The sequence below is a fragment of the Genypterus blacodes genome, unplaced genomic scaffold (genome assembly GCF_046128005.1).
Source record: "Genypterus blacodes isolate CSIRO-AG114 ecotype Tasmania unplaced genomic scaffold, CSIRO-AGI_Gbla_v1 ptg000154l_1, whole genome shotgun sequence".
Classification (NCBI taxonomy): Eukaryota; Metazoa; Chordata; class Actinopteri; order Ophidiiformes; family Ophidiidae; genus Genypterus; species Genypterus blacodes.
In genome coordinates this window covers 1,272,088-1,387,158 of record NW_027466956.1, presented here as the reverse complement: position 1 = coordinate 1,387,158, position 115,071 = coordinate 1,272,088, and the positions used below count along the sequence as shown (strand labels likewise).

The following is a 115,071-nucleotide window of genomic DNA, read 5'->3' as shown; positions in this document are numbered from 1 at the left end:
TTGATTACAGAAATTGACAGTCAGGTGAAACTAGAACTTGACTAACGAAGAAGGAGTTTCACACATCTCAGATGACCAATCAAACAGTATGTTTAGTTACCTGACAGGTGCTGTCCATGATTTAGAATGCTGCCAAACATGTATATATAGAGCTTGACCTTGACCAGTAGAATTTCTGAACATGGAGGCACCTGACCAGGAAAATGAACAAGGGCAACTGCCTGCTCGAGGAAGAGGAAGAAGAAGAAGAAGAAGAGGAGGAGGAGTAGTAAGGGTGGTGGAATAGGGGGAAGAGGCCGAGGAGCAAGAAGACACCATGCTGTCCCAGATGAAATTCGGGCCACAATTGTCGACCGCGTTATTAACCTTAATCACCTCACAATGGCGGAGGCAGGTCGCCGAGTGCAGCCTAATGTGCCGCGCTCTACAGTCTTCTCCATCATCCAAACCTTGTGCAGGGAAAACAGGTATGTACTCAGTCAATGATAGAATTATATGTTGTATAGGACAGGACACTGTGCATAAAGCAAGAAATGTATGTATTTACTCATTTACCTATTCATTTAGTCTGTGTGTGTGTGTGTGTGTGTGTGTGTGTGTGTGTGTGTGTGTGTGTGTGTGTGTGTGTGTGTGTGTGTTTGTGTTATAGGCCTACAGTAATATCTTACCTCAATATGATGTCACAGTATGATACTAAAAATTACAAAAAAAATATTGGAAAGAATAAACTATGGAATTATTGATGATACAGTTTACAGTAGTATTCCAATCACTGTGCAATGATGCATTAGAATTGTGGTAAAGTTAATGTAAGAAAAACAACAATACAATTACATTAGTAACTCATTCTGTAAGAAATACATAAGGCATACATTACGAATGGTAATACAGTGTTCTCCTTTGAATTCTATGTCTAGGATTGGATGACTACCTCACACGGGTGGCAGAGGAAGACTTTATTTACAGCACTGTAGGCTACATATCATTTTCCTTGTTTTTTGTTTATGTGTTTATATTGCAGTATATTATGCTGGTATTTTTATTTTTTTTCTCATTTGTCTAGGTACCTAACTTATTGCACTCTTACTCTAGCACTAGTTATGCTCTTAGCTGTCTGTTTTGGAAGGAAATTCACTTACGATTTCTTGTGACCTGAAGTTCTTTTGCCTACCTATGTTGAAAACACTTATTGGAAGTCACTTTGGATAAAAGCGTCTGCTAAATGACTGTAGTGTAATGTAAATGTATACATTTTCTTTTTACTCTGATTTATGGAAGTTACTTTATGTGTGTGAATAAAACTGGTTACATTTTCCTTGGCAGTATGAGTGCAATGTGTGATGTCAAACCTTGGAGGCTACTCTTACCGTAAAATCCTTTTTCAGCCCTTTCAGTTTTATACACTATTGCATTCTGTTAGCTAGACAAAAAAACTAGTACAGTAACCATTATCAATGAAGGACTGGGCTAAGTGACAAAGCATCTAAACATTTTGACTTGCAGTGCTTACACAATGCCAAAGGGACGATGCATTTTGGGGGCACTGACTATTTATATGAGAAAGGAATTAGTTTTGACACATGAGTGAACTGTTTTGGGAGAGATATGAGCTTTTGCAGGTGAACCATGGTGTTGTGCTGAACCATCCAGGTTATTTTGGCAAAAGCACCAAGAGTGTTGAGAACATCCGCTCTGCTTCAAAAAATGAGCCAAAGCAATTGAGAAGGATCTTTGCATTTTGGTGGCACTGACTATTTAGATGGGGAATGGACTTAGTTTTGAAGCATGAGTGAACAGTTTTGGGAGAGATATGAGTTTTTGCAAGTGAGCTATGGTGTTGTGCTGAACTGTAAGACTGTTTTGCCAAATGGAGTTTCGAGAATGTAATTTCTGTTTCCAGAAATGAGCCAAACCAATGGAGAAAAACTGTGAGTCAGAATCACTGCTGGATTTTTACTCCTCTCTCAAGGAGGATAACTTTCCAAACATGAGATGAGACATGAGACATGCTAAGAAGATGTTGGTTCTCTTTGGGTCTACCTACATACTGTATGTGAACAAACATTCTCAGTGATGAAGTTCAACAAATCCAGGTATAGATCCACTCTCACTGATAATCATCCGGCAGCTGTGCTTTGCATAACCATAACTTCGATACACTTGTTAAAGCCCAACAGAGACTAGATTTCCCTTGAAAAAAAGAACAGAAAAACAGCAAATGAGATGGTTGGACTGCTTAATATTTGGAGTACAAAGACAATATTGATGTCTGTAGGAGCCTAATGGATCTTTTGGTTCAAATTTCAGTTTGAGTTTATGTACAGCCATGAGATATATTTCCTTCGTTGTGATGGAAGGGTGGAACATTTTGATGTCTTTTTGAGTGTTTACGCCCTCTATAGGTCATGGGGGCATGAGCATAAAGGTGTGCCAAGCCGGGACCAGATGGAAGGGTTCCGGTGATGCGCACACTATCATGGACGTATCTGTACATGGCAGGACGCTGAACGAGACAATAGGAACTGGAACAGTGCTAACTGTATAAACAAACCGTTTTGGTCATTTGGGCCTTTTCATTTGTGACAATAAATATCATCAACTTTACTGCAGCACACTGGAACTCCCAAAAGTGGTTAGAACTATCAAAGTTGTGTCAAAAGGACACAGCAAAACAACAAGGTTTTGCCACTACAATGTCTTTAGAAAGCTAAGGATCTCCTCTTTTCAATGGCACTGTATATGAAACGAAAATGTGTTTTCGGGTCAATGTGACTGAGTGGAGAAATCAAGTCACAAAAGGTAAAAACATTCTTATTTTGTGTACCATTGTTTTTGAAAATGGGATTGCATTTGATAAAATTTACCCTTACCAGTCACAGCTTGTCAAAACAATGCAATTTACAAAGAAATATTTGTTATGCAGAATTGAGTTCAGGCTATTAGCCCGGCCCTCAAAAATATTTCTCATGTGGCCCCCTGGGAAAAATAATTGCCCACCCCTGTCCTTGATCTAAGTGCAACCTTCGACACTGTGGATCATAAAAATGTTCTCAAACGCCTTGAGATCCACGTCGGCATTCGTGGTCTCGCACTTTCTTGATTCAGATCCTACCTAACGGATAGAGCTCATGTTATTATTTGCGTTTTCAAATCCTGCTTGAAAACGCGCACCTCTTTTCTGTAAACTTTGATATCTGCTAAATGGGCAGGAGGCACAGACTTTGTGCACTCTGGTTAGTGATAGTGTCAGTATAGTAAGAGGATGGGGCACATTAAAAGATTTTTCTCTCTCCATCCTTCTCTAACCTTCTCACCTTACTTCCTATGTCTCCTAATGTCTACTGATCACTTCTCGGGCCCTGGGCCCCACACCCTTGAGTGTGGGATCCAGGGGTCAGCTGTTTTTCAGCTCCATAGCTGTTTCAGGGACAGACGGCCGCCTCCCCAGAGGGATGTAGGGGTGCTCCACCATCTTCCTTGAGAGCTTTGGGCTGGGTCGGGAATTTTCCTGATTAGGGTCTGTAAAGCCCTTTGAGATACTGTATGTGATATTGGGCTATACAAATAAACTTGACATGACTTGTGAATATTGCAATGTATCCAACGATTTTTCCTTATATTGTTTGGAACACAATTCTATGTCTGTATTATTTACATTACATTACATTACGATCATTTGGCAGACGCTTTTATCCAAAGCGACTACCACCCTTCGCAGAGGGGGGAGCAATTGAGGGTGCTGATATAATTTTTTTCTATATTAATGAAGATAGGCCTAGACACTTGTAAAATAACCCTTAAATGTAGTTGTCCTTATCACAGAAATGAATAAAATGCTGAGACATGCATTTAAAAAAAATATATATTTATAAAAATTCTTATACGCTTAAAATCGAGAGGGCTTTGCGACTACCTGTGGAGCCTTAGCGACCTAGTGAGGGTCGGGACCCCCAGGTTGGAATCACTGCTCTAGAAAGAAACAAGCAATGACTAAACTCTCTTTAAGCACTCTTTCAACACTCTAGAGTTTGATAGAAGAAACACTGTTCAATGGTCCTGCATTTGCATATGGTACTTTCCACTTCATCTTACAACGATAACTGGAGTGTGGTGTGTGTGTTTTCATGGGATAGTCGGCGATAAAATGGGGGCTTTTAAGGTGTGGGACAAGAAGGGCAGGAGGAGGAGGAAGAAACATTTCTCCGAGTCTTTAGGCAAAATGATCAGCGTCTTTATTTGGGCTGCAAAACCTCCAAGGATCCACAAAACACTGCTACAAAGATGCACTTCCTCTTCTGTAGCTGCCTTATGATACTACTCTCTCCCAACCAAGATCTCAAAATTCACCAAAAACCCTGTTGTCAGTTTAGGAAACACTGAGTCGTCCACAACAACCACCTGTTCCCTCCCTCATGTCTGGACTCTTCCTTCTCAGTATGGCATCACAAAGGCATACAATGTTTCCGTGATGTGTATTCGGGTGGTAGTTTAAAAAGCTTTTCTATCTAGGCTGTCAACACAACACAGACTGCTTGCAAACCACATACAGTGTGAGTGAGAGCGAGAGAAAGAAATAGAATGTAGTGCATTAAAATGAAGTTTTTGCAGTTGTGCTCTTTTACAGAACCATTTCTGCACTGCTAAATTGAAAGTACGCGGTGGTAGTGTGTGTAAACCACTGCCTGCTTCTACCTCTCCACAATTCTGATTGGCTTCAGTGGCAACTGTTGTATCTCCTTTTGTATCACCATCACAACATTGTTATTTGTGTCCAGGTTCAGAATTGTGTTTCTTGGAACAGAGGCTCTATCATACTAATGACTAAAATGCACTAAACAAACACTGCATTTCTGCTGTGCACACAGGCATACTGGTAGATAGGTGAAGCAGTTTTATGGACACATTAAGTAGGTTAAACATCTTTAACAAATAAAATTAAATAACATTTTGAGATCAAAATCTGGAGCAACCAACAAGTACATTAAAAACTCTGTTCATTTTAAATGGCTGTGTGTGTGTGTGTGCACTGTTCATTTGACATTTAATCTTAAAATGTTAATCAAGCATCAGAATCTAAATCAATGTTAAGATTGTTAAGTACACTGAAGTTAGATGTCAAAATGCTCCATTCAGGAAACTGAGCGAGCACAGTGGGTTCTACTGAGATCTCATCTGTACCATACTGCAGTCTGGCCTCCTGACCCCAGAGCTAACACCGTCTGCTCCAAACCAGGCCAAAGTCCGGAACTAGCAAGAGTGCAGACCAGTCCAAGCTACATTGATGAGGAGAGAGTCATCCATTCTGTTTTGGTTTGGTCTGGTCCTGTCTGGATCCGTCAGCGCTGGCTGGTGTACGCTCTGAACCAGGAAGTAACGGAGGCGGCAGCAGAGGAGATCATCCCTCCTGTGTTTGCCGATGGCTGGGACACTTGCAATGCACTCTGGGATAGATCCATGGTCTAAATGAGGTGTGTGAGAGAGAATATGACATTAGTGACATGTTATTGAGTTGAGATGTTCTTGTAGTTTTATAGAATTCAGACCTTTATGGTGAGTGTGAACATGCAATTGCTCAGCTTAACGACTCACGACATTCTGAGTAATAACTGTCTAATACACATCGGAGACAGAGGAAGACATTGTGCCACAAAACATCAAACAAAGACATAGCACGGTGAGTCCACATGGTAAAGTTGTAGTTTGATGATCTCACTGTGTCCTGCTTACAAAACTGGTTAGTTACTCATGAGAGCTAAATCAACATGTTCTTACATCCTGAGTGTGACGTTAGTTCAGTTTGCACTCCCAATAATGTAACACCTTTAATACACACTACTCACAATAGTTTTCATGCAGCAACAATGCCACTGTTGCTTACACCCACTTTGAAGTTTAAATGAACACGGTTCAATTTCGTTCTTTGGCTTTAGTAATCTGAGCATGCTGTGTTTTCTCTGAGCCTTAATCCCAAATTTGTTCAATATACGTTTGTACCAACAAATACTAGAAAATGTCACTGTTGCATCACAGCAGATAGACAGAGGTATGCTGTAACCTTCATCAGACCTAAACAATTACCATTAACATCACACGGTACATCAATGTTTTATTTTTATTCGAATAAAAGAAACGGACATTGGAGGTTGACATTGGACACGTACATTGAAACAACCAATGTTATTATATAAAGAACAGAGATCCAAACAGAAATTTAAAAAAAACAATACCTGCACTTATGAGATTGGACCTGAATGAATGAGGGACATCGGTCAAGTGCATGCCAGAGGTCATTTTGTCACAGAGAGGTGGGGGCTTGGGCTTCTCCTTGTTTTCTAATCACATTTAAGATCATTTTTGTTATTATTTATATCTCGATGCGTTACTGACACGCGTATCCACGGATACAGAGTTAACACAGCTGCTGCTATTTTAAAGCGCATAATAGATGTGACATCTTTGGATATGGTTTATAATACTAGAGGCCCCTGTTGGTCACGACCTGGAATAGCTTATCAACAAGTCACTTCATAACATTAAAGACCTATAGTAAGACGCAGAACGTTTCATTAACATAACATTTACTCTGTGGCACTGATTGAAGCACAGGATGCACTTTTTGTCTTTGCCAGTTTTCTGTAGGCTAGTGTCCCTGTCTCCAGTTTGTGATTAAAATAAGTATAACTTCATTTGAGGATCATGCTACCAGATCCAGCCTTTGAATTAAATGCAGAAATCTCATTGGTGTGTGTGTGTATGATATAACAAAGGTATACCAGAGGATCAATGCAAACAGCAGCTATCATCTGGCCTATTTTTCAGGCGAGCCACGAGCAAATTTGTCATGCCAGGCAGGAAGTCAGACACAGGAACAGCACAGCTTCAGACTGACACTTCTTCTCTATCCTGGGTATTCATTCAGTGTTTACACAGAAATACTCACTAATGTAGTCTCCCCAGAAGTAGACATACATGTACAGTTGTCAGGAACACATCACATTATAAATCTACGAGTCCGTTGTGTCCTCGCCTCTTCCACGACATTAAGTATGACAAAAAGTATGACAGCGATACCTGTGCGCTTTTACTCGTGTGTCTTTTCAAAGACTGAAACTGCTTTGTCACCATGCAGAGAGTGAGCTAAAGGAGCAGCTGCCACCCCAGCAGCCTGATGAGACTCAGGGCATGCATGAATACAAACTGCAGTGGAATGTTGAACAGTTTTTCCCTGTGAAATTTCATGGTGACATTTTTAAAAAGCAATGATGATGCTGTCCCATATCCCACACACCACATAATCGGAAATAGGCACACAAGTTAGCAACTGGCTAACATAACCTTTTTGGAATTTCAGGAAACATACATGAGCACAACGTGGCGTGGGAACAGAGCCGTCTCTGACAATCAACCTCCACACAAATCCAAATTATACTGTCGGATGTTTACAAAACAGAGGGGATGAGAACATGTAGCTCGGCAGGAGAGATGTTTACACCCAGCCTGTACTCTGCACAGTGAAGCCAAGCTGTCATTTGTTCAGTGTGTGTACCATTACCAGCAGTGGCAGTGCTGCTTCCAATTTAAAGTGATGTTTTCTCAAATCAACCAGTGTTTTTTCAGACCGCTTTCATTAAAGAAAGCCTCTGAACAAACCAGGCAGTGATCATGTCTCACTTTCCTGTGTTGTGTGTGAAGTCCATCATTCTACATGGCTTTAAATTCCTTCATGCTGCAGTTTTGATCAATAAAAGGGGAATTGAGCAGCACACATAAAAACTGATCAGGTGCATTCAAAGACTTTAGTTCTTTCAGCTGTTGTACCTGTGATGGGATGTCACAGAATCGTGGGCTGGGCACCGTCTCCCAGTCCGTCCCCAGATCCGTCTCCTCGTCTGTCACGGCCTCGTCTCCGCTCTCCTCAGCTGGCCCCGCTGCCTCTGGCTCCACAAACTCCATCGACTCCTCCAGGTCAGCACTCACCTCAAACGGACCCGTCCTGGAACAGACAAGGGTGGAATGCAGAGGGAAAATGGTCAAAACTCAAAGCAGAGGTCAAAGGTCAAACACTTAACCAAGAAACAAGTTCAGCCCAAGAGTGTGTCGAAAATACAGTTGTAGCTCCTTACCTGCCCAGGTTTTCATTTTCAGACGAAACAAGGAACATGATGTTCCTGAGAGTGTGATGAGGATGGAGGTTCTCACTGTCAACCAGCTGGACACACACCAACACAAATCCATGCACATAGTTAAAGGACACAGAGTATTTTCAAAACTTCTCTGCCGTCAGTCAGTGCTTTAATTATTCAATGAGTGGATAGGAAAATTAAACAAACAATGACATTTGGTGGCCTTCACACATTCTATTGCCAGACAGAGAGTTGGCTTCCAAATGAACCTAACCCTATAAAGACATTTAATAGTCATGTGTGACCCTGTAAGATACAAACTGATTGGCTGCTGCAGAGGAAGAGTTTGGGGCCTTCATGTTACCTGAGAGAAGCACAAGTGAAGGATGTTGGTGTTGAGTTTGCTCAGAGCTCTGGTGAAGCGATACCGGCTCAGGTTCTCCCCGCAGAACTCGCTGAGGAACAAAAGAAAAGTTAGCCTTTCAGAATCCAACACACCCTGATACAGATGGGAAATATAGTGGATGTGGTGCCTGTGCGTGTGTGTCCTACCTGTTGCATAGCTTCTTGGGCAGGTTGACATCCAGAATGTGAGACAGGATGCTGACGAGCTGCGTGGCGTAGCATAGCGCTGCACTGATGGTGTGGGCTGGATTGATGTAGTCCAACACTGGAGGGAGAGAGCACATATACCATAGTTAGTTACACGCAAACAGCTGAAATACAGCGCCTCCATATTGACTTAGGGCAGCATTGGTATCAGGAGGGAGCATGACATCACAGCTCTTGCAATTTGTCTGAACTTCAAAGTGAGAAAACCACCGGCTAAACAGCAATGGGTGGGCAACCTCTGGCTCGCGGGCCATATACGGCCTGTGAGACCAGGTCAGAGTCATTGAACACAACAGAGCGTAACTGTCATCGCATGTCGTACCTGCCATCAGTGATTGACAGGTAGCAGAACATGGCGACGAACAAATGAAAAGTGAATGCGTAATGTTGTTCTCTCCAAGACAAATGGATGAATGACTACTTTTGTGGAAGTGAAAGGCCTGTGTGCCTGGTTTGTGGGGATGTGCTGGCTGTTATGAAAGAAAGTGAACCTTGAGCGTCATAACAGCTTGAAACATGTTAAACTGGAGGAGCTGAAAGGACGAGCACGCTTGGATAAAGTTGCCGCTCTGCTCCGGAGTTTGCGTGACCAACAAGCGGGTTTTCCAAACTGAGCTGACTGGGACAACCCAATGCATGCCAGCTTCATGGGGAGTGAGCTAAAGGTTCATACCTTCATGGAGATGGAGGGGAAACCGGTCGTGGAACTCAGTGACAGCAAGTGGTTTGATTTGGCTTTCATGGTGGACATTACCAAGTACCTCTCAGAGCTGAAGATCAAGCTCCAACGTCCTACCCAGCTTCTCAGCTCTCTTTTCTCAAAATGTGAAATCATTTGAAGCTAAGCTAAAGCTGTGGCAAGTGCAACTGGAAATGGGAATCACTTTCCTACTCTGCAAGAACAAAAGCCAGCTGTGCAAAACGCCTCCAAGCCTTTTGGAGAGAGGTTCCAGGACTTGAAAATGAAGTGAACGTATTTGCAACACCTTTCAACGTGGAACCAGCTGATGTACAAACTCCATCTACATGTGGAGGATTTTCCTTTCTGAGGAGACATGCACTGAAGTTAGCATCACTGTTTTGGACAACATTCAGTTCTTTTCAAAACTGACTCTTGCAAAGACTCAGCTCTGCTCAAGACTGACTGAGCCAAACCTGGACAACCACACGTGAGTAGCATCTTCATCACTGCCACCTGAGATCAGACGCCTCACCAAGGAGAAAGGGTCAAAGCCATCGCATTAGGCCAGTCTGATAGAATAATGGTGAAGAGTCATTACAATAATAATAAGTTAAGATTTTTCTTATACATCACCTTCCACAATATAAAATGCTGCTAAAACAACTTATCAGCAACTTAACATCAGCAAACATCATCAAAATGGCTCTCAATAGGAAAAGGGTTCCCCAGCCCAGCTTTAGAGTCAAAGGTGAGTCTGCAGAGAGCAACATCACAGCATCTGTTACTCTGATGTAACATGGATAACAGGGCTAACAAAGGGACATACAGTATGGAATGGACACCTGGCTCGTGTGCATTATGCAGGGAAACTGTGCCTTGGAAGGACAAAAGCTTCTTGACTTAAGATTAAAAATCACTTAAGTAAAGATAAGAGACTTCCTCTTATAGTTCTGCATCACAAAGACAACAGCCATGTTTGAAACACAATCAGCTGCGACTCATCCTTCCATTACACAGTCCACATGACACATTTACATTACATACATACATACATACATACATACATACATACTCACACTCACTGTGCTCAGTTCATTTGGCAAATTAAAAGATATTGGTATCAACAATAGTGGCCCTGCATTTACTTGGTATCAGATCGATACCAAAGTCTGGAGTATCACACACCATATATTACGAGCAGACGCTTTTATCCAAAGCTCCCCCCATTACAGAGGGGGGAGCAGTTGGGGGTTCGGTGCTCAGAGGCACCTCGGCAGGGACTCGAACCGGCGACCCTCCAGCGACCCAAGCAGAAGCCCTACCGACTGAGCTACTGCCTCCCCACTACTTCATAGAATATTATAAAATGGTGTCCTGTCTTCTGGACTGTTTTGAGTTTAGTGACAGACGCACTTCAGGGGGGGGAGAGAGAGAGACAGAGAGTTCAGCAGTGAGAGGGAAAGTCAGTGAGTCTCTTGTTGTTGCGTTGGGTGCGCTCCCAACCCGGGAAAGGGAATAAACTTGCCTTTCTGTTGACATTTACAATGTCTCGGTATTCCTCTCTAATAGAAACAGCGTGTTGATCACGTTTGCATGTTGGGAATACAGAAATTAAATTTAAAAAATGGAAGAAAGGGCAAGAAGTGCAAGAAGTGAGCATTTTGGGAATGTATGCAAATGCTTTTACAGGTAATTAATGTAAGTTCACACTGGGCCGTATGTTTAGCATACCGACTACTGCATATTATGATGCATACGAGTTATCATGTTAACAAACAGCATGTGACAACAATAGCAATGGAACGCTTGTGAGCATATAAGCATGACGCCGTCTGTTCTCTCTTGTGAACACGCCCTGCAACTTTACCTGGACCCTGATTGGTGCTTTTCTCCTCCACCCAGCTGTAGTAGGGAGAGCAGTCTCCATTGCTGGGCAGCGTGACTGCCGGCCCTGTGATGCTGATGCTCGTCTCTCCGTTCTGATCGTCCCATATCCAGCGTCCTGAGAGGTAGGTGGTGCGGCGTGCTTCAGCTAGCTCGCTGACTGTGCTGGAGGTCAACGCCGGGTCGCACTCCACCACCACATCTGCAGGGTCTCTGACAAACAAACACAAGGGGAGCAGAGAGGTTAGTTTCCTGTTTCATTGTACTGTTGAACTATTATCAGCACAAAACTTTCATTGGGTGTGTTGAGGTTCCATTTTTCAAGCCTTTTGTGATGAAGTTGCAGCCGTGGACCTTTAAACCAAGGCTCACTGTTTAACAAAGACCTAACAATGGAGACTATGTTGAGATGAAGCCAGAAAAGTGGAATACATTCTTTAAAAATCGAATTATATAATAATAATAATATATAAATCAGTCAAAAAGCTATTAGAAGTGTGTGGTGTGTGTGATGCTAGTGTACCGACCTGCTGCCCTGTTTCTCCTCCTGCGTTGGGAAGATGAAGGTGGTGAGCTCCAGGATGTGCTCTCTGCGCAGCGCCCCCAGCTGACCCAGCCTCACATGCAGCTCCTTGCTGCGCCGGTCCAGCAGTTCCCCTAGGCGACGGTTATGCCGCTTGATTTTATCTCGCTTCTCCTGGTGCCGTCCAGCCCGTCGCTGCAGCCGCTGGCTCTCTTCCTGGGAGTGCAGGAGGAGATCTTTATCTGGTGGAGGAGGGGGAAAATAAAAGATCAGTCCCTCCAGCTCTCACCAACGCATGGTTTTGATCAAATTCGACAACACAATTTTCCATGATGCCGCTTGAATTCCCAGTTTACAGCGTATTAACTGCAAAGATGATCTAAATCATTTCAGGTTAAAATGGAAGTGACGTGGAAAGTAATGATGTGTAGCCACTGTTGACTGACATCAGGATGTTAAGTTTCCACTTCCTTTAAAAGTTGGTAACAGAAATATTTATACAATTCATTTGAAACATGTTAAAGGCAAAGGAGCGAAAAATACCAGACATTAACTATTAAACGTTGAACAATTTCCCAGTTTGGGATCAATAGTAAATCTATCGATCTGTTCCTTTTCTTTATTTTCATATTACATACTGGGAGAGTGAAGTCCAGAGCAGCGGCATCATTACTGCAGCTGGGTGTAAAGGGTGTGTGTTCACCTCTGGAAGCCTTCTTAAAGCAACAGGAGTGCTATTTAAACTTTGTGAATCTCAATAAAATGTGGAAAAGTTGGGATTTATGAAGGACAAAACCCTGCAAAATTTGACACAGAATTCTGGAAATGTACCGCAAAAAACAATGATTTCAATTGTAAAAACCACAAAACAAAATCATGTGGGCCTGAAAGATGATGAAGAAGAGGAAACACATGAATGTTTATCTTCTCTTAGATTAACTGTGACCGTATCCTGCTTTATTCTGAAAGGGAAATTCCTCCCTTTCCCTCCTGCAGATCAGCTCACCGCTCTTCACCTCCTCATTGCCCCAAGTGATCGCCTCCTTCAGCTGCTTGATCTTCATTTTACATGACATCATCTTCCATTGCTGGAACAAACAACATAATTAAACATTGTCCTGCATCCACAGAGCAGCTTTACTGAGAGACACACACACTAAATAGACTTATTTAAAGGAACATGTTTTAAATTTATAAATATCGACACTTCATCCCAGATAATATGTTGTTTGTTAACTGATCTGTTGTTTTCCACACACACACACACACACACACACACACACACACACACACACACACACACACACACACACACACACACACACACACACACACACACACACACACACACACACACACACACACACACACACACACACACACACACACAGAAATACTTAAGGTGTATCACTTACTTACACTATAATTGAACCAAAAATGTATTTTAATCAAGTCGATTACCTACTCAGCAAAAGACATTAATGGTGTGGACTCATTCCCTGGGGTGAAACAGATAATAAACTGAACACAAACTGAATATAAATACACCTCTACATAACTCGGCTCCATTTAGGATGCAGCGGCAGTCTAAGCCTGGAACAGCAAGCCTCAGAATATACATTTATAAAAATGATATACTGCCGTCACACTCAGAATTGAGTTCCTGCCGTCAGTTTTAGTTTTTGCCCTACTAGATCATCTCATCAGTTGTGTATGTGTGCTCTCAGATAGCACTTGATCCCAGTGTGTGTGTGCAGGTGAATTCAGAGAGCCGTCTCTGTCACAGCTCGCTTTGTGTTGCCGTTTCGTTCCATTTTGGTTTTGGTGCCAAGGAAAAATGCACCTTTAAAAATGAAGTAATTGAAATGAGTTTATTTTAGGTCAAAACATTTTGGCCACTTAAAAACAAGCATCAGGCTGTATGTTGGCTTCATGTTGCAAACTTACTTTAGTTCTCTCTAGCTCCATGTGTGTTCATTTTATGTGCAGTTGAAGGTGTCTACACAAACCTTTGTGCTGACAAACGGGTCACGTGATTTTTTTTCCAAAAGATATTGGTGGAGTGCAGCGACTGCCTCATCCATTACTGTTGTGCTTTTGATGAAAAAGGAGGCAGCCTGGGCTAAAATTTGATGTACTTTTTATTTACATAAGTGCTCCTAAATACATTTTAGTTTGCACGCATTTACTTTGGGTCGCAAATGTGAGCAAAGCACTGGCATTGTTGAGCCCTGCATACAGAATTATCTTCTTCTTCTTCTTCTTCCAGCTGATAAGGCAGAAAGAACTATCACAGCTGTACTTGTACAATGGTAAAAGAATCTTATCTACTCTGTAACATAAACGCTATCACCTGCTTCACAGTAACTGAACCAAAGACTTCATATTGGAACATTTCAGGTCAACTCACCATTTGATCAGCCTGCAACTTCTTGGCCATGGCCTGAATCACTCTGCAGACAGACAAGAGGGTAGAACGTCAACCACTGGAGTTAATTATGGAGATGTTTCTTGATGTTCATAGTCATGTCTGACCAGTCGTGCTTAATGTTTACCCCTGTTGAAGCTGCTCCTTTTCTTCTCTCAACCTTTTCAGTCGCTCCAACTTTTCAATGTATCTACAAACACAACACACACAGAGTGATGAAGCATCAGAGTCACCTTGTTTACATGAGCAATATTCCGTGTTACTGCACAGCACACATTTTCCTTTCTCAGGAAGAGAGGTGACAACTTGGGTCATTAAGCTGTATTAAATAAATTACAATCATTTTACAGTAAAGTGTGGCCACACTGTAGTAATCCTGTCTGGCCCAGCGTGGAAACTGGATACTGGCTCAGCTGCTTCTGATACACATTTCAGATTCTCTTGCTGTCTACTACAGCAATACAAACAAGGGGTTCCTAAAATGCTTAAGTCACAACATTGCTTTGATGAACAGACAAGATGGTGGTGTGTGTATATCACGAGGCTCAGCGTCTGACTACATAGTTTTCTCCTGTGTGTTTCTGTGTTGTTGTGGATCAAACCCACAACAAGGACCGTCAAGATCTGGTCCGAGGGTGCTGATTCCATTCTCCAGCAGCAATTCCAACAAACAGATTGGAATGTGTTCTCCGCTCAGGCCACCACAGACTCCCTGATTAACATTGACATTCTCACAAACTGTCCTGGATCATATCAACAGGTGTGTGGACAGAGTGACATCACTTAAAACAATGAAAACTTTCCCCAACCAGAAGCCCTGGATGAACAGAGAGGTTGACCTTCTGCTCAAAGCCAGAGATGAAGCCTTCAGGTCTGGAGACCGGGAGGCCTACAGCCCAGCTAGGGCCAACCTGAGACGGGGAATCTCACAGGCCAAACATGGCTTCAAACTGAAGGATGAAGAGCATTTCAACTCCTCTGCCCCCGGGCGTATGTGGCAAGGCATACAGACACTCACCAGCTACAAACCACCCAACACTGTGCCCCCTACCAGCTCCACCTCCCTCCCTGACGAGCTCAACCACTTCTACGCTCGCTTTGACCGGGTAAACAGGGAGGTATCGCCAAGGCAGATCTACCTCTCAACGATCTGCCTCTCACACTCTCCACCTACGAGGTCTGTTCCATCCTGAGCAAGGTGAACGCCCGGAAGACAGCTAGCCCCGATGGAATACCTGGGACTATGTATTTAGTCAAATGACACTGTTTCAATCTTGTGAATAAGAAACATAACCAAACAATCACTGCATTATTTATCGGATATTAAAAGCTTTCCTTAATTCCCATAGTTTTTTGACAAGGTACATTTTATTACTCATGACTCTATTCCTGTATAGTAATATACACTACACTACATTACACTACGATCATTTGGCAGACGCTTTTATCCAAAGCGACTTACATTACATTACCACCCTTCGCAGAGGGGGGAGCAATTGAGGGTTCGGTGCCTTGCTCAGGGGCACCTCGGCAGGGGCTCGAACCGGCAACCCTCCAGTTCCCAAGCGGAAGCTCTACCCACCGAGCCACTGCCTTCCTAATATCCATAACTTCAAACACAACAGAACCACTTTCCCCGGTGACAAAATTATTATCATGTGTGGTACAAGTAATTAGTTTGTGGGGCAAAATCTTTGTAAGAAATCTATTGTAAAGTATACTGCTGCTCAGAGAAGGAGATTCCCCTGTTCCCCTGTAATGACCTACACAATAATTTAGTTTTAGAACAAGACATTAACTTGTGTGAACAAGATCAATACGATAAAGTCACTAGCTTAGCTTGATTAGTGTACATCCATCCTTTCGCTATACCTTCCTAGCCTATTAAGGGTCATGGGGTGTTGGAGCCTACGCCAGTGGTCATGGGGCAAGAAGCAGGGGACACACAGTCTTTAAGTAGATAGCTATACAAACCTATTTACACTTATGGGCAGTTAACAGTTTCCAATTTACCTTGAGAGGTCTGGAGTACTTGCAAATTTTACAGCAAAGGGCCTAAGTTGGTATTTGGTCCAGTTTGATCCAGGACCTTCTTACTGTGAGGCAATAGATATGCAATTAAAAATAGCCTTTAGGGCAGGGGTGGGGAACCTTTTTCCTATCGCAGGCCATTTTGATGTTGCCATTAGCCGGCAGGGGCCATACTAAATTATTGGACAAAACTTTTGTTGACAACACAAACTTTTTCTTTAGCGCCCCCCCTTACCATATAGATCAGAAGTTTTTCTGGGGGGGGGGGGGGGAAAACAATACGAGGCTGATCGGTCTGATGGGGAGGGGCGCTCATTCTCCTGCAGTGAGACAGGTTCCACTGGAACCACTGCTTTAGGGGGTTTGAGGTCAGGTGAGGGTTTTTTTAAGGGTTGTTGTGTATCTGTTTCTGAGCTGCTGAAAAATAACTTTGAAAAACAGAATTAAGAAATGGCTAACATTATCTCTGACTTTGAAACAAAAACAAAAAAAACGTATTCATCCAATTTCACAACTGAAATGCATTTGGCGAAATGTGATATCAAAAACAAGAGCATTAATCCTCTGTGTGTCGTACTGTGTCAGACAGTTTGGGCAGCTACAGTTTATGCATTGTATGTCAGGTTTGATTTGAGAAGACACTATTATAGGTTTCACTCTCTGTCACCAAGCGTACCTTTCGGTGTTTCTTCCATCGAAGTACACGAAGTCTCCGGCCTGGACGCAACGGGCACAGATGAGCCTACGGCGGGCGGTGTTGCACAGGGGGCACCGCTCCACTGCAACATATAGACCCTCTGCATCGTCCACTGACTCCACCATAACACAGCCCGGGAAGGGGAGCGCTGTGTGGTGATAATGGGAGCGGAGCGGCGGCTTTCCCACGATTTGAGTGCCGTAGGAGTAAACAGCTTGGTTCGAGCTTAGCAGGGGCGATCCTGCTGGGGACGTCATGGAGCAAACAGCTAAGCTAACGCAAGCGCTGACCACGTAATTTGATGTAACCAGCTAGTATAGACTAGCGAATAACGGTACCTTCTTTGTTGTCGAGGCTTTGAGTTTGTTTTCCGCCTTTGACAAACAGCTAAGAGCTGAAGTGTTTTGTTGTGCGGACGATGAGTTCGCTACTTCCGGTTTCATACGTAGTAGCTTACGTAGTTTATGTATCATGGACTAGTGCACGTTCCCTTACGGATACGATTGGTCAGTTGGTGTCACATGACACAGGAACCTCCCAATTCAGGCGACATAATTAGACTTAGACTTCTTAGACGAACTTTATTGTCGTTGAAGCTATACACATAGTGCAAATGCGAACGAAATGAAGTTGCAATTGGCTCAAAGGATAGTTATTTACTGCAGAATAATGTAGATGCAAATACAAATACTGATAAAAAAAATACATGTAAAAAAACAATGAATAAGAAGAACTATATTGGGGCAAATCACTTGCGAATACGTCAATCTGAAATTTGTCTTGCGTGCATTACAGAGGGGTCAGCTCAGGGCAGCCATGATACGTTTTTGTTTTGGGGGTTTGGTGCCTTGCTCAAGGGCACCTCGGCAGTGCCCTGGAGGCAAGCTGGCAACTCTCCAGCTGCCAGTCCAGTTTCTTGGTCCATACAGGACCCGAACCGGCAACTAGCTCAGTCCCTATGAACTGAGCTACTGCCACCCCATAGTGTAGATATAAATATATACTGTACTAAAATGCATTTAAAATAAACAATGAATAATGCAGATATACAGTATATACCTTACTAAAATATATATACTGTACACGTTTCTGTACAACAGGATGTTAAGAGTAGGGGAATGCTATGCTTCTTCAGTGTTGCACTTCACCACACCAAAAACCCCAGATGACCTACGTGGCGTATCTGGGGTCTTTGGTTAGCGCTTGTGGTGATGTGGAGCTGGATGTATGCAGACACAGCCATAGCATACTCCTCCACATTAGTGTGATGGTTGTCCGTTTCAGCCTCCTTAAACATGTCCTATGTCAATGCATTCGAAGCAGTCCTGAAGCGCTGACATTGCTCCTTTAGGCCACGCTCTTACCTGCTTTACAGTGGGTTTGTCTCTGGTGAGCAGGGGCCTGTATGCAGGGATTAGCATAACAGAGAGGTGGCCTAAGGAGCTAAATTGGGGGCAAGGATCAGCTTTGAATGCTTTCTAGATGTTAGTGTATAAGATAAGATAATATAAATAATATATATTATATATAATATAAAAGTAAAGAGCCTTACAGTAGTACAGCATACATCTAAGTACAAAAGAATTGCAAATTCGATGCGTGAATGAATGAATGAATACTTTAGACTGTGAATGAATGAATGAATACGCTACATATTGCACATCGGGGATATTGCACAGTGTGACCATTACAAACTCCTTACAAACTCCTGTAAGGGATGGGACAAGTTGTCCAACAAAGATGACAGCTTGGCCATCATTCTCCTGTCCCCCACCACCTCCATAGGGTCCAGAGGGCAGCCCAGAACAGCGCTGGCCTTCTTCACCAGCTTGTTCAGTCTCTTCCGGTCAGTGGCTGAGATGCCACTGCTCCTGCAGACTGTTCCATACAAGATGGCTGATGCCACCACAGAGTCAAGGAAGGACTTAAGGAGAGTCCCCCCCACTCCAAAAGACCGGAGTCTCCTGAGCAGAAAGAGTCTGCACTGTCCTTTCTTATAGAGAGCAGTGCAATTGCCGCCAGTTTGAAAGCATAAAGCATAGAAAGCATACTTTTTATTGATCTCCAGAGAGGAAATTATTTTCCTCACTCAGTTGTTTTTTATATGTACACAGACAAGAAACACAGTCTGTATACAGCAATGGTGGACAGATGCTGAGTGGGGGGCGCCCGGGAGCAATTTAGGGGTTAGGCGCCTTGCCCAAGGGCACCTCGGCAGTCTGTAATGCAGCCAGTGAGGCTGTCAATGTCCTCTCTATGAGACTACCTGAGCTCTTTCCCGACAGTTGTGTCGAAACAGTGCTTCAGTGCCTCTTCAGCCTCTGTAGACCATTTCTTCACCATGTGTGTAACCACAGGTTGCCTCCGTATGAGAGGTGTGAACACAGGCGGGAGATGAACCAGGTTGTGGTCATATCTTCACAGGCCACCTCAGCGTTAGAAGAGGGGGGAACATACGCAGCTATATTTCCCCCAACATCATGCTGTTCTCGGTGAACAGCATGATGTTACTCTGTCGGTATTCCCTCTGGTGCCGGGTCAGCGCTGCTAGCTCGTCCATGTTGTTGGAAAGAGATCTTACATTCCCCATAATGATGGACAGGAGGACAGGTATGTAGAGTCTCCTCTTTCGCTTGCACCGCAGCCCCAGCACGGCGTCCCGGTCTCCTTTTCCCATTTCAAGCACATGGGGAACATGGGGTCCACCGTTGTTTAGCATCGACATGCTACGGAATGCTAACAGCTGATCCCTGGTGTAAACAATGTGTCATGGTTACGCACAGGATCTCCGGACACGATAGTCAGCAGAAGTAGAAAAATCGCCAGTGCGAACGTCAGTGTTAAGGTGTGCATTGTTGCAATTACTAATTTAAGGAAAGTTCAATGAGTTTGAATAAGTTTGATAAGAAACAGCTCAGACGTGAGCAGGAGCTGCCGCAACAGGCTGCCACTCACGCAATGCTGTCTTGGAATGGCTGTGTAGTCTGCCAGGTCACTGATGTTGTGGTAGAGAACACTCAGGGCCTACCTAGTATTCACCCTGGGTGGCATGTACACTGCCGCGATGGTGACAGTAATGGAGAGTAAAAAACTAAATTACATATCAAACATATCTGGAGAGCAATGACTTGCGACCACCAGTACATTATTACACCAGAATATGTGTAACGGGTTAATGAGTTAAGTTAATAAATAGTTAAGTTATATAGATAATATACATTGCTAAATCCTGCAGAAATGGGTCAGGACTTTTATTGCGTAAATTAGGGTACGTCCGTTGCATTGTGGGTAGCCTGCGGCAGAAACAATGTCTCCTGTTGCAGGTGAGTGGGGCAGAAATACGGCCCGCAATAAATGTCATTCGTTGTATTGCATGTGTTATATGTATCATATTGTTAGATATCATAGATAACCTCCCTTATGGATCGTATTTGTGTGACGTTTGCCCTTGAAGCACATTTTCATTGTAGTAATGTACATTTTAATTTGATATTTATTCTGTTTAGGCGGACTGAATTTAGTTGTTCTCTGACAATTATTTTCCGACCCACACAAGTGCTTATTTGTCATGTAATGTGGTGTTCTGAAGTTCATGTGGATTGTGTGTTTTATTGTTAACTGAAAGTGAGTTGTCTGGTTTGTTTCATACAGAAGTGATTTGATATACCTAAGATAAAAATGGGGAAAACTGGTAGGTAGATAGATATAATTTCGTTTAATACTTATTATGGAGTGAATTTTGATGCGTTTAATCGGCATCACCAATGTCTCCTGTTGCAGAAACAATGTCTCCTGTTGCAGTTGCAGAACAATAAAGGCATCTTCATCCCAGATGCAAGCTCATCCTTAACCAAAAAACACTTCTGATCCATAAAAGGGGGGCGCCACTGATTAAACGCATTAAAAATAGTCGCTATTATTCCATCGAACTGGAACAATTTACTTGTTTATGTCAGATACGAGCATGGAGGTGCAGCTTAGGGGGTCTTTCTGTTCTGTCAGGCCTATAAGAGTTATAAATAGTTGCCAAAATGCTGTGTGTTTGAAGTACAGTTGGTTGTGTTTTTGATTTATGGTCTCACATGCTGTGTGTGTGTGTGTGTGTGTGTGTGTGTGTTTGTATGTATGCGTGTTTGTGAATGAAACGCAGTTGTTATTAATGTTCTAACATGCTGTGTGTGTGTGTGTGAGTGTGTGAGTGTGTATGTGTGTGTGAGTGTGTGTGTGTGTGTGTGTGTGTGTGTGTGTGTACAATGTGGCTGTGACTGACAAAGGTCAAATTAAATAATATTCTTATGAGGAATAAATTTGCTTCCTGTGTGTACTTTGCATAGCAGCTGAAGGGATAGGCCTATACGCTACTGTATTTTAACATACCCTTTTTTTCCCTTTCAGGCTAGACCTCTGGGCTCCTACTGCTTTGTTTTGTGTTGTTTGCAATAAAGATATCCTCATTTCAGCTGCTCAGGTAAGGCGTCCTGTCATGTTGCTGGACATATGGTAAGCCAAAATTGCTGCGTGTGGCCGTTACAATAAGGATTGAAGTGTTTATGTTGTTCCCTTAAAAGAAGAACACTCCGAAGTTTGTGGTGATTTAACTGTTTTAAATTGTTGAATAAATTGTTAAATTGTTTATAGAATCCATCTTTTTATTAACAAACAAACCAAATACCAAAAGAAAGTATTTAGTTTGTTTCTACACAGAGACTTGGCTTGCTCAACATCATTGTTTCAGTAAAGCAATTGGTGACTGACTGAGTTATAGCTTTCTACCGGATTTCGATAATGGACAGCCATCTCCTTGCCATCAAAAAAACCATCAACTCCTCTCTTACTTTTAACCTCCATCTTGCCAAGAGACCTGGATACACCTTTGCAAACATTTTGAATAATAATTTCCCTTTTTGGAAAGAGACTATGATATGGGACATAGTGATGTCATCAAATTATTTCAATAATACCAAGAACACTCATGTAATCACATTCTCTGAATGGCTTGTCGTTGCCTCTTATCTCTCTCTCATAAATCTAAATTATATCAGGGGTGGCAAGCTTGTGAACCCCATGTGGCTCTTTGCCAGCTGTTCATGATGGAGGTCAGCATAACTAACATCCTTCTCTCACCCAACCCCTCAATGGAGTCCGGGGAGCCACCCAGGACAGAGCTTGCCTGTTTAGCCTCTTTCTGTCCCTCTCTGTACCTGCACAGCCCCAGCAGACCATAGAATATGGATTATGGTTTTGTGCTGTTATGCAATTGTCAAGTCAAGGCAGTTTTATTTGTATAGCCCAATATCACATACAATGTGAGGGCTTTACAGACCCACAACATCCGCCGAAAGCTCTCTTCCGAGAGGGAGCATATAGATTGAAAATAGTGCCAAATACAGAACCCTGTGGAGCACCAAATTTTCATGGTAGCGAAGCGAATTGGTATAATTTAATGAAACGAAATGAAACAGATAGATGATAGATCGATCCCAAACTGGGAAATTGTCCTGTCACAGCAGCATTACAGTAAAACACACTAGAATAAGTGAAAACACAACACACAGTAATAGTAAATAAATAAAAACAGTCATAATAAATAGAATAAAGTAGTAAAAATGCAAAATATTGATTAAAGGACAGAAAGAGTAGATGTGACCCAAACAAAGACTATGGTGCAAAGTGTTCTCTTTTCCTATCAGACAGTGTTGAGGAGTTGTAAAGGGACATAGCAGCGGGTAGGAATGATCTCCTCTATCGGTCCTTGTGACGGCAAAGCTGGATCAGTCTCTTAGAGAAGGAGCTCTGCTGTCTGTCCAGAAGGTGATGGAGAGGGTGATCGGGGTTATCTATGATGGATACCAGTTTGTTAAGTGACCTCTTCTCCATCACAGTCCTAAAAGTATCTACAAAGTAGTTTGCTGCCCATTACAGAGCCAGCCTTCTTAATACGTTTATCAAGTCTGCTGGTGTCCCTGGCTCCGATGCTGCTGCCCCAGCATACAATAGCGTAATAAAGTGCAGTGGCTACAACAGACTGATAGAAAATTTCCAACATCTTGCTGTACACATTGAAAGATCTAAGCTTCCTCAGGAAAAAGAGTTTGCTCATCCCCTTCCTGTATACAGCCTCAGTATTGGTCTTCCAGTCCAGCATGTTGTCGATGTGGACTCCGAGGTAGTAATAATCCTCCACAACATGAAGATCCTCACCCAGAATACACAGGAGCCGTAAAACCGTCCTCTTCCTTCTGAAATCGATGACCATCTCCCTGGTGTTGGCCACATTCTGAAAACGATGATTCCTTTCAGACCACTCATTCATCACCCAGTTTTCTGTACTCCTCCTGCTGTCCATCCCTAATACACCCAACCACTGCAGAGTCGTCAGAAAACTTCTGCAAGTGGCAAGACTGAAAGTCGGTGGTGTACAAGGTGAAGAGGAAGGGAGACAGCACAGTCCCCTGTTGAGCTCCAGTTTAACTAACCACCATTTCGGACAGAACATTACTCAGTTGGACAAACTGTGGTCTGTCAGTCAGATAGTCAGTAATCCTGGAGATGGTGGATGTGTCTACCTTCATGTAATGTTGAAACATTTCATGTCAGTGGGGCTCTTCGAAATGGTGTTGGGTTTTGTTGTGGCTCTTTGAGCTGGACTGGTTAGCCACCCCTGATCTATATTATTATTCAGGAAATCATGCAGATAAAATTAATTTTCTGACAAAAATTGTCCAAATTATGATTTTAAAAAATGTATGTGAAAACTACCAAATCTTAATACTGACCCCTTTTTGGAGACGTGTCATGTCATACCTTGTGTTTAGGGATATGTGTATGTTTTTCAATGCATGATTGCAAGGAATTTGTTTTGCCTTATTAGCATTTTACACTCTTTTGGGATGTGAGGTTTGAGTTAAGAATTAGGTGATTTGTCATAACCCACTCTGTGGACACAGCTAATAAAACACCTATCACACATACAAGTATGATCTGGGAAGAATTCAAATAGATTTTAGTGCATAGGGGAAAATAGAAAAAAGTAAGGTAAAGGCAAGGTAGCAATATCCACTAATTCTACTAATAGTACCTCAGTGACGTGGGTTGAAGCAGGGTCACATCAACTAAAACATATTTTCCACATTAAAACCATACATTTCAATAACGTCCATATCAATAACCTTATTGTGCTGAGCTAAAGCAAAAATAGGGCTGCTAAGACCACATTTTGGGACCTCTTCTTCAATAGAGGTATGTCAGAGGTTATAATTCTCTCATATTCTGGACTTCATCATTAATGATGCATTATTAATATATGGAAGCTACAGCTGCAGTATTATTTTAATACCAAATTAAGTGACTATCTCGTTAGTTTGAACAACAAGATCATGTTTATTCCGTTTGAGAGATTCCTCTCAAAATAGATGACAATCTTACTACAACATCGAAGCATTTCTATGGATCCACAATCCATAGAAATGCTTCGATGTTGTAGTAAGAGTTACATCTCAATTAATCAGCATTTAAATCTAAGTTAACAATTGTCCAGTATGCAAGTCTAATTTTATGAATATTCAAATTTATGTATCACTATCAGTGTAAAGATATAGTTGCTCGTTTTCATGTCAAGAAAGGACAAATGGAGTAGAGGTTATTACAGTTTTGCAGAACGGCCATATAGAATACATATTTATTAAGGATGATGTGACATTCAACAAACTCAAACTAAATGAGGATTAATTTACCAAACCAAATATCTGCAATATAAATTAAACACTTTTACATAACTTCATAAATGGACAGGTGAGATGGGTGTCGTCTTCACTGCTTCCTGAAGCCCCTCAGGATGGGATAGATGTTTTCGAATGCTTCATAGATCTCACTTCGTTCTTTAGCTCCTAAATTTCAACATCTACATTGTAATAACTGTAGTTCTATATAATTAAATTTATTGGAAATGAATATTGGTTTTGATTACTTCAGTTCACCATGGGAGTGAGAAAACACATACATTTTAGTCGTAGTAATACATAAGTAGTGGAGTTAATTGATAAGTAGTGATTCTATCACAGACAAATGGATCCATATTATTTTCTAAGTACTTTTTGTATTTGTTAAAAGTGTTTTGAGTTAAAAGTCTTGAAATTGTTCAGTTTGCTGCAACTGTCTAAAGCAGGAAACTCATGTAAAATTGGTCCTGGTTAAATAGGGTTTTTATCGTATTGTATTTTAACCACACTAGTGGAGAGGCCATCAATAACAGTGTTGAATGATGGACAGCGGGGGTTGTCCTATAGAGGTTCATAGGGTCGTTGAGAACACCATTAGGCTGCTTTATCGCTAGGCATAACAGTGGGTAACCTGCTACGATGACCCTATCGTAATTTAGTGAATAAGTTTTAATTTAGTATAACCCTATCGAGAGACTGCTGACATCTGGAAAAGGCCAGAGTCTGGGTGAGGAGGCCTGGCAGGCCAAAGTACATCCAACATGAGGAGGAACCATTGACCTATAGGACAGACCAACTGAGTGATTTATCACAGGTCTGCAGGTGTAGGAAGATATGCAAAAACTATAGGGTCTGAAGATACACTGGGCAAAGATAAAGTGCTTGCAATTCACCAATAACGTGCAATGCACAGGGAAACCTGGTATAACAGAGGTAAGGCCAGGGCTGTAGTCAAACCACAGTCCCCAGAATCTTCAGGCACATGGCGAAGAGGGGAGCAGTAGCAGCATCGCTGAAGTATTGGAGGAGACAAGGCACCAGAGGGAGAGGTGTGACACTCAGTACATAAGACACCTGTACAGAGGTTGCCCAGAAAGAGCAAGTGAATTGGCCTGCCGCAGCAGCAACGAAGGTATGGGTGACGTTTGATCGCACGTAGACCAGGTGCCGGGGACACCAATCACAGGAGATGTGGGGAAAGAAGCTCAGGGCTCTGTCTTCAATCATCTGGAGCATAGGGGTTGAGTGCTTTGGAAAGAAAGACAAAAGCCAGACCAATCTGCAATCTGCAGAGGCTTAAGATGACTTTGAGAAGATTATGAACCAGCACTCGCCAAGATCTGAAACAACCTGAGGGAGCACACCTTGTCCTGCAGGGAGACAATCAGGGGATCAGGAGAATTGAAAGCAACAAAGGAGGTGGAGGAAAACCAGAAGAAAAACAGCCCCAGGGCCAAATGGTATTACAAACAAGGTGTACATTTGGGGGGGATCAACATGTCAAGTCTGTAACAAGCAGGGCAGCTGGACATGATGGGGGGGAATAAGAGAGAGGGCAATGAGCTGGCAGGACATCTGGAGCATCGAAGGACACCAGATTAAGTTTCTGCTCTGTTCTGTGTATGAGGTCCTGCTTCATCAAACCTCCACACATGGAGGTTGACAGAGAGCCCCAATTGCACGCTCTGTGGTAGGCCAGCCAACCTTGAGGATGTCCTCCCTATGACACAGCAATTGCGGTGATGACACAAACATTAAGTCAGAGTTGGCTGCTGGTGTGGAGCAGGCAAGAAAAAAGGTGAAGCAACTCTCTAATGGCTCTTGTTTCATCCACTCTCTCAGGTCAGGGGAAAGTGCAGCAACAGAGAGGAGGAGCAAAGGGGTCCTAGCCACTGCAAGCAACTGGGAATGGCTGGCATGAGGAGGCTCGTGAATGCACGCTCAAGATACATCAGGCCCTCATCTTCGAGAGCCAACAGAATGGATCGAAGGCCTGAAACCTGCCAGTTGAACTCGGCTGCAAGGCCTTTGGTCACTCTGGAGAGCTCTGGGACTGCTTGGGATTGAAGGCCCAACTAGGAAGTGGCTGGTAGCCAACATCACCAAGCAGGCATAGGCGGCATCCGAGTGTTGAAGGGCAAACATCCTCACAGTATTGAGGTGGACTGCAGGATAGTCTCATGAAAAGGTTCTACGTTCATACGGTTGTGGAGAACTCCAATATATCACTTTATCTCTTGGCATAACAGTGACACATTCTAGTGACACATGGGAGAGTTAAAGGTATATGTGTATTTAGCAGTGGCGGGCCGTCAGGGCCAGCAAGGCCTTCTCTGCTGGCCTAAACATCATGAGAATATAAATTTAATTTTCGTATATTTTTTCCACAAATATGTATTAAATTATTCCCCATAGTCTATTCTCTTCATTTCATAGCTTCCGTCTTAGTTGCGCTGCTTCCAGCCTCAGAACAAGAGTTGGAGGGGGCTGGGCTTTATGTTAGCGCTTTTATCCAATCATATTTCCGCCTTAATGGGTTGCCAGGGTCCATGAAGTCTGCCCTTAGGTCTTCAGAATCAACTTTGCGGGGGCCTGTAACTTAAAGTGAACGCAAACAAAACTATGGCGTTAACCAATCAGATTTCAAGTTGGCTGCTACGGGCCAGCTAGAAAGCGTACAATAATGTCAGCACATGCACGTCTTTTGATTGGATACGCACTATTGAGAGGCAGAGCTATGCAGAGCTAGCAAACTGAACTTGAACAAACTAATTTGTGTAGATTTCTACAGGGACAAGCTGTTTCTTTTCAACCCACAATGGCTGAAGGAGGAGAAGAGTTCGATTTGGTCGCAGATATAATTACAATTATCAATTATATATTAAAACTGGACAACACTGAAGGCCTAGGTGTGAAATGCATGGCCCGCCTCTTGTATTTAGATACTGAAAGACCCTGTTTCTGTCACGGTGGGATAATAAGGCAGAAGTGGCACCCCAGTGGAGCTAGATAAAGCAGGAAGAATGGCAGCAGAGCCATCCTGGTGAGTGGGGGTAGGGCAGGATGCTCGTGCTGCCGTCAAACCCCTCTGATATGTCATAGGCTTAAATCGTCAAAACATCTCAGAGGGGGGTGCCCATTTGAAAACCTGCAGAAGCCACTCAACTCAATCTCAGTTTGGAGGGAGGTGCCTTGAAGGAGGGAAAGAAGGAGATATCGATGCCACTGGCTCACAGATGGCATCACTGGTGTAAAGGTGGGCTGGTTGCAATGACCAACAACTAAACCAACAGCACATTATTTGTGTTTTATATTCTGAGGAGTAATGAACATTGCAACCTATGCAAGACATAAAGAGAACTTGAGTCAATCAGCCTGGTTTGGTAGTTTTCAGGTTATGTCATACATTGGTTAATTGAGTAAATAAGTAATGAACCTATTGTAGAAAGCTCTAACTCAGAGGTGTTTCAGTTCTTTATTTGTCAACATAACCATCTTCTAATGCAACACACCATATTTGGGAAGATGTGTAAGTCTGAGGGGCCAAATCAGTGCTTGGTGGTTGCTGAAGTAATCAAAAGCCACAATCAAGGATAGGAGCCAGCAAGCACATAATCACTGCACGTTAGCCTAATTTTCACATGTTGTGTAACTCTCTAACTCACCTTGGGTACCGCTAGATCACTGGAGTCAGAAATGAACGTCTCAGTGATTTTATTACCTATGTAAAATATCAAACCATCTCTCACTTCATGAAGACTCACTGACGATAATAATTACGGATAATTTCATGAGCTCATAACATATCCATCAAGACATGAACAGCCAGAGGTATTTCACAATCCATTCTACTGGTAATTGTATTATAATGTGACCGTGTGGTGACATTTGGATACAAACAGGTGATTTACCCGTCAGAACCACTTTCCCTGATACAAAGATGAGCAGGACGATACGAGGCTTCACCATACGGTAGATCAGACCTGGAAACAACTCGGGTTCATAACTAGTACGTACACACACACACACACACACACACACACACACACACACACACACACACACACACACACACACACACACACACACACACACACACACACACACACACACACACACACACACACACACACACACACACACACACACACACACACACACACACACACACACACACACACACACACACACACTAAATTAAAACATAAATACTAATACAAAAAAAAAAAAGTGATCTATTCATTATGATGTGGTTTATCAATGTTAATCTATACCTGCTGAATTGTTGGTGGGTCAGTACAAGTCCCTCCAATCTGATTGGAAAGCAGACATCGCAGCTGGCGACCATGTTTTGGATCTTGAAGTCCAGGAAACGAGCGGGAAAGCCAAGCTTCTGCACCACACGAGCGTACTTCCTGGCTGCCAGCCGTGACTGCTCCTCACTGGACATGTTCACACAGATGCGGATAGGATTAAATTGTTGAGAGAAATTGAAAAACAAGATGTTGCAAATAAGAACAGGCAGGCAGACCTCTTGGCTCCAGTACAGACCATCTTCCCTGAGCTGAAGATCAGCGCTGTGGTTCGAGGCTCACGGATCCTCATGATGACCGCTGCAAAACGCTAAAAAGGGACGAAACTGATTGTCTTGATTGTAACTTTATATTGTAACTCTTCCATTTAATTTGTTTCCATACCAACCATGGAAAACATAAGGCTTGACTGATAAGTTGTGAGCCTCACGCAAGGAATATGAAATAGAGGTTCTTCAGACAACCCGCTGATCTAGAGCGCAACCCTGAAATCACTGTCAAGCGCAATGCCGGTGTGCCGCGAGATCAGCAGGTGGGCCGTGGGATATTATCCAACTTCACTTATTTAGTCAGCGAGCCGATCCGGGCCGGGCGGGCCAGACCGGCAGATCGAGCAAGACAATCGAAGCGCCCTGGGTTATGCTGCTATAGGCAAGACTGCTGAGGGACTTCTCATGAGGCACTGAGCTCCTCTCTCCTCTTCCCCTCAATCTGTGCATATTCATGTATCATTAATGCATTTCATTAACTTGACTTCTTCCCTGGGGAGTTCTATGCTCTCTCCTCTCACTAGTTCTTGTGGAAGCCTGTCCTGCAGAGACTAAGACCCTGTCCTGCTTGAAACGCATGCATTCTGCTCTTATTAATATCATTAGTCATACTTCTATTACTATTATCATTGTTGTTGCTGGGCCTCTGTGGGTCTTCCTCTCTCGTCTCCCTCTTTATTTCTCTATCCATCTCTCTCCTCTTTCAAAACAACTGGTCAAAGCAGATGGTTGCCCACCCCAAGCCCGGTCCTGCTTCAGGTTTCTTCTCGATAAAGGGGAGTTTTCTGTTCCGCTGCCGTCAAGTGCTTGCTCGTGAGAGAATGTTGGGTCTTTGCTCTATGTGAAAAATGCCTTGGGATAACCTTTGTTGTGATTTGGCATTACATAAATAAAAATAGCTCAGCAACCACCTGCCTGGCCTGATTTGGCCACTCAGACTTTCACCTCTTCCAAAACATGAAAAAGGCTAAAGCTGGAAGCTTTAGCCTTTTGTTCTCAGATGATGATGTGATACCAGAATAGGCGGCAGAATGCTAAGTGGTCTTAGCATATGCTGTCAAGTTCATTACACCGCACAATATAAAAACAAACATACCCTGCTGTTGGTTTTGAGAGCCTAACACTACTGAGACAAAAATATGAATATAATCAGAAACTTAAATAAAACATATAATCTGAACCAGATTTTGTCCCGACAGCAACAGCGCACATGCATTTTAAGACTTTTATACATGCGTATGGATAATAACGGATATGGATATCCGATATGGATTCATAACACAAATTACACCAGCTTTATGTTATCTTATATATCTTCTGGGTGACATTGCTTTTTAAAGGCATATGTTTGAGACAATGTGTTACTTTGGTTTGTGTACCTTTGGGTTGTACTCTGCATTCCGAGCTTGGAGAGCTATGAACTTCAGGTCCAGAGGACAACCAAGGTTCACTGTGGAAACAATATTCCTGCACACAAACAAAAATGCCACCTTAGCACTTCTGATTTTGGAAGCAGTTCCGTTCAGTATCTTTGGAACCAATCTATCTTGGCTTGGAAATGCGCGGAACAGTTCAAAATTAGGTTCATGAGCTAGAATGGAACCAGTTATACACTGGTGAAAATGTGTCAACAAGAGTGCCAGAATGAATGATGGTTTGTCTGTCTTCCAGGTTTATGATAATATGTAATACTAATCAGCAAAAATGTACTGTATGAATGTACTGTAACATTACTAACTAAAACTTAGCTCAAAATATGATATGAAGCCGGGGGAAGTCATCCTCTAGTCTAGATACTACAGAAAAAATGTGTAAAAACATGCAACTTACTGTAACTGCGGGATGATCCCTGAACGTTCGGTCACAGGGGTCATAGGGGTCATAGGGGTCATGGGGGTCATGGGACAGAATGGAGCACCACTCATCCCCAGCCCATGCATGGATGACTCCCTGACCTGCTCACCGAGTGCTGAGGAATCCTGGGAGCTGAGGTCTGGATAGAAGCCGCTATCCTGTGACACATCAAGGGTGCAGTTCTCGTCTTTTGCCGATTGGCTGGTTTGAGCTGAAAAATGAACTCCATAAGCACTACTCAATCAAGGACCTCTTTGAAGCCCAAATTATGATTTCTGTTGCAACAACTGACTGAATAGGTGAGAAAAGCTCCAACCTTTACAGTTCACAAAAAACTTCTAGACCCAATTCTATCAATGGCAGTGTTTTATACACAGATAAAGGCATGGTCAAATTTGTAGATAGAAGAATCATACATTGTTTAGACTATGAATATTGCACTGTTGAGATATTTGTGATCATTCCTGAGGTCAGGTCACAGTTACAAACTCATTTGACATACTTCAAGATTGTATAAAAAAGATCATGACTGGTCAGTATAACATGGTGAATGAGATACAGCTCTCAGATGGTCACATCACTGTCAGTAGAAGAAAATTATTTTTTCCATTACAATAACCTTGAGTGTTTTTGTTGTACCTAGGTGGTCCTGGTTTGGCCCGTCTTGTGTTGCGACTTCATCGGGCAGGAAGCTGAGGTCCAGCTCATCACCTAGCTCTCCGCTAGTGGTGGGGCCCTGGAGTGAATGGGCTGAACTCTGGTGACCGAGCCCCTCCCCTGTTGTGAAACAGTAGTCCTGCAGAAAGGCAGAACATGAGGTTATCATCTTAAGCAAAAATTTACAAATTAATTCCTATTTATTTTGTATTGTATATTTATTAATACCACTACTGCTGAAAAGAAAGTCAAAGGCATGTATTTGAAATTCAAACATTTCACATGGCAATTGCAAATCTGAGAATATCAGCCTTTTGAGCCTCTCAACAAACATATAGCAAATATGGTCCATAATTGCTTTCCTGACTCCAAATTGATTGATTGATCCTTTTATCTTGATCCTAATCAAATACCCCTGCACATCATTTTACAGCATGTCAACGCATCCATCCATTCATCCATGCATGCACCCATGTTGCAAGGATTTATACACAATTTTGTTTAGCTGAAAATGTCCCAGTTCTTCCATGGTCTGCATACTCACCAGACATGTCATCCTCTGAGCATGTTTGCGATGCTCTGGACCAGCGCATACAACAGCGTGTTTCAGTTCTCCCCAATATCCAACAACTTCATACAGCTATTGAAGAGGAGTGTGTAATGGAAAAATCCTCCCCCCTTTTATAGACTCTGCCCCTCGCCTGGGTCGTAGTGCTATACAACCTATTACCTTCTCTTCCACAAAAAGGATGTAGGAAACACACCTGCTGCAACTAAAACGACAACAGTGTAATTTATTACATATATTCAATTTTATTTTATTAAATTTTATTTTATTTATATAGCGCCAAATCACAACAAAGGGCACTCGAGCATCAGAATCATACTGAATGAGTAGCCAGTTATTCAGGATGTACTTCCATAGACCTCCCATGGAAGAACTGGGACATTTTCAGTTTGAAGGAAGTGTACAGATCCATGCAACATGGGACATTGTTGTGACATAGGACAAAACCCAGTCATCTTTTCTCCATTGCCGTCCAATTGCAAAAGCTCTATCACAGAGAAGCCATGTAAGTGATTTTCATGTATGTCCCCGTTACGGTCCGACTGATCAAAGTTGAACCAGTCTGACAGTGTATAGCTGAGCTTAATATGCAAGCTGAAATGCCACTAAAATGGACAGAGACAATCAAATGTGACCCATGAGTAATCTGTGTGTTTTCTCTGGCTGTTGTGCTTTGATCTTTTTCTAGATCCTGACTATCAAGCCTCTTGAAAATAATTGATTGTATTGAAACCATTTGAAATCTGACACTGCACTGGCTAATGTTTTCATCAATAATTTCATCAACAATATATAATCAAACAAAAAGTTTGGAAATTTGTGTTTGGTAGATTATTTCTCTGTTTTAACTATGCTTCTTGGCAATACATTTTATACCGTTGGAAAGCCTGTTTAGTCCTCTTTTAAATGGTGAGCAGCACAGCCGAGTATGTGGGTTGTGCTCATGAAAAATTTGCCAAATCTTCTCTGCCAATGCCAAACAGCTTATTCTGCTGTTGCTATTGACTCTTGTTTGGTGGATTGGATGATACAAGGAATGGATACAAGAAAGAAACGAGACATGTTGGCAATTTTACAATTTATTCATTTAACAAACAGTCAGGAGCCTCAGTACCGTGTGGAAGAACCATACAAAGCCGCAACAGCCTGGCACCTCCTCCTCATGCTGGTCACCAGCCTGGTCACACACTGCTGTGGGATGGCATTCCACTCCTCAACCAGTCTCTGATAAACCCTGCTCTGTGGGGGTGAGCATTGTCATCTTGGAGGATGGATTTCGGTCCCAGACTGTGGAGATATGGGATTGCAACTGGTTGCAGAATCTCATCTCGATATCAGCAGTGTGTGACCAGGCTGGTGACCAGCATGAGGAGGAGGTGCCAGGCTGTTGTGGCTGTGTATGGTTCTTCCACACGCTACTGAGGCTCCTGACTGTTTGTTAAATGAATAAATTGTAAAATTGCCAATATGTCTTGTTTCTTTCTTGTTACTGATAGACTTCAATCATCCAATCCACCAAACAACACCAAACAAGAGTCAATAGCAACAGCAGAATAAACTGTTTTGCATCGGCAGAGAAGATTTGGCAAATTTTTCATGAGCGCATATATAAAAATCGATCAAGTCTACCTAGAATTTTCCTCAAAATTCTGATCCAAGTTTCAAATTAGCAGAAAACAACCTCCCAGGAACATTCCAGCTAGACACTTTCCACCTTTGGTCCTCAGAGTGTTGATTAATTACAGTAAATTTCCACACTAAAATCTGAGCTGAAAGGGAAAGCTGATGAGACCACCACCAGGTAAACATTAAAACCAGAAATCCACATAGAGGAGAAGCTGGCAGCCTGTACTTACATTTGCTATGGAATTATCAAAGTAACGCTCCAGTGCCGACTCATCCATGACTGATGAACCATGGGACAAGAGCCAGTACTTTCCAACAGCTCTGCTGGAGTGGAAGTGAATCCAGGCAATGAGTGTAGTATCAGATCAGAGTAGATTGGATTCAGCTGTGCATCTCTGCCCTCACACAGAACCACAGCTTCACTGATTATTGTGAGTATGAATCCAACAATTTGCAAATACTCCTTTATAAATTAAACTTGCATTTTATATTCTGGTTAAGTCACTGATTATTTAAAAGAGTAACCACAGTAAATGCAACATGTAACATCTTGTTAAATGTTTTGGTACTTTAAGTGAGGAAAATTTCTGAGTTACTTTGGTTAGTAGATACCACGGGTTTCAAAAATTTACATTAAATATCTGATTTGTGACACAAATTTAACACTGCTGACTTGTGGCTTCACTTGGACCCTTTTGACTGAGAAACACTTGATTTCTATGTGCACATTAATGGACTATCACAGCCTTTCATTTGTCATATCATAAATATTTTCACACAATCAGCTAACCGAAAAAATTATGTGTAGCTTAATCGTTAAAAAAATAATCGTTGGGTGCAGCCCTGCTCTTAGTGTTGCAGTTATTTATGTTTTCTTTGGCCTGTATCATAAATCATATTTGGCTTTGTCAAGAAGAGTTGCAACACCAGCTTAATACTTGTGATGACAGAATCAACAGATGAGATGTAGTGGGTTTCAATAGCAGATCACAAATGACAAACGAGTGATGGTGAACAATGGTAAAGGGAGCATATTTATATTTTCTACTAATTCAAAGCTAAATAACACCAACTGTCTACTGTCTGTAGATGATCAGCAAGAAGGACCTCTAAACCTGTATTGCTGGAGTGATGTCTCCAGAGGATAGTGGTCTTCTCACGGCTTGACCAGCAATGACATTCTCTCTTGAGAGCGTTGAGGGAGAAGCTGGATGCATGGGTTAAGTCAGTGGTTTTTCCCAGCTGATTTGGCATCCCTACAGAGTGATTTTGACAGAGTATATGTGTAAAGACAGTTTCTGGAAGTAGCAAGTCAGGTGAGGTCAGCTCTGAAACTTTGCCGGCCAAAATAAACTTCAAAGTTAATAAGTATGAAATAATTTCAAAATAAAGTTCACTGTTGCCTGACTTGGAAATACTGTGTGTAGCTTGGCAAAAGAATAATAAATAGATCTTGGTTCGCAAAGCTTAATCACAAGCATGGGGACAAGAGTTTAAGTTTCAAAAAGTGTAAAGTGTAGTGTGTGAAAAGAAGTGTGGAAGTAAAGACCTGAGGTGAAAATTAAAGTGTGTAGTATGCCCTGACATACATGCCCCTGGCTTAGAGGAATACTATAACTCCATGATGAAATTAAACTGCCGAGTTTGTTTTTGTAAAAAGTGAGCAGACAAATTTTGTATAACACTGAAATGTATCAGTTGGTCAATGGTTATTAAACAATGAAGTCAAATTAAGTTATGCAATATCGGAGCTACAAATTTAATGTGCTCTGTGAAGAGATGGGCATGTCCAACTCTTGTTTCACATGGAAAGGCGCTTTCGAGGCTTTTCGAGCTGAACAGAGAGGTCCAAATGTTCTTACAGGAGACACACTTCCCTTTGTTAGATGTTTTTGAAGATAGTGTGTGACTCAGTCAACTGGCATACGTGTCCGACATTTTCTCTCGTTTAAACGAACTGAATTTGGGGCTACAGGGACTCTCCATCAATTTCTTTGATGTGCAGGACAAAATTAACGCACTGCTTAAAAAGATGGAGTTGTCTGGGCAGGTGATGTTTCAGCTTTCCCTGCTTTGGAGAGCTTTTTGTCTGACAATGACCTAACCCTTGAAGATGGAGTCAGGGACAACATTGTTGCACATCTTGTCTCACTCAGCCATCAGTTCCGGGAATATTTCCAAGTGATGGCGGAAGGGAACAACTGGATGAGAAATCCGTTCAACATCGAAACCTCTGAAATAACAAAGGACTTCACTGTTGGTGAGCAGGAAAGTTTAATAGACTTGTCTTGATGAAACATTGAAGACTGCTTTCAGGAAGCAGCCACTGTTGGACTTTTGGACCAAGCAACACAGTGAGTACCCTGCACTTTCAGACAAGGCCATTCGCTTTCTGCTTCCTTTTGTGACCACATATCTGTGCGAGAAAGGCTTCTCTTTACTTGCCGTCATAAAAACAAAATACAGAGCACAACCTCAGACTGAAACTTACCTCAATTGACCCAGACATCAAAGGACTGTGTGAACAGAGGCAGGCACACCCTTCTCATAAGGCCTATAAGAGTTAGAAATTGGTGCCAAAAGGCTGTGTGTGTTTGAAGTACAGTTGTTTGTGTTTTTGAGTGAAAGGCACTTTTTATTAATGTTCTTCTGTTTGTATTTTTGAGTGAAATTCACTTTTTATTAATGTTCTGCTGTTTGTGTTTTTTTGAGAGTTCTAGTACCAAGGGTCAAAATAAATAATATCCTAATGAGGAATAAATGTGCTTCCTGTGTGCATTTTGTATAGCGGCTGAATAGGGCAGGCCTACGCTACTGTATTTTAACATCGGCCATAGTGGTGGTACTTGAGAGCCAAATATTTTCAGAGGTGGTACCCGATGTAAAAAGTTTGACTGTACCAGTGGGTCGCTGGAGCCAATCCCAGTCAACGGGGAAGGACGGGGTACATCTTTCTCTGATTTAATTTTAATATTCAGTGGTTGACAGTTCTGGATGGCTTGGGACCCCATGATTGAAATTCATGTAATAAAGATACACAACATAAATGCATACACAAAATAACCTGATAACGCTATCTTGTAGGTCTCTTCTGTTGTAGAAAAACATTTACTCTTAAAACTGTTTGATCTTCACTTTATCTTTTTGGTGTTACTTTTGCAATATGTTGATTGTCAAGGTCAGGTCCTCCAGCCAGAGTCTCACACCGTATTCCTGGATTTTGGCTTTATTTGGGAAATTTCCAGTCACACATCTGTTGTCAATTAACTTCCAGAGACAAAAGAAGGGTAGACCTGCATAAGTTTACATGTTTACAGACCAACAGGCACCTCAAGAAGACCCCTAGAAAGACAGATATTTCCAGAAGAGAAAGGGAAACTAACCCCCATCACTCACTCACCATGGACCTTCAAGAAAATACCCTTCTCAGTTCCTTCCACATGTATCAACATTCACAGGCTTTCCACCTTACATTCCAATTCCTTTCTATCAAGAATGGAATAGAGAAGATATTGTCTGCTAATTATGAAGGAGTTTCTGTTATTCAGAATTTACCTGTTATTGTGAACTTAGGGACCTTGGGGTCTAAGTCTTCCTCTGAGTATAAGCATTGGGTAATATAATTTATAGTGAAGCATAATACAATGAGGTCAGCGTTATCGGTGGAGTATTGATATTCCACAGCTGGGGCTCATGGTGTTGGTCATGGGTTTGAGGCATGCTGACGGTCTTGGCATCAGGGTGCTGACGGAGCAGAATCTGCAACTGTTGGTTTTCATGGATCAGCAGCTCCTTCTGTTTCCTCAGAGCTTTTCGCTGCAGAACGGATGTGTTGTAACACTGCCATATTTTCTCCACTTCTGGATACATCAATGCTACAACCTACAGACACACACATAAACATAAAAACAGGTTTTTATGAGGTTCTGTCCTTTTTTCCTTGTACGTTAAGGTTTTCTTGTGAGTTTCTCCACATTTTCCTTGAGAGCTTTGGGCGGCGGCGGGAATTTTCTTGATGTTATGGGCCTATAAAGCCCTTGGACACATTGTATGTGATATTGGGCTGTACAAATAAAATTGACTTGACTTGACCTGACAATTAAGAAAAACAGTCATGCCAAACTTGTATCTGTGATTGATATGAGTTGGTCCGAAGGCAGTATGTCAACTTCTCAGAAATGCTCATGAATGGTCCTGAACCTTAACTTAACATTAAAAAAAAGCGGACATCTTTGCATTGGTTAATATCCTACACCTCTACAAGGTGAGTGTCTAGAAATCTGGACTATAACAAAAGAAACATGCCATTACCATGCCTTTGATTTTGGCTGATTGAGGTCATTGAGGGCAGGGACTTTGGGTCAGTGTCATTGCTGTCCGAACACTTGAGCAATCTCAGTGAGCATTAAAAAAACAATGCTTATTTAAATAAAACGCATATATTACTCCTTACTTAATGTCTGGCTCTTAAGTCAAAGGTTAGGATACTTGGTACATTTCTGAAAGGATTTGTACATACCAGCCGTGAGCGAAGAGGACTCACTCAGAGCTGAATTGTGATGATGATTGTAATATATACTGTATATATATATGTACCATTGTCCGTTCCTCTGCGACTCCATCATGGCTTTGATGCTCTGTGGTTAGAGAAGAAATACATGGATGGACTTTCTCCAGCTCACTCTCCCGCTTGCTGCACATTTTGGCAAGACGTAAAATCCTCCTTCCCTGGATTGTACAAACAGTGAAAAGTCTACTGTCACAAGTCAAAGCAAATGTTGAGATGTTCGATGTTGTGTCTGTGGTATGACAGAAGGATGCTGTACCTCAGCGTTGTCTCCTTGCAGTTTCTTGATGGCATCGCTGCTGTGGATGGTGAGCTCAGTGAGCTGCTTCCTCGCCACCTTGTGAGATTGAGTCATTTCTGCCTGAAGCTTGCGAGTCTTTTGAGCCACTTCATCTTTAGCAGCTCTCAGATCTGCTCCTGCCATCTCGCTTCCCCTGTCGCCGCAGTTCAGCGTCTGCTTCAGCTGAGAAATGGCATCCTGAGGAAACAGGGGAAAAACCAGAAAGATCATTTTAGGTGGAAAAAGGATGAAGCAATCTGCATCTTCTGCTGGAGCAGCGGAGAACCTTCATTGCATGACTTTATTCATTCTTTCTACTAGGTCTATGATGAATGTCGCTGTTGTGTTGTATTGAAACCTCATATTTGCAATGCTTTGGATAAAAGCGAGTCAATGTAATGTAATTTTAACCTGCAGCTTGTTCACATCTGAGTCCTTCACCTCGCTGACATTCTGGAAGGGGTTTGGTTTCTTTGGTTGCTCCAAGGAAGTCCACTCACGGTTTTGGACCTCAGTTAACCCCAGGTTGTGCTCATGCTGGTCCTGAATTTCTAAAATCTGCCCAGAGGAAGATAATCACTTCAACCCCCATTGGGAAAATGTGTTTTGTATTGTGATGACAATGGATTGAATTGACCTGAACTAAATTGAAATGAAGTGAATTGAGAGTTGAGAAACTTCTAGCAAAGTTTCCTTTGCTAGAACACTAGAAAGGAAACATAGTACCCGTTCCTGATGAGCGCACTGATAGGCTGCTCTGATGTCATCATACGTATGCTGCAAATTAGCTTCCACCTCGTGTTGCTGACGCTGCAGTTCAAAAGTAACGTCTTCCAAACTGGCACACTGCTGTTCAGACACTGCTGAGATCTGCTGCCTGAGAGACAGACAAAAAGCGGGAGAGGTGGTCGTTGTGTCAGTCTGTCAGTTAATTATTATTATTATTTTTCTCATGGGAGAGACAGGGGGTAGGAAGGCAAGGGGCAGGGGGAAGAAGCAGGGTCAAAGGTAAGCGCTGAAAAGGTTTTCATTTAAGGTCAGGAAGGTTAGGGTTAGGGGAAGTGTCCAAGGGCAAGAATCATTTGAATTGTAAAAAAAAGCCACTTACTTTTTTATTTTGAAAACAAAGCAAACATGATATCTATATCATATGGATATTGAGCAGATATTGAAATATCAATATATTGATATTATACATTTGTAGCTCTACTGGCTCTCAGGCATGCACAGGCATACATACCTCTCTTTGGCCAGTGTGAAGTCCACGTCTCTCAGTCCTCTCTCCCACTGTTGCAGAAGGATTCTCAGTCTTTTCTCCTGCAGGCTCTGCAGACAGTCCACATGGTGTAGGTGAGAGTCCTGCGCCTGCACCTCCCAAAGCTCTGCCTCCTCCAGGTCATGCACCAAACACTGTAACAAACAAGAATGAGGAAAGGCTTCACCAAATCAATTCAAATGGATGTACATACGTGTGAACATATATTTAATAGGTGTGTGTTTACCTTTATCAAACTGTCCATAGATTTGAGACTCATTTCAAAGGTCTCACTGAACACTGTGATGTCATCGTGGAGGTCTGCATGAAGTGTCTGCCTAAGAATTGTTCGCCAGGCTTCTTTTAACTTCAGCAGGTTGATGGTGGTGTTTTGTTTTTCCCTTTGCAGCTTCTCCTGTGTTTACAGAAAGAAAAATGGAAGTTAAGGAAGATGACAAAAATGTGTGTGTGTGTGTGTGTGTGTGTGTGCGCGCGCACAGTGAAAATGTGTGTGTATGTATTTTCACCTTTGCAAAAAGTGTGAGCACTTCTTCCTTCTTTTTGTTGAGCTCCTCCTCAGCCTCAGCTTTCTGCTGCGCAAGGAGGAGTTTATCCTCATTGTTAACAGCCCCTTTCGTGGCTTTCTTAGGCATAATCTTCCGGTGACCTCTGAACTTCACAACAAAGAGCACAGTATCTAAAGAACATAAAATAACATGAAATCTTGTCATTGCTTTACTATGAGCTTTTGATCAAACTATGTGAATGTTGCAGAAATGTTCACATTCTGTATACTATAAGATATAGTATTACTCTTTACTCTTGTTGTTCTCCCTGGACTAGCTATTTGCTTGTGTTGTATTGAAAGCTCATATTTTTATTATTATTATTTATAAATAATGTGTAAATAAACCTTGTTTGGTTATGTTAAGATTAAAAACACATTTCAGTGACAGGAATTTATCAGAACCCACCATCTAGTCAGCTAATAATGTTGCAGAAAATTTGAGTGGATTACATTTGTCTGTTAAAACATGTTCATGAAATATGGACACAGAACACTCTCTGGAATCTAACATGAAAAATAAATCTGTTGGACTTCATCTTCAATTTGTAGAGCAAAGTGTGTCCTACCCAGTACCAGTATGGTGTTCCTTATAAAGTGACAAGTGTGTGTGTGTGTGTGTGTGTGTGTGTGTGTGTGTGTGTGTGTGTGTGTGTGCGTGTGCGCCATGCAACCCAGCCAGATTGGTTAAAGCCCGACTTGCATCCCAGCATCATTCACCCACAGACCTTATCTCTCAATCCAAAGCCACTTGATAGCTCCCTCTTCTTCTACATCAGCTCCTGTTGATATATGTTCAAGATCCCATGATGATGTCATTCCCCGCGCTCCAGGAACTTGCATAGAACCATGAGGTCATCCACCTCCTTACAATATCATTTTAGCACAAAGGCTTTATCTCAATGTGCTGACTTGGACTCAGAGAAATGTGGACATTTGGGCGGTGTGGACAGATTACATTCAAATGAGACCCACAAGGTGGTGAAGTAGGCGTGTCTTGGATCTGAAGTTTGTTGTCAAACAAGCTGTCAAAAACAGTAAACAAAGGCCAAGTGCTTTGAAATACATGTGCGTTTTAAGCCTGCAAGCAATAGGCCTGCCGTTGAGTCTCTCTGTGTATGAAATGTGCTATATACATAAATTTGCCTTGCCCTGATATATGTGTGTCATGCACAATAAATTACATTTGTTGGTGGTTTACTGACTGATGATAGCTGATGGCCGGCAGAGACCTTTTTTCTATTATTGTTTATTGACGTAATAAATCTATATTTTGCAGCCAATACTGTAAAAAAAAAAGTTATTATTGATTGATTTTACTTACTACCGACATGTTATGAACAGGAAACACAATCAGAAACACAATCAGAAACACAATCAGAAACACAATCAGAAACTTGAAACGAGATTTCAACTGAATGGTAAGATCCGGAGATGTCGTTCTTTGTTCTTCGTCCAGGAAAAAAGAGTTGAAATCTCGTTGCACACAGAGACTGATTTGAAAGTTCGGGATCGGAAGAGGAGGCGATACTTTTTGGTCTCGCTGCAGGAGAATGAGTGTCCAGAGCGTGCAAGAACAAATGATTGAGCAACTCGAGTCTACACAGAAAACAGGCAAAGAAAAAGTTGTTGAACTCTACGCCAAATCCTCACATGAAACATAAAAACTGATGTCAAGAAAATCACCTTTTTGGTAGACTCAGTTACTTCAGAGGAAATAGGAATGCAATAGGAACTTCCAGTGGTATTATACAAAGGTACAAAACAGTAAACACAGTCATAAACCCAAGATGGCGCCACGAATGGCTGCCTCGGTGGGTTGGTGCCCTCAGTTTTTTGTTGTTTTTGTTATTTTTATGTCAAATTCTGCTCTCAGGGCCTCTCCGAGCAGAGAGGAGCTCCTAAACATCAGGGGAACTACTCCATTGATTTTGTTTCCCACTTTTCTTGTCACATCTGTGGAATTACTGGACGTTCTGGTCAAGGGTTCACTAGCCGTTGTCCACGCAGTGAAACGGCGAAGGAGAGGTAAGCGAGCCGGCACGCTTGTTCGTCTCTAACGGCGCTTCAGGGGATCTCTCTCTCCAATGTGCAATAAACTTGATGAACTCCACTGATGGGGAGAAACAGAGACTTCTCTGCATCTTCAGTTTTGTGCTTCACGGAGACCTGGCTCGGTGGATTAACGCCGGACTCTGCGCTGATGAGTTGATGATGAATGATGGTCCACTTCTACTCTGCCATCATTGAGTCCATCCTCACCTCCATCACCATCTGGTTCGCTGCAGCCACTGCCAAGTGGCGTATCATCCGCTGCGCAGAGGTGATGGGCTGCAACCTGCCGTCCCTCCTGGATCCCGAGGCGGGAAGGCAAGATTGCAGCCGACCCCTCCCACCTCAGACACAAACTGTTTGAAACCATCACCTTTGGCAGAAGGCTGAGGTCCATTAGTAGCAAAACCTCGCGCCACACAAACAGCTTCTTCCCCTGTGCATTGGGACTCATTAACAAGGCCCGGGTTTTCCACTGACCAAACAATCAGAACTATCTGTATCCTGCACATTTTGTACTTTGTAACTTGCACACTTAGTATCTTGCACAGTTTGCATCTTGCACATTTTGGTTTACTCTACTTATCTTTGCACTCTGACCCATTCAGTTACATTTTTGTAAAGTACAGTAAAGTATATTCTTATTTTAGATTTACTCTGTTTTTTGCGCTCTTATTATGTTGATTGCACCATTCTCCTGCAGCGAGACGAAGAAGTATCGCCTCATTCATTGCACCATTCTCCTGCAGCAGGACAAAGAAGTATCACCTCATTCATTTACCTGAGGCGGTACTTATTCATATCGCTCCTCTTTCGATCCCGTGCCGCGCCCCCCCCCCCAAACATCATATTGTTTGGAACTGATCTCAAATAATGCTGAAACCGAGGTACCATTAGCAGCAACGGCTCATGGAAAAGGCCTCACTTTAAGAGATAAGGTCAATTGTACATCTGAAGCAGAAAAAGCATTGTTGATTGGAAACTAGCACTGCAATCTTCTCCTACCCTGGACTTCTTAGACTGTAGCAGGCCATTCACAGACTATTGACTTCAGTTTTGATGCAAGAACATGGGGACAACAGAGACCGGTTGCCTATTTTTCTTCAAGACTTGACTCAGTGCTATCTCAGCGCTGTAGCAGCTACTGAGAAAGCCATGATGGCACCAAGGTACGTTGTTTGTTATGATTTGACTGTATGCAGTGCTAATAATTTTGCTTTGCCAAAATCCCCACATTTCTCAACAGCTAGATGGCTGAGATACAACACTATTCTGCAATTGAGGTTCAAATGAAATTAGTTGAATTTGAAATTGAAATTGAAAGATTTTATTCTTTCTACTTAACGTCAATGCAGGTAATTTTTCAGTCTGTCTTATCTCTTAAATCATGGGTTGGATTTTGGTCTAACGCAATGTTAGACGGGTTCATAGTTGCATCATACTCATCCGATTCATGTCTTTTGGCTTCATTCCGGGTGGATCGGTGTCTGAATGACACCTTTCAGGTCCTTTGTCCTCAACTCAGACCTCTCTGACACTTGTTCCTCCAGGGTTGGTTTTCCTTTCACTATCCACAATAGTGGATGTGGAAGGTTCCTGGAGGAGGATCCCCGTCACTATCCCCAAGTCATTATTTTCAGCAAGTTGATCAGATCACATTGTTCTTTGCATTCCTGATTTACTGCAATCTGTTGCTGCTGGTCAGGCCTTGGTGCAGTGGTTCAGATGGGACCATGTAGCACTTCCTTCCACCTGGACGGTAGTTGCCGTTGCCCAGACCACTGTGTGCAGCCCCTCTCATATTGGCTTGTTCCACTTTCTCTGGAAGACCTTTATGTAGACCTGGTCCACTGGCACCACTGGGCTCTCTGCTACTAAACTATAATCAGGAACCCCTTTTTCCTGTAAATATATGACTTTATGTATGGCAGTTAATTGCGTCATATATTCCTTCAACTCCATTTGCAACTGCTCAAGCGGAGGTCCCTTAAAGCAGGGGTCTCCAACCTTTTTTCTTCTGAGCAATAATTTGACCAAATAAAAGTGTCCGAGAGCTACTCGTGTTTTACATAATTGGTAACATTTATTCACATGGCTGATTCTCCACCCAAACCAGCTGAATGAGCGTCTTTAGTGTGAACATTTACAAAATGTTGATTGATATCTAACACTCAACACTTACATTTTGTATAAAAAGCACTTCAATTCAGCAACATGAGTTTTTTTCTGTATACATTTTCAGTGTCAAGCTCACACTAATAAATTCACAGCATATTAATCTCATAGAAAACAAAGCAATGTTTTGACTTATTTTACTATATAACTAAAACAATACCTTTCATATCTTACATTTGTCTGTCCACATATCACTCACAATTTCCCTTCACATTCCAAGGTACTTTGTTTGTTATGCTGATGAGACTTTATTAGTCCCGTATGCAGTGCTAATAATTTTGCTAATAATTCCCACCTGTCTGGTGTCTGCTGGACTGAATCCTCTTAAAGTTCACTCTTATGGCGTTCCTATACCTTCTCTGTTCGTAACCTGTCGGAAAGTCCAGGGAAAAGTGGCCATGTGCAAGACAGACGCACTCGCACCGCAAATGAGAAACCCACACACACTTCCTCATGAAAGTAGTATATGTAGCCCTATGGGAATTTGGTGTATTTTTCCATGTGTATTTGTAATTTTATTCAGTTTTTTTATATTTTGAAAAGGGGTAACGTAAGAAAGTGCAGGAAAGGAGGGGAGAGGAGGTCAGAGGTAGAAGAAGGAGGTGCGGGAAGAGAGAGGAGAGATGTGTTTGCGGTTTAGGGGATGAGAAGTCTGAATGGAGGGAGAGGGACGACGGGTGAGTCCATAGTGGACAGATGTATTGGTGGTTCACCACTACCGGCTTAACTGTGGAAACTCGGCTAGGGTTTGCATGAGCCGGAGGACACAACAACGGCTAGCTCAGCCCGAGCTATATTTTCGTGTTATGGAGAAGACTTTGGACTCCGAGGGAAAAAAAAAATACCGGACTTTTGAAACATATGCATGATAAAGTGACCGAAATCGACACAGATCAGAAATTTGTATTTTTCCATTGTATTATACACCAACATGTGTTGTGCAAGTCAGTGCTAAAAATTAAGCATGTTATTGATGTCGTTACTAAAATAGTAAACTTCATCAGGGCACGGGCATTAAATCACAGACAGTTTGTTGCACTTTTGGAGGAGCATGACACTGAGCATAGTGACATCGGCTACCACACAGCTGTCAGATGGCTCAGCCTGGGCAAAGTGCTAAAAAGAGTTTGGGACCTGAAAGCAGAGATTCGAGAGTTTTGTGAGAAGAAAGGCAAAGACATCCCAGAGCTCTCAGATGAGGACTGGATGGCAGATTTTGCATTTGCTGTTGATGTGACTGCACTGATGAATGAACTTAACACCAAACTGCAAGGCAAGGGCCTTTTTGATCATGAAATGCACAGCCTGGTGAAGGCTTTCATGAGAAAGATGCAGTTTATTTTAAGCCAACTGGAGAGGAACACTCTCACATGCAAACCCTGAAAGAAGTCACACCATCAGCCAATCACCTCCGCAGATACTCATCCATGTTAGGAGCATTGCATGGTGAGTTTTCAAGGCGATTTGAAGATCTCAGAACAATCGAGGATGAAATGCACATGATTTCCTCTCCCTTTACCTGCAGTGTGGATAATGCACCCAGTGATGTTCAGCTGGAACTCATTGACCTGCAGTCCTATATAGAGCTCTACCTACAACAAACATTTTCATTGATGAAGTTTACGAAATCCCAGTATAGATCCTCTCTCACTGATGATCATCTGTCAGCTGTGCTGCGCATCTCCACCTCAGACATTCAACCTGACTTCGATGCACTTGTGAAAGCCCAGCAGAGACTAGATTTCTCTCACTGAACAAGAAAGAAGAACTTAAAAACACTAAATGAGGTGGTTAGACTACAAATGTAGGCATGTAAGGGCACCAGCTCGGTAACTCGTGAGCGACGTGTTGGAGACCACTGCCTTAAAAGGTCCTCTCAAATGCGGTGCTGGTATGGGTCGACCTGTTAGCATCTCATGCAGGGTTAAATACGTGCTTCTCTCAGTTTGCATGCGATAACTCATTAGTGCAAGCTGTAAAGCATCTACCCAATTCAGCTTCGTGCTCACAGATTTTATTGAGTTTGGCTCTAAGACTACTGTTCACTCTTTCCACAATACCTTGATATTGCACATCCCAACCTTTGTTTGATTCTTAACTGTTGTAAGATTCCTCTCCCTATGTTTTGCACAAATGGTGATCCATTATCTGAACTGATTTCTGAGGGTATTCCAAAACGTGGAATCACTTCTCTCATTAAGAATTTGAGATTAAGATTAAATTAAAGATTGAATTAAAAGATTGAACCAAGTGGATTAAAAGGTTCAATCAAATGGGTAAAACTCACAAATTAAGAGGTTTAGACGGATGGCAGACATGTATATAAAAATGACCAAGAACCAACACAATATCTCAATTTAGCATGAGCTGTGAGAGGAAGTCCGCAAATTGAGAAGTTAATATGGGACTTAGGCAGGCGATAAATTACTGATTAAAAGATCAACCATTGCCCCTTAATTACCTGCACTTCAAAGGTGGAGTCCAAGGTTAAACGATAACAGTTGTTATTCAAAAACAACTGCTAGACCCTCGCTGTGCCCTGAGGGTCTAGGCGAGTTGTCAGTCATTATTCTACAAAAGGACCAATTTCAATGACGTGCAGCCAGGTTTTGGGCATCAATAAAAAGTCTACTCTGCGGGAGGTGAGAAAGCCATTGAGAATGAATGTCTTTCTAAAAAGCGATCACAAGTTAATCAGCACCAGCTTGGCAGGGGCAGCATATCAAATTGACGCTATTGACGACGACTGCGCCCATGACAGAGAGAGGAGGTTTTGGTAGTCTACACACCACCGTGTTAAATAAAGAGCCTTAGGGGCTCACAGGAGAGCATATCTGTTGTTCAGCTAGTTAATTGTTCATACTTGCATGTTGCAAATGCTTCAAGTGAGAAACCTATATATAGTATGGGCTAAATGCAGAAGGCCTTATACTTGCTTGTGTGTCATGCACAATAAGATACAGCTGTTTGCTGATGGATATAGCTGATCAATTCATTACCCCATTATGTCAATAAAGAATAGAAAAAGTCTCTCTTGGCCATCAGCTATCATCAATCAGCAAATCAACAGCTGTATCTCATTGTGGTATTATTATTTGCTGGTTTAAAACATCCATTGGACAGCACATGGCCTTTGTTCACCATTTTTGACAGCTCCTTGTCATGTGCCAAAAAATGTTGGTCAAATGTTTCTCAAATACTTCACTGCATCTCATTTGGATGAAAACTGTCCATATTCTGCACTTGTGTCATAAAGTCCAATCTTCCTTGAGTCTGCCTCATGCCTCAGCTCACAGAAGTGTGGAGTCAGTATCCAACTGAAATGTTCTGCAATATGACATCACTTCCTGGGTTGTCACTCTGACTCTGTGGCCCCAGACAGCGCCTCCAGCAGCTGGAAGTAGTTGTACTTGATGTCGTACTCCATGTCATACCAGAAATTCACTATAGCAGAAATGCAAAACATATATCATTGTAATTATATACAGTATATAATATTCAATGGATGTGGGATGTCTAGCCTACAAGCCATAAACATCCTGGGAGACCATTTGACGGCAATTTGTGAATGCAATTTGATAAATATAAATATCACAAATGTTCCAAACACAGTGTTTTCATTTACCAGAGATACAAAAAGCACAAACTCCCTCTGCCTCCCTAGTGTCATTTATTCCAGGCAGCTTGGCCGTTGACAGATTCCCTACTTCTCACCTAAATTATAATTACTTTTACCAATGAAGTTGTGTTTTTGTTGGTTGGTCTGTTTTCACTAGGATTACTCAAAGTTATTATAACCAGTGATGAAACTTGGTGGTCACTTTAAGTATGATCCATGGAAGAACCCATTAAATATTATGGGTGATCCAGGAATTTCTTTGCCAGATTAATGGGAGATTTGTCTTAATGGTGGCCTTTTTTTTTTTTTTATCTAAACCTGATGTACAAGGAACTCAGCACGAGCAACAGTTCAGGACAACCTGTACATTGTCCCACTAGCAAAGTCACTACGATAGACTAAAATAACTACAGAATGTTTTCTTTTCTCTCCGTCATGTACCTGCAATGCAGCCGTGTGACTGCCGAACGTGGTGGAACCACAGTGACGGTAGGTACAGCATCTCTCCTGCCTTTACAGTGCAGTGCAAAGGTTGTGCTTGCCGGTACGATGGGTAACGTTCCAGATCCGGATCCAGAGGGTCCAGAGGGATCCACGGGACCTATTGGATCCACAGTAATCGTCAGTGTTTTAAAACATAAATGAATGAGCTGAAATTGCTATACACCTGAACGCACCTTTTCAGTGTCACTCTGATCAATGACTTCAAAATCCCCACCATCGCTCTGAGTGTAAACGGCTGATTGATACAGACCTGAAAGAGAAAGGGACACATATCTGACCTTTTGCAGCATACAGTTACATTTTTTTTAGCTTTCGATCAGCTATAAAGTGTTACCATGGTAGTAATTTTGGTCCTGGAGAACCACAGCTCTGTATATGTCCAATCTCTCGTTGCTCAACACACACCTGAGCCAAATCTTGTGCATTTAGTGAACCACAATCTGGGAGGTTCACTACATGTGTGTAGAGCAGAGAGAGGCGGGAAATATGCATTGTTGCGATACTGGATGACCACTCGATGACCACAGTGGAAAGGTATGGTATGGTAACTGTAAAAGGAGAGTGTTTGCCAGGGGCTACAATATGATTTCTATCTATAAGGGGATTGCTGTTGCTGCCATGAGAAATGGAGGACAACTGCTAGGGCCATTGAAGAAGATAGGTGGTTTATGTGGTCACTATAGGGAATGCACGGTGGCTGTTAAGATAGCTGTAAGAAATAGGGAGAGGTTGCTATGGTTACCGTCATTGGAAAAACCCCATGTTTCTACTGGAAGAAGGCATCTGACTTGGTTGTGACTGTTTTGTGACCATTTGATAGCTGTATCTAGTATATCATGAAATACTGACTGGTCACCAGGTTAACCAGGTCAATCTTTAAGCGTTTGTGTCACTCTAACCAGATTGAATATTCATCATATCTATCTCAGCACTAAGTGATTTGTCTGTCTTGAGCAGATACAGCCTTGTCTGCCTTGTCTTGTCTTATCTATGTAGTGTATAAAACTACTGGGCAACTTCTTGCTCGCTGCTCAGTCTGGGAAAAGCCCTAAGAGAATCTTCGAGACACAGAGTGTGCTTCTTGATGCGCTGAATTTAGTAACAGACTGCCACTACATTACCGTAGGGGATGAAGGGTCGATCTGTGGGTGGCAGCAGGATGAAGTGTTTCTCTCCAGAAATCACACAATACAAATTTTCATAGTGGTCCTTATGCACTGAAACAGAAATACACGATACACATAAACACAGTAAATAGAGAGTAAAATTAACCAAACAGCACTTAAAGATGGTGTGATGAAGAGGTTACATACACGAAGTGATGGCATTCGCCTCTCCCAACCAGAAGTTAACTGCATCCGGTAACTTCCCTGAAAAAAGGAAAGAATCATGGCTTTGTAAGACAGCTTTAATTTTGTTTGGGGCAACACCATGATTATATTTGATGGCTGGTAATCAAGGTAAAAAAGTACAGTTATCATGCACCACCAGTGTGTGTCTAGGAATATCCATTAATACCCATTAATATCCATTAATCCAATTAATCTTAAATTCATATTCATAGATAGATACATATATATACATATATACATACATATATACAGAAGTATATATAAGTGTTCGGTGAGTGTGTTGCTGAAGGTGCTTCTGTATGAGGCACCTTCAGCAACACACTCATTCCTCCCGGGTGTACCACTGAACACCACAGGAAATCCTTTCTTCCTGTGGCCATCGACTAACAAGTCTACCTCGGGTCGAGGGATGGACAGTGGAGACATGGGATCTAAGGTCTATGCCCCCATCTGTGACACCCCACCGCTAACATTTATCGCTTTACAGCATATCGCACAACACATCGCTGTATATCATATATATCACATGTGTATGCTGTACAAGTTGTATGAATTGTAAATACATCTCACTTCCCCAGCCAGATGCACTTTCTACCCTTTGTACTCCTTATGTACTGTGTACCCCTATTGTATGTGCTTTGTACCCCTTGTTGTGTGTACTTGTATTATTTTGCATGCATTCTTGCATGTTTTTTGCACAGAAGTGATTCTTTCATTTCATTCTCTACTGTATTGTAAGTGTTACACAGTCATTTCCCTTGGGCTAATTAAGTTTTATCTTAAATTGTTATCAATACACACATTTTTCAAGAAGAACACCAAAATCTGTTCAATTCAACAGCAAAATAATAAAATATCGAAATAAGATCAATTCAATCAGCACACATATTGGACATGACAAAAATATAATTGCTACACTGAACTATCTATTGAAAATTGCGTACCAAATGTATGAATATCTGATAACTGAAATGGATTAAGGAGGCTCTTATCTACTGATTCCAAGTGGTTGCGGATATAAGCATGCCTCTCTGGTTCAAAAATATGTTTGTAAAAAAAACAAGATGGGTCCTGGAACATGAATTCACACACAGGTGGAACACAAATTGCTTGCAGCAGCAGCTTGATCAGGTTGTTGATGCCATAATTCAGTTGTTCCAAGTTTTTGGAAAGTGATGGGAGCTGCCAGAGGCTTAGTGTTAGACGAGGCAAGGCAAGCATTTGGATGAGGCCCAAAACAGGAGATAATTACAAAACTGTTCAAACCACCTTAGACCTATGATCTGCTATGTGAAGTGTCCAAAAGCCCCCAGGGGGCCCCACATCCAGTCTGCTGCCACTGACAGCAAGTGTGTCTGTGTGTGTGCAGCAAAAGAACATGGCATGCAGCCTCGCACTACTGTGTGTTCCAGCAGTATGAAAAGTAGTTTCAAAGACTAACTTGTCAGCTCATAATTGTTTGCAAGCTACCATCATTCATTTGATAAAGTGATGGCTTTCTGTCATTCAAACATACCTCACATGTGGCAAACGCAATGGTTTAATTCATGAGTCGGGGATGTTCCTGTGATGTTTGACTGGGTACCACAGGACTGAACTGTTGATTCTAACTGTACCAGAAATTCCAGTTCCAGTCAGTATATTGTTTTAGCTCCAGGAAGTAACCTAGCAGCAGGTAAACGCTCATTCTCCTGCTACGATACGAATAAGTTGTCAATAACAATAATCAGTTAAATCCCTCACAACTGGGCTTGTAATGCTAAACTAACAAACTGTGAAACAGCGCAGATAAAAAACAACTAGGCCCAAGAGTCCCGAAATACCTCTAGAACCACTGGGTTAGGGTGTCATCCTAAACAACACAGCCTTTGGAAGCCTTCAACGACATTGTTAACCGGTCCACATATTTAAAAAAAATGCTATAATAATTGTCTTCATCCATCACTTACACCTTTCAGCAATGCCATTCTCGTTCACACTCTGGTCACATGCCACATCGACTTCTGTATTGCTAGCCTACTGTAATGCTTTCCTATTTGTTTTGTTTTTGTGATTTTTGACACTTGTCAAGAAAACCTTGATGTGCAAAGTTACTGTCAACATTGTCAAGTGTGGACACTCCCCATCCCAAAACATAAAGTTCAAAGTTCTATAAATATCGGGTGAAACAGAAGATGTTACGTAGCCTTTTTAGACACCAAGTGACTTAATAAGAGTCTGTGTGTCTGACAATATATGTACCTATATGCAGGTCTCCTCTCCTCTTTGTCTCTGGAAGTTAAGTGATACCATATGTTAGACTCTAGAAGTGTATAAGATGCCACCATTCTATGTGTTGTTTTTCACTTTTGCTCTGCATGTGGTGCAGGGGTCAGGAACCTTTTCAACTGGAAGCCAAATATTTCTAAATGTATTTCCTTGTGAGCCATATATATGATTAAATTGGTGCGCTTCACAGTTTGCGCTGGGATCAGCCGGTCTGACGGGGGGATTCAAATCACAGTATATTTATTTATTACTTGTTGATCGTGTTAAACGATGTCAGCTCAGAACTGTCTGCGAGCCATATGCCTTCATCGAAAGAGCCATAGGTTCCCGACCCCTGATGTAGTGTTAAGACTGACCGAGGCCTATATTAAACTTGATAACCATAATAGCTGTGACTCTTGTGTGCTGATTACGCTCTCACGTAAAATCATGATGGGATAATTAGTTGATATGAGGTGGCAGGCCAAGGCTAGACGGTCTCCTGGGGCAGGCATTTAGAAGGAACCACAAACATCCAAAAAAGGTTTGTGAATCCTGCTAATTTTTTGTTGCTATTTTTGGCAATAAATTCTTATACTTTGTACGTCGATTCTGCTAATGAAGCATTTTTCTGGCTCCTTTAGGTTTTAAACTTTGAGTTTTTAACTGTGTCGAGAAGAATACCTGACATTGTCCTGGCCCAGTTGGGATTCTTTCTTCTTTACTGCACATACTGTAAAATCATACTGTATATACTGTAAAATCATTCATGTAAGCCTTCTTTGCACTACTGTATAAACCCTCTGCTGTAAATACCCCTCTGTATCATATATTTAATCAATGTAACACAGTATTTAATTATCTCTTGTGCACTTGTGGTTAGAGGCCATCTGCATTTCGTTGCTTGTACCTGTAACATGCAATGACAATAAAGTTGAATCTAATCTAATCTAGTTTTTCCTCTGACACAATTATTCCTAATCAGGGTCATTGATACTCCTGATTAGTCCTCCTGGTTGTTCGTGACAATCTTCATTAAATAAGCTGTGGCCAGGTGTGGACGATGACAGCAGTTGGGGTTTTCTTTTCTGCTATAAAAGCTGTTTGTTGGAGGCTGAGTCTCAGTTGAGCTTCCTTCATAGTACAGACGCCTAAACTTGAACAACAAGGGACCGTCCTTCAAGTCCATCCAGCAGTTGGGAAGGGTAGGGAAGACAGATGGTTTAAAAGAGTAAAAAAGGTACTCTCCTTCTACAGTTACCATACCATACCTTTCCACTGTGGTCATCGAGGTATCTTTGCAAAGATATAGGACACCACTTATCACTACAATGCTGTTCTTTCATCCCTCCCCAGGAGACTAAATAACCGTTCAGCCTCTAATGAACATCCTTACGGTTCGACAATAAGTTATTGGTGGAACTCACTCATCATTTTTGAATATTGATGAGTGATTTAAAATGACCAATAAGAATAATAGCAACATTGTTGCTCCGCCCTCACTTCCATCAAGCTTACATCACAATCAGTGAACTCAGAGATGCTAAGAGCATTTCTCAGGCTGGACTCACCAAGCGCCGTGCTCATCCAGGAGACATGTGGCTCAACATCTGCTGTCAGCTCAGGCAGCTCGTCCAACAAGTTGGAGCACTGCTTCTGAATGTAAAACACTCCTTGCTTCTCCACCTGAAAAACACACACAAAGTGAATTGTTTACAATTCTGAAAAATGCAAAAAGAAGAACAGACGTTTGTAAACAGAGCTGAAAGCCAAGTGACCAAGCCAAGACAGGCAAGTCTCAAGGCTTACTAAAGCATGGAAATAAGATTAAATTGTTGCCACTATTTACTTTGTAGTCATGGAACTGCGGTCATGGAAAAGTAATGTAATAGGGGAATAGCATGGACACAGGATGCTGGCTGCAACTGATCCTGGCTGAAACTGATCCTGGTGTAGATTTTCAGATCCTTTTCCAAGATGCCTATTAATCTTTAGAGTCTGACAGACTGGGGAAAGGACAATGACAAACGGGGACTCTTCCCTTAAATAAAACTCATAACCCATACTCCACAGAGAGGCCGTGCAGCACTGGGCAACTGGAAGCAATAGGGAGGGAGAATAAAACATGTTCTTAGCCAGAAAGAACTCACAAGGGAGGCAGAGAGAAAGTTAGACAGACGGATGGAAGAAGAGAGATGATGATGAAATAGCATGATACGTTCATTACTTATTGATCAACACTGGTAAAAGTGGTGGTACTGTCCCCTACAAACAGATGTTCTCACATGTCTGTGTGTCATTTGTCGTCATCCTTTCTTTTTGTTTCATTTGTTTACCTTCCCCTCGATCACATCTAGCACAGAGGAAAAACTCATTTGACGTTCCTCCGGCATCACAAAGCGGTCCCTGTGCACAGCATCCGCATAGCCATTGGGGGTCACTGCCACACTGATGACCTTTGACCCCACCTTCTCCCTAGAGGGAAGAAATCAGGAACCATAAACACAACATAAATACAGTAATGATGATGATAAAACCATTAGATAACAAACACAACAATAGAAACATTTACAAAATTGTTCCCGACCTCAGGTACGCCGGTGTCCACCTGGACAGAGCAGGCCAGTGATTGAAGGCATTGTGGATAATGCAGGGCTTATTTGAACCAATCCAGTCACGGTAGAACTGCAGCGGGTCAGGCGGCCCCTCCAGGTGAGGCACTGATTGGTTCAGGTACAAGTCTGAAAACAAAAAAATGGAACTCAAAACAACCTTAACACTAGCCAGACATTCCGGATGAAATCCCTGTGCATTTTCCCATTTCTAGCCTCAACAAAACGCCCAGAAATGTACGCAGGGATGGGAGCAATTGTGTTGGCACAACCATTAAAACTTATCTTACAAAGTGAAGAGCAGGTACTGAAGTCTCTAACTGGATGTTAGTCAGGAGGGTCGCAAAATGGGCAGGAGAGCAATCAGCTACAGCACCATCAGGATGTAAGATTTGGGTCATTTTATTTGAACACATAGTCGTTTCTGCTCAAAATTGCTTTCATTACTTGTTAAGTATTTGGCTGTTAGCTCTCCAAAGAAACGTTTCCATCTTGCGGTTCTGGGTTTCCCATTTACTGATTACCAAAAATCCTATTTGATCAAAACTTAATTGTGGCAATAATGTTGTTAATTATGCAATTAGCTGCATCATGCCAGCTTGGAATACTGAGCAAACCAAGAAGACACAGAAAATGTGGGTCACAGTTCTCATTGGTGAAAATGACTTTGATCACTGTCAAACTCGCCAGAGTTGTGCGAATTTGTTCCACATGGTTACTACCATGACTAATGGTACCAAGAAGGGCTGAGGCGCAGCTGCTTGTGTTTCAAACATGACTGCAATCAAACTTTTTTGGAGGGCTTTGTTATGCAGAGCGATAAGGGTTTTCCTTTCTATGGTAGGACTTAACGTTTTTTAACGTTCATCAAGTTTAACGACCAGAAATACTTCTATCTCTATTCTATATAAGTGTTGACGCTTAGAAAAAGGATTGGTTACAGGGCAACATCCTAGAATTCCTTTTAATAACAAAGTCAAATTGCTTCGCTGTAAGCCTAGTTTTACCAATGAGGCTTGAAGAACTGTGACTGTGAAAAAGTACAACGCGTTCAGTGGGTTTAATCAAAGTCTTCTTATTTCACTGGGTAATGCTGGTGGTGCAAAATTATTTTCAAGTGAAAAGTATTCAGTAAAATATCTAATAACAAATTGTGTTAGGATTGAATTGGTATTCCAAAAAAAATCCCCTCCAACAGTATCTCTGTTTGGGTCACTTCCAAACCCTAGTGAGCATCTACTTGGTCTGCATTTGAAGTCAGAAGCTGCGACCCTGACACAAAGTCTGTCCAGTGTCTTTACTTCTTAGATGCTGTCTACTATGATACCTTAGTTTGATCAAAGAGTAAAGTAGCGGAGCGCCTGTTGAAACGATCCAGAATGGTGGACACAGGCCAGAGGGGAGTGAATGGCAAAGTCATTTTGAAATGCAAGTTGGTGTGGAGTTTTTGAATTTGGTTTGTCATAATAGTTGTTGTGTTGTGTTGCCTCAGGCCATCTTCTCAAATGGGCAGTGCTAGCAATCTATCTAAGGAAATAAAAAATAATAAATATAATAAAATAATTTCATTAAAATTAGCACAGTTATAAAAACCAATCTACCACTGATATGACTTATCTGTCAGTAAGTGGATGGTAAGGAAGGAAGTTTCCCCGGTGATCGCACACAGCGTGCAGCTGTACTGATGCAAAGACTTTCCAGTTGCAATAGCGCCGAACACCTGGCTCACCTGGAGCTTTAATGCCTACATGGCAGCCATCAATAACCCCAACAACACACTGGAAAGCTCTGTGTGCTCTTATTTGTTTTGATCTATATTTACAATACTTCAATGTTTTATACTATGAATTGCCACGTTCGTGTTTGGCTTGTCAATCAAAGCACTTGGCAAATTATTGTTTTTACAGTGCTATACAAAAAACGTTCTTATAATTACAGTATTTATTGAGTTCCTACGTAAACATCGATGGTTCCTTCTTCATAAAGATTTTAGATCATAATGAAACGCCCAGTGTTTCCAAAGATACCAAACATAGGATGATACATTCTGGGGAACTGTTTCTATACCAAGATACATCAAACAAACTGACTTTTAACGGAAATTGAGAATAGCTTAAAAAAGTTATTGTAATGGATGTTGATGTTTTATAACTTCAAGATTATTAAACGCATAGTTTTTATATGCGTATTCTCTGTTATACGGGGTGGGTGGGGGAGAGAGAGAGAGAGAGAGACGTGTTTAGCTGTGTAGCTGTGCTGACTGCTTTGGCAGCTGATTGTGATTTTAAAGTATTTTTCAGCTATTCTCACCGTGAGCCTCCAGAGAAAACTCGGTCAAACATCTCCTCACTGGCTCCATCTTGTCCTTCCGTCACCACAAGCGATCTACAGCAGCAAGCTCGTGTGTCAACGTAAACACAGCATCCTGTCAAATTGATATAAACACTGTGTTCACGTCGCCATGCTGCTTTATTTACGTGCACGGCGCACGCCCCGCACAGAACTCTGTTCCCGGGAGCGTTTAAATTTAAGAAGACTGCCCCTGCAGACCGGAGGATGAATTGCATCTGTTCGGTAGTTACGTTATTGTGGAACACGAACTGTGGCAAACCCAAATTAGAGACTTTACAGTGGGACCACAAATAATACCAGTGGTCAAATGAATCGTAATGACCTATGCTCTGTGTTATTTCCTGCATCAAGGAGTTTATATATTCGCCAGTGTTGGTTTGTGTGTTTGCCAGGATAATTAAAACGGTCCATGATCTATGGAAACCCACATTCAATATAAATGCTGATCCAGATCCAAGACCTCTTTTAAAAGATGTTCTTCATCATACCAAGTTAAGTGTTTTTCAACATTTTGGCAAATTTCGGACAAACCAATAAACTAGTCTGGATCCCAAAAAAACAGCCATTTGTTACTGAATATGATCTTCCAAAAGGTGTGATCTTGTGTATATCTGGATCAGGGTCTGGTGGGCTGAAGTATGTTGTCAAATAGAGCCATTGCGAGGGACCAACTAGGGAAGGACATCAGCACATTGGTATACAGCCATGGTGAAGAAGGGGATTTTCTCTGCAATTCCACTCAATCCACAATCTTACAGACTGCCTCTCTAAATGTTAAAAATCAAACATTAGTATTCTCTCAAAGTTTATTTACCACCAAACACAAAAACCAGATCAATATGATGAACCTGAGTTGAGTCAGGATTGTTTTCCACGTGTTTTCACTCTTCTTTATCGATAACATTTTTGTTTTTACCTTCTTACCTTTTAATTTTACATAAATTCTTCACAAAGTAACTGTCGTGTCCATGCCAATAGGCAGCATGCATTAAGAGTGTTCAAACAAATGTCACATGTAGTAACATAATAATAATAATAATAATAATAATAATAATAATAATAATAATAATGATGATGATGATAATAATAATAATAATAATAATAATAATAATGATAATCATAATGATAATAATAATAATAATGATAATAATAATAATAATAATAATAAAAATTATAATGATAATAATAATAATAATAATAATGATAATAATAATGATAATGATAATGATAATGATAATAATAATGATGATAATAATAATAATAATAATAATAATAATAATGATAATAATAATAATAATAATAATAATAATAATAATAATAATAATAATAATAATAATGATAATAATGATAATAATAATAATAATAATAGAACACAAAAATGCAGTGTGCACAATAATTTTAACACATTTACATAAACTGCTCAGGACTAAAAAAAAAAAACACAGCGCAAACTATAACCACCTTTTTTTGGTTTTCCATGCAATGCAAACATTTCTTCTCATCAAAATAGCTTTTTCCAACCTTGTGGGGGAAAACGTGTCCAAGAGACATTAAAAGTCGTAGTCTTAAAACTACATTTAGCAACTTTGTCTTCAGAGTTGATAACATGTGTATCAATTATCAACTCTACCATGAATATTGCCAAAGCCACCAGAAAGCAACTAGACACTACATGCAGGTGTGCAGACAACATAATGGCATCTGCTGGCATTATTGCATTCAGGGAGCTGGAGCCAGTAGTTTCCAGGGCCAAACCTGATTACAGTTTTTCTACATTGGTTTGGTTCATTTCTTGAAACAGAAATTACATTCTCGAAACTTTAAGACCATTTGGCAAAACAGTCTTACAGTTCAGCACAACACCATAGCTCACTTAAAAAAGCTCATATCTCTCCCAAAACTGTTCACTCATGCTTCAAAACTAAATTAATTTCCCATCTAAATAGTCAGTGCCACCAAAATGCAAAGATCCTTCTCAATTGCTTTGGCTCATTTCTTGAAACAGAGCGGATGTTCTCAACACTCTTGGTGCTTTTGCCAAAATAACCTGGATGGTTCAGCACAACACCATGGTTCACCTGCAAAAGCTCATATCTCTCCCAAAACAGTTCACTCATGTGTCAAAACTAAATTCCTTTCTCATATAAATAGTCAGTGCCCCCAAAATGCATCGTCCCTTTGGCATTGTGTAAGCACTGCAAGTCAAAATGTTTGTCCATGTTGTTTTGATAATGTAATTTCTGTTTCAAGAAATGAGCCAAACCAATGAAGAAAAACTGTAAGCAGGCTGCCTTAGACACTGCTTTGTGCTTCAAAGCAGTTGGTATCAGACTGGGTTTTCCTTTTTCATTTGCCTGGATGGAACCTGCATTTATTGGTGCACAAGCTACAGATGCCTTGAAATACAGAAGGTCCTTCTTTTCCAACCCTGACATTCAAAAAAGGAGCCAGAAAGTGGGAGACTGTTTGTTTTTGCCTCTATGAGGATACATTACCAAGAGATTTTGACTCGACTTGACTCCTCCGCTACCCTAGGCCTCTCTATCTCAAGCTGCTCTCAAACTCTACAAAAGATGTGGATCAAGATATTAACTAGTCACACAACAGATCTAATATATATCATTTATGTTTAAATGACAGAAGAGCTCATTTGGAGAAAAACTTACAATAAAAGACAGACAGACAGACAGACAGACAGACAGACAGACAGACAGACAGACAGAAAGACGGAGAGAGAGGGGGATGGATGGATGGATGGATCGACAGACAGACAGTCGGACAGACAGACAGACAGACAGACAGACAGACAGACAGACAGACAGACAGACAGACGGAGATAGATAGATAGATAGATAGATAGATAGATAGATAGATAGATAGATAGATAGATAGATAGATAGATAGATAGATAGATAGATAGATAGATAGATAGATAGATAGATAGATAGATAGATAGATAGATAGATAGTGACCACTATACATGAAAGATTAACAAAACTGATGTTAACCTCACAGCAAAGTTGAGGTCAACCTGAGGAGGGCAACAACACAGCACAACAGAGAAATGCCAAAACTACCAAAAGAAGAAGACAGACTATTCATTCTCATTGGAGAAGTGTCAATTATTTTCATGTTGGTGTGGATGAAAATGAACATTTTTCTGTTCAAACAGAAAGTAGATTGTCAGTCTCTCTGAATTAAGTATGTAGACTTAAGTCTCACAAGCAAAGGTGGAGTTAAGACATTCATTCAGTCAGTGTGGCTGGGGTAAACTGGAAGACATCGATATGAAATACAAATGATGGTGCTTTAAACCAAGTGAAGAAAATATCTCTTGTCTGAGAGTAGGTCATACAGGTCTTAACTATACAATTTATAAAATAGGCAAGCACCCAACCACAAAAAGCATAGCCAACCAGAAACAGTCCAAGGTGTACTACTTCACTGCAGAGAATACCATATTATGATAAATCACCTTCTTCAATCACTAAGAAAGACAACACACCATGACCTCTCATTGTCAGTCGCTTGGGGTAAACAGCAGGCATACATGCTTTTATATTATTAAACTGGTTCAAGTAAAAGTGTAGGAGTTTTGGTTTGCTTTTCGTTATTTCCTTCATTTTGCAGAATGTCCCGTTCCACACTCGTCCACTAAGCGGCGGCAGTGCGCCACTAAGCTGGTTTGCCAAACAACAAAAAGTCTTCAGAAGAAGAAATAGAAAAAATAGAAGAAGAAGAAGAAGTAGAAGGAATAGAAGTAGAAGGAATAGAAGAAGAAAATCAACAACAACTTTCTGTCGTGGTTTATTGTTAATTGCATTGGCTGATCTGTAGTCATTTGGCCATTTTGGTTCCGCGTTTGGACAGTAAGTGTAAACGTTCCTTGAATTTGTTGTGCGCTACTTAGGCAGTGGCTAACATTGGCATGCTAACGGAATCTGAACTCACTCCTACATACATGAGTACGTATTGTGTGTGCATATACTCACTAAATATTCAAAATGATAAGCAATGCGGAAACTGCCAGTGTGGTGCTGATTGACACTGACGTTCGATTCGGGTTGGACAGTTAGAAGTGTGTCTAATTAAAAGTCACACTGCAGACATATGGAGAGCATAAATATACGACCGATGTGTTTACGCTTAATGGGCTGAACCGTGTTGATGAAGTGATGTCAAAGAATGAAAAATAAAAGACGAAAATCGACAGCGTGCGCCCATAAAAGAGGGCGTTTCAGTAAACACGAGCCTAGAGGGACAAGATGAAGCTCATACGTAATTCAAGTAAGAGGAGCTTGTGTGTGTATATATATGTTATATATATATATAGTGTACTTTAAGTGTTAGTGTCAAATGCACTTTAAATAATGCATTTGCATTAATATCATCATTATTGTTTTAGTTGCTATGCCAACAGCATGAAACGGCTTAACAAGTAAGAAGCAAACATAAATGAGAACCAGAACCACTATCTTAATTTCCTTGCTTGGTGTAATACGACTCCAAAACCAAACTTAAAGGATTCCTGTTTGTTGTTGTTGTTGATCTGACTGTGGCCTGGCCTGCAGGGATTTCCTGGCTCACACCCTCTCATCCCATTACAGCAGGCTTATAGAGGTGGAGAAGTGCACTGTTAAAGCCACTGAATATGAATGCTGCCCTCATTTTCCCACCGGGTTTCCCATTAGTTATTGCTCATTGATCCTCAGGTGGGGTTAGACCAGACCGACAGGTTGCATCTCCAGATGGGGAACAGTGCTTTAAAATCTCACCTGGAAACGTCCCAGAAAACTGGAGTGTTCCAGCTGACAGGAAAAGGCCTGCAGGAGGTAAGATACACAAACACACTATACACGTGTCACCCCGCTCATCTAAATCGAGACATTGAATCGCATTTGATGTTTATCTGCTGGTGCAAATGAATTTTTTGGTTTGTTTTTCCCTTTTTTGCAAAGTAACATTGCAATAATTATTATAGCTTTGTTCTTCTGTGTTGACATTTTTCTGTGGTGGTTTGACTAAAACTTCATTGGAAATGCTAATGGACAAAACTCTTCACACACACCTGTAGTGTGAGCACCGGTATTGTGGCTTGTCAATTTGACTGCACAGTGTGAGAATAGAAATTGGAAGTCCCAATGTGACCTGTCGTCTTCTCAGTTGTGGTCACTCTTTTCCCTCACAAACACAAAGATGACGCTGTGTTTCTTCCATACAGTTTCCAGAGGAGCTGCAGAGGCTGACTGCTAACCTGCGAATGGTAGATCTGTCCTCTAACAAGATTGAAGTGCTTCCTGCCACAATGGGAAACTTCCTCCAGCTGAAAAGCCTGACGCTCAACTGCAACAGACTCGGTAGGTGGATCAGTAGCAAGAGAAGCAGAAGTTGTCTAGGTGTTCAGATGCATTTGAATAATGTCTAGAGCAAAACTATAGCGTGTGAAACTCTATGAAAGAGGAAAGAGTAGGGAAACTAAAAAAAGCTTTCATCAGAATGTCAGAAAAGTATATAAACCATGTTTTTTGCCATGTATACAAAACAGCAGAGGCAATATGAACACAGCTATAGAAAATCCTCAAAGTGGCACCCGGATCAACCTCCTTTACCCTAGGTCAGTGTTTTTCAACTGGAGGCACACCCCAAAAATTCGTTGTGTTCAATCGTGTCCCAAAAACAGTGATTTTCAACCACTGTGCCGTGGCACACTAGTGTGCCGTGAGAGACCGCCAGGTGTGCCATGGGAAATTGTCCAACTTCACTTAATTAGTCCCAAAAATGTGTCTGCATGCCGGTCTTTTCCGGCTGTCCAATTTGAATATTAATTCATATATATTTTGTCATCATGCGATCTTGAGAGATGTCTTAAAGCAGGGGTGTCAAACTTGTTTTGAGTTCGAGGCCAGATTCAGCCCAATTTAAACTCAAGTGGGCCTGATTATTAAAATCATAGCCTAATAATCTATAAGTGGACAACTCCATGTTTTTTTAGTACAAAGAGATACAAACAGGCAGCATTTACTGAAAAGTACCAAGCTGGAAATGAACGTTAAAGAGCGAGTTGGATACTGCTGTAGAAAGCTGGGGAGAGCAAATCGAACAAAAAAGATGGATTTGAGAATATCGTAAGGCACGGAAAGCTGTTCACAGACAGAGATTACATGAAACAATGATTTTCTAACCTTTCACCTTCGTGAATCCCTGATCTGACGCTGATGTGGAAATGCTGCATTTTAATGAAGGATGCCGTCACTTTGCGGGCCAAAGAATCGACATGCGTTGTGGGAAATGTAGTTTATTGACAATGTATGCTTTAAAGCGTTTATTTTGCTCTCGCAGGCCACATAAAATGACTTGGCAGGGCGGATTCGGCCCGCGGGCCTCGAGTTTGACACCTGGGTCTTAAAGTAATATTAGAGCGTTATAAGAGCACAGCTTTCGAATCAATCCTCACGCTCTTAAACCTCACCTCGTGTGTTTTCTCTCCTCAGCGAGCCTTCCCACTGATATGGAAAAGCTGAAGAAATTAGAGACTCTCAGTCTGAATGGAAACAGAATCCAGCAGCTGCCCCAAGTTCTGTGCAAGCTCAAAGCACTCCGGTCCCTCAGCCTGGCCGGCAACCAGCTCACAGTGTTCCCCTCTGGTCTGGGAACCCTGAGGCACCTAGATCTGCTAGACCTGTCCAGAAACCAGATCCACAGTGTCCCAGCTGAGGTGTCAGAGCTGCAGGCTATTGAGATCAACCTGAACCAGAACCAGGTACAGCACAATCCGATTACAGAGTTTGAACTTGAACATGCTAAGCCAGTCGTTCCCAAACCTAAATCAGTCGCTTGCCTCTTATCTTCTTTAGATCTCAATTTTATCAGCGGAAGTGTCCCTGTGTCCTCGACTGAAGGTTCTCCGTCTGGAGGAGAACTGTCTGGAGCTGTCCTCCATACCTTTGTCTGTCCTGACAAACTCCCAGGTGTCCCTGCTGTCTGTGGAGGGAAACCTTTTTGAAGTGAAGAATATGAGGGACCTGGATGGATACGACAAGGTTAGTGCGTCTTTCTGTCTTGATACTTTCAGTTTCTGTCGGGGAAACAGTCGGTCACAACATTTTGGTACTGCACTGTTACACCATTACCTTAGCTCATATATCCATTCTCTCGTATCCGATCATGCCAGGCTTCATGAAGTGTCACAGTGTAACAGACGGCATATCGGCTATGTGTGACACAAAGCCCATATTGGGATCGGATCTGCCAATCCACTTGAGGAGGTGGTCACATGGTGATGGGATCTCTTTGTAGTGTAACATGTCCAAACGCTTTCACCGGACACATCATAAAAACACGCCTTTTCTACTACCTTCCATAGGAGCAAAAGCAATATTTATAAGTACGGTGAGCATTTCTGAGAAAGGCCAAAACAGAAGTTGTATGCTAGATGCTTTTACCCATCACCGGGGATTTCCTGTCCTACCTCTCACTTTTGGCCTTTATGTTCTGCTTGTGAATCTCTACCCAAGACGATAGCAGCTATATAGACTAAATGGTCAGATATCTTAATTGTATTTCCTTGGGCCGAGCCTGGCTGCCCCGACTAGCTTGTATAGCAGATCAATGAAAGCCAGAAGGCTGCTGTGCAACCATATTCATAGTAGCCCTATGATTTAAACCTTACTTTATCTTGCTACACCTATCTTACATTGTTATATTCTCAATAGCTAGAGTCTCCCCTGTTTGTGCCTATCATGCCACCAGGAGCAACATTTACATGCACACACAGTAATAGGACTTGGAATGTTCGGGAATAATGTGATTCAATTACATCTGATTCCGAATCCATTCTAAATTAAATTCAGAGATTTCTGGACACTTCCTTTATTACAGTGGTAAGACACAATTTAATTTCAAACGCATACGCTACAGAAAATGTAGCAACACTGAACCAGCAAAACGTATTTTGATTCCATAATCTCAAAATACTGCCTCTTTTTATACAATTTTACATAAAGTAATAGATTAACACATGCATGAAGAACTTGTACTTTTAATTGCTTTTTGTAAACTTATCGAACCGATTTCTGCAACATTTTGTTTCAAAGATGCTGCTAATAGTGTAGTATTGTACTGTAGTGTACTGCCAAGAATGGATCTGATTTGTTTAATTACTCAATAAAAAGGCATTTAACGCATTTAAAAGAGATAAACCTCTGATAGACTGGGATTGACGTGTGTGTGTGTGTGTGTGTGTGTGTGTGTGTGTGTGTGTGTGTGTGTGTGTGTGTGTCTCTCTCTCTCTCTGTGTCTCTCTCTCTAGTATATGGAGCGTTTCACTGCCACCAAGAAAAAATGTGCTTGAAGATGAAGGAGGCGAAGTCTGAGGCTCTGCATGGCCCCCAGACAGACCAGCACCTAAACATACCACAGCTTCTTCTCCAGCTCCAGTGGCTTCTCCCAGCACTCCTGCCTGCTGGAGCACAGACTGCTGCTGCGGAAGAATGAGAACCATCAGTAATACTTGGAGATGATGTATTCATTTTAGAGACTCTGAGCTTCACATGGGAAGCAATTAAATACAAAATCAGAGAGAAGGAGAAAGAGAAACATTCCAGATAAATGATCTGCTGTAATGGTCAGCTCTGCTTTTCTTTGCAACCCTTACATACCTCCTTACATTTACCCTAAAGTGGCCACATACATCCTTTTAAAAGTTTTTCCTCAAAAATGTCAGTGTGACAGATATGGAATCTTGCATGATGCAAACTGATCTGCATAACAATATAACTAAGAGTTTGCATTAATGATTTACATTTGAGTTTAAATGTCTAAACATGTCTAAAATGGTATTAATAAAGAGGTGATTTGACATGATTCTGTGTGGTGACAGAATTGTAAATAATCCAAATGGATGAGAGGCACTGTTTAAACAGAGGTTGAAACTGCAGAATTAATAGCGAGGTCAATTTTCCTTTCTGTGATAATGGAGGAAACGTGGAAATATTTCATGCATGGTATAAATATAGAGAACATGGAGGATATTCAGGGTGAAAGCACAGTCACGCCATACTGTATCACATGTATATAATGGCTTTATTTATCATGTTTGTTCTTAAGTGTACAGCTCAATATTCTTCTTTTTAAAACGCCAAATGACACATTATTACTATCTGTGTGTGTTTTAAATTGGAGTTTGGATGTGATTGCACTCACTGAAGTTGAAATGTTTACTGTATGGAATGGTGAACTTCAAAAGGAATGTTTTCTCTGTATGTCGCTTAATAAATCACTACAATCAATGGAGTTACTGGATCCCCTTATCATCCCAGTGTCCAGCTGGACATTTCAGCCTTTCAACTGCATGGGAAGACTTCATTGGAAAAGCTGGATTCAATTTTACAAAATGATTGTGCAGTCCGGTGTTCATTGAGAAGGATATTCAGAATACCATTATCATTACTGTAAGTGTCTGATTGCCGACTGGAAATTGCATACAAGGGCACAGTTCTTCACCCCAACAGAGGAACATCCTCATGGAGACTGAATAATTTAAAAGCATTATATGCACTATAGGTAATACCGTAAAAGCAGCAACGATGAGGAAAGACAGCTGACAAAAAGTGCAATGCAATTGCCTATGACTATTTCTGTATTTTTATCGTATCTAAATGATGGTCTTGTTAAAGGTAAATACAAAATTTTCTACAAAACCGTATATGTGTTACTTCCCCTACAATTAATATCAATATTAGTAATAAGCTTAACAGCAATTAGTTAACCTTTAATTTCTCTTCTTTATTTTTGTGATGCAATTACGAAGAGAAATGAGGATCTTAGGTAATTGCGCAATAACCTCAGAAGTGACCTTATTATTGCAACCAGTGATGGTTGAAGTTATACAGAGTATAAGGAAGTGTATGTTTCAAGCTGTGCTCTAATCCTTTTTACATGGAACAGACCTGCTCCTGAGCAGAGGGGTCTTTGCTACCAAGCATGATTATTAAAGTGCATTCAACATAAATGTCTCAGGACATATTACAAAGGTTAATAGGACAATGGGACAATACAACACACAAACACACACTGGTCAAGTGATATACCGCCAGAAGGCAGTCAAGCGCACTGAATCCACTGGTCCACCCCCTCTTGCACACAAACATTCCACAGAGAGGGATTCCAACGCAGTCAAGCTAGAAGGATTTAACAACTTCCAGTTACAGATGATATTAGAGCTAATCTGCAACATTCAGTGTGAAATGAAAATGATCATACATTTCAGACAGAAGTGGTTTATAGCCTGAAATATTCAAATATAGTTTCAGGAATATGGAAAATATATGACTTATCATTTATAGCATTTAACAGGCGTAGTTATATATTTGTGATGATATAAAAGCCCATTTTGTTTTGTTTTTAAAAAGAAAAGCAAGTAAATCAACAAGTGGTTCAAATGTTTTTTTTGTTTTTAAAAATGATATTGGTATTTTTTCTTATAAATAAGAGTTTGTTTGTGGATGTTGTTATTGATCATACAGAACCAGAATACAAAATAACAAAAATAACCACAATACATACATCACAGTGTTCTGTATTGCCTCTGTGAGGATGTTTTTTTGTGTGTGTTAGCAAAATGACAAAGTTATTGAAATATTTTTATGACATTTTGTGGAGAGGTGAGGCTAATTAATTAGATTTTGAGGATCCAGATGTGCAGCCAAACGCACTGTACTGTGCTGTGGTGACGGAAAGTACAGGGGGGCAATAAAGCAAATCCTTTCACTGGCAAAGACAATCAGAAGGCTGGTGCCATTGAAGAATACTCAGAACTAACTTTTTAAGCACAAATGAGCAAACCCGCACCTCAGCCCAGGCCAGCGTGCCACCAGGTTTCTCGTTGACCCTTAACCCCGTTACTACACCAAGGTTTCTTGTTTACATGGTATTTTAGAAACCAGGTTATGGTCGAACGTGGGAGAAAATGTATTAAAGCACGCGTAAATGCACTCTTTCTGTCTACATACCTGTCTGAGGTTTGTCTTTTCACTTCTACCTGACCCTCCCCCACTGCCTGATGAATGAAACTGTGCTGAAACTGTGCTGCAACTTAGGGTGGGACTCTCTCTCTCTCTCTCTCTCTCTCTCTCTCTCTCTCTCTCTCTCTCTCTCTCCTCTTACAAGTTGCTGTGGAAGCCTGTCCTGTAGAGATGAAGACCCATTCCTGTTATCATTGTCAATATCATGTGTCATGTTTATTATTAGTTATTTATTATTATTTCACTTTATTTATATAATTTTACTTCTCTCTCTCTCTCCCTCGGTGTGTGTGGTACCCCTTGCAAACTGCCTTGTTTGAATGTGATCATGAACGGCCCTGCATAGAAACACATGTTTTGTGCATTATGGCAAATTAAAAACGTTTCATCCTCCGCGAGGGTTTTGCCATCTCTGCGTGCTCACTTGTTTTATCAAAGCATTTTTTTTTGATCGAAGTCGACCGTCCAGCTTTGTTTTTAAATTGACGTCGGTGAGTTTCCGGTGTTGTTGTGTGTGTGTGTGTCTGACTTATCGGCTCTCACGGACGGCGAAAAACGCCAGCAGCACTCAGCGATTGAGTTGTTGGGACAAAATAACCGCGTTATGACATATGCACGTTAACCTTTATCGATCTCCAGTTTAATTTTTTAACCCTCACTGTGGCAAATCATATTCCTTTACTTTAACTTACCGAATAAATGGCCTCGAAACAGAGACGTTTGTGTTTCTCAGCTCAAATGAGGCAGCAGTGAAAGTTAGCGTGCTAAAAGCTGCCTGAGCCGCAGGAGTTTCTAAGAAGATGAAATGTGCTCTGCGACTTATTCTGGTTATACTACACATTTCCAGAAGTTTCTGCGGACATGGTGAGTAATGAACTTAAACATCAATGTAAATGATCACAGAACACGCCAAACATCGAGGTTACGGTGTTTGTAGTTATTGATCTCTGTCTCCGTAATTAAAGTGTGAATGTGAGAGGAGTTTGCGATGTTTGAGAATATTGAACTGCTCCAATCCGTCTGTAGGCCAAACTCTATTCGATGTTTGTAAGTTGTTAAATACAGATAGGGTGTCAGATACTGTCTCTGAGCTTTGGGGAGGGCTAAAATCTCTGTAACTCCTTAATGTCAGTTAAGATAAAACTACTATTTAGGTGAAGCTATTAATTTTCACACCATTTCGTACTACCAACTTCACCACTTTTGTGAAAGAAGACTTTGATCAAACCCATTGTATGCTGCTGTATTGGTAAAAGCAGTCATACAGTGAATCCACTAGACACAGTATCAATCCTGTTTTCTGATCTCTGACACTGTCTGATGTAGGGCTGCACCTAACCATTAATCCACAGATTTTCTTCTTTGATTAATCCATAGATTTTATTTATTATGCAACACAACAATTATTCCCCCAAAATAAATATCAAATTTATCCCATTAATGTTTGAATAGCACACATACACACACTCTCTCCCTCATCCCTCCCTTCTCTCTCTCTCGGGTCTCTGTATGTCCTGAGTAAGTATGAAGTTCGGCATTCAGCTCACTCATACATGACTGTTAAAGTCAACAGTAAATATAAAACGTCCGCATAACCAAGCATGGTGTAATGTTACGTTAGCAGCAGTCAGAAATGACTTGAGACACGATAAGATATCCAGAGGGAAATTACTGTGCAACGTGCAAGAGTGCATGCAGATACTAGGTACAACATAATAAGAACACACAATAAAGGGTACGAAGTACATACAATCGGGGAACAGTACATGACAGTACAAATACAGTACATGACAGTACAAATACAGTACATGACAAAATGCTGTCCTGACATGACAGTTACATGACAGTACAAATACAGTACATGAAGAAATGCTGTCCTGTCTGAGCATCCAAAGACGGCAAAATTTACAATATGGCTGAATATTTATTTTAAAATGTTTGGAGAACCAGTTAAATGGGTTGCTCCAGAAAAAACAAAAAAACAAAACCTAAATAGATGTCATAGTGACCCTTCAGCAGTACCACACAGAGGAGAGACTGAATCATATATTCTGCCAAGTTTAGTTTTGGAATAATGCAACCTTTGTCGAACGTTAAATATGTTGTATGTCTGTATCTAGAATTGGTTGGACAGTTCTGTATGCTTGACAAGGCCTCTTCCCACATCCTATTTGACGCTGAAACAACCAGTTCATTTGCACAGGTCTCTTTTAGATAATTGGTGTTTGCTGGTATCGTAAAAGCTAAAACAAAACCAGTAATCAATTTAGTTGAGAAAGAAGTAAAACGTAAAAAATGTGAGTCTTGGGTTTAATTGTTAATTTTGGGGTATTTTCCTGTATGTAATGTCTAACCTGAAGATAGTGATACAAATGTGATTGAGGAAGGTGCTATTTAGTTTGAAGCTGAGCAAATTAGGCAACATATTATCTACATTTACAGAAATCCCCTTTTCAACCTAGTCCATGCTGGGGACTCCATCTATTAATGAAGCTTTAAGAAAGAATTATGTGTTATCGGAGTATATGCTGAAACATCTGACAGCCTATGTTTTTATTTGATTTAAGAAAATTATAACAAGTAGCTTATAGGAGGGCTGTGGTCTTGAAAAAAGTATTACTAGAAGTGAGGATTTGGAAAACTGATATGGAATACATTTCTAACCAAAGGGGAGAAACATCCCCCTAGACATCACCAGGGACACACTGCTGCAAAATAGTGGGCACCCTTGCGTTAGCTGCCCTGTAATATTAACTGAACACAGGAAGGCCAAGGGCAACCATGTTTACATTCTTTTGTAGGTGACCCTTAGAATGAGGGGGGTATATAGGCCCCAATTATTCAGGGGATAATTGAATCCAAATGACTGAAGAAAATTAATGAATGAAAATAAAGTTGCAGGTTTTGGAAAAGATAAATAAATCTTGTAGTTGTAACCATTTTAATAGCATTGATACGACCATGATGCGACCATCATTGAGCGAGGAAGCATCTTCCAGTTATTAATAAACTTTTCTAATTTGTCACGATTCAATTAGAATATTTGTTTAGTGTTTTAAGCAAGCTTGAGTCCATGATAGGGGAATTGAGTGGAAACTAATTTGAATGTGAAGGCGGGTACCAACACTTATAGTCAGTTTTATGACCTTTGGTCTACATCTGACACATGTGAACATCAGCCTCAGAGATCAATTATCACTTTGGTTCTAGTATAAGGTGAAAAACATTTAGTCTCCTTTGTCCCCTCTGACCTCCTCCCCCCCTTCCTCCTCCTTTCCTCTTGTCACTTTTCCTTTTTTCTTTTACTTTCTGGCTTCTCTTGCTTCCTCTTTCACTTCAAACCTTTCCTCTGACATTTTACCTTCATCCCAACTCCTTACAGGTGTTTGGTTCACGAAGCATCCATCCAATCAAACAGTATCGCAAGGAAACGGGGTGCGCCTGGGCTGTGCGGTCCAGGGTCTGAGCGACCCGGACATTGTGTGGATGAAGGATGGAGAGAAACTTTACAGCACTGACCAGATGTTCATCACGCTGGGAGACAAACACTGGGAAACCTTCCACAGGTCACACACGTATTCTATACAGAGATTCATGCAATTTGTGGGATATTTTTGTGTTAGGCCTATGTGGGGGTAAACGTTCTTGTAAAAATAGATCAGAACTTAAGCCATTACAAATGAGTCAATATACAGTGGCTTCAGAGTATTCATACACCTTCACTTTTGCAGACTTTAATGCATAGTAGAGTCATTTCAATTGATAAAATAGGCATTTTTGCCTAGGCTGGGCCACTCAAGGACAGTCAGAGACTTAAGTTTCAGTTCATTTGTCAAGCTGAAATGTGAATTGTCGCCCCAGCCTGAGGTCGCCTGTTTTCTTCCAAGACCTCTCTATATTTCATTCATCCTTCCCTCAATTCTGTCCAGCCTTTTGTCTTTGCCTCTGAGAAGCTCCTCTATAGCATGATGCTGCCACAATCATGCTGCCAGTACCTGGTTTGGCCCAAAGACTTCAGTTTATGTCTCATCAGATCAGAGAATCATTTTCCTCATGCTCTCAGATTGCTTTAAATGCTGTTTTGCAAACTCCAGGCAAGCTGTCATATGCTTTGCATCCACCTAGCCACTCTACCACAATTAATAAATTAAAGAAGGAATTAAAGATGTCGTCTGGATGGCATTATATGTTGCTCCAAAATGCATATGTACTCTTTAGCATTAAGGGTGCCTTGACAGATGTGAATGATGATGTCAAGTTACCCATATGGTGGGACCTAACACACTGCTTTAGAACTGTGTTGGTAACACAAACCTCTTGGTCCTGGGAACACAATGTTCATTATTTCTAAAAACATTCTGAAAGGTTGACTGGTCAGACCACTGTGCTTCAGTCCATTTCAGATTCCATTCAGGTTTGAACCCAGAGAACTCGGCAGCATTTCCGGATGGCCTCCTCTTCGTCTAATATCGACTTAACTTGCATTTGTTGATGCAGCGACAGACTGTGTTTACTGACTGAGCCCATGTGGTAACATCAATGTTAGAAGCAGGCCAGTTTTATTGCAGTGCTGTCTTGAGGCCCTATGTGCCACTAGGCACGAAGAGGACAGATGAAGGGGCTGTCTGAGGGCCCCAAGATGACGTGTATTCAGTTGAGGTTTTTGGCCTTGACCTTTACTCAGAGATTTCTCCGGATTCTCTGAATGTTTTATTAATACTCTAGGCAGGTTGGTGAAACCCCTAAATTCCTTGCAATCATGTCTTGCGAAAGGTTGTTAAATTCATAAAGTGGCTATGGGTACAGAATACATATCCCAAAATGAGAAGTCTGAGTCCTGAGCCAAGGCCGATGAACCATGTCACCTACATTTGAAAATCCCTGACATTTTTTTTTTCCATTTGCCATTATTTATTTTATTTTGAAGAACTGTTAGCTGTCATCAAGTGCTACAAAGCCTTAATGTTAATTCATTTTTAGGGTCAGAGCAACATAGCCTGAAGTAACAACTATACAGAATTTCTCTACCACATTCTTGATAAAATGACAAGTACAAACACCAATCATAATCATGACGATAGATGTACACAAAATGTTACATTTCTTAGATTCCACCTTTTCTGGTAAATAATTAATTAAAGAGGAGCTGTTAAGGCTACTGCACTTAAAAGCCCAATGTTGCCACAAACTGCTCCATACACAATCACACAAGCACCTCAACTGGGAGGCAGTGGCTCAGTGGGTAGTGCTTCCGCTTGGGAACCGGAGAGTTGCCGGTTTGAGCCCCTGCCGAGGTGCCCCTGAGCAAGGCACGGAACCCTCAATTGCTCCCCCCTCTGCGAAGGGTGGTAATGTAATGTAAGTCGCTTTGGATAAAAGCGTCTGCCAAATGATCGTAATGTAATGTAATGTAAAATCAAAAATGACAAAAATATCACTGTAATATCACTGAGACAGATCCGTCTGCTTGAGGAGAAACAGAGAAGCCTGAATAGCCAATTGCTAGCCGCAGCAGGTCCTGCTAAGATAGCCAGCAATGCAGGTACGAACGCAGCGACTAGGAAGAGCTCAGTTAGCCCGTCCCCATCCAACGGGGGCTTGTTACGGTCATGACGCTTGCTAGCCTTCCTAGCCGGCATGTCTCTGTCCCCCCACAGTCACACACACATAGCTCTCACAGCGTGTCTAACTTTGATAATGTAGTGATCCACGTCGCACCAATGATACTAGTATGAGGCAATCTGAGGTCACCAAATCAAGTTTTGCTAGGGTGTGTGACCTCGCTAGAAATGTGTGTCAGCATCGCGTTATTTTCTCTGGCCCCCTCCCCGCAAAGGGTAATGATGAGAGGTTTAGTAGGTTATTGTCTCTGAACCGGTGGCTGGCAAAGTTCTGTAAGGAGCAGAACTTAGTTTATGGGCATCCTTCTTGGGCAAACCTGGCTTGCTAAAGAGAGATGGCCTCCACCCTAATGCTTCGGGAGCCCATCTACTTTCATAAAATATTAACCTTGCACTTAAGTGTTAGTTTAGAGCTTGCCAGGTCACAGGCTCTCAGAGAACCTGTTAGGCACCCGTCTGCTGAGGTTGGAGACTCTCCCAATAGTTTAACTCACTCCTTTGAGACTGTGCTTCCTTGCCATACCACTCCGTATGAGCCTCGCTCTAATATTTCGCACATACGGTTTCCTGTTAACAGGCTGCCAAAAATTGACTGTGTAGTATCAGTGCGGCACACTCGTTATGGAGGTGCTCGCTACTCCGACACTAACAACCTAATTAATATATAAGATAAGATACGATAATCCTTTATTCGTCCCACAACGGGGAAATTCACATGTTACAGCAGCAAAGTGGATATTGCAAAGCAATAAATGGCATTAACATAAAAATGAATAACAGCCTAACAAAAGTAAAAAGACTATCAAAAGCACAATAATACAACTAAGTACTAGAAGAAAAAATTGCAAATTCGAGTGAATGAATGAATGAATGAATGAATGAATGAATACTTTCATATTGCACATCGGGGATATTGCACAGTGTGATCATTAGACCGGGTTTACTGGGAGAGGTGCTGATTGAATAGTCTGACTGCAGCAGGAAGGAAAGACCTGCGGTTTCTCTCCGTGAGGCACAGTGGGTGAAGCAGCCTGTCAATGAACGTGTGCCGCAGGGGTGGTGACAGGTTGTCCAACAAAGATGACAGCTTGGTAATCATCCTCCTGACCTCCACAGAGTCCAGAGGGCAGCCCAGGACAGCGCTGGCCTTCTTCACCAGCTTGTTCAGTCTCTTCCTGTCAGTGGCTGAGATGCCACTGCTCCAGCAGACTGCTCCATAAAAGATGGCTGATGCCACCACAGAGTCAAAGAAGGACTTCAGAAGAGCCCCCTCCACTCTAAAAGACCGGAGTCTCCTGAGCAGAAAGAGTCTGCTCTGTCCTTTCTTATAGAGAGCAGTGCAATCGTCCGACCAGTCCAGTTTGTTGTTCAGATGAACAGGTATGATTTTACAATCTCAATGTTCTTACCCTGGATGTTCACCGGTGTGGGAGGAGAATGCTTTCGCCTCCGGAAGTCCACTGCCAGCTCCTTGGTCTTACCCGCGTTGAGCTGGAGATGGTTCCTTTGGCACAGACTGCAAAATCCCATCATCAGAGAACTTCTGCAGATCAGACATGTGGGTGAAGTCTGCAGTGTAGAGGGTGAACAGGAACGGAGCAAGAACCGTTCCCTGGGGAGCCCCCGTGCTGCAGATGAGTCCTCACGTATTGAGGACCGTCAGTGAGGTAGTCCAGAACCCAGGCGGAGAGATGGTGGTCCACACCTGACTGCTCCAACTTGTCCCTCAGAAGTCTGGGCTGAATGGTGTTAAAAGCACTGGATAAATCAAAAAACAGGATTCTCACCGTGCTGCCAGCCTTTTCCAGATGGGAGAGGGATCTTTGGAGAAGGTAGATGACGGCTTCATCCATCCCGATGCCAGGCTGGTGGGAAAACTGCAGTGGGTCCATTGATGGTCTCACCAGGGGCAGAAAGTGGTTTAGAACCAGTCTACCCAAGGTCTTCATCAGCTGCGATGTCAGTGCCACCGGACTGTAGCCGTAGCCCACTCAGTTGATCTGCGCAGGACTTGAGGCTGATGCCATCTGGACCCGCAGCCTTCCTAGCCTTGCACCTCCGCAGTTCCCTTCTCACCTGCTGTGCTGTGGTGGACATGGTGAGGCAGGGGGTTGAGAGTTCCTACCTGGTGTTGCTGTGGGGGAAGGGTGATAACAATAAACAGGGATTAGTATAGGGGGGGGCAGAGAAAGGAAAGGGGGGGGAGGGGATTTCAGCAGTGGGGTGGATGACTGGTCAAACTTGTTACAGAAAATATTCCAGTCATTTACCCACCTTCGGTCCCCAATGGGCTGGGCCTCAGGTTTCTTGATACCAGAGATGGTTTTAAGGCCACTCACACTGTTCTGCTGCAGCTAGTCCTCCATTTTCTTCCTGTAAGTGTTCTTTCGCCGTGACTCCTTGAGACTGTGAGACTGGCATTAATATGGGCCTGATTTATATGAGTTCCGTAGCCAGCAAATCACTCTTGGTTAATGATCCGATTCAAGAACATAGCATAGATATGTTGAGCGCTAACTCTGACTTTTCATCGTTTGAGTTCTTTATTCCTAATCCAGCACCTTCTTATGCAGGAAATCAATCCTCCTTCTGTTCAGTGGTCATCTACTGCCCCCTTATACTAAGTTCTCAGATGAATTCTCCACTTTTATTACAGACATGGTGACTCATGTCGACAATATCATAGTTCTGGGATACTTTACCATCCACTTTGAGAACCGAAACGATTCATTTTGTAGGGCTTTCACCACCCTTATTGACTCAGTGGGCTTCTCCCAATACGTCCAAGCCACAGAGGTGGTCACATGCTCAATGTAGTTCTGGCACGTGGGTTAGTTGGAGCAATGTAAAAATATTTCCCATTCTGCCCACATTATGGGATCATTCTCTTATCATTTTCATGTCGAGGTACTGATCTGTGATAAAGGCAAGCCGAATGCCTTTTTTGGCTGTGCTTTAATTCCTAGCGTCATTAACCAGCTTGCTGTGGAACTACCGCAAGCCCTGGAGGTATTAAAAGAAGGCCTCACTGGATACTCTAACGCAGGGTTTTTCAACCGGTGTGCACACTAGTGTGCCAAGAGAGATTGTCAGGTGTGCCGAAATGTGTGGGAAATCCGGCCCGCGGTGCTCCGGAAGAATCTTCTGGTCTGTCTTCCGGGAAAAACGCAAATTCCCCGTTCTTTGAGCTCTCCACCTCTCTGCATGCTGCACAATTGCTCTTGATGCAAAATGCAGTGATATGAAAAGAAGTCCGGCGTTTCAGGATCTTTTCTTTTTCAATTAATCCTTTCTGCTTTCCTACCATGGAAGGAGCCCCATCAGTAGTCAGAGAAACCAGCTTTTTTTAAGTTTAAGATGTTCTCGCCTAGTACGGGAAAAAAGCTCATCATTGCAGAATAAATGTCCTCTCCCCGTGTTTGCCCTGTAAGCGGTAGCAAAGCCAGCATTTCCTCGACAAATGTGTCCCCTTTGAGAAAGCGCACCCAGACTATAAGCTGCGCGATGTCTGTGCGGTCGGTTGATTCATCCAATGCTAGCAACTGTGATAAAAGATCGTCTGAAATTACTTCCACTTGAATCAGACAACTGCAGCTGGAACTTAAATCAAAGGCGCACTGCCGAATTTTCACACGATTTTGGTTGGCTAATTATAATTATTATGCATTCATAACCAGGCATGTCGGGGGACACAAAATAAGCATCCGCAGGCCAAGTCTGTTGAGTAAGCTATAGACCCATCTCAAATCTCCATTTCCTCTCAAAATTCTCAAGCTTTGATTACCTTGACGCAAATAACTTGCTTGAGCCGATCTGGCTTTAGGCCGCTTCATAGCACAGAAACTGCAAAGGTCTCAAATTACCTATTTCTCACCGCTGACTCTGGTGCCTTTTCGGTACAAATCCTCTCAGATCTAAGTGCAGCCTTCGACACTGTGGATCATAAAATCCTACTCAATCGCCTTGAGACCCACATCGGTGTTTGTGGTCTCGCACTCCTTGGTTCCGATCCTACCTAACGGATAGATCTCATTTTGTTTTATTAAACAATATCAATGAATCTTGCCACCCTGTGAATTGTGGCGTTCCACAGGGTTCTGTACTGGGCCCATTATTATTTTCTATATATATGCTCCCTCTTGGGAACATAATTTGTCCGTTTGGGATAGATTTTCATTCCATGCGGATGACACCCAAGTGTATGTTTCCATAAATCTCAACTATCAGTGGGATCTCCAATTTGGAGTCCTGTCTTCTAGCCATTAAAGGCTGGATGACAAACAACCTTTTTGCTTCTTAAGGTTGATAAGACTGAAATGCTGATCTTGGGACCAAAGAAGCAGAGACAGAAACTTGAGAATCGTTAACTTTGACAATTGTCCCATCCGTTGCTCCGCAATGGCAAAAAACCAGGGTGTAACATTTGACGAGAATCTAACTTTCAGAAGCCATATAAATAACGTTACAAGGGTTGCTTATTTTCATATCCATAATATAGCCAGAATCAGACCGTTTCTTAGCAAAGCGGAACATCCTCAGCTTCCTGCATGGATCGCTGCCCTAGGAGAAAGACTCTATATAGAACTACATTTTTTACTGTGCTTTACCTTTCTCATCATCTCTCTCTCTCTCTCCCTGTCTCTCTCTCCCTCGTCACTGGCCTGCATTGTATTTCCCAATGCATGACTTTTATGTGTTTTGCCCTGCATGCCTCTGTATAATCCCACTGGAAGTTCCTATTGCACATTTGTGGAGAGGGAATCTCTTATGGAATTGCCTCTCCCGAGTTTTCTTCCTTTTTTCCCCATCCATTTAGGTTCTCTTGGGTTTTTCCTCTTCTTCCTTGAGAGCTTTGGGCTGGGTCGGGAATTTTCCGGATGTTGTGGGTCTGTAAAGCCCTTTGAGACATTGTATGTGATATTGGGCTATACAAATATACTTGACTTGACTTGACTTTATTGGTCACTTTCTTGCTAACTGAAAAGCCCTGTTAAAACAGACCACAGACATTGACATTTTGCTTCTAATACACTGGTATGTACACTCTATATTGTCTATCATTATTGCATGTTTCCCTTGTGATTTAAATTAATTTCAGTTTTGTTTTGATATGATTAGCTTAACATTTAGATGTAGTATGTGAACACGCATTCTTTCTTTACTCTTTGGCAAATAGAGTGCATCATTTTCAAAATGATCAATAAAACCTGATTAATTGTATGATCTAGCAATTAAAATTTTTGTAGAAGCAAGTGTGGTGCCCACATAATTATAAAGGAATATAGTGTACTACTTAGAGATTTTTTTTACTTCATTCAATCTATGCGCGTAATGGTTCCATCGTCAGCTTTAATTTAGTGTTCCATTCTTCATCGACTGACGTTACCAGGAGACCAAATTTCTATCACATGGATCCTAGCAGACCCTTTGCAGCTATGTTGACACAATATATATTGGCCCTCAGACCACAGATTTCTTGTTGGTGCATCAACAAATAACTACAGTAAATACAGGCTCAACACTCGTCCTTGTCCTTTTCCTCTTCTTCATTCCCTTCCTCTTGGTCTATGTCTCCTCCTCTTCCTGTTCCTCATGTACTTCTGTTCTTTCTCCTTCTCCTAGCCTTCAGCTCTCCTCCTGTTTCTTATCTTATCTCCCTCGCCCTCCACCTGTATTGTTTTACCCAAAAAAATGTGAATCTGAAAATATCACACTGATGAGTCAATTAGTCAAAAGCTGATCACATCAGTTGACAATCATTCAGAGTTCGTCCCTCCTTCCAAGACTGTAGCAGCATCATAATGTCATCAAAAATGTTTTGATCAGCACAAAAATAAATAATAAATAGTAATTCACAGATAGCCAATAAGAATGAATGTCTGCCACAATGTTTAATGAAGCTTAATTTTAGTTTATTGTTTAAGACATCAAGAGGATGTTACCGCCTCTCCGAGTGACAGACAGACAGGTTTTGTGTTTTTGGTAAACATCTATAACAAAACATACCTGAGGCCAGACAAGTACCAGGAGCTCACCTACCCACAATACTCAGGGTACGCAGGGTTTTTATACATGCTTACATGACATGACAGCATCACTGAACCTGCAGATACCACTGGTACTGTTCATGTACAAAAGCTGTCAAACAAATAAAGAAAGTAAACAATGGCAAAAATAAAAGACAAATCTCACACAAAGAGAAAAGAGACATAATGTATTATTTCTTTATGTTTAGACATGAGATAGACGACGAGAGGGCGCCAGAGGGACTGATCAGCTTCAAGAAAAGCAGGTTCCTTGAAGAGTAAAAACATAAACTATCTAGTCTTTTGCAACTTTTAGGCTGCAGTGCTCATCACACACCAGAAAACTAAATAGATAGACTAAATCTAGATAACTTTGCTATTGTTCCATCCTGGGCACTAGTGGGGCATAACTGTCACAATTGTCCTGAGGGTTGGGTTGGAGAAAAACCATGTGGCTTCTGGAATTGTGGTGTTAATGGAAGGTTCATACATCTGTGTTCCAGTTCAGGTACTTAAGGTGTGTTTGGTCTTGGTTTCAGTGTGAAGTCGGTCCAGCAGCAGGATGCAGGTCAGTACCGATGTGAGGTGGAATTCCACAGCATTACAGTGTCCTCTGACTCGGCCTGGATCACAGTGGAAGGTAAAGACCCTGAAAGTTCCTGAACCCACCATGTTTTACTTTAATTGTGTGACTAGCCTATGTGCAGTGGAACTGACTTTAATGGCTTTTTGTCCTCTCTGACCCTAAATACATCACTGTGTATTTTAAATGCTTCAATCTTCAGATCTTCAATTATCCAACCCCAACCCTTTCCCCCACTGCCCTCCTTTTTTGGGATTTTTGCTCTCTGGCGTTTCTTCATTTGATACATCAGATGTCATAGCAGATTACATTTTGCAGCATTGTGTGTCACAAGGTAATGTGGATGTGTGAATATGGTTTGTAAATGCAATGTGTCATATTTGTATTTTTATATTTGACTTTACCAGTACATTTGTAACTGTATGAATTATATGTACTTGTATGAATTATTTTATCTTTCTTTGCACAGGCACTCTTTACAAGGAATCTGTTTTCCTTTTGTTAACACCCAGAGACTGCAGGACTACACAATGGTGTTTTTAGTGAAAAGTAAATAGACCCTTGTGTTCAGGTGTTATGTGCTTTCACAGAGTGACAGGGAGCTGAAATGTGATTTTCACCTTATAACTCTCGATTCACGATCTCCGATTCCTGGCCTGTTTGTAGCGAACGTAGCTAGCTAGTATCCCCAAGACTTGTCATCAGGACTAATCCTGCAGCTCAGGGAGTCAGTCGTGAACTTACATTTGAGAGTCTAGTCCAATCATTTCTGGCTACTTGGTTCGGTTTATCTTTAACCTGCCACCCAGGTGTCCTTGTCAAGGACATTAACACCGCCGACCTTCAGCTGCTACATCATCACCCGTCTGTCTTGTCTGTTGGTGTGTGTGTTCTGAATACTAGCGAGCACTGCATTATTTCAGGCCCACTGCCCTCTTCACGTTTTGCCAACATCAAGTTTAGCCGACTTAGGCAGCTTCACATCTGGCTTACTGCATTGCCAGAAACATCCCCTACGTGGACATCTTCATTACCTACAACAGAACGGATCTCCTTAAACATGATTGCCTCCATCCAAATCATGTATGATCATGTAGAAGCATTTACCTCCTGAAGGTCACTAAGCTATGAAGCGCCGTTTAGGACAAAAATCCATGTTATATACACACACAAACTACTGAAATCCCACACATACACCTTTAAACGCACCTCTCATAGACCATGTTTTAGACTTGGCCTACGCACAAAAAGGCCACATGCTTGACCTGGTTATCTCAGACCACTTCTGCATAATTTTCCTAGGTTCGTGCTTAGGTTCCCTAAGCACAACAATGCAGTCAGAACCATAAATATGCATTTCACACATGAATGATTTGTTTATCAGTCAGTATACTGACATGGATATACCTCACCATGTCATTGTGTAATAACAATAATTGACACCATTGGACCCATGAAACCTGGAAATTTATCTAGAACTCCAAAAGCCCTATGGAAAAAAGGGGTAAGAACAAAAAAGTTGAAGAGTGCCTGCCGGCAGGCTGATCCCAGGGCGAGGAAGACCAAGCTGCCTGCTTCAGACACTACATGATAACCAAAACAATGCTTCATTTCTATTCTCAACTATTGACAAACTGCTAAACCCAAATTGATGAATCCCTGTTGAGCTTCTTCCCCGAATCACATCACCAATTTCCCACCTTCACCCTAGGAAATGTCACTGACTTTAAAAACATAACAATTTCACATAGTAACAGATCTGACCAATCTCTGCCCATACAACATTACATCGCCAGCCTGAGAAGCATGCACAATTTTTCTCCTACTACCTGTAATGATGTAGAAGAGGTGAAACAGCAACTCGGCTCCTGCACTTGTTCCCTTGACCAGTTCCCACAAAATGTTTAACATGTATTTCATTGTCACACAACATTCTAAATATTGTTAACAATTCTCTACAATCAGGAGTCTTCCCTTCTTTCCTCAAGCATTCCATTATTACAGCATTATAGAAAAAGCACAGCTTTAACCCAAAGCAACTACAGACCAATCTGCTAGCTGCATAGCTATTTATCACTACGCCATCTGTATGATGTTTGTCAATCTTGCTTTAGGACTAACCACAGCACTGAAACAGCTCTTATCAAGTAGTCAATGGTCTCAAGATCAACAATGCTACAAATCATGCTAACTGTTCAGCAACTGAGGAAGGGAAAGCAGGGCTCAACTCAGGCTGTGCTCAGCAGATGAGAGTATTTGCTGACCCGGACTGGGGAAGTTGCGGAGTGGTAGAGAGAGCCATTTGATTTGTTGGAGGGGTCATGGGAGTTTGCCCATCAAGTCTACATGTGCTTTGTGGACTGGATGGAGAAACTCCCATGACCCCGGTCTCTGTATAAACAAAGTGAGAGCTGTGTCAATGACCTCAGCACAAAGTCGAAAACGTTCCCAGTGAGTGTTGGACTCTGCCAAGTTGACATTTTGTGGCATTCATAGACAGGATCTCAAGACATAGCCATGGTGAGGAGAGCGTCTTGTTTGGGGACCTCAGAATTGCTTCTCAGATATTTGAATCAGACTATGACCTTCAGCACGCTCTGGCGCAGTTCAGTGGGATGCCAGGTTGGGAGTGAGTTGCTGCCTCAAGAGAAGGAGTTCAAGTATCTTGGTGTCTTCTTCATGATTGAGGGAAAATGGACGTGAGATGGACTGGATTGGTGCGGTGTCAGCAGTGATGTGGACATTGTACTGGACCATTGTGGACCAAGACCCTGAGGTAGACCCCCAAATCGCTAGAGGTATCTCATCTAATCTGGGAACGTGGGAGGAGCGGGAAAGTTTTCCAGGCAAAAGGGGCATCTGTAATACCCCACTCTGGATAAGCAGGAGAAAATGGATGGCTGGATGGACTTTTGTGTTTTTGCCATGATACTCTTTTCATCCCTTTGTGTTTGTTGTTGATGACCCTTTGTACTCCCTCTGTTTTTGTGTCATTTAGGAGTCCCTCACTTCCTCCAGGAGCCTCATGATATTGCCACGTTTCCTGGTGCTCCCTTTAACCTCACCTGTGTAGCGATTGGCCCCCCAGAGCCTGTGGAGATTTTGTGGTGGTTAGGGGGATTTCAGAAAGGGGAACCCGGGCCGTCCCCCTCTGTCCTCCATGTTCACGGTAATTCAGTTCAGTTCATTGCCATTCTTAGATCATTGCTGCTGAGGGTGGTGCCAGTGTTGGCCATTTTAAAACATGCCAGGCTCAGCTCCATGTCTAGAAGTAGACTGTCCAACTGTCAATTCTGACTCTTTAGTATGTTGGCTTGTAAATTTGCTTAGGTGCTATAATTTATTAGTTCTTTCTCTTAAGGAAACTTAATGTTTTGTGCAAATGTAAATTCTGCGCTGCTGGTCATATAGATGACAACTCTTAAGATGATTAACATGACACTTTAGAAAAACATTTTATAGCGAGAAAAGTGGGAGAGGTCTGATGACATCACAGGAAGTGATTTTATGAATTACAAATTCTAAAGTCATCCTAGAATCCCCTACAGGCCACAAATATAGAGTTGCATTCATGCTACTGAGTGTTTGAATTTGAATTTGGAAAATATATAGAATATATTCTATTGTAACATCTGGAACCAAATATTAAACTGTAATTAAATGTTAATGCCATGAAGGATGGCAAACAAAGCTTAATTTGAAATGTAACTGGAATGCTCAAGGAGCTGGCCCTAGAATCAGCATCAGGTGTAGCTGGATAACCTAAAATGAATAAATGGATAGCCAAGGATCCTTGGAGTTTTGATATTAAAATGCCTCTCAAATTGATCGTTCCAGACAATGGCGCCTCCGGAATTTTTTCAAAGGGGGGGCCAGATGGGGCCACTGAAAATCTTGGGGTGGCCCACCAAAAACAAAAGCCTTAACAGAATTTCAGCAATTCTATGACGCTGTTGTAGTATTAAGGCTAGTTAAAAACTGAGGAATCACCTTATATACTTATATACTTTGGTTTCTTATGCTGTGTTTAATGTTACTAATTATCTGATGTGCATAGACTATTAACTGTATAGTTAACATTTTGAGTTCCAGAACAATCCTGTTTTAATGTGTTTTGTATCTGTATATGTGTTAATCGATTCATTGTTTTTCAAAATAGGCTAGTTGTCCTTTTCATTAAAAAGACAAATATATAGCTTAATTTGAAGGAGTACTGTAAAAGGTATGACTTAAATTCTGATTTTTGCATTCTAGGAGCGAGCTACTCAGAAACGGATGGCAGTAAACTCAAACAGTCATGGAGCGAGACTCTAAATTTGAGCACATCACGCCAGTTCTATGGAGCGAGACTCTAAATTTGAGCACATCACGCCAGTTCTAGCATCACTTCAATGGCTTCCTGTCGGTGCCTGTCCTTACCTCTAACCTATCAAATACTACAGGCCCGGCTCCAGTCTTTCTAACCTTATTGCCACTTACGTTCCCGTGCAAACCCTAAATATCTCAAAAGGCAGGCCTGCTTGTTATCCCAAAGGTCAAGACAAAGACTTTTGGAAATACCTTTTTTTACCGCACTCTATTTCTGTGGAATAAACTTCCTGTACTTATTATAGAGCCTCCTTGGACAGACTTTGTGCGCTCTTAGTCAATGGTAGAGTGAATGTAGTGATAGGATGGATTATATCATATATCTTCAGATCAGCTGTTATCCAGCTTTGTGGCTCTTGAGCTGTCTTAACATTAAATGTTAGATCTGCTTACCCTCCCTCACGGCCACCGTCCCTTCCCCTGTCCCATCATCTCCTCCACAGCAGATCCATCCCTGCCATATCCTCCCACCCTGCCATTATCTAATTCCTAACTAACTTCTTACCATCTGCACTGGCAATCTGTCCCCCTGCAACATCATCAGCTCTACCTGCTTACCTGGACAGCTCCTCTATCTACCCCCATGAACTGCTGCTCCAGCAGAGAGACTCTCATAACTATTTGTGATGTATTGTAGTGTGCTTCATTCTCTAATATTCTCTATCATTGTCTATCTCTCTTTCTCCCTCTTTTCCTCTGTCTCTCTCTCCCTGTTCTCTGTCTTACATGGTATTTACTACTGCATGACTGTTTGTGTATAGTGCTTTGCATGGGTTGTTGAACTTGGTGTATGATCCTACTGAAAGTTTCTATTGTGCACCCGGTCATTTGTTGAGGGTGAATCTCTCATGGAATAGCCTCTCTGGATTTCTTCCTTTTTTCTTTATACATTAAGGTTTTTTCAGAGGAATTTCCTGATGTTGTGGGCCTGTTAAGCCCTTTGAGACATTGTCTGCAATTTTGAGCTACAGAAATAAAGTTGACTTCACTTAATTGTGAGTGGACGATAAAGGTTTTTTTTAAACTACCAACATTATGAATCAATCAATCAATCAAATGAGAATACCTACTATAAGCAATAACAGAGTAGCCAGAAGTACAGAATCATAATTTTCAGCCATATCAACCAATCACAGATTAACAAGGACAGGTTGGTCATAGTTTATTATAGACAACGGCAGTATATACATGTTAATCAACTGTATCTTAATGTCATGTAGGTGTGAATAGCAGTATGAAGTTTTACTGTGAAGCAAGGAACACCAGAGGAATCTCTGTGTCCAGGACTGGCACCGTGCACATCAAAGGTGAGCTCCATAAATCTTCAATTAAGTATGTATTACATATTAGTCCATCTCTCTTTCTGTCTTTCTGTTTGCTCACTGTGTTTGGATGCACTCAATACTCTCTGCTCAATATTTGTATACTGCAATTAAGGCAAAAAAGTCCGACACTCCGCTGTTTGGCTCTGTACATGACACGTTGGATAATTAATTCTTACAATTAATGAAATACTTGAGTTGAGTGATTAAGTAATGGCTGAATTAATCAATTTTAAATCTTTAATATGATTTTATTAAATCAAGAATCTCTTAATCGTGGTGTCTTACTTGGAGTAAGCATACTTTGATTTGTTCCAATATCAGTCACATTCCTAATTGATTGATTTCCTTCATTGCAGTATAACGTATGTTTTCTTATGCATGTAAGTGCACATGCATGTACTGTCTTTCTCTGTTCTCTCTGTCTTTCTGCTTCTCATGCTCTCTCTCTTGTTTCTTGCTCTTGTGTGTTTCTCCTTTTGTGTATCTGTCTCTCTCTCTCTCTCCCTCTCCCTCAGTGTTGCCATCTGCTCCTGTGGAGCTCCAGGTATCGCGGATGGTGGACAATAATGCCACGTTGACTTGGAAACCAGGGTTTACAGGGCACTCAGAGCTGTCAACCTGCATCATCCACGTAACTCACTCGCACGCACAAGCACACACACACACAACAACCACACACTGTTAATGACCTGTTTCCTCTATAGATGACGAGGCACTCAGGTCTGAGGTTGGACCTCCCTCAGCTGCAGGTTTCTGTTCCTCCTTATCATCAGGTTGTGTCTGGTCTGAGGAGTCACTCCAACTATAGCACCAGGGTGTCCTGTGTCAATGAGGTGGGAGTGTCGCCCCTCTCCCCCTGGCTGAACTTCCTCACTCCTGAGTCAGGTAAACTGTCTGGGTTTACTCACTTTCCTTCTGTCATCATTCAAGAGCCAACCCAGACTGAGTCTGCATCATGCTTAGCTTCCCTGTGATGCATTAAAACAATATGTTTGGTCTTATCACTAGCATGGCAAAAATGTAAAGTTTGTAAAAAATGTAAAGGAGGAGCCATGTTACCCAAATCCAAATTGTTTATCTTACAGTGGCCATTTTAGGATAGATATGAGTTTGTCAGGCTCTGTTCTTCACAGTGGGACTAAGCTTAACTCTCATTAAGCGAAGATCAATTTAGGCCAGCTCAGATGGGTTTTTTCGTCAATCAAAAGCTTGTGTCAAAGCTGGTGAGTTATGTGTTGGTTTTGTGCTTTCCAGGTTATGTCACACTTCCATCTCTCTGACATTAATTCCTTTTAATCTCTTATTGGCTTCCTTGAAGAATGGGTTATGATTTGGTTCGTGGTCCAATCATAGCATTTGTGTAGTAGCTTTTCTGGCAGTTTGTTGTGGTGTAACTGGTTTACACTGAGCTTCTCTCAGACACAGCTGAACACAGTTTCAGAGGCTGGTGCTGTTGAAGTTGTTGTTGTGTGTGAGAGAGAGAGAGAGAGAGAAAAGCTGGATATTGGCCAGTACATTCCAGTCCCCTGTACAAGCAGTCTTTGTTTGCTGCCTCAATCTATATGAATGGAGTGAGCTATAGCTCAGTCGCACCACCTGCAGGCCTAGTGTCTGAACTCAATGAAGTTTGAAAAAATAACCCTTTACTTAGTCACATCACTTAATCTGGTCTTGCAAACGTTCACTTTAGTTGCTGACAGAGAAGTGTGACTGAGCAATGATTCAACACACAACGTCATGGTAGAGGTACCGTTTTGAACCAATATGTGCTGTGTTTATCTGCATACAGTACCCGCTTCAGCTCCAAGAAACCTGACCTTTGACCTTTTAGAGCGGCACCTGTTGCTAAACTGGGCGGACCTTAGGGAGGAGGAACTTCAAGGTAAACTGCTGGCCTACAAGGTGCAGTGGACTCTGGGAGGAGAGCCACAAGTAAGAGACATCCCACGATACTGTCATTGTTGCTTTGGCAATTACAGAGGTGCCCCACTATACTGACAGTCCGTACATTTACATGCACTCAATATTAAGAGTGTTTGTCCTTAATCATTGATAAAGGCAAAATGCAATAAAGCTGTATACATCCACGGAATTGAGAAAATTTACATGGAGCCGTAGTCTCATTTAGATGTTTTATTCAATTCAACTTTATTTATATAGCGCCAAATCACAGCAAACGTTATCTCAAGGCACTTTACACACAGAGTATTAAAAGGAGCCCAACATTCCCCCATGAGCAAGCACTGGGCAACAGCAGCAAGGAAAAACTTTTTGTTTCTTTAACAGGAAGAAACCTCAGGCAGAACTAAGGCAACCCTGGCCGGTCCTGGCTGGCCCTCACTATAAGCTTTATCAAAGAGGAAGGTTTTAAGCCTACTCTTAAACGTAGGGAGAGTGTCTGCCCCCCGGACTGAATCTGGGAGGTGGTTCCTAAATAAATAAATAGTTACACATAATGATGTAATTTGTACATGAGCAATATTAATGCTCATTTTGACATTTCTGTACATTGATCATTTCCTGGATTAGCATGTTACCTTGTTTTGTGGGCTCGGCTCATTGTTTCTAATGGGTTGGGCTTGCTATCACTATGGTCCTACACTTCTCTATTAGCCTCTATTAGTGTAGTTACCCCCCAAATACATGTAGAAACATAAAGTAAATCAAATGAATCGGCAGTAAACACAAGAGGAGTTATACATGAAAATCTAGTAAAGATTAATATAACTTCCGCAATAGTACAACAAAATAACATAATGATATGTGGACTCTAAAACATTACATCTCTGTCATCTAAAGCTCTATTTATCAATTATCTACTGTATTGATTTATTTTGTCTTACGGAAACCTGATTAGGTCATGAAGAATTTGTCAAGCTAGTCACATGAATACTCACATTCCCCAATACCATTGACCACCACATTCTTTTTCAGAGACTAGAACATCTTATTGGCATGGTGGTTTAGTCCTATTTATCATTGATTGCAGTTTGTACATGTTCCTGCTTATAGTTAGCGCCAGCCATATCTATTTTTATATTTCTGAATTTCTGTAATTTCTCTAATGACATTATTAATTGCCTCATTCCTTTTTTTAAACTTTATACAGAAACTGAGGTGAACATCAATGATTTCTATATTGTAATTTTTTGTTCTAGATTATAATGAAATGCCCAGTGTTTTCAAAGATACCAAATATAGGATGATGCAGTCTACAGAAATCTGTAAAAATTGCATAGCTTAAAATGTTGTTAATGCGTTATTTTATGTCTCAGAAATTACCCGAAATTGTTTTCCTTAGAGCAGGGGTGTCAAACTCAGGCCTGCGGGCCAAGTCTGCGGCCAGCGAGATCATATCAAATGTCTATTAGAGCTGGCCTGTTGGTATATAGTGCAAATAGTCTACGCACTCAGCGCCGAGTGCACCCGGCGATTTGCCGACTTTGAAGCACAAAACTGTAGGTTTTTATCTCCCACACCCCGTCAACAAAATTGTTTTGTTCAACTGCAGCGCACATCTCGAAGCGCACCCCAACAACGCTGTCCACGTACGCAGCTGACTATGTAGGCAGCTCACTAGGTATTGGGAACGACCCACAGATTGTTACTCTGGCTTCAGAGGCGTCCTATAGCAAGTTTTAAAATGAAATATTATCTTGAATAAGACCATGAGTACCTTACCAGTGACATCACCCATGGTGTTGGATTTCGATAAAGAAAGAAGCTGTTCATTATAGTGCAGAAAGCACAATATGTTGGAAATCTTTTTCTGCAGTTTTTTTCTGGCCAATTTAGGATGTGGTCTACTGTATGATGTAAAAACAGCAGCATCTTTCTTTATGGCAGTACACTTCAAGTCGTGTGCTTTGTCATCATTTGTAGTTGTTAAAAACTACTAACAAAATACTAAATCAGCTCCTTTTTGACAAAAATCAACTACACAATCACATTTAGGAAACAGTTTCTTTCTGCCCGTCTGTTCCACTGCAGAAAAAGAACTGAAAAAAAATAATATTTCCAATCTGACCGGTATTTTGTGTCCTTGAAATCTGGGAGTGATCCTCTTGAAAATTAATGTGTTTCTAGCCGCCTGAATGGCTAAGCAAGCACAACCCAGAATTGTGGCTTTTGAACAAGTTCAGCTCCCACCGTACTCACCTAATTTGGCCCCTCAGACTTCGAGATATTTTCATGTGCTGATGTCATGTAGTGTGTGAGCCTTCTCTGTGTCTTCCAGGAGCCGCTCCTCTTCAAGGAGAACATGGCTCAGCTGGCAGGAGGAGGGCGCTTCTTAAATACTTCCTTCCAAGTGTCAGCTTGTACGTCTGTGGGCTGTGGACCATGGAGTCCTCCTGTACTGGTGCTGCCTACATCCGGTAAGAGACAGGGTGTGTGTTTGTGTGTATACACCTGAAAAAATCCTGCAGCATAATTATATCTACAGAAATAATAATAACTGAAGACATGATAACAATAAAACCACAAATCTCCTCTACATGGTGAGAAAGAACAAGAGATTATGTTATTTTACATGCGGTCTCCCGTTTGCTCCCAAAAAAAAATCCCACTACACTGGCAATATGGGACCGTTTACGAAGACTTTCTGCTCACTTAATACACCCTCTTCAGCTCCCTGCGCTCATCCTCAGCTGGTCTTCTGAAATTCCCCACTCACGCCTTAGCGCCAGGGGTTCCAGGGCTTTCAGCTGCACTCCTCCCAGGCTTTGAAACCCCCTGCCCCCACACATTCTACATTCATCATCTTCCCTTATCTCCCTTCATTGGCACTGTCATATACCCGACCTATTTGTGCCTGCCCACCATATGTCTGTTGTTTTCTTTGTCTGTGCTGGTGTCTGTTTCATGTCAGTTGATTTTACCTGTTTGTGAGCTTTTTAGTTTGCAGTGTATGGTTCTTTTCATGCACTTTAACTTGATGGCTCATAAGCACACATAAATGAAAACAAAGTAACAAAGCTTTACTTATATTGTGCTTTTATCCAAAGCGGTTTACAATGACCTTTCATTTAGCCATTCATACATTGATAGCATAGAAGCATACCATGCAAAGAGCAAACCATCAGGAGGGATTCAGTGTTTCAACAACACAGGCTCTCAAGAAGGAGCCGGTAATGGAACCAGACACCTTCTGATTCCAAGAATGGAGAAATCACGAACTACAAGCCTAAATCAGCTCAGTCTCTAAATGATCTGTGCCTTGCAAACAGGCTGAATGAGTTTTACTGTCGCTTTGATGGTCAAGCTGCCAGCCCTGACACCGTCCCCCCTTGACACCTACAGCCACCTGAGGTTTGCCCATTGCCATAGGGAGGCATGTAACACAAAGGGTCTGTCCCAATACCGAGTGACCTGCATACATAGTCAACATTTCAGTCATCATGTGCGTACCCCTGATGCGAAGACTGTCCCAATTCTTCTGAGCTGTCTACCAAGTGACTTACTGAGTAGGGCAATCCCATAATGCAATGCAGAAGAGCCTCTGGTGAATTTTTTCAATCCCAATCCCCATGCACAGACACAGATGAGAGCAGAGCGACTGCCAAGTCATTTTCAAGCTATTTCAACTACTTTTTTAAGTCAAGTCAGTTTTATTTGTATAGCCCAATATCACATACAATGTCGCAATAGGCTTTGCAGACCCATAACATCAAGAACATTTCCTGACCCAGCCCAAAGCTCTCTAGGTAGACTAGGAAAAACTCCAGAGAAAACCTTAATGTATAAGAAAACAAGTAAGAAATCTCGGGAGAGGCAATTCCAAGAGAGATTTCCTCTCTACAAATGGCTGGGTGTGCAATAGGAACTTCCAGTGGTATTATACAAAGGTACAGGAGAGGCATGCAAGAGAGGCATGCAAGGCAGTACACACAAACAGTCATGCATTAGGAAATAGCATGCAAGAGAGAGACAGGCAGAGAGAGAGAGAAAGAGATAAAGAGAATGATAAAGCTCAATTCAGTGCAGTCGTATTATTGAGTCTCTCTCCTGGGGCAGCAGTTCATGTTCAGGTTGGATTAGTTTTGTCGTAAATAGTTACATGAAATGGTTTAATTTGTATTGGGGCTGTATGAGTGCTCATTTTGACATGTTTGTACATGCAACTTTTTCATGGTTTAGCATGTTGGCTGGTTGTGTCGCCTCAGCCCATTGTTTCTAATGGGTTGGGCTAGCTAGCACTAAGTAAATGCTAACATGGAAAAATAACAATTTAAGTAAATCAACACTTATGTCAGTAACTGGCTAGGCAGTTATTCCGTTTTTTCTGGTATCATGAGTCATCACCGACCAAACCTGTGCTGGAAGCATATCAATACTGTAGTTTCCCTGGTGACGGCCAGCAGCTGTACTGAGGGGAAGAGCAACGAGCATTAGTATTTTAGCCATCAATGGCCCTAACAACGTACTGGAAAACTCTCTCATTTATTTTCTCTAATGTCATGTGTTATACTATAAATAGCCTCGTCCCTGTTTAGCTTGTGTGTCAAAGCACTTTGTAAACTATGTTTTTAAAGGTGCTATGTAAATAAAGTTCTTATTATTATCTATGAATTAAAACGTCCTACTTAAACTGAGGATTGATGGTTTCTATCTTATAAAGTTTTATTTTAGATCATAAAGAAATGCCCTGTGTCAAAGATACCAAACATAGAATGATATATTCTTGGGAAATCTGTGTAACATATCTCCATAAGACTTTAAAAATGGCAAATCTTAAATCAGTTACTGCAGTGGTTCTCAAGGTAGGGGGTGTGCAGAGCTATTGCAGGACCGCCTCAGGTACTCATACCCCCCTCCCCCACTAAATTATTGTTACTGGGAACCACTAAGTTACTGTAATAGATTTGGGGTTTTTTAGAAAAAAATACTTAAGGATTCACAAAGTTCTTACATGTGTTTTCTATGTTGTACTCTCTATTATTAATTGGTTAGTAATGTGAAAATGTCTTTGCATTCACCCTAAATTCTTTTCTTTTCTTTTAACCATATTTACCAATGTAGGGGTACAGATGTTAAATATAAGTCACTGTAGCAGTACAAGTAAAAACATCAATTAAATAAAATCTGTATAAAAAGCTGTGATTTACAATTTGTGACATATTTGTAGAAACGTAGGGTGTCCCAATAAGCTGCCTAAATTGCTGCTTCTGCACAGACCCTTCTGGGAGCCATCTTATGTGTTTATAAGCACTCCCCCTTGACAGTTAAACATCCATTCTCTTCCTTATTGAAAACAGTCAGGAAGTGTTCCGTTTTCTGCACTGATCATAATTAGAAGGTCCATATTTGGAGGCAGATGATTTCGATATATACTAAGCCGGTAATGTTGTAATATTCAGCCCTATTGCCAATTGTTATGGCCCCATTGCCAAGTGCAGATGATTTCCAGTTCTCTTTCCACTATTTTCAAAAGTTGCTAAAAAAAAAATTCTGAACAAAGTGCAGGTAAAATAAATATTTTGACTGGAGAATTTTCACATGGCACCGTGGTTCCTATTGACTGTAGTGAGTTGAGTACTGGTGTACTGATGTCATCGATAGCTCCTTGGTTTCATGGATTCTGAGGTTGGCACATTGGTTACTGGATTTCCTCCAGGTATTCTCCAGGAATAGCAATCTACAGATCAAATCTCTCCTTATCTACTTTTTGGGACAACAGAGTAAGAACAAAAATGAATGTTTAAAGTAAACAAACAAATCTTCTACTCAGCGTAGTGTCTTCTGGGAGAGCACATTTGTCAAGCTTGTCGCTGTTGACAACAACAAAGCTGCAGGGAGTCATAGGTTTGTGGTGTGAGAGGTGAGAGATTATGAGTTGGATAACAGCATGAACACCATGAACAGCAAGTATCATTAGGCATAGTGTACCTGACCTCAAAACCACGTGACCAACATGCTACAATACTGTATACCTGACACTGTCATATATATAAAATAATTACAAGCATTTTCTGATTTGGCTCCATGTTGTATCCTTTATATGTGATGTGTTTTATCCTCAAATGATTGTTCCAAGATGCAATATGTGTGTTATTGCTTCCTGAGGCAATTTTTGTATGTCCGGTTGGCAGTAGAGGCACATGCAGTCACCCCTCCCCCTCCTCTGCCTTACTGATATTGGTTCTCAGTTTGAGTGGTGCAGCAGTGAAAACCTAGCAGCTGTTGATGATGATGCCTGCTTATGATGTCATCATGATCCACAATTTTGATCTTACTATACAACGGTTGTTTTTGGGCTCTAAACACATTTTTTATATCAAATCCCTCACAACTTTAACATTTTTTTCAAAATTTAGTGTAGAAATTGGTACTTAACATTTTGTCATATCCACCCAATTCTGAGACACACATCCTTATGGACTCTCATATTGCACTCTGTACGAGCAGAGGGAATCTTTCTTTAAATTACCAATCCCGGGTCAATCATGTTTATGCATTATTTTGCCCTCACAACACAAATCATTTCTGTTCAATGAGTATAGAGCAGGGGTGCCCACACTTTTTCAGCTTGGGATCTACTTTTAAAAAGACCAAGTGTAAGCGATCTACCGCCTGGTGCAGGTTTGAAAGTGGTTTGGAGAGTTTTGAGCTCATTGAGATATTACATGTGATATTGTCCAAAACTAATAAACTTCGGTTGAGAACTTGACTCTCTATCTCACTCTTGCTCTCTTTCTCAACCTTCAGTGCAGGTGCAGGGTGGGCGGAGCCACATGTTGGTGGGGCTCCTACTGGGTCTATTAGTAGCCAGCATCATTGGCCTCCTGCTTGCCGTTGTGGCTCATCGCCGAGGAAAAGAGATGCAGTTTGGGTATGAGAGACGAAACACCATGGTTGACAATGTTGACAATGACATTTGTTTTTGATTTTCAAGATATTTATTGAACTGTAGTTTTTGTTTAGGTCCTTCTCCAGTGTAGGTGCAGAAACAGATAGAGCCCTCACCCCCCCATCTCCACATGAATTAGGGACTTCCCCACTTTCCTATACAGCTCGGACACATTGCCACTCCCACCAAACACAAGCCAATGATTTGCAGAGACAAAGCACCTTTCCTCACCTGGGACCTAAGGGCCTCATTTATAAAACATTGTGTAGAATCCTGACTAAACCATTGTTTACGCTGAAAACATAGAAATGGTGTATGCAAAGGGAGAGTCAGACTTATAAAACCCTGTGCATACACATTGTATGCAATTTCCCCTATATAAATCACAACGATGTGAAAAGCTTTGCACGGCAAAAAGCCTCATATCCGTCCCACTACACTTCCACTATTATAAACAAATCAGTCAATGCAAATTAATTGATGCATATTAAAATTAGCCGGTCTTGCACCGTAACTCAGAATTGCGACGTCCGAACCCAACACCAGAAGAAAAACTTAATGGACACCAAGAGAAAAATCAGTGAGCACTCGAGCTGAGCGGCAGGTCAGCCGTGGGATTCGATTGTGTTTTGCTGCCCCTCATATTGAATCCTGCGCCAAACTGGCGAACCAGCTCCTGAATCAGGCACGTGGTAGGGGGGGGGGTACGGGGGCTTTGAACGTCACCACATACGTCACCAACACACGCCTCGATTTGCACTTAGCAAAAATCTTCCTGGATTACTCGACACACGCTTCGGAGCCTCGACACGAAAGGACACATCACTAATGCGATGATCTCACAGGGTAAATACAGTTTTAACAGGATGATGTCAAACAGTAATGTACGCTACTACAAATCCCATCATAGGCTGTGGTGAAGAGAAGGAAAAAACAAAAACAAAGAAAGGAAATCCCACCCAAAGACCCTACCCAACCCCGCAGTAACACAACCCCGCACGCACACAACCCCCTCCTGGCCCGCCTGGGATGTAAAATAAAATGAAAAAATAAAAAGGAACTATGGGGTGTTCAGGTTTTCAGTCATTGGTCTGGCATAGCCTGTCCTTTTAATGTTCTGCTGAATAACTGAATAGCTGAAAACCAAAAGCAGAATTACATACCATCATCCCTGTCTATAGTCTTGTGACTGTATCTGTTTGTATGTGTCTCTGTCTTCAGGTCAGCCTTTAAGCCTCAAGGATCAGACAGCACTGTCTCCTTCACAGCTGCTCGATCGTTCAACAGAACCTGTGCTGAATTGCATGAGTTGTCTTGTGAGTCTAACTTAACATGAACATTTCTGAATAATAATATAAATACAAGGTGAAAAGATAGAGAAAATAGTTAACAGTCTTTGAACTAGTCTTTCATTCATGGGTAACAAGACAAATTCAAAATCCAGTTTTAGAAATGAATAGAAATAAATGCACATTAACATTGGATGTTTCACAATGTTGAAATATTAGTTTCCCTTTTTAAATCTCATGTTTAGTTTTTAAATTAAGCGGACCATGATTTGCATCACAGCTCTAAGACCATTTGAAACTGTGAATAAGTTATTCTTTTTCAGACTGAACTCTTTAACCCAAAATTGATATTTGGGTTTTTTTTCAGGCATAGGCGCAGTTGAATTCAGTTTTGCTGGCAACTGATTGAGTATGTTTTATTCAGGATAACAACCTAGACCTAGATTCTGCTTTTTAAAAAAAACAAACTCTATGATCATGTGTTTACTGAAAACACGGCATTCGTCAGCACATATAGTATCTATCTGGGACCATATATACACATTACCGTATACACACTGAACAAAAATATAAAGGCAACACTCAAACAAATGTGAAGATTTGAGTTAATTAATATTGAGTTTAAAGGTAACAAACCCCAAAAAATCAGTCAGTTGAAATAGATTCATTAAGCATGTATCTATTGATTTAATGTGATTTGGGATACAGACATGCATGTTAGTCAAAGGTTCCCCAAAAAAGAAGTTACGATGAAATAAACAGTGAACCAAATCAGTATCTTGTGTGACCACCATTTACCTCATGCAATGCAACGCATATCCTTTGCATTTGATCATATTGTAGCCAGTTAAGTATTCTCCCACTCCTCTTCAACAGCTGTATGGCCTTGTCTAACTATGGCCTTGGGAACTGGAACTTGCAATAGGTGCTGGTCCTGAGCATCCAATACATGCTGGATGATTGACATGTCTGGCGAGTAAACACGCCAGTAAACACGAGGTGATGGTTGTGGATGACTGGCACAGCAATGGGCTTCAGGGTCTCAAAATCAAAATACACTGTATAGACAAAAGTATTGGGACAAACCTCTTAATGATTTAATTCAGGTGTTTCCTTCCGTCTCATTGCCAGATTTGTATAAGATCAAGCACCTAGCCATGCAGTCTGCCTTTACAAGTGATTGTGAAAGAATGGGGCATTCTAAAGAGCTCGCTGAATTTGACCATGGTGCTATAATAGGATGCCATTGTTGCGCATCAGTGCTTGACCGCACAAATGAGGTCTTGTAGAAAGTTTCCCTGGAAGAGTGGAAGCTGTTAGAGCTGCAAATGAGGGACCAACTCCATATTAATGCATATGGATTTAGACTGGGGCGTCATAAAAGCTCCTGTAGGTGTAATGTGTAGGTGTCCCAATACTTTTGTCCATATTTTGTATCTGAGCATTCAAATTGCCATGGATTAAATTGTTAGATAAAAACATGATATGCCTGCCCATACCATAACCCCACCACCACCGTGGGGCACTATGTCTGCAATGTTAACATCAGCAAACTCATGCCATACACAATGCCTGCCATCTGCCCTGTACAGCTGTGCTGCAATCATGATTCATTTGGTTTTGTAAACCAACTCATCAGCTGTCCTTTTGGCTAGCCTTAGACAATCCCTCAGTTGAGGAAGTCATATGAGGCGGTCCTGGGCTGAAGTGATTACACGTGGTCTGCAGTTGTGAGGCCTGTTGGATGAACCTCCAAAATGTCTGAAATAACTCTGGAGACTTTGCAGGACAATCCGTCACTCTGCATGCCAATTACACAATCTCTAATTCTAGAGGCTTTTAGGTTGCCTTTTATTGGCCCCATTATAAGGACCAGCTGTGAAGCGATCATGGCTCCATTTCAGATCCAGATCCATTTCTTGCTAAATATACAATACATGAAGCTTTCCTTAAATAGGGGATGAGGTCCATCCCAAATGAACGTGGATGTGTCTTACTCTGATAATAAGTTTCATGTGTCTGAGTAAATTGGTTTACCATCGCATAACCCAAGTCTGTTACTTTGTGGCAACTTCAATCTAATTGTGGTGTTTTAATGACATTTGGAAATATATGTTTTGCTTTAATTTAAAGATAATTAACTGTCTTTGTAATGATTTCTCACTTTAGTGGACAGTCTTGGTATCAATGAGGACCTAAAGAACAAATTGCAGGACGTTCTGATTCCAGAAAGACTCCTCACCCTGGGACTAATGCTGGGCAAAGGTAAGCAGTGTAACCAGACAGTCTGTTCAACCCAAACTCCTTGCTCTTAAAATGTAGTGTTACTAATGGTGGTTTACTCTCACCATCAGTCTCATCAGTCTCTTGGGTGTCGTTTAATTTTTTTTAATTTATTTAGCTTTGTCATCATTTAAAAACAAAAAAAACTACTTAAACTTCAAAAAAATTAAGATACCACCATTTACCAAAGGGGGAATCAATACTTCAACTGTCAATCACATTTCAGAGTTTCGATACGTTACTCCAACAGCAGAGGTAGTAAATTAACCAAAAACAAAACTCTGCCCAATGACCCCCTCAGTGACACAACCATTGGCAAAACTTTGACCAATAACAGCCAGTGTCAGAAGAAGAAATAACAAAAACTTGAGTTGTCCACGAGAGTCTGAAGAGCCTCAATGCAATCACAATGCAAAGACATTTACAAAGCATCTCATCCTGTAAAACCGTCAATCAGCAAACACATAAGACACGCACGCATAGGTATACTCACTATACCGCTCATAAGCTCACATTGTGGAAGTAATACTACATGATTTATAAATTTGTGTTGTGTTGAATGTGTAGAGTGATGTTTGTTGTGTGTTCAATGTGATACATTGTTTTGTGTTACATTTCACACTTTCACTTGTTGGTGAAGGCCGGCCACACAGTTTCCACATTTCTACCTGTCCAAGTGAAGCGTTTTTGCCTTGTTTGTGTGCTTACTGTATAACTCTCTGAAAGCTAACAATTAAAGTAGACACTAGATTCAACATCATGGATCACTATTTTTTAATATGAAAATGCACGTTAACAAATAACAATGAAAAATTAACATACATTTTCTATACTATTACATTTGTAACCCTCCATCAGTAATATACCTTTATAGTGCATAGATTTATGCACTACTAATCCTTCCACCAACTCTCAAAACACCATCTTGGATTGGATTGAATTTATATATGTGACTTGTCCGTTGTCAGTCTGTTGCCTACCATTTGCTTTTCTTGGATACCATGACCTGGATGACTGAAAACCTTTACAGACATCTTGTCCGTTTCACATTCTGTCCTTTTGAAGGCTGGAAAACTCCTTTGGGAATCTTTGACATGATCTGATTATTTCCAACCAAGCCTCCCTTAACACTCTGTGGCTCTCAGAATACCCTTCTGTTTCTCTCATCATGAGTCAGCAATGCATTGTTCTCTTTCCACTTACTTTGCATATTTAAAAACAGGGTCTTGAATCTTAAGATCCAATCCATCACTCTTTTCAGATGGTACCATGATGAGGTGTCATTGATCAACTGAGTCACTAAGTCTGTCTCTTCTTCGGCACCAACAGCATTAGCCACAATGCTCGTTTTGACCTAATCTTGTTCTGGTAGCTCTCTCAAACCATCTGTATTCATAGGCAATTGCTCCTTTGGCAGCATCAGAAAGTATGGGCCAGTTATCCTTTTTGCATCCTTGAGAGATGACTCCACTCGTCCCCCAGAAGCAAGATCTGCAGGGTTGCATAAGGTGCTCACATATCTCCACTGAGCTGTATGAGAGATTTCTGAGACCCTGTTGGCCACAAATGCTCGAAATCTGAAAGTTAGATATATTTCAGCGCTGATGTTTTCGTCAGTTCAAAACATGAAGCCAAGCAGGGGCATTTGTAGTTCCTTTCTCCATAATCTGTCCATGCGTGCTGCGACCACTGCTGCTGTCAGCGGCAGTCTAGGAATGGTAATTGGCTGGAAATTGGAGCCACCTTGGCCTTTCCCATAATAAAAACGCTAGAGAGCTGGTCATTAGTGTTGCACAACAGCAAGTAGGTAACTGCTCTATAAATCAACCAAAATGGTACAACGGAGCAGAAATCACAGTTCCAAAGCTCACAGGCTTAACGCATCTACTACAGAGGTGGGCAAACTATGGGCCACGGGCCACATGTGACACTTTTTAATGCGGCCTGTCAAATATTGGTACAAATATGGATGGATCGCCAAATTTAACAGGAAAAAATACCGGCCTGCTTAAATGGGTCCAGGATAAGATGAAGAGAGGAAAATCCTTAGCTAGATATAATTTTCTTACATTGCATAATCCTTCAGGAAGCCCTGTGCAAGTCGGTATTGCGACTTGAACATCACTGTAGTCAAGCCAGTCGTAAAGTTCCTCAACTGCACACGAGCAAGGGGACTTCAACATTGTCTGTTTATTAAGTTCCTTGAGGAAACTGATGCTGATCACCAGGACCTGCTTTACCACTCAAATGTCCGCTGGTTAAGTCAAGGGAAAGTGTGTCTACGAGTGTGGGAGCTCAAAGGGGAGATTAGCTCATTTTTGGTGTCAATCGGGGAAGCTGATGATTTTCCTGAGCTGAGCAACAAAGATTGGCTGAACACTGCACGTGAAGCAACAAGGGAAATATCAGTTTGTGCACAAAATGTACAACAACGTGAGAGCCTTCTTGTCATTAATCAATACAAATTGTACTGTAGCATCCCGGATGCACACTTCCACACGCACGCATGGGGGGAGGTTGCACCCCTAGTTGTTGGCCAGGGAGAGACAGGGAGGGGTTCTGTTGTGAGAGGGAAAGTCAGTGAGTCTCCTGTTGTTGTTTTGGGTGCGCTCCCAAGTTGGGCTTAGGGGTATAAATAGGGAATAAACTTGCCATTCTGTTGACATTAACAACGTCTCCGTATTCCTCTCTAATAGTAACAGCATGTTGTACATGTTTGCATGTTGGCAATTCAGTAATCATGAATAAAAGGAAGAAATGGCTGATGGGGAATTTGGGGAATGTATACATTGGAGGTCATTTATGTAAGTTCACACTGGCCTGGCCGGTCTGCCAAATTTATAAATCATTGTGGCCCCTGAGCCAAAAAGTTTGCCCATCCTTGATCTACTAACTTTTAAGTCCTCCAGTAGGTGAAGCTCCTGTAGCCACTCCATTGCAATGGGTTCAGGTATAATGTCATCCCAATTGTGGCCTTTCCTGCACAGATCCTCTATCATATTTGGCCTCGAGCACCACCGATATCAGTACTCCAATTGGATTGTAGGAGCAGGCACACAAGCAAGGGCACAGCATGGAATTTGGGGTAGAGTTATGGTACATAGCATTAGTGTCTAAGATAATCAGACATGGTTGATATCACTCACTTATCTGCTCCCCATGATTTTTTAAAAACTGTGATTCAAGCACATTTGCTTGTTTTAACAACCGTTGTATTCATTAATTCTGTTGATAATATATATTTAGCTACAAATACATTTTGTTCTTAAAATGTTTATGAAAAGTTTAGAAAATCATTATTGTTACTACTGCAAGATTTGATATGACAGATGTAGATTTTATAGCCATATAATAGATCTGATTTCTCTTATTATCATCAGTAACAGCCTGAAAATCCATTGTCAGCTTGTTATTGAAGTCCTGTGTCTTTGTATTTGTATAGGTGAATTCGGCTCGGTGCGCGAGGCCTACCTGAAGACAGAAGAAGCAACCCTTCAACAGGTCGCAGTCAAAGTGCTGAAATGTGAGTTAGAGCTTTAGACGACTGTGGAGTGATGACCTTGTTGAATTTACCAGCTGCAGAGCATGCTGTATGTGATTAGTCATATTCCAAACAGTTTATTGCTCAGATTTTAAATGGAATGTTTTCGGCTCTACTTCGCCTTGGTAATGCTTGCAGCTGTGAGTGATTTCTGTAATTGAACCCTAAAAATCCTTTACCAGTCAAACTCCTCTAAGGCAGTAGAGTCTCACAAGTCCAAAGTTTGGACATTATCCAAAATACAGTTGCCCTCGCGAAAAGAAGCCCCAATTCAAAATGTGGTCCAACCAAACTCTGATTGGGATGTTAAGTTGGACCACATTTTAAACAAGCAGTTGTGGCATGGTGTGGAATGGTGCTTCAATGAATGATGAGCAGCTTTTCTTGCAATAGCATCTTCATTTTGGCAAAGGCTGAAAGGAGAAGGCAAAAGAAGAAGAAAAAAATTCTCCTACACTTCAGTTGCTGTTCTCCAACCCTCCCTCAACAGCTAATGTTCCCCTTCAGTAACAAAGACTGATCACATGGTCAGAGCTGATAAAGAGGTATAAACCGGGTTAGGGATGGGTGATACAGCTGTCAAATATGACAGTATACTGGTATAGAGTGTTTTATACAATAAAAGTATGAATAACAATGTCCAATTACTCAAATTAACTTGGCTTACTAGTCTCTAGTGGAGTATAAAACATAAATAGCATCACCAAAATAAACCTAAATTGCTAAGTGCACATGTATACAGTGAGCAAACATGCCCCCTTTCTTCTATGGGCCTGTATCATACTTAAGTACTTAAGCAGATTGTGTTTGCTTTACTGCAGAGATTGGTGCAGCTCTACGTCGCACAGGCAGGATTCATCAGGGGCAGAAAAATGTATATGTCACTAAGGGCCACAACATGTTCTCTGATGATGGTTTAAGTTCTGATCTATGACTTATAATATCCCTATCCAGGGTTAAAGAGCCAGTGCAAAAGTTTAAAAATGTATCTAAGCATACTGAAGCCTTAAAGAATAGAAGTGATCTGGTGTGTGTGCACGCGCGTGTGTGTGTGTGTGTGTGTGTGTGTGTGTGCGTGTGTGTGTGTGTGTGTGTGTGTGTGTGTGTGCGCGTGTGTGTGTGTGTGTGTGTGTTTGTACAGCTGACATCACATCATCAGGAGACATTGAGCAGTGTCTGAAGGAAGCCGCACACATGAAGGACTTCGACCATCCCAACGTGATTCAACTCATCGGTACACACACACACACACACACACACACACACACACACACACACACACACTCACTCCCTGGGCTTTACAAACACTAATTTAACTAATATAACAATAGTTTTATGATATACAGTATATTCAGCTGTGGTCAAAAGTTTACATATACTTAAGAACATGTACATCATGGCAGTCTTGAGTCTCCAATAGTTCTACTACTCTTATTTTTCTGTGAAAGAGTGATTGGATCCCATACTTCTTTGGCACAAAAAAAATTCATGAAGTTTGTTTATTTTATGTTAGTTATTATGGAAAATGTGACAGAATCTGCTGGGTCAAAAGTATACAGTTTCTTGAATCTTTCAGAATCTTTGACGACTCCTCTTGATAGAATTGATGTAGTTTAGCTAAATCTGTTGGCTTTCTGACATGGACTTGTTTCTTCACACTGTCCACGTGTTCTCGAGTCAGGACTTTGGGAAGGCCATTCTAAAACCTTCAGTCTAGCCTGATTTAGCCATTCCTGTACCACTGTGTGTTTGGGGTCACGATCCTGTTGGAGCAACCAACTGTGTCCCAAGACGCAACCTTCTGGCTGATGATTTAAGGTTCTCCAGAAGAATTCGGAGGTAATCCTCCTTCTTAATTATTCCATTTACTTTCTGTAAAGCACCAGTTCCATTGGCAGCAAAACAGGCCCAGAGCATAATATTATCACCTCCATGCTTGATGGTAGGCATGGTGTTCTTGGGGTTAAAGGCATCACCTCTCCTGCAAACAAATTTCTTGTCATTGTGGCCACACAGCTCAATTTTTGTTTCATCCGGCCACATAACTTTCCCCCAGAAGGCCTTTCTTTGTCCATGTGACAGCAGCAAACTTCAGTCGAGCCTTAAGGTACTGCTTCTGGAGCAAGGGCTTCCTTCTTGCACGGCAGCCTCTCAACCCATGCAGATGTAAAACACACTTGACTGTGGACACTGACACCTGTGTTCCAACAGCTTCTAATTCATTGTAGAACTCATTTTTGGTGGTTCATGGTTGACTCTTGACCACCCTGACCAATTTTCTCTCAGCAGTATGTGATAGCTTGCATTTCTTCCTGATCATGGCAGGGACACAACTGTGCCATGCACTTTATACTTGAAAATAATTGTTTGCACAGTTGACATTGGGACTGTTGCAGCTATGAAATGGCTCCAAGTGACTTTCCTGACTTGTCAATGATCCACTTTTTCAGATCTGTGCTGAGCTCCTTTGACTTTCCAAGTCCATGTCTAAGTCCATGTCAGAAAGCCAACAGATTTAGCTAAACTGCACCGATTCTATCAAGAGGAGTGGTCAAAGATTTAACCAGAGGCTTGCCTGAAGCTTGTGGATGGCTACCAAAAGCGCCTCATTGAGGTGAAACTGGTCATGGGACATGTAACCAAATATTAGCATTGCTGTATGTATACTTTTGACCCAGCAGATTCTGTTACATTTTCAGTAGACCTATAATAACTTCATAAAATAACCAAACTTCATGAATGTTTTTGTGACAAAGAAGTTTGGGCTCCAATCACTCTGGGAAAAGTTCCCAACCTGTGCCGGGAAAGATCTGGAACCCTTTGTCGACACTTGGTCCTTAAAGTTCAAAATCAAAGGATTCTAGAGAAGTACTGAATCAGGTAGAATCTGTTGCTATAGAGTTTTTTTTGCAAAAATAACAATGTCTCAGTAACAAGGGTCCTGATCCCCGACAGCATTCTGGTCACAAATGTACTCGTGTTTATAGTCTGGACAGCCCTTCCAGTGGTCTATGGCCACCCCTAAATGGATACACCAACTTTTCGTATTTTCGAAAAACTTCTGATCTATAAAAGGGGGGTGTGAAAGAAAAAGTTTGGGAACCACTGTCTTAAATCATTGGGTTTAATTTCTTCTGGTTTCACTGGCTATTCATTCCTGCTTAATCAGCGTTTTTCTGTCTAAACAGTAACTATATCTATTTCTTGGCATTGTTCCAACACATCTTCCATTTCATGCAGGCACATCTTTAGGCACATTATTGAGGCTCATTATTTCTCTGGCATGCACACCATTGTGCTTTATACTCATTATTTCTTATTTAATCCTATGGCCATTTTCTTGTAGCATAACTCATACTCAAGGTGAAAATGATGTCAACACACAGGCAGTCTCACACTCAGAGTGAAAATAGGTTTAACACACCTGCAGTAATACTAGGCTTTTTACTTGGTTAATGGATGATTTCAGTTGAATGATTTTAATAAATGATGATTACAAATGATTTGATTCAGACTTGCTTAAACTTTTAAACCTTACCATATATTTTATGTTGATATGTTTAATAAATAATTTTTTAATCACAACAATGGTCAAAAATGGACCACAGTCACAGGTTCAGTGTTGTGGTTTCGTGCAATTTGATTGACAGCCTGTTCTGCCCAATAGGGGTGAGTCTACACTGGCGTCCTGGCCAGCGGCTGCCAGTCCCTATGGTAGTCCTTCCCTTCATGAAGCATGGAGACCTGCACACCTTCCTGCTGCTATCCAGACTGGGAGAGCAGCCTTTTGTATGAAATACACACTGTCACTCACAACTTCCTGCTGCTGGGATTAATTGGTATTCACTGTCCTTTACCCCATATTTAATGGAACTGCCACTTCGTTTTTGAATTTCAACATATTTTTTGAAATAATAATAATAGTAATCGATTAAATAAACTTAAGTCCAACACCCACTGGGAAACGTGTTCGACTTTGTGCCGACGATACGGAAATAGCTCTCACTTTGGTTATACAGGGACCGGACGGCTTGTATCAACGACCCCGGTACCCCAAATGATATGGTCCTGTTGGCTTCATCAGAATGTGACCTTCAGGAAGCACTGGGGCGGTTTGCAGCCGAGTGTGAAGGGGCCGGGATTAGAGCGAGCACCTCCAAGTCTGAGTACTTGGTTTTCTGCTGGAAAATAGTGGAATACGCTCTCCAGGTTGGGAATGAGCTGCTGCCTCAAGTGAAGAAGTTCAAGTATCTCGGGGCCTTGTTCACAAGTGAGGGAAAAATGGAGCACAAGACAGACAGATGTTGTACCAGACTGCCGTGGTGAAGATGGAGCTGAGCCAGAAGGCAACGCTCTCGATTTACCAGTTGATCTACAAAGTACATTCCAACCCTCAGAAAAAACAGAAAAACCATCAGTTCTCTAGAGTATGCTTTTGCATAGTTTTTAGTAAGAAATTTAGCTGATAAGATGTTCAAGCATCTTGGGAAACCTGACACAGGTCTTCTAAAGGCTTTGGCGGTCTCGTCTGCTTCTGTGTCTGCATGTAATCCCACACTAGCTCGATAATTTTGATATTGATGTTCTTTTCGTGTACGTTCTTCTGACTTAGAGGTTGTTCACAAGCTGCAGAATTAATTCGGGACGGCTGAGGTGCCTACCTTATTGTGTTGCATGATGGACAAGAATCTGTCTGTACTATTCTGCAACATTTGACCTACTCCATTTGTGGACCAGGGCTTTCCACAAGCACATTGAGTAGCTGGCCCGTGCAGCAAAAGTAGCCAGCTAGGGATCCCAGGGGCATTCACCCTCTGAGACTTTTTTCTATTTGGCCATAAAAGCCTTATATACACTGATCTTAACTAATGAAATGAAAATGATCAGTGCAAATGGCAGTGGAGTGCAAGATGATGCTAGTGGAAGGATGGAGTTGAGTGGGTGAATGGAGTAGAGTTCAACAGCGTCACCGCCTCGTGGAAGAAACTCCTCCTGAGCCTGCTGGTGCAGGAGCGGAGGCTTCTTTAACGCCTGTCGGATGGGAGGAGGGTGAAAAGTTTATTATTGGGGTTGGAGGAGTCTTTTATAATGTTCCTGGTTTTGCCCAGACAGCGACGACGGTAGATCTTTTCGATGCTGTCCAGCTGTGCACCGGTGATCCTTTGGGCAGTTTCCACCACCCGCTGGAGTGCTTTCCTGGTCTAGGGGTCAGGGTTTTAAGTGTGAGAGGACCAGCCTCTCAAAGCGATTGGCGATGATGGGGGTGAGGGCAACAGGACGGTCATTCAGGGCCGTAGTGGTGGAGTGCTTCAGCACTGGCACGATGGTGGCGGTCTTGAAGGTAGTGGGAACAGCTGCTTGGGCCAGGGACAGGTTGAAAATATCCGCAAAGACCCCAGCCAGTTGCTGTGCACAGGCTTTGAGCACGCGCCCAGGTATTCCATCGGGGCCAGCTGCCTTCTGGGCGTTCACCTTGCTCAGGATGGAACAGACCTCTGAGGTGGAGAGTGTGAGAGGCAGATCGTTGAGAGGTAGATCTGCCTTGGACATCACCTCCCTGTTTTCTCGGTCAAAGCGAGCGTAGAAGTGGTTGAGCTCGTCGCGGAGGGAGGTGGAGCTGGTAGGGGGCACAGTGTTGGGTGGTTTGTAGCTGGTGAGTGTCTGTATGCCTTGCCACATACGCCGGGGGGCAGAGGAGTTGAAATGCTCTTCAACCTTCAGTTTGTAGCCATGTTTGGCCTGTGAGATTCCCCGTTTCAGGTTGGCCCTAGCTGGGCTGTAGGCCTCCCGGTCTCCAGACCTGAAGGCTGCATCTCTGGCTTTGAGCAGAAGGCGAACCTCTCTGTTCATTCAGGGCTTCTGGTTGGGGAAAGTTTTTATGTTTTTAGTGATGTCACTCTGTCCACACACCTGTTGATATGATCCAGGACAGTTTGTGAGGATGTCAATGTTAAACAGGGAGTCTGTGGTGGCCTGAGCGGAGAACACATTCCAATCTGTTTGTTGGAATTGCTGTTGGAGAATGGAATCAGCACCCTCGGACCAGATCTTGACGGTCCTTGTTGTGGGTTTGATCTGTCTGATGATGGGGGAGTACTTGGGGAGCAGGAACAAAGAGAGGTGATCAGAGTGACCAAGGTGGGGGAGGGGAGTGGCTTTGTATGCCTTAGCCACACTGGTGCAAAACATGGTCCAAAGTCCTTTGTCCCCTTGTGGAGCAGGAGACGTTCTGGTAAAACTTTGGAAGAACAGTCCGTAGAGTGCAGTGGTTAAAGTCCCCAGCGACAATAAAGGCCCCCTCCGGATGCATGGTCTGCAGTTTGTTAATTGCAGCATAAAGTTCTCTCATGGCCACTTAAGCATTAGCATCCGGTGGAACATAAACCGCAGCAGCAACAATGCAGGTGAACTCACGTGGAAGGTAAAGGGGCCTGCACTTGATAATTATTATCCTTGACACCTCGGTGACTTAACCAACTCAGGTGGGAGGTCGTCGAAGTTGAATGGATGGTCCAAAACTACATTATTGCTCGGTAGAAAATGTCCAGAAGTGACTGTCTGCTATATGAACGATTCGCCCCACTGAATAGGGCGAACACAAAGGAGAAAACTATGTAAATAAGCACTAATTTGCTAAATCTAGTCAGACGCTGAGCCTCGCGATGTACATGCGCTGCCATCTTGTCTTCTATCAAACATGTAGTGAATAGGCATGTTTCTCTATCATAATGCTCATATTGTTTTGAAGCAGAGGCTAGTGGTCATGAAGGTACATGCACCGTTCAACAAAACTTGTTTGTTGGAAACTTAATACATTTAAAGTCACCGGCTAGATTTACAGGAGTAGTTGGTTGTTGGGCCAACAGCTAACACTTGCACATGCCATTATTTTTTTAAACATCCTCATTTTACAGCATTTTATCACAAGTGCTATAAACTTTTGCACAGTGTGGTATAATGGACACTGATAAATGACTATATATATATATATATATACAGTATATTATCACGTAGGGTTGAGTAATATTTAGTCACCTTTGGTGTTTGAATGATTCTCTTTGTTCCTACAAAGCTGTTCACGTTTTCAGACTTGGAATATATCTGTGTTACATTGAGGGTTTTAATATATTGTTTCTTAAGATTTAAAGATTTAAGGTCAGAGGAAACCTGACTGTTAGATAAATGTCTGACCTGCATACCCCTGTCTGCTCCCTCTCTGTCCATTCACCTGTCCATCAGGATCTGTCTGTGCAGACTCTGATCGAGTTCATGTTGGACATCGCTCGGGGGATGGAGTACCTCAGCAGCAGGAACATCATTCACAGAGATCTCGCAGCCCGAAACTGCATGTCAGTCTCATTAGAACCTTTTACACACACTGCAGCAACCATTTTTATCTGCACCATTACAGCTTATCTTTAAAAGAGTCAAATGTGATTTTGTGATATTCTTCTTGTGAACAAGGTGGCATTTTGACGTATAGTGTGCATGTGTGGAATGATTTGGCATATGCACAAACTCTAATGCAGTGGCACATTTTTCCTGAGAGAGGTGCAATATGATTCCTATTGACCAAAGAACATTTTTAATGAGTGGCGTAAGACTTGAATGAAATTCTTTTGGCTAACGTGTGTTTGTGTTTGTGTTTCAGGCTGAATGAGAAAATGACAGTGTGTGTGGCAGACTTTGGCCTGTCTAAGAAGATCTACAGCGGAGATTATTATAGGCAGGGATCCATGTCCAAACTGCCCGTCAAATGGATTGCTCTGGAGAGTCTGGCTGACAACCTGTACACCACACAGAGCGACGTGGTACGCACGCACGCACGCACGCACGCACGCACGCACGCACGCACGCACGCACGCACGCACGCACGCACGCACGCACGCACGCACGCACGTACGCACGCACGCACGCACGCACGCACGCACGCACGCACGCACGCACGCACGCACGCACGTACGCACGCACGTACGCACGCACGCACGCACGTACGCACGCACGCACCAGTATGAGGTAGTTTTACATCAGCAGGTCCCAGTATGACCCAATGGTGAGGTCATGTGAAAAAATGCTCTTTGTTAACTTGTATTCTGTTTTCTCTGTGTGTGCCAGTGGGCGTTCGGAGTGACCATGTGGGAGATCATGACTCGAGGTCAGACCCCATACCCCGGAGTGGAAAACACTGAGATCTACGAATACCTTATCAAAGGAGAGCGATTGAAGAAACCACCGGACTGCAGAGATGACATGTGAGTCTAAAACAGTCGCATCACCTCCATAATTCTGAGATGTAAATCAGAAACAGACATCGCCAAGTCATAGAGATGTAAACAATGTAATCTGCCTCTACAGCAGATTTCTATTACAGAAATACAATGGATTGAGCAGTGACATTCATACACTGGTTGTATACACTGTTTCAGTGACATTTAGTGACAAGGCCAACAGGAGCAGAAGAAAAAAAGAAACTTTCCCTTCCTGTTGAGCTGAAAAGTGCAAACCTGTCCTTTCTCTGGTGCTTTGGTTCATCTTTCCATCTTATTTGTGCTTTATTTTCTTTCCCTTTTCAACTCTAGGTAGGTAACATGTATCTTCTACATTTCTCAGATGGGACTAAAATGACATAGGTACTCTGGTAATAATTACAATAGCCCACCATCCCATCTAAATCTAACTTCACCCTAATATATATATTTTTAAAGGGCACTTTATCTCTGCTTCATGAAACACTGCAGAGTTTACACCTGCTTCTACCATTGCTGTACACATTTTTGACATGTAAACACAATCATTAGAAATTGAGACACATTGAAAATGACGTGAATGTAAGCGGTCTTGCTTCGAGTAGACAGAACTCAGCATTCTGAGAAAAACTGAAAACTGTCCTCGGCCCAGAATGAGTCAGACTTAGTTTAGAGTTTAGAGATCATGTTTGTTCATAGACACAAAGTGACATCAAAAGGCCAAGATACCAATGTACACTGCAGATAATGTCTGTCAAACTAACATCGTTCCATGTTTAAAATGTTTACAATCCTAATAAATTCACACAACACAGAAATATACTGTATGTTTGATATTACAGGTTTCTCTTTTTCAATTTGCAAATAAATAAAAAATCCACAACTTTTCAGTGGTGTACTTGTACTTAGTGAAGCAATATTTACAGCTACTTTGCCTTGCTTAACCAGGCTTTATTAAAACTACATTGTGATGTTGACTAACTGCCAGCTATCTGCGGGCTAGCACATGTAGTCCAGTATACAATTACAAAACATCTCACTGCAACAATCACTGTCTGATTTCTTAAAATTACTCAACAAGTCAATGAGAATACATGTTTTCCCCCTTTTCTCAGCTTGTCAAGATTAACAATATGAATGGAATAAAATGTCCATAATTTTTACAATAGTTTGGAATATTTGACAATTTTTTAAATGAGAGGTTCTGCTTTTGCAGCTGAACTGTTCAAATAAATATCAAAATAATTAAAGTCTCTAAAACGACACATATAATACAGATGAGTATGTAAGATGTGATACAGGTCTTTATCTGGGCTGTAACTGTCATATGCAGGGTGTATTCATCTTGTGCTCCTCTGCAGGTGTATTAATTATTTATTGTTTTGTAGTTATGAGATCATGCACAGCTGCTGGAGTCCCGTCCCCAAATGTCGTCCAAGTACCAAACACCTTGTAGGCCAACTGGAGACGCTGTGGTCCAGTCTCTCCCCCGCCCCTGCATTGAAGGAGTCTTTGCTATACATCAACCTGGAGGAAGAGGAGGGGGTCCCTGGGAGTGGAGACATGGCACCTGGGCCTGAGGAGGTGCTGACAGGAGCATCTGCAAGCTGGAGTGTCCCCTGGCAGCGAGGAAGAGTGGAGGATGAGGAGAAGGACTGGCTGATGGTGGAGTCCGGGGCTGTTTTGGCTATTGGAGGAGACTACCGTTACATCATTGGGCCCTGTTCCAATTCAGAGGAGGACGACGAAGAGGAGGGAGGAGGAAGAAGGATGGAGTCCATGGACATTATACAGGAGGTGGTCAGAGATGAAGAGGAGGATGTTGTCATTAATGTCTGAAGTGTGACTGGACCTGAAACAACTTCCTGTTAGGCTCATCAGTCAGCTGAGTACACACTCACTGTGTGACTGTTAAACAGCAACAGAGGAAACCAATTGCTGAAGGTACAAAAACAACCCAACAAACCCTCACCAACGAAGCTACTTCTGAGGTTTATGTGTGAGATCAGACACGCAAACATGTTCTTACATGGATCTAAGAGAAGTGTTCTAAGAGAAACATCAGACAAATAGTGCCTCAATCCACCTCCTTAAGGGAAGGTCTCTCCTTCTGACAGAAATTTGACACGTAAACCATATTTACATGCATAGAACTTGCTCTGTTATTATTAATTGAGACAAAAAATTTCAGAAATAATGTAGGCCATGAAGATGTGATAATTACGAAGTCTGACTACATCCATAAGTACATCCATTCAGTCGCCAGCATGTAAATAGGATTATAAATGCACTACTTATGAACAAAGCTCATGTTAACATCTTCGTTCAGTCTATACTTTTAGACTGGCAATTGGAAACTGCACATTCATAATGCTATTGCACTAATCTTTAAGTTGCACAAATCTGGTAGTTAGTACATAAGACATATAACTCAAATCTGTTCAGTCCTCTCTGGAACACAGTGGGTTTGTCAATTAATTAACATATTAACACAAAAGGAGGAGGAAATATTTTATTGAAATTTATTTCAAATTTTTTCTCAAAGTAAATGATGTCATATCTGCTGTTCCCCACTGTACTTGAACAAATCAGCACTGCAGAACAAAAAAACACTGGAACAAGTCAAGCTCAAAGTAAGGTCATCAAAGAACATATTAAATTGAAGCAGAGGAGGGTTAGCTGGGTACCGAATGTCACTGTACCTTTGCTAACATACAGTAGCTCTGCTACCATGGGTAACCAGCCACCAACTCACTCACATACTAAACTCACTAACATGAGCTAGCAACCACTTCATTATTGGCTGAACTGAGATGAAGGATGAAGGAAATCCTATGAATTGTATACATCCTAAAGGTATTTGCCACATTCAAGCAAAACTGATTGAGAAGTACATTTCTTTGCCATGTGATTGAGACAGATTGACCAAACTTCTCATGCATTGTAGGGTACAAGTGTCCATTAACACTATACTGTCTAATTTACAGCACAGGCTAGAATTTGCAACTGTGAAAACACTTATCGTTTGTAGTCAAACAGTAGGAAGAACTGTGTAGTCTGTTTAAACATTAGACTGCCCAGATGTTTCAGATGTTCATGTACACACACACATATATATATATATATATGTATATATATATATATATATATATGTATATATATATATATATATATATATATATATATATATATATATAAATTACTAGCCACCAGCCATTGACTAACTATAAATATGGAGTCACTTTGTGCATACTTGAAAATATTTGAAAAGCCACTTCAGATGAAACAACCAGTTGCTGTGGTCAGTCAATTTCATATCCTGAGGTTGTTTTTGTTCTGTGCCATCACTGTATTGAATATCAAGGGACAGTTTGTTTTAATATATGTTGCATGCCGATATACTGTATATCTTTCGGAGATCAAACCAATACTTTATTTGAGATCAGACTTGAAGTTCCTGTTGTCCTTACCTGTCTGTCTACCGCTTGACTTCAGATCTATACATAAAGCAGATGTGTAGTACTCTTGACGAATGAATTATCACCTCCGCCAAGGAGGTTATGTTTTATGCCTGTGTTTGTTAGCAGGATTACTCAAGAAGTCCTACACTGTTTAATGTTTAGAGGCTATATCATTGTGCAGGTTTTGGGTATGGAGTGATCACCCATATGGTGTGAGATATTGGTGATAAATTGTGCATTCCCCGTGAAGTTAAAACATTTGCTCACAAATACTTATGGTAAATAGATTAATAAAAAAATTCAACATTTATTACTTGTCCCCCACCTGTCTGTGCTTTATACAATGTAGTCCAAAACAAGAATGACATTGAAGGCTCACCTACCTACACCAAAGTTAACAAAACATACACGTTTGCTATACCATGACAATATTTTGTAAAACATTAATCTTCACAGTTGATGTTAATTGATGTAGAACAAATTTTAGGATGCATAAACTACATAATAAAATTCAAATCACCACTTTCCAACCGGCAGGATGAAAACGCACTTTGCAGAAACATACAAGACGGCCCTATACCCCAGGTTGGGGCTTTTCTCTTTAAGCTGCAACATTCACTGCATGGGGTGAAGCACCAGAAAGCTACTGAAAAAAACCCTCAATATTTTAACAAATATCCAATATTTAATTGGACTTAAGCTTGACAAGTACAGCAAGCGACAAGCAAGCCGCACTAGCTGCGAAGCAAAATGTGACCGAATGCTTGCATATGATGGGGCTCAGTTAGAGGAGGCAATATGTGTATTGATTGGTTACATACATTTTTAAAACGTTCTTACATAAAAAAAAAGCAATGATGGCCTATTATTACTGTAGTTTCATAATTCAAATCC

General features: G+C 41.6%; 6 protein-coding genes across 7 annotated transcripts; 3 read left to right on the top strand and 3 right to left on the bottom strand.

The window, feature by feature from the left end:
- Positions 1–4,215: 4,215 nt before the first annotated feature.
- On the bottom strand, positions 4,216–17,426 carry atg14 (autophagy related 14). The gene is made up of 11 exons (XM_076166061.1): positions 16,960–17,426; positions 14,380–14,442; positions 14,235–14,277; positions 12,831–12,912; positions 11,829–12,066; positions 11,285–11,514; positions 8,676–8,793; positions 8,488–8,578; positions 8,124–8,209; positions 7,819–7,993; positions 4,216–5,459 (listed from the first exon to the last, which is right to left on the bottom strand). Exons 1-11 carry the CDS (start codon positions 17,235–17,237, stop codon positions 5,337–5,339), a joined length of 1,527 nt encoding a protein of 508 aa, XP_076022176.1. The 5' UTR covers positions 17,238–17,426; the 3' UTR covers positions 4,216–5,336.
- A 7,363-nt stretch (positions 17,427–24,789) lies between these two features.
- On the bottom strand, positions 24,790–31,217 carry tbpl2 (TATA box binding protein like 2). Its single transcript, XM_076166006.1, has 6 exons — positions 31,111–31,217; positions 30,660–30,747; positions 29,230–29,321; positions 28,973–29,140; positions 28,610–28,704; positions 24,790–24,866 (listed from the first exon to the last, which is right to left on the bottom strand). The coding sequence occupies exons 1-6, from the start codon at positions 31,203–31,205 to the stop codon at positions 24,790–24,792; spliced, it is 615 nt and encodes a 204-aa protein (XP_076022121.1). The 5' UTR covers positions 31,206–31,217.
- Positions 31,218–45,535: 14,318 nt separating this feature from the next.
- Positions 45,536–46,262, top strand: LOC143012734 (general transcription factor II-I repeat domain-containing protein 2B-like). Its single transcript, XM_076166021.1, has 2 exons — positions 45,536–45,556; positions 45,660–46,262. The coding sequence occupies exons 1-2, from the start codon at positions 45,536–45,538 to the stop codon at positions 46,260–46,262; spliced, it is 624 nt and encodes a 207-aa protein (XP_076022136.1).
- Positions 46,263–46,871: 609 nt separating this feature from the next.
- On the bottom strand, positions 46,872–57,702 carry jmjd7 (jumonji domain containing 7). The gene is made up of 9 exons (XM_076166003.1): positions 57,524–57,702; positions 55,189–55,342; positions 54,938–55,076; positions 54,173–54,287; positions 50,316–50,372; positions 50,124–50,219; positions 49,176–49,252; positions 48,940–49,099; positions 46,872–48,323 (listed from the first exon to the last, which is right to left on the bottom strand). The coding sequence occupies exons 1-9, from the start codon at positions 57,570–57,572 to the stop codon at positions 48,235–48,237; spliced, it is 936 nt and encodes a 311-aa protein (XP_076022118.1). The 5' UTR covers positions 57,573–57,702; the 3' UTR covers positions 46,872–48,234.
- Positions 57,703–61,275: 3,573 nt separating this feature from the next.
- Positions 61,276–66,848, top strand: lrrc57 (leucine rich repeat containing 57). Of its 2 annotated transcripts, none has more exons than XM_076166004.1 (6): positions 61,276–61,434; positions 62,278–62,397; positions 62,787–62,922; positions 64,057–64,325; positions 64,420–64,605; positions 65,874–66,848. In XM_076166004.1, exons 2-6 carry the CDS (start codon positions 62,314–62,316, stop codon positions 65,913–65,915), a joined length of 717 nt encoding a protein of 238 aa, XP_076022119.1. In that variant the 5' UTR covers positions 61,276–61,434; positions 62,278–62,313; the 3' UTR covers positions 65,916–66,848. The 2 variants fall into 2 exon arrangements, with proteins under 2 accessions (XP_076022119.1, XP_076022120.1); XM_076166005.1 differs by having other exon boundaries at positions 61,276–61,530.
- A 2,262-nt stretch (positions 66,849–69,110) lies between these two features.
- On the top strand, positions 69,111–114,487 carry tyro3 (TYRO3 protein tyrosine kinase). Its single transcript, XM_076166002.1, has 19 exons — positions 69,111–69,450; positions 71,969–72,152; positions 80,773–80,873; positions 83,815–83,985; positions 86,405–86,491; positions 87,025–87,140; positions 87,214–87,394; positions 88,299–88,441; positions 90,747–90,885; positions 95,216–95,339; positions 96,579–96,673; positions 98,816–98,911; positions 102,372–102,452; positions 103,612–103,704; positions 106,138–106,259; positions 109,710–109,819; positions 110,122–110,281; positions 110,586–110,722; positions 112,105–114,487. The coding sequence occupies exons 1-19, from the start codon at positions 69,387–69,389 to the stop codon at positions 112,553–112,555; spliced, it is 2,655 nt and encodes an 884-aa protein (XP_076022117.1). The 5' UTR covers positions 69,111–69,386; the 3' UTR covers positions 112,556–114,487.
- Positions 114,488–115,071: the final 584 nt, after the last annotated feature.

Bases quoted from the DNA above. Each gene is read 5' to 3' on its own strand.
- atg14 (XM_076166061.1), bottom strand. From the start codon at position 17,237: ATGACGTCCCCAGCAGGATCGCCCCTGCTAAGCTCGAACCAAGCTGTT. The intron at 8,210-8,487 runs GTAACATGAAGG...GTGTGTGTCCAG, and splicing joins TTCACTTGTGCTTCTCTCAG to CTGGTTGACAGTGAGAACCT. The intron at 5,460-7,818 runs GTACAACAGCTG...CACCTCATTTAG, and splicing joins TCTGTGACATCCCATCACAG to ACCATGGATCTATCCCAGAG.
- tbpl2 (XM_076166006.1), bottom strand. From the start codon at position 31,205: ATGAGTGGTGCTCCATTCTGTCCCATGACCCCCATGACCCCTATGACC. The intron at 30,748-31,110 runs GTAAGTTGCATG...GTTTGTGTGCAG, and splicing joins GGGATCATCCCGCAGTTACA to GAATATTGTTTCCACAGTGA. The intron at 24,867-28,609 runs GTAAATCACCTG...GTTGAAATTTAG, and splicing joins AGGGAAAGTGGTTCTGACGG to GAGCTAAAGAACGAAGTGAG.
- LOC143012734 (XM_076166021.1), top strand. From the start codon at position 45,536: ATGGAGGGAGAGGGACGACGG. The intron at 45,557-45,659 runs GTGAGTCCATAG...AACAACGGCTAG, and splicing joins TGGAGGGAGAGGGACGACGG to CTCAGCCCGAGCTATATTTT.
- jmjd7 (XM_076166003.1), bottom strand. From the start codon at position 57,572: ATGGAGCCAGTGAGGAGATGTTTGACCGAGTTTTCTCTGGAGGCTCAC. The intron at 50,373-54,172 runs GTGAGTCCAGCC...TCCTTTTTTCAG, and splicing joins CTGGATGAGCACGGCGCTTG to GGAAGTTACCGGATGCAGTT. The intron at 49,253-50,123 runs GTAATGTAGTGG...TTTCTCTTTCAG, and splicing joins TCGACCCTTCATCCCCTACG to GTCTGTATCAATCAGCCGTT.
- lrrc57 (XM_076166004.1), top strand. From the start codon at position 62,314: ATGGGGAACAGTGCTTTAAAATCTCACCTGGAAACGTCCCAGAAAACT. The intron at 62,923-64,056 runs GTAGGTGGATCA...TTCTCTCCTCAG, and splicing joins GCTCAACTGCAACAGACTCG to CGAGCCTTCCCACTGATATG. The intron at 64,326-64,419 runs GTACAGCACAAT...TATCTTCTTTAG, and splicing joins TCAACCTGAACCAGAACCAG to ATCTCAATTTTATCAGCGGA.
- tyro3 (XM_076166002.1), top strand. From the start codon at position 69,387: ATGAAATGTGCTCTGCGACTTATTCTGGTTATACTACACATTTCCAGA. The intron at 87,395-88,298 runs GTAAACTGTCTG...ATCTGCATACAG, and splicing joins CTTCCTCACTCCTGAGTCAG to TACCCGCTTCAGCTCCAAGA. The intron at 98,912-102,371 runs GTAAGCAGTGTA...GTATTTGTATAG, and splicing joins GGGACTAATGCTGGGCAAAG to GTGAATTCGGCTCGGTGCGC.